Here is a 144,179-nt window from a genome sequence, read left to right on the forward strand (position 1 = left end):
ATTGAGCAAAGCCAGCACCGCCTGGAGTTGTGAGCGAAGGATCACAAAGTCGGCTGCACCTGAACACAGCAGTCACAGTTCCTCTTCATATTAAAGATGGCGAAACTATACACTCCAGTTACTGAGATGCATGACTGTGCCTAGTAATCAGGCAAACACAGAAGGAATTTGTAAATTAAACCACTAAAGAAAAAAGTAAGTCAAAATAAATCACTTCTCTTTGAAGCTCATAAAGTCATTCACAAACACTGTTCCGTACTTCCCTGTGGTTCCACTGGAATAAGAGCTGCCGGCTTACTGCATATTGGCAACTCATTATCATTGCCAACTTCAGATGTTTTTGGTTCTGCTCGCAAAGATGTCATCTGTGGATTATTGACGAATTAGGGTGCTGACAGAGTAAAGAAGTAAAAACTTTCATGTATGGGGCAAATCTTTACTGTAACAGTTTTAATTTTTTAGTCATTGTGTATTGTTGAGAGTCTCAGCAGTTATTGCAGTGTCTTTTAGACAAGACAACGTTTGTTAATATATACAGGCGCAACATGATCGCAGATGGGGTAGGCATCTGAGATTACTGGTTTTATTATCGACTAATGGTTCCTAGCCACCTGCTGCTGTGGCTAAGTCTCGTTCATTGGAAAAAAAGAAAAGGGAAGTCAGATGTTTCTAATATGCATGGAAATTGGATATATTCCAGCTATATCTATCCATCATCTCTTCCTCCATCTCCTGTCCATCCCCTCATCTCTCTCTCTGTCCACCTTCCTCCCTTTCTCTCCATCCCCTCCTGTCCCCTCTCTCTGTCCATCTCCTTCCTTCCACTGTCTGTCATTTCCTGTTCTCCCTATCATGCTGATCTTTAGCCTTGTTTATTGTTATTGTAAATTCAGATACCATAGTAGTATTCTAAGTCTTTATATATATATATATATATATATATATATATATATATATATATATATATATATATTAAAACATATAATGTAGATGTGTCCATGTTTATTACAGTAATATGTAAAAATATGAGGTAAATCGATTGAGCACTTTTTTAGATTTTTGTTAATAATTTGTTTCCCTTTATATATTACTTATACATTTATATACATTAGATATATTAAAGCTTTGTAGCCTATGTCTGTCCGAATGTTCATTACAGTATTGTGTGAAAATTTGAAGTAAATCGGTCAAGAACATTTCGAGATTTTTGGTAATAATTTTTAACCTATACAGATTACATATTTGTTCATATATTACATGTATTTGGAAACATATTTATATAAAAACACATGCGTTTTCGAATGTAAAGTTGCGTAAATATTTTAAAACAATTGGTGAAGAACTTTTGGAGACATACGATTTTAAACAAACGAATATTTAAATTTTTATTTGTATAGATTCGTAAAGGAAAAAACTACTTTTCCTATTGAAAGATAACTTTCTTTTATTAAGGAATTTAAACCAGGTACCAGTCTGTTCGTTTTTTTTTTCTTTTTATTCGCTAGAAAAGCCAAGAGGGAACAATAAGAGTGGGAGACCAAACACGAAGTGCTCGGATTAAGAAGCAGGGATGTAGTCTTTCGCTTCTTTTGTTCAATCTATGCATTGAAGAAGGAATGATGGAAATAAATGAAAAGGTTTAAGAGTGCAATTGAAATTCAAAGAGGGTATCAATGATAAGATTCGCCGATGACTTGCTGTCTTCAATAAAAGTGAAGAATTACAGGATCTGCTGGATTGAATGAACAGTGTAGTTAGTACAGGATATGGACTGAGAGTATGTTGAAGAAAGAAAAACCTAATGAGAAGTAACAGAAATGAGAACAGCGAGTAACTTAACATCAGGAGTGGCGATCACGAAGCAGACAAAGTTTAAGAATTCTGCAAACTTAAGCAGCAAAATAACCAATGATGGACGGAACAAGGAGGATATAAAAAGCAGACTAGCACTGGAAAAAAGGGCATTCCAGGCCAAGAAAAGTCTACTGGTATCAAACATAGGCCTTAGTTTGAGGAAGAAATTTTTGAGAATGTGCGTTTGGAACGAAACATTGTATGGAAGCGAAACATGGACTGTGGGAAAACTGGAACAGAAGAGAATAGAAGCGTTTAAGATGTGGCTCTACAGAAGAATATTGAATATTAGATGCACAGATAAAGTAAGGAATGAGGTGGATCTCTAGAGAATCGGCGAGGAAAGGAATATATGGAAAATATTGACAAGAAGAATGGATAGGATTTTAGAACATCTGTTAGGACATCACAGAATAACTTCCATGATACTAGAAGGAGCCGTAGAGGTTAAAAACTGTATAAGAAGAGAGAGATTATAGGGTGATCAAAAAGTCAGTATAAATTTGAAAACTTAATAAACCACGGAATAATGTAGATAGAGAGGTAAAAACTGACACACATGCTTGGAATGACATGGGGTTTTATTAGAACAAAAAAAAAAAACGAAGTTCACAAAATGTCCGACAGATGACGCTGGACAGCAGAACTGCTACCTTGACGGGTGAGAGGTACGCCGATATGTTACAGAATCGCATCATCCCCAGCCTGGCTGATAAACACCTGCTGGAACGTAAGATGTTTATGCAGGATGGCGCTCCACCCCATATTGCTAGATGCGTGAAAGATCTCTTGCGCGCGTCATTTGGTGATGATCGTGTGCTCAGCCAGCACTTTCGTCATGCTTGGCCTCCCAGTTCCCCAGACCACAGTCCGTGCGATTATTGGCTTTGGGGTTACCTGAAGTCGCAAGTGTATCGTGATCGACCGACATCTCTAGGGACGCTGAAAGACAACATCCGACGCCAATGCCTCACCATAACTCCGGACATGCTTTACAGTGCTGTTAACAACATTATTCCTCGACTACAGCTATTGTTGAGGAATGATGGTGGACATATTGAGCATTTCCTGTAAAGAACATCATCTTTGCTTTGTCTTACTTTGTTATGCTACTTATTGCTATTCTGGTCAGATGAAGCGCCATCTGTCAGACATTTTTGAACGTTTGTGTTTTTTTTGGTTGTAATAAAACCCCATGTCATTCCAAGCATGTGTGTCAATTTGTACCTCTCTATCTACATTATTCCGTGATTTATTCAGTTTTCAAATTTATACTGACTTTTTGGTCACCCGGTACATCCAGCAAATGATTGAGCATGTAAGCTGCAAATGCTTTTCTGAGATGAAGAGGTTGGCACAGGAGGAGAATGCGTGGCAAGTGAACTCCAAGATATTTTGTGGATTGAGTCTGTGGACTGTTTTCGTTGACTAACAATAGAGTTTGAACTGCTCTCAATTCTACAGCAGTGAGTTACAGACATCGGTGGAAACGGTTCGAAACCCGCGCCTCCGGAAAAACCACACCCTGCGCGGCGCTGAGTTTCTTCCGGTAGTCAGACTGGCAGGCAGGACGAAAATAGTGCTCGAGCAAGTGGTGCAGCAGCGCCGTGGGGCCGGACGGAGAGGATAATTACTGCGCGAGTGTGGAGCCGCGCCTGGGACGCGGGCTAGACTCGCGGCTCGCCGCGGCTCAAAGAGTTTAAGCGGGGACTCCCCGCAGCCGCAGCGGCATGCATATTCATTCACCAGCAGCGGCCGACGTCATTATTCGGCGCCGAGCAGCCTGAATGCGGCGGCCTTTGTGACGCGCCGGCTAATGCCATTAAAACAAGGCCCGGAGCCGCAGTGAAAGAGTTCCTGCGGTTGTTTGCGTTAGTGCTAGAGCGAAAATATGCAACTGCTGGCGCTCTGTTTGTTCAGTGTGTATGGCGTCTGTTAAAAGGCGATATCTCTATCGATGGTTAGCATCTGACTGCACCCGAGCACGGTTCGACAGGCGGCAATACATGTATTGCGCAACGGTACAATCGGTCAGTGTTTTAGAGATGTTCTGGTATGGTTCGATGAATAAACAAACTCTATAGGTTGATAACAGCCAGTTCCTATTCTTACATTTCAGAATACAAAATTATATCACACATACAATTTAGCTTCCGCTCACCGCCACCGCCTACCATAATGATCTGAAGTGGTCACATTCTCACCGAAGCCGCCAACCATTGTAAATAAGTATTTTAGCTTACTGGTTTGCTGCCGGGTGACGTCGTCGAACACCGCCGATATTTCGACAGGAGCACACCCTGCCATTCTCAAGGCACAAATGCAAGAAAGAAGAATTCTGCAAGGAAATTTAATACCGCGGTTCACAGAGAAGAAACAAGGAAGACACCACACACAGAACAAGTGTCAACACAAACAAAGATAACCAACATCAGAAATATCGGTAGTTACTATTAATCAACAGGTGAGGTAGCACTAATTCTGTACCTCTGTTTTTTGATGAGAGACAGAGCCGGATTCCAAGCAGCATTTAAACAAAATCCACCATCTCTGTTGATAAGGTTGCTTGATAGTTTGATTTCAACAGCTTCCTTAATAACACTACCCCAATAGCTGGACGTGCAAGTCAGTATCTCCGTGTTGTTGTATTCCATAGGATGAACGGTGTCAAAGCAATGTTCTGCAATAGCGGATTTGCTCGGCTGTTGTAAGCGTGTGTGACGCTTATGTTCAATACACCGGTCTTCCACAGTCCTCATTGCCTGAGCAACATGTGACATGCCACAACTGCAAGGAATACGATAGACCCCAGCCTTACGCAAACCAAGATCATCCTTTAACGGACGCCAACAGGGCCTTAATCTTAGAAGGTGGACGAAAAACACATTTCACATCATATTTCCTCAAAATACGGCCAATCATGTTGGAAATGCTTGCTGCGTAAAAACAATACAACAACACGGAGATGCTCGCTTGCACGTCCAGCTATTGGGATAGCCGGCCGTGGTGGCCGAGCGGTTATAGGCGCTTCAGCCCGGAACCGCGCTGCTGCTACGGTCGCAGGTTCGAATCCTGCCTCGGGCATGGATGTGTGTGATGTCCTTAGGTTAGTTAGGTTTAAGTAGTTCTAAGTTCTAGGGGACTGATGACCTAAGATGTTAAGTCCCATAGTGCTCAGAGCCATTTGAACCATTTGAAGCTATTGGGATAGTGTTATTAAGGAAGCTGTTGAAATCAAACTATCAAGCAACCTTATCAACAGAGATGGTGGATTTTGTTTAAATGCTGCTTGGAATCCGGCACTGTCCCTCATCAAAAAACAGAGGGACAGAATTAGTGCTACCTCACCTGTTGATTAATAGTGACTATCGATATTTCTGATGTTGGTTATCTTTGTTTGTGTTGACACTTGTTCTGTGTGTGGTGTCTTCCTTGTTTCTCCTCTGTGAACCGAGGTATTAAATTTCCTTGCACAATTCTTCTTCCTTGCATTTGTGCCTTGAGAATGGCAGAGTGTACTCCTGTCGAAATATCGGCGGTGTTCGACGCCACCTGGCAGCAAACCCGTAAGTTATTTGAACATTCAATTCGCCGGGAAAAGTTAAGGTCTCACAAGTATTTTATCGCAGTCAAATCTGTTTTTAATCCATTGTTAAATTACTCATACATTGACTGGCAACGCCGTACCACCTGAAAAGAATAAGAAATTAGCAGGCGCACCTTCGACGTTCGTCAGCGTGAGTTCCTTACTTTTTTCACACTGACACTAACATACGACTGTGACTCCCCACAGACATTCTACTGAGGCAGCAAAAGTTATTAATCCACACTAATATTTATTATAAAATACACTACCGGAAAAATAGTACCCCCTTTTAGAGGTGTCCAATTGGCTTAAGATTTATTGTTGCAACAGTGCATATGGAGTAGATGAAAGCGTTACACTTTCAGATCATCAGCACAAGCGGTTCTGAGGTATTAGGTATCGACCTATACTGAAAGACCCATATTAGTACGTGGTGTGCCGCGCGGGATTAGCCGAGCGGTCAGGGGCGCTGCAGTCATGAACTGTGCGGCTGGTCCCGGCGGAGGTTCGAGTCCTCCATCGGGCATGGGTGTGTGTGTTTGTCCTTAGGATAATTTAGCTTAAGTAGTGTGTACGCTTAGGGACTGATGACCTTAGCAGTTAAGTCCCATAAGATTTCACACACATTTGAACAGTACGTGGTGTAGCCTTCACGGACGGCAATGCTGGCGCTGACTCTGTCATTCAGTCGATCATACACATGGCGAAAACTGTTCTCGAATACGATACGCGACACCTGCTCGACCTGTTCACGTAGTTCACGATTCAAGTTGACCATTCACCGGTTCACACAAATCGAATCATTCAGCAATTGTTTTGGCGAGAGACTGATGGACTCTGGTAGCTATACCACTCCGCTATCTGTTGGCGGACGACTATGAAACCATTATTAGTACATCTACTATCCCCCAGTGGGAATATGCCATCATGGGATCAAAATTGGCGTTCTTTTTAAGGTGTACTAATTTTGTTCTCGCAGAGTGTTTGTTGATTATCACTGTAGAGAAATCGTGAGCTGGGAGCACTAATCTGACCAAGATAAAGAAACTGGAAAATCCAAATAAACTTCTGGTTTAGTAAAATAATTACAACCATTTTCTTGTTAAAGCATTGTGATTACAGTAAAGGGACACGAGCTCATTGCACTGTGTTCCGTTATGAGCTGGAAATGTGTGCACTCAATAGTTTAGACTCGGTCTTACTAACACTTTGTACAGCATTTGATGTTCAGTTATTAAACTTTGTCTGTAAGTTACTAGTTGAGACATTCATTGTAAGTGAGTGCTACCGTGTCCGTCGCTTTTTTATTGTCGACTTCAGTGCGTTACATAATTGATTAATGGATCCAGAGATTTTTTTATTAAAGGCATAGTGTTGTGAGGGTACTGGTCGCCAAATGTAAGCTCCCGCCCCCTTGGAGATTTATGGGTTAATTAATGATTATTATGTTACAATCCTCTTGTTGTAGTTGACCGTGTATATCGAGACTTCGCTCATTGTTAAATGCAATGGTGTGGTACTAACTGATGCAGGCGCATTAAGAACTGGTAAAATTTAATTTATTTTCTTTATCACACTGCACAAACATAAACACACTATTATTCAAACTGTGTGCCACTACTATTAAACATAGAGATAAATCCTTCGCTACGCAACCGCCTTTGGCTCACTCAGCCCACACCTTCCACAGCCTTTCAACAACTGCCTCTGCTTGCGACTCTCTACGCCACTGGGCATTGTCACCCTCCAAAGAACAACCACTTACAGATACTACACACCAGTACCCTCACAGTGTCACTAAAGATGCTAATGACTATGATATTCCGGTTTCTAGAACAGTACACCAATGGTAACTTAAAATCCGGGCACCGTGACTGTCACCCTACCAGACTTGTCTCAGAAAGCGGTGTACACAGCACGTCTTCAGCTAACAACAGCAGATAAACGGTCTGCTGGCAGCGTGCTCTGAGTCAAGAAGGGCCAAACAGTACGAGAACCCCATGGTCGCTAACTAGCTTCTATGGGTCCATAAAGTGACCATTATTTGTCATGCTGTTTATTTACCTCTCCGTTCACACAGAAATTAATTTGACCCGTAAATAATACAGGAAACGACCGTTTTCGTCCAGCTAGTATGTGATACAGGAAACGACCGTGTTCGTGCAGCTAGTATGTCCCCCATTCTGGAAACTGAACCCGAAGATCCGCGTCGTGACCGGTAACGTGCTATAACATTTGCTTTTTGTAAGGGTGCCGTTTACGTGTGGCAAAAACCCTCTCTATTGATGTACGGCTGATCCCAGTAGCGTGAGAGACGTGGCGAATCCTGCGTTCCAGACTCCTACTGAATTATGCCAGAACAACTGTTGATGTTGCTTCATAAATACCTTTTCGATAGTCCAGCCTTCAGTTTGCTTGTGACAGAGCCAGTTTCACGGAATTTCGCAAGACGTTTCACCAACTCACCGTGGGTGGCGTTGGTTGAAATCCATTGGGGTACCATAGTTTCTCCTCTCCTCATATCAGAATGATAACGAGTTCGTCTTAATATTTTATATCATGTTGTAAGAGGAAAAAAACACCAGTTATAAAGAGGATGGATAAAGCTAATGTTCCAATACAAGACAAATTTTTTCTTGTGTCACTCTCTGTTTTCTATATCACATGGCCCATTTCTCATTTGAAAATTACAATTTGCACACAAAATGACGGCTTCCAAAATGGCCGCCATTTTGTTAACGTATCCTTAAAACTTTCCACACCTTCCATTTCATACCACTTGACTTCATGTACCTGTATAACCACCTGTTATTTTGTTTTAGAAGACTGTCTTAACACATGTCCTATCATTCTGCCCTTCCCTTCGTCAGTGTTTTCCGTATTCTTTTGTTAGTTCTGCTGAGGAGCCCCCTCCCTCCCAAATTCCATTTCTTATCCGTCGATCTAATTTTCAACATTCTTCACTCATGTATAGCAGCACATCTTAAACACTTCGATTCTCTTCTGTTCTCGTTTTCCTGCAGACCATGTTTCACCACCATACAAAGCTGTGCTCCAAACGAAAATTCGCAGAAATTTCTTCGTCAAATTAAGAGCTATGTTTGATACCAACAGATTTCTCTTGGCCAGGAATGCCCTTTTTGCCTTTGTTAGTATGCTTTTTATGTCCTCTTTGCTTTGTCTATAACGGGTTATTTTGCTGCCCGGGTAGCAGAATTCCTTGACTTCGTCTAATTCGTGATCACAAATTTTTATGTTAGGCTATTCTCTGCTGATCGTCGTTACTTTCATCTTTCTTCGATTTAATTGCAATCCATATTCTATACTCATTACACTGTTCATTCTGTTGAACAGGTCCTGTAATTCTTCTTCACTTTCACTGGGGATAGCAATGTCATTGGCGAATCTTCTCTTTCATAATCTTTCACACTGGAATTTTGATTCCCCTGTTTAAGCTTTATTTTTCGCAGTTGCTTATTCTGTGTATAGATTGAACAATAGCGTCGAAAAATTACACCCCAGTATTAAACATTTTTATCTGAGAACTTCGATCGTGGTTTTCCAGTTTTATTGTTCGCTCTTGGTTCCTGTACGTATTGTATATTGTCAGTCTGTCTCTAATGCTTACTCCTGTAGAGCTGTAGAGAGATACCGAGTACTATAAGGAGCTACAAATGGATGTTACTCAAATTAGCAGATCAAGTGACAATGTCATTCGGCTGTTTTCTGCCGTATGAAATTGGTTCTTTACATTTTACTCCATGCCCCCGTAAATATGTTACCGAAGTTGTGTACACATTGTATTGTTTGTTTACTTTGATTTCTTACTGTTTACGTTTCCTTCGGGGAATTTTTAAGGTTCTTTGTATTGTGTTCAGTAAAGCCTCTACATGAACTCCAATTTTTTATGATTTTCGGCTCGTTTGCCAATATCGCTCCGTATGTCAGTTTTGTTTCAAATGTTTAGAAAGCTACTTTTGTCTTTCGTTTCATAACGTTTCTGTTGTCTTCAGTAAACGTAGCCTTTTTTCGCTGCGTTTTTAAAACTCACTTTTATGTCCTAGCCTCCCTTTTTCCAAAAGCGGAAAGTGCAGTAGCATTGTTTGTCGGCAATGAATGGCTAGCCTCTCTCCAACAGGTCGCTTATTGAAATTTCACCTGTTGCGCTGGTTTTCTGCCGGTGACAGGAATTGCGAACTGTGAGCTTTCAATTGTCGTCCACTCGGAAACGGCGGTATCTGATGGCCGGCGAACTAATCGTTAGTTCAAATGGTTCAAATGGCTCTGAGCACTATGGGACTCAACTGCTGTGGTCATCAGTCCCCTAGAACTTAGAACTACTTAAACCTAACTAACCTAAGGACAACACACACATCCATGCCCGAGGCAGGATTCGAACCTGCGACCGTAGCGGTCGCGCGGCTCCAGACTGTAGCGCCTAGGACCGCTCGGCCACTCCGGCCGGCTAATCGTTAGTAAACTGTGTTGTCGTCACATGAAGGATCATACATCAGCGGACGTTTCAGTTATTGTGATGCTGCGTTCTCACATGACATCCCACTGGACAAGAAAAACCACAGCATCACCCGTACAGGACACAGCAACGCTGCAATCGTTGTGTTAGATATAAAAAAGAGACACAGCAGCATTACGATACCTCGTATGAAAACTATTTCTTATTTTTTTTTTTTTTATTTTTGCAGCAACTTCAAGTGAAGAAAATAGATTAATAATCTGTTGGCTGCTCTTGTAACTTCTTTTCCTACGTACACATTTGACATTAAATACCTCAAACCGTGAAATTTACACCACTGGCCATTAAAATTGCTACACCAATAAGAAATGCAGATGATAAACGGGTATTCATTGGACAAATATATTATACTAGAAGTGACATATGATTACATTTTCACGCAAGTTGGGTGCATAGATCCTGAGAAATCAGTACCTAGAACAACCACCTCTGGCCGTAATAACGGCCTTGATACGCCCGGGCATTGAGTCAAACAGAGCTTGGATGGCGTGTACAGGTACAGCTGCCCATGCAGCTTTAACACGATACCACAGTTCATCAAGAGTAGTGACTGGCGTATTGTAACGAGCCAGTGGCTCGGCCACCATTGGTGAGAGATCTGGAGAATGTGCTGGCCAAGGCAGCAGTCGAACATTTTCTGTATCCAGAAAGGCCCTTACACGACCTGCAACATGCGGACGTGCATTATCCTGCTGAAATGTAGGGTTTCGCAGGGATCGAATGAAGGGAAGAGCCACGGGTCGTAACACATCTGAAATGTAACGTTCACTGTTCAAAGTGCCGACAATGCGAGCAAGAGGTGACCGAGACGTGTAATCAATGGCACCCCATACCTTTACGCCGGGTCATACGCCAGTATGGCGATGACGAATACACGCTTCCAATGTGCGTTCATCGCGATGTCGCCAAACATGGATGCGACCAACATGATGCTGTAAACAGAACCTGGATTCGTCCGAAAAAATGACGTGTTGCCATTCGTGCACCCAGGTTCGTCGTTGAGTACACCGTCGCAGGCACTCCTGACTGCAATGCAGCGTCAAGGGTAACCGCAGCCACAGTCTCGTCTTGCAAACGACCCCATGTGTTGACTCAGAGAGCGAGATGTGGCTGCACTATCCGTTACAGCCATGCGGATAAGATGCCTGTCATGTCGACTGCTAGTGATACCAGGCCGTTGGGATCCAACACGGCGTTCCGTATTACCCTCCTGAACCCACCGATTCCATATTCTGCTAACAATCATTCGATCTCGACCAACGCGAGCAGCAGTGTCGCGATACGATAAACCGCAATCGCGATAGGCTACAATCCGACCGTCCGCAGCTCGTGGTCGTGCGGTAGCGTTCTCGCTTCCCACGCACGGGTTCCCGGGTTCGATTCCCGGCGGTGTCAGGGATTTTCTCTGCCTCGTGATGACTGGGTGTTGTGTGCTGGCCTTAGGTTAGTTATGTTTAAGTAGTTCTAAGTTCTAGGGGACTGATGACCTTAGATGTTAAGTCCCATAGTGCTCAGAGCCATTTGAACCATTTACAATCCGACCTTTATCAAAGTCGGAAAAGTGATGGTACGCATTTCTCCTCCTTACACGAGGCATCACAACAACGTTTCACCAGGCAACGCCGGTCAACTGCTGTTTGTGTATGAGAAATCGGTTGGAAACGTTCCTCATGTCAGCACGTTGTAGGTGTCGCCACTGGCGCCAACCTTGTGTGAATGCTCTGAAAAACTAATCATTTGCATATCACAACATCTTCTTCCTGTCGGTTAAATTTCGCGTCTGTAGCACGTCATCTTCGTGGTGCAGCAATTTTAATGGCCAGTAGTGTAAATTGTTTATTATTCAAATGGTTCAAATGGCTCTGAGCACTATGGGACTCAACTGCTGAGGTCATTAGTCCCCTAGAACTTAGAACTAGTTAAACCTAACTAACCTAAGGACATCACAAACATCCATGCCCGAGGCAGGATTCGAACCTGCGACCGTAGCGGTCTTCCGGTTCCAGACTGCAGCGCCTTTAACCGCACGGCCACTTCGGCCGGCTGTTTATTATTAAATCGGGCAATAAATTCTGTATCACGTATGTAAACATTTTGTCAAACATGCTGATTTAAATCGAGTGGTCAGGTTGAAGATACGCGTTTGATAAAAACACCGTGCCCTGCTGCGTGGAGATGTACGTAACCTGTTGCACATCCTCGTCCGACAGGAATCGTTGACATTGCGGGGCCTACTTTAAGGGACCGAAGACGTGATAACCGCGTGGGGAGAGATCAGAACTACAGGGCTGGTGCTCGAGGGTTTCCCACTTGAGTTGACGTTAACTTCTGCGTTGCGACATTTGTGATATGGGGACGTTCGTTATTGTGAAGCACCAGCACCCCTTGTCGCACACCATTCCAAATGATGGTTTTCTGCAATCAAGCTGACGCAAACGTATTCTTTATTCTCCGATGGATTACTACCGGTGTTTATCCTTCAGCAGCTGAGGAAAGAATAACAGCACTGTGGTACTGTTTCGACACATTTGGCTACACCGTGGCAATAGTGCGCGTTTCTGCCTTTACCACACAAACGTCGGGGAGATACTAATGCGGCACGTATCCCTTGCGTTCTTATCTGTGCTATCTATCGGAGTCGCGCTATGTTGCATATAAAAGTAAGCTACCATAACACCCTCAAACGGAAACTTCTTGATCGCCCCTTATATCAAAGTAAAGCAGCGCTATTGTCTACCAACTTAAGGAATTGATATGATTTCAAATTGCTGATTTTTGTTTTATTTGCATCAGGCCGTCGACCAAAGCAGAACTATTTGCCTAAAAAGCTTCGTCTTCCAATGCTGGAGACATCATCAGAGGCTTGAACATCTCAGAAAGCAGTTACAGTTGCAAACAAACTCAGTAAGCCGAAATGCATATACATCCACGGAACGTTCCGTTCGTGTCGTCATCAGACCCCTGCCTTAACAGCGGATTTGCGCCGAAGTATGTAAGGCAGCTTATAGAAGGAAAGAGTTGACGCTGTTTGTTTTACTTAGCTCGCAACTTGTATAATTTCAACCCTTCCTCTTTTCTGTTTAAGTAGTTCTTGTGCTTTCGAATTTCTAGGGCCTCTCTGTACATACCAGCGCAGTAAACCATGTGTGTGAAAAACAAATTCGGTGATTCCCTGGCCCCAAAGCATGATCTTCTACTGCCGATTTCCTCGTTTTGCCCAGGCGACAATTGCTCGAGTGTTCCTGAAGGCTCAAAATGGTTCAAATGGCTCTGAGCACTATGGGACTCAACTGCTGTGGTCATAAGTCCCCTAGAACTTAGAACTACTTAAACCTAACTAACCTAAGGACAGCACACAACACCCAGCCATCACGAGGCAGAGAAAATCCCTGACCCCGCCGGGAATCGAACCCGGGAACCCGGGCGTGGGAAGCGAGAACGCTACCGCACGACCACGAGATGCGGGCTTTTCTGAAGGCGGGTGTTAATGCTTCTTTTTGTAATTCCTATAATAATTTGTATACCTCTCCTGTGGAAACGGCAGGAGTGGGTCTTTTGCAGTATTCAAATGTTCGCACACCAAATTTTGTGGCCAAACGGATGGCGTGGTTACAAGGAACCCACTCAGCGCAATTTTAGCTAATTTTTTTACGGAAAAATTTGGAGAGGGATACCCTCGTGTTGGTTTCGGTACGTATCGTAATATGATCTCATGGGGAAAAAACATTATACCTCACCTGTACGTATGAGGCTCGTCTTGTCCGTTTCTAATACCCTGTTATTCATAGATGAGCCGTAACATTGTGACCGCCTACCTCACAACCGGTATGTCCACATTTGGCACGATTACAACGGCATGGGAGCAATGAAGTCTTGGTGGCACCACATCTGCACTCAAAAGTATTGTAATTCCCGTAAATTCCGGGAAGGGGAGCTCTGGCGACATGGAGGCCAGCACATCAACTGGAACTCTCCACTGTGTTCCTCGAACTACTCCATCACAGTCCCCGGGACCGAGCGAGGTGGGCCAGAGGTTACCACACTGGACTCGCATTAGGGAGGGCGACGGTTCAAACCCGCGTCCGGCCGTCCTGATTTAGGTTTTCCGTGATTTCCGTAAATGGCTACAGGCAAATGCCGGGATGGTTCCTTTGACAGGGCACGGCAGACTCCCTTCCACATCCTTCCCTAATCCGATGGGACCGATGACCTCTCTGTTTGGTCCCCCCCCCCCCCCCCTCCATTCAATGAACCACACTCCACGGGTTGTGACAGGGTGCATTATCTTGTTGAAAACTGCCACTGCTGTCGGGAAACATGATCGTCATGAAGGTGTGAATGTGGTCTGTAACCAGTGTACGATACATGGTGCCTGGCACGAGCTCCACTTGAAACATGGATGCCCACTTGTATGTCTCTCTCTCTCTCTCTCTCTCTCTCTCTCTCTCTCTCTCTCTCTCTCTATTCGTTTAGTCGGTTCCGACTCTTCGTGACCCCATGAACCAAATCACGCCACTTTTTCCTGTCTTGCACTTTCTCCCGTAGACCTTCCAGGTTGGAACACATTGCTTCTGTGATGCCATCGATCCATCTCATCCTCTGACGTCCTCTTCTTCTAGTTCCTTCAATCTTCCCCAGCATTAATGTTTTTTCCAGCGAGGCATGCCTTCGCATTGTGTGTCCAAAGTAGGTCAGCTTTTGTTTTAAGATTAGACCTTCCAGGGAGAAATCTGGTTTAATTTGCTCCAATATTGATCTGTTGGTTCTCTTTGCAGTCCATGGAACTCTAAGAAGTTTCCTCCAACACCACAATTCGAAGGAGTCAATTCTTCGCCGTTCAGCCTTTCTAATGGTCCAGGTCTCACATCCATACAACTGGAAAGACCATAGCCCTCACAATACCGATCTTTGTTGCTAGTTTTATATCTCTGGACCTTATAACCTTGTCAAGGTTTGACATCGCCTGTCTACCGAGCAACAGGCGTCTCCGGATTTCATGGCTGCAGTCACCGTCAGCAGAGATCTGGGAACCGAGATAACTGAATGTGGTCACTACCTCCATGGTTTCTCCTGCTATATCCCACGAATTGTTAGGTGTAGTTGCCATAATTTTCGTTTTCTTCACATTCAGCATAAGACCAGCCTTTTCACTTTCGTCTTTCACCTTCAGTAAGAGTGTTCTCAATTCTTCTTCACTTTCTGCCAACAGGATCGTATCATCCGCGTACCTGAGGTTGTCCCACGCCCGGGTTCCCGGGTTCGATTCCCGGCGGGGTCAGGGATTTTCTCTGCCTCGTGATGGCTGGGTGTTGTGTGCTGTCCTTAGGTTAGTTAGGTTTAAGTAGTTCTAAGTTCTAGGGGACTTATGACCACAGCAGTTGAGTCCCATAGTGCTCAGAGCCATTTGAACCATTTGAACCTGAGGTTGTTTACATTTATTCCAGCTATTTTAATTCCTGTTTCTCCTTCATCTAGCCTCGCATTCCTCATGACATGTTCTGCATACAGGTTGAATAAGTACGGTGACAGTATGCAGCCTTGCCGGACCCCTTTCTGAATCTTTATCCATTTCGTTGTTCCATACGTAGTTCTCACCGTGGCTTCTTGGTCAAGGTATAAACTCCGTATCAGATGAATGAGGTGATCTGGTACACCCATGTTTTTCAGTACGTTCCATAATTTGTTGTGATCGACGCAGTCAAAGGCTTTGGCGTAGTCAATAAAGCAGAGGTACACATCTTTCTGGAATTCTCTCGCTTGTATGTACCCCAGAGCATAATGAACATGCCGCCAGCTTGTCTCCGTCCCGCGGTACAGGTGTTACGAAGACGTTTTCCTGGAACATGACGGGTACCAATCGACTTGATGAAGAAGGTATTCACCAGGCCAAGCAACGATCTGCCATTGCGCCAACGTCCAACGCCGATCGTCACGTGCCCATTTCAGTCGTAGTTGCCGATGTCGCGGTGTTAACATTGGTACATGCATGGGTCGTCGGGTGCTGAGACCCAGCTTTAGGAGTGTTCGGTGCACCGCGTGTTCAGACACACTTGCACCCTGCCCAGCAGTAAAGTCTGATGTCAGTTCCGACACAGTTCGCCGCCTGTCCTGTTTTACCAGACTGCCCAGACTACGGCGTCCGCCCGAACGCACGACGTGTGGACTTGGTTTCACCACTTGTTGAAGACACTCACCACAGCTCTTCTTGAACGCCCGACAAGCCGTGTAGTTCCCGAAATGGTTTTTCCGAACCTGTGGGCCATCAAAATCTGCGCCCGGTCAGTCTCAGATAGATCGCGTGCCTTCCCCATTGTACACACGTGCACCGTGCTAGCGTCCGACTAGCAGTCTTTCCTGGCAAGCTGACGCTGTTATCGCCGGCCGCGGTGGCCGTGCGGTTTTAACGCGCTGCAGTCCGGAACCGCGGGACTGCTACGGTCGCAGATTCGAGTCCTGCCTCGGGCATGGATGTGTGTGATGTCCTTAGGTTAGTTTGGTTTAAGTAGTTCTAAGTTCTAGGGGACTGATGACCTAGGATGTTAAGTCCCACAGTGCTCACAGCCATTTGAACCATTTGACGCTGTTATCCTCTGGATCGGTTTATACCGATAGTAGATCGATGGACATAATATTCTGGTTGATCAATGTATTACCTTCAGCTTGAGCTTGATTGACGTATTTTTCTCAATGAATGCGTCAATAGCTCCATTCCTACGGTTACATTTCCGTAATATGTAAGGCGCATTTCCTCGAATTTCCTAAGCACTACAATTGAGCCGAGGCGACTGGCGGTAGGGTGTTCTATTTGCACCGCTGATATAGATATCCGGCTGTCCTGCTAACTTTGACTGCTGCCCCCGGCGGGTTTTCCGGGTGAACGTGTGACGAGGGAGTTTCCGGTCGCCGCCCTTGTCTTTTGTCGCGTCGTATGTACGGTGCCGATCATTGGGCGCCTTGACGTGCAAAATTGTGGTGGGTTCGTCGTCTCACGCTGAGCAGCTTCCCAGCACGTAATTTGCAAGCTCCAAATTAGGTTGACTTTTATTCCGTGTTTAACTAAGAAGATTGTTGAAACTTATTGTGGCATGGGTAGCTTTCGGAGATGGTTCTGAACTTGGTTCCACAGTGGCTATTTTAAGGAGGCTGATGTTCCTCATATCGTTTTTCATCATCTGTGGAGTGTGTGTTTTAAGTGGTTTTCATGCAAACTTTAACTTGTTTTAGGGCATATTGACCGCTTCGGGCTTGCTTGCGGTTGTGTATGCGCCCAGCAGCCATAGAGTTAGTGGTTTAATCATTTGTCACGGCAGGATTTGGTATGTTTATTTAATGTTGAAAATGCCTTAAAGCAAGTTTCCTGCTAATTTTCGGTGAGACGGGTAATGTTATAGCTCCATAACAATTGGGGGGCATGCTTATTATACACTCCTGGAAATGGAAAAAAAAAAACACATTGACACCGGTGTGTCAGACCCACCATACTTGCTCCGGACACTGCGAGAGGGCTGTACAAGCAATGATCACACGCACGGCACAGCGGACACACCAGGAACCGCGGTGTTGGCCGTCGAATGGCGCTAGCTGCGCAGCATTTGTGCACCGCCGCCGTCAGTGTCAGCCAGTTTGCCGTGGCATACGGAGCTCCATCGCAGTCTTTAACACTGGTAGCATGCCGCGATAGCGTGGACGTGAACCGTATGTGCAGTTGACGGACTTTGAGCGAGGGCGTATAGTGGGCATGCGGGAGGCCGGGTGGACGTACCGCCGAATTGCTCAACACGTGGGGCGTCAGGTCTCCACAGTACATCGATGTTGTCGCCAGTGGTCGGCGGAAGGTGCACGTGCCCGTCGACCTGGGACCGGACCGCAGCGACGCACGGATGCACGCCAAGACCGTAGGATCCTACGCAGTGCCGTAGGGGACCGCACCGCCACTTCCCAGCAAATTAGGGACACTGTTGCTCCTCGGGTATCGGCGAGGACCATTCGCAACCGTCTCCATGAAGCTGGGCTACGGTCCCGCACACCGTTAGGCCGTCTTCCGCTCACGCCCCAACATCGTGCAGCCCGCCTCCAGTGGTGTCGCGACAGGCGTGAATGGAGGGACGAATGGAGACTTGTCGTCTTCAGCGATGAGAGTGGCTTCTGCCTTGGTGCCAATGATGGTCGTATGCGTGTTTGGCGCCGTGCAGGTGAGCGCCACAATCAGGACTGCATACGACCGAGGCACACAGGGCCAACACCCGGCATCATGGTGTGGGGAGCGATCTCCTACACTGGCCGTACACCACTGGTGATCGTCGAGGGGACACTGAATAGTGCACGGTACATCCAAACCGTCATCGAACCCATCGTTCTACCATTCCTAGACCGGCAAGGGAACTTGCTGTTCCAACAGGACAATGCACATCCGCATGTATCCCGTGCCACCCAACGTGCTCTAGAAGGTGTAAGTCAACTACCCTGGCCAGCAAGATCTCCGGATCTGTCCCCCATTGAGCATGTTTGGGACTGGATGAAGCGTCGTCTCACGCGGTCTGCACGTCCAGCACGAACGCTGGTCCAACTGAGGCGCCAGGTGGAAATGGCATGGCAAGCCGTTCCACAGGACTACATCCAGCATCTCTACGATCGTCTCCATGGGAGAATAGCAGCCTGCATTGCTGCGAAAGGTGGATATACACTGTATTAGTGCCGACATTGTGCATGCTCTGTTGCCTGTGTCTATGTGCCTGTGGTTCTGTCAGTGTGATCATGTGATGTATCTGACCCCAGGAATGTGTCAATAAAGTTTCCCCTTCCTGGGACAATGAATTCACGGTGTTCTTATTTCAATTTCCAGGAGTGTATATTCCAGTGTAGCCCGCAGCTCGTGGTCGTGCGGTAGCGTTCTCGCTTCCCACGCCCGGGTTCCCGGGTTCGATTCCCGGCGGGGTCAGGGATTTTCTCTGCCTCGTGATGGCTGGGTGTTGTGTGATGTCCTTAGGTTAGTTAGGTTTAAGTAGTTCTAAGTTCTAGGGGACTGATGACCATAGATGTTAAGTCCCATAGTGCTCAGAGCCATTTGAACCATTTATTCCAGTGTGGCTGTGATTTGACCTTGTTGTCATTGCTATCTATTTGTGCTGCAGGCCAATTGTTAAGTCTGCTCGTTTCCTGGCGTCGGTGCGGTTATGGATTCTTGTCAGGACCGCGCATTGTGGGGCCGCTCGGACTATATATTGAAAGGGTACAGTAACGCCCGACATTGAAAATAGGTACAACATACTTCATTACTTTTGTCAGAACAACACATTTTTTTTGTAAAATAACTCAATTTCAATTAATACAGCGAAGCCAGATACCAGTGTGGGGAAGAATGACAATTTATTTATTTAATTGATCACATGTGCACTCCCACAAAGTAAATCCCTACATCCAGTTTGGTGAGATCTGTGAAATGAATGAATGTATGGTTGTCTGCTAACCGCAGATAGTGAATGTGAATATATTATCATCTTTGAGACGATCCTTTGGCCACCTTTGGTGGGACCAAAGAGATGAAATTTACTTGAGCTTTGAGCGCCTGAAATGTGGCTGACCAATACGGTAGCAAGGTGCTCCCCCACTTCAGCAGAGGTGCGAGAGGACCTGAAGAACGGCCATGTTTCGGCACTCTGCCGCTGGATCTTGTGTTGTTAAGACCTGTCTTAGGTGTGCTCCGTAAAGACAAAAGAGTGGAGACATGGTATGCATGTGGAATATTTAAGAGTAGTTTGAAATAATAATTTCTCTATTTCAGGAACTTTTGTGGGGAGAATTCAATGTCAGGCAGGTAATATTAATGGGATTGCAGTAATCTTCGGAAGTGACCAACGGTCACAATGAAACCACGTGTAGCAATAAGTTGAAATACTTCCGTGTGCTTAAGTTAAGCTGAATTACTAGCGTGTGTACAATAAGTTGAAATATTTAAGAAATAGCGTGTGTACCATAAGTTGAAGTATTTAAGAAGTGGCTGTGCAGGACTTGAAATTAGAGACTAGTACTTCCATGTGGTGAGTACTGTGTGAGTCTCAATCTGTGTATGAGACAAAGGATAAAGAGAAGTACTCGTCCATGGTATCAGTGAGGACTCACGTGTGTGATGAATATGTTCTTAATATTACTTTGCGTGATATGATTCCGTGTTACGCTAGATTCAAACTCTGAGAGAGAAGCAAGGTGAGTCGGCCGTCTATCCAGCAACGCCACTTGGCTTGCATTGCACAGGAAGACGTGCATATATCTCTAGAGGTCATAGTAGGAAAGTAGAATTACAAAGTGGGGCAGTGTCGTGTGAAACTGGGATAAATACTAATTGAAGTGGGAGAGCTGAAAGTGATAGTGTTGTGACTATTTATTGTATTGTATTCCATGTTGTAGTGTGGTGTATGTCATGTAATTTGGGTATGTGTGGTTTGCATGGGAGAGTAGCAAGGTAGTTTCAAAAGATTAGTGGGTTATGCGTGTTCCTTTTGTACTGCTCGGTCTGGAGGAAAGTTTCGTGATGATGATTGTGAGAGTCGAAGTGTGAGAAATAATAAAAGATCCACCATCCTATCCAGAAAGTGCACTGTAGCGTTAAATAATTACGAGACCATAAGATAGAGATTCAACAATGTAAAGCCATGCCCACTGGGCGGAATTTCTCATGTGTTATTGTTGTAGGTTATAGAATTTGTGTGTTTAGGTTATAGAATTTATCGGAATAAATAAGATAGTGAAAAGAAAAAGATTGGTGGCCTTTTCCTTCGAATTGTATGTTGTCATGATATCCAGAATTTATAATGTGTGCGCCACTCATATTCAGTGCGATGGCCACGTGTTGTCAAAAGCCGTTAAATAAAAGACAAAAAGAAAATGTGGTATTGCCAGTGCGTAGTGAACAGTCAGAGTTCTGTAAATTACTGATAGTCAGATGCGTGTTTCCGTTGCGTATTAATCATACACGAGGATAATTTGTAACTTAATTGTGAGTACTAGAGTTCATGTTACTCGATAAATAAGAATGAATCCACTCGCTTGGCAGACCACTCATCTTGCAGGCCTGACTGCTTGATGCCACAGTATGAGCAAGGCATGTGGGTGTCTCTCAATATAAATACACTCCTGGAAATGGAAAAAAGAACACATTGACACCGGTGTGTCAGACCCACCATACTTGCTCCGGACACTGCGAGAGGGCTGTACAAGCAATGATCACACGCACGGCACAGCGGACACACCAGGAACCGTGGTGTTGGCCGTCGAATGGCGCTAGCTGCGGAGCATTTGTGCACCGCCGCCGTCAGTGTCAGCCAGTTTGCCGTGGCATACGGAGCTCCATCGCAGTCTTTAACACTGGTAGCATGCCGCGACAGCGTGGACGTGAACCGTATGTGCAGTTGACGGACTTTGAGCGAGGGCGTATAGTGGGCATGCGGGAGGCCGGGTGGACGTACCGCCGAATTGCTCAACACGTGGGGCGTGAGGTTTCCACAGTACATCGATGTTGTCGCCAGTGGTCGGCGGAAGGTGCACGTGCCCGTCGACCTGGGACCGGACCGCAGCGACGCACGGATGCACGCCAAGACCGTAGGATCCTACGCAGTGCCGTAGGGGACCGCACCGCCACTTCCCAGCAAATTAGGGACACTGTTGCTCCTGGGGTATCGGCGAGGACCATTCGCAACCGTCTCCATGAAGCTGGGCTACGGTCCCGCACACCGTTAGGCCGTCTTCCGCTCACGCCCCAACATCGTGCAGCCCGCCTCCAGTGGTGTCGCGACAGGCGTGAATGGAGGGACGAATGGAGACTTGTCGTCTTCAGCGATGAGAGTGGCTTCTGCCTTGGTGCCAATGATGGTCGTATGCGTGTTTGGCGCCGTGCAGGTGAGCGCCACAATCAGGACTGCATACGACCGAGGCACACAGGGCCAACACCCGGCATCATGGTGTGGGGAGCGATCTCCTACACTGGCCGTACACCACTGGTGATCGTCGAGGGGACACTGAATAGTGCACGGTACATCCAAACCGTCATCGAACCCATCGTTCTACCATTCCTAGACCGGCAAGGGAACTTGCTGTTCCAACAGGACAATGCACATCCGCATGTATCCCGTGCCACCCAACGTGCTCTAGAAGGTGTAAGTCAACTACCCTGGCCAGCAAGATCTCCGGATCTGTCCCCCATTGAGCATGTTTGGGACTGGATGAAGCGTCGTCTCACGCGGTCTGCACGTCCAGCACGAACGCTGGTCCAACTGAGGCGCCAGGTGGAAATGGCATGGCAAGCCGTTCCACAGGACTACATCCAGCATCTCTACGATCGTCTCCATGGGAGAATAGCAGCCTGCATTGCTGCGAAAGGTGGATATACACTGTATTAGTGCCGACATTGTGCATGCTCTGTTGCCTGTGTCTATGTGCCTGTGGTTCTGTCAGTGTGATCATGTGATGTATCTGACCCCAGGAATGTGTCAATAAAGTTTCCCCTTCCTGGGACAATGAATTCACGGTGTTCTTATTTCAATTTCCAGGAGTGTATATTCCAGTGTAGCCCGCAGCTCGTGGTCGTGCGGTAGCGTTCTCGCTTCCCACGCCCGGGTTCCCGGGTTCGATTCCCGGCGGGGTCAGGGATTTTCTCTGCCTCGTGATGGCTGGGTGTTGTGTGATGTCCTTAGGTTAGTTAGGTTTAAGTAGTTCTAAGTTCTAGGGGACTGATGACCATAGATGTTAAGTCCCATAGTGCTCAGAGCCATTTGAACCATTTATTCCAGTGTGGCTGTGATTTGACCTTGTTGTCATTGCTATCTATTTGTGCTGCAGGCCAATTGTTAAGTCTGCTCGTTTCCTGGCGTCGGTGCGGTTATGGATTCTTGTCAGGACCGCGCATTGTGGGGCCGCTCGGACTATATATTGAAAGGGTACAGTAACGCCCGACATTGAAAATAGGTACAACATACTTCATTACTTTTGTCAGAACAACACATTTTTTTTGTAAAATAACTCAATTTCAATTAATACAGCGAAGCCAGATACCAGTGTGGGGAAGAATGACAATTTATTTATTTAATTGATCACATGTGCACTCCCACAAAGTAAATCCCTACATCCAGTTTGGTGAGATCTGTGAAATGAATGAATGTATGGTTGTCTGCTAACCGCAGATAGTGAATGTGAATATATTATCATCTTTGAGACGATCCTTTGGCCACCTTTGGTGGGACCAAAGAGATGAAATTTACTTGAGCTTTGAGCGCCTGAAATGTGGCTGACCAATACGGTAGCAAGGTGCTCCCCCACTTCAGCAGAGGTGCGAGAGGACCTGAAGAACGGCCATGTTTCGGCACTCTGCCGCTGGATCTTGTGTTGTTAAGACCTGTCTTAGGTGTGCTCCGTAAAGACAAAAGAGTGGAGACATGGTATGCATGTGGAATATTTAAGAGTAGTTTGAAATAATAATTTCTCTATTTCAGGAACTTTTGTGGGGAGAATTCAATGTCAGGCAGGTAATATTAATGGGATTGCAGTAATCTTCGGAAGTGACCAACGGTCACAATGAAACCACGTGTAGCAATAAGTTGAAATACTTCCGTGTGCTTAAGTTAAGCTGAATTACTAGCGTGTGTACAATAAGTTGAAATATTTAAGAAATAGCGTGTGTACCATAAGTTGAAGTATTTAAGAAGTGGCTGTGCAGGACTTGAAATTAGAGACTAGTACTTCCATGTGGTGAGTACTGTGTGAGTCTCAATCTGTGTATGAGACAAAGGATAAAGAGAAGTACTCGTCCATGGTATCAGTGAGGACTCACGTGTGTGATGAATATGTTCTTAATATTACTTTGCGTGATATGATTCCGTGTTACGCTAGATTCAAACTCTGAGAGAGAAGCAAGGTGAGTCGGCCGTCTATCCAGCAACGCCACTTGGCTTGCATTGCACAGGAAGACGTGCATATATCTCTAGAGGTCATAGTAGGAAAGTAGAATTACAAAGTGGGGCAGTGTCGTGTGAAACTGGGATAAATACTAATTGAAGTGGGAGAGCTGAAAGTGATAGTGTTGTGACTATTTATTGTATTGTATTCCATGTTGTAGTGTGGTGTATGTCATGTAATTTGGGTATGTGTGGTTTGCATGGGAGAGTAGCAAGGTAGTTTCAAAAGATTAGTGGGTTATGCGTGTTCCTTTTGTACTGCTCGGTCTGGAGGAAAGTTTCGTGATGATGATTGTGAGAGTCGAAGTGTGAGAAATAATAAAAGATCCACCATCCTATCCAGAAAGTGCACTGTAGCGTTAAATAATTACGAGACCATAAGATAGAGATTCAACAATGTAAAGCCATGCCCACTGGGCGGAATTTCTCATGTGTTATTGTTGTAGGTTATAGAATTTGTGTGTTTAGGTTATAGAATTTATCGGAATAAATAAGATAGTGAAAAGAAAAAGATTGGTGGCCTTTTCCTTCGAATTGTATGTTGTCATGATATCCAGAATTTATAATGTGTGCGCCACTCATATTCAGTGCGATGGCCACGTGTTGTCAAAAGCCGTTAAATAAAAGACAAAAAGAAAATGTGGTATTGCCAGTGCGTAGTGAACAGTCAGAGTTCTGTAAATTACTGATAGTCAGATGCGTGTTTCCGTTGCGTATTAATCATACACGAGGATAATTTGTAACTTAATTGTGAGTACTAGAGTTCATGTTACTCGATAAATAAGAATGAATCCACTCGCTTGGCAGACCACTCATCTTGCAGGCCTGACTGCTTGATGCCACAGTATGAGCAAGGCATGTGGGTGTCTCTCAATATAAATACACTCCTGGAAATGGAAAAAAGAACACATTGACACCGGTGTGTCAGACCCACCATACTTGCTCCGGACACTGCGAGAGGGCTGTACAAGCAATGATCACACGCACGGCACAGCGGACACACCAGGAACCGTGGTGTTGGCCGTCGAATGGCGCTAGCTGCGGAGCATTTGTGCACCGCCGCCGTCAGTGTCAGCCAGTTTGCCGTGGCATACGGAGCTCCATCGCAGTCTTTAACACTGGTAGCATGCCGCGACAGCGTGGACGTGAACCGTATGTGCAGTTGACGGACTTTGAGCGAGGGCGTATAGTGGGCATGCGGGAGGCCGGGTGGACGTACCGCCGAATTGCTCAACACGTGGGGCGTGAGGTTTCCACAGTACATCGATGTTGTCGCCAGTGGTCGGCGGAAGGTGCACGTGCCCGTCGACCTGGGACCGGACCGCAGCGACGCACGGATGCACGCCAAGACCGTAGGATCCTACGCAGTGCCGTAGGGGACCGCACCGCCACTTCCCAGCAAATTAGGGACACTGTTGCTCCTGGGGTATCGGCGAGGACCATTCGCAACCGTCTCCATGAAGCTGGGCTACGGTCCCGCACACCGTTAGGCCGTCTTCCGCTCACGCCCCAACATCGTGCAGCCCGCCTCCAGTGGTGTCGCGACAGGCGTGAATGGAGGGACGAATGGAGACGTGTCGTCTTCAGCGATGAGAGTCGCTTCTGCCTTGGTGCCAATGATGGTCGTATGCGTGTTTGGCGCCGTGCAGGTGAGCGCCACAATCAGGACTGCATACGACCGAGGCACACAGGGCCAACACCCGGCATCATGGTGTGGGGAGCGATCTCCTACACTGGCCGTACACCACTGGTGATCGTCGAGGGGACACTGAATAGTGCACGGTACATCCAAACCGTCATCGAACCCATCGTTCTACCATTCCTAGACCGGCAAGGGAACTTGCTGTTCCAACAGGACAATGCACGTCCGCATGTATCCCGTGCCACCCAACGTGCTCTAGAAGGTGTAAGTCAACTACCCTGGCCAGCAAGATCTCCGGATCTGTCCCCCATTGAGCATGTTTGGGACTGGATGAAGCGTCGTCTCACGCGGTCTGCACGTCCAGCACGAACGCTGGTCCAACTGGGGCGCCAGGTGGAAATGGCATGGCAAGCCGTTCCACAGGACTACATCCAGCATCTCTACGATCGTCTCCATGGGAGAATAGCAGCCTGCATTGCTGCGAAAGGTGGATATACACTGTACTAGTGCCGACATTGTGCATGCTCTGTTGCCTGTGTCTATGTGCCTGTGGTTCTGTCAGTGTGATCATGTGATGTATCTGACCCCAGGAATGTGTCAATAAAGTTTCCCCTTCCTGGGACAATGAATTCACGGTGTTCTTATTTCAATTTCCAGGAGCGTATATACAAGCCATGGGGAGTGAACGCTCGTATTGCCTGCCGGTCGTAGCGTTATTGCTTCCAAATACTACTGTGGGCCTTAACGCTGTTCTCTAAAGTTAAATGCAATCTGGGAATGATTCTGAGTCATCATGTCCGTTAGTTAAGTGAGGTCACTTTGCTAATATTACCGTTTCTGTAACTCAGTTTACTGGTTGATTTACTACTAGTCATTCTTATTTAACACTTATGTTAATCACTTGTGTATCTTTAATGAATGTGCAACTTGTTATTTTTCCTGTGTGCCAGTTTTGCGACCTTTGTTGGCCCACTTTGCATTTTCAGTATAAGCATGTTTCACTGTGGACCTTTATGTGAGCAGTTCAGTTTTATTAAGCTTTAACATCTTTATTTTTTAATGAAGTTCTGGTATTATGTGGCTGTGTAACTTTGGGTTGGAAGTTTATAGTGTTACTAGTCTTTTGAGATATGGTTAAACAAGAACGATTGTTTATGATTGATTATTTCACCGTGCCTACTATCTATGATTTTCGTTGCGGACTCAAAATATGATTCTTATTCGTGTTTATGTAATTCAATTAATGTGAAGATTTTTATATTGCATCAGTAAGAGGGCAAATATCCGAATTGAAGTTTATTATAAATTGTTTTGAGTCAAATTAAAATTGTAAGACAATCGCAAGCTTGTCCATCACTAGTGATCCCGGGCTTCCTATTTGCTTTAAATAACTGTGGTGAGATTGTAATTTTTATTTTCTAAAGAACTGAATACTACCACGGTTCAACAAGCGTTTGTCCTTGTCGTTTACGTTTCATTTTTATGATTGCAATGATATTTGTGGCTGATCTTACAGTTACGACCAAACAGGTACAAGACGATGGTTTATAACTGAAACCGATAGTACAATAAAAGAAGCCAATAAACCATGTGTTATGAATTTTGTGAAACATAATTGCGTTGTTGACAACTCAAAATTTCTGAATTTTCTGAATAATATTAATTCTAATGTAAAGTTCACTCTGAAAAACAGCAAAAAGTTCAAATTTCCATTTTTGACGTCCAGGAATATAGAAAGCGTGGCGGAAAATCAGCAGTAGCATATCATGCACTGAGATCAGCGAAGCACCAAATTCGTTTCTCTAACACTATTGTTTTAGCAAGACGTAATCATTACTTTGCTAGGATATTCAGAGAGGCCGCAGAAATTCCAAAGGACAAAAAAAATTTTTTGTAGAAAAGAAGAAGGATTGCAGCTAAACAATTTGTGGACAAGTTGTGGACGTTAGCGCTAAACAAACCAACAACACCAAGTCTTCCCCACTACAAGCTCCTAGCGTACGTCGGCGCCACTCCGACATCTTACAAGAAAATGGCCCAGTCTGACTGGTCGAAACCCACCCTAAAATTTTGTATGCAGGAACAATACAACGAATAAATGTACTGTCAAAATTTTAGCTGGTAAGCCGCACTACAAGTATTTTTTTAATTGTTGAAGTTCCTCGTTTCGACGGCACGAAGGACCGCTTATGACAGCGGCTTCTACAACCCTTCATGTCTAGCGCGCGGTCGGCCGTGACAAGAGAGGGTAGCACTGCACGGTGCTAATACCGGAGTGACACAATCGATTTTGAAATACCTAATATGTCACATACCGTCGATGTTTTCAGTAAGAGGCATTTCATAGCAAGAGCTAAACTGTTGCACGTGTAATTCTTACAAAAGGCGACTAGACACAAGAAAATAAATCAAGGCAGTTTTTAATGTTTGATTGCAGATGGGTTCCACCAGTTGTGATTTTAATGTATTGAAATTAAATATTTCTTGCACACGCATTATTTTATAACAATTTATGCAGTGTAGTTCTCAAGATAATTTCTATAAAATGTATATTTTAATAATAATGACAGTTCCTTGTTTATTACCTGCAGACGTGACAGGAAAGCTAAGTTCGTACGGATGAGGAAAACAAACGCCTTACCTACAGCAGACACACCTGACAAAAAAAAAAAAATAATGCTTTCGGGCACATCACAGTAACTAATACTTTTATTTAGACAGAATCAAAGGCTGTTGCTCTGCTTATTGTGTTGCATATCGAGCGTACTTAAAGCACTTCGTAAAATGTGGCGATGCAAACTGATAACGCATAAGTGCCTGAATTTTAAGAGTACTGTTCTCATGATATACCTCAAATGAAATGGTGCTCTCAGAAATTATATTATCACACAGTTTTCCTAAAAACATTTTCCACAGTCGAAGAAATCCTTCATAGAGTCATGTTGGTTGTTCTAGATGGAATCTGAATTATATCAACAGTCTTTCAGTCGTCTTCCTGAAAGACAGAAGTATCGTTATGTGGAAGCCAAGAGTCCAAAAAAAGCGATAATTAGTTTGTCATTGGCTAGAAATCATTTCGAATGAAATGTTCAAAATTATTCTTTCCTATTTTTCCAGGTTTTGATAGGCTGATTATAAGATTTTGGGCCCTAAACAGACCCTTTTTTATTTTTGCTCCTAATGTTCCTTGAGGTCCATGAAGACAGATGTAAAGCTGCGGAGACAGTAACGTTCAAATGTGTGTGAGATCTTATGGTACTTAACTGCTAAGGTCATGAGTCCCTAAGCTTACACACTTCTTAACCTAAATTATCCTAAGGACAAACACACACACACCCATGCCCGAGAGAAGACTCGAACCTCCGCCGGGACCAGCCGCACAGTCTATGACTGCAGCGTCCATAGACCGCTCGGATAATCCCGCGCGGCGGAGACAGTAATCCACTCATACTCATCACTGGCACAGTTGTACATTGGAGAGCCAAAGAAACTGGAACACCTGCCTAATATGATGTAGGGCACCAGCGAGCATGCAGAAGTACCTAATGTCTGAAGTAGTGCTGGAGGCAACTGACACCAAGAATCTTGCAGGGATTTCCATAAATCCGTAAGAGTACGAGGGGGTGGAGATCTCTTCTAAACAGCACGTTGCAAGGCATCCCATATATGCTCAATAATGTTTATCTCTGGGGAGTGTGGTGTCCAGCGGAAGTGTTTAAATTCAGAACAATGTTCCTGGAGCCACTCTGTAGCAATTATGGACGTGCGGGGTGTCGCATTATCCTGCTGGAATTGTCCAAGTCCGTCGGAATATACAATGGACATGAATGGATGCAGATGATCAGACAGGATGCTTATGTACGTGTCACGTGTCAGAGTCGTCTTTAGAATTATCAGGGGTCCCATATCACTCCAACAGCACACGCCCCAAAAAACTTTAACAATCCCCTGCTGGCATGCAGGGTCCATCGATTCATGAGGTTGTCTCCATTCCCTTTGAAACGAGATCCGTCCTACCAGGCAACATGTTTCCAGTCATCAACAGTACACTGTCGGTTCAAAAATGGCTCTGAGCACTATGGGACTCAACTGCTGAGGTCATTAGTCCCCTAGAACTTAGAACTAGTTAAACCTAACTAACCTAAGGACATCACACACATCCATGCCCGAGGCAGGATTCGAACCTGCGACCGTAGCGGTCTCGCGGTTCCAGACTGCAGCGCCAGAACCGCGCGGCCACTTCGGCCGGCCACACTGTCGGTGTTGACCGGCCTAGGCGAGGCGTAAAGCCTCGTGTCGTGCACTCATAAAGCACATATCGATGACGTTTCATGGAATGGTTCGCATGCTGACACTTGTTGATGGCCCAGCAATGAAATCTGCAGCAGTTTGCGGAAGGGTTGCACTTCTGCTACGCTGAACGATTCTCTTGTGGCGTCGTCTGTCCCGTTCTTGCAGGATCTTTTTCCGACCGCAGCGGTTTCGGAGATTTGATGTTTCGCCGGATTCCTGATATTCACGGTACACTCGTGAAATGGTCGTACGAGAAAATCCCCACTTCATTGCTACCTCGGAGATGCTGTGTCCGATCGCTCGTGCGCTCGCTATACCACCACGTTCAAACTCACTTAAATCTTGATAGCCTGCCATTGTAGCAGCAGTAACCGATCTAACAACTGCGCCAGACACTTGTTGCCTTATATAAGTGTTGCCGACCGCAGCGCCGTATTCTGCCTGTTTACATATCTCTTTATTTGAATACGCATGCGTATACTAGTTTCTTTGACGCTTTGACGCTTCATTGTTATACGAATGTGCCACAGCATTAATGACTGCCCAAGAGAATGTCTTTTTTGCTGAAAATGTGCGGTTTGCTCGCAATTCTTTCACGAAATCAGAATCTCCTTAACCAGAAAGAAAAAATGAGAAACGTTCATCTCAATTGCGATTTGGCTGGCCCAGTCTCGTAGATCTCGATCGGTAACGGTGCACTGCCTCTCACAAGTAGCTCTGTATGTTTCATATCTCAAGAAAACTCCTCTAAAGAGCTTTTTTTCATGTTATGTATAAAATTTTAGGTGTGTATTTTGGTTGTTAATGTACGGTTACTGAACGTTGTGTCCACCCTGCACAGTAAATCTTTTGGATAGCTTCTCTTTGACAATTTTGCGAGTTTAATTTTGGCGCACATTTCATACTTCGTGTAAGTTTTTCTTCCATTTGTACAGTGCACAGTTAGACATTATGAATCAAAACTGGGTTTGCACCCTTCTCAACGTTCAGTGCTGAATGCAATGAATATTCAGTTTTATCTACATTGTTAACACTTATGCTACCACAAAATGAACTGGTAATTGTTATGGATATTCAATGATACGCAGATTTGAGTAAAGCAGCTGCAGACGAGTTTCAGAGAAATTATCAATGAAAACTGAAATTCGCTTTACAAATTACGATCGCACCAAGTTGTGTTATCTGTTTACACATGTACCATCAACTAAGGGTATGCGCCTGCCATGTTGTGCATGTGCAGTCAGCTACAGGTCCGGTAGAGGTGTACATTTTCCAGCCGCCTGCCGAGCTACGAATTTGACAATTTTCACCATTTTTTAAAAGTACTTGCAGTGCGTCCTAGCAGCTAAAATTTTTACAGAGTCTTTATTTTGGTGTTTTCTTCCTGTATAAAAAATCTTAGAGTATGTTTCGACAGGTCAGACTGGACGATTCGCTTGTTAGGCAGCAGTCTGCTGACGTCACGAACCGGCCGTTGTGTGGATGTAAAAATCGTCGTATGAGAGTCAGAGGAACGTATTTCCAAAAAATGCGATTTGCGGTTTTTTTAACGTATGTCCCCACGGTAATCAGGTCCTTGTCGTTTCAAAACGGCGTATCTCTAACTCTTCTCGTTGCGAGAATAAGCTGCTGCGTATCTCCAAGTTGTGAGCTTAATTTAGAGACAGATAAACGTATTGGCTCTTACGTTCTTCTGTCTCGAGTCAGTGCATCTCTATTTTCGGATCAGCAAAACGTATGGGCCCTTACGTTCTTCTGACTGCTTACTTCATGAAGTAAATTTGGAAATACGTTTTTATTCAGCAGTTACCATTATCTGCTTGTTTTGTATAATACAATTTTGCTACATTTGTGCACTATTTTCCTGTGTGCTGAAAGAGTATTATATGTTGATTAGCAGATAATAACGAAGCTTGCGACGCCAAGTAGAAACTTCGCATCACGCCTCCCTGCTGAATCATTCGTCTGTTCATCAGTTCTTCAAACACTTTACACACGAGGTTTCAAGCCGTTGTATTTCCCTTGCGGAGAAACGCTAAACAATGCATTGTCAACGCAGTCACGTTGCTGTCATTGTCACGTCAATGTTTCGTGTGGTATTCACTGTGAAGAGGTTGTTGTTAGCGTGCGCTCTCTGTTAAGATAAAAAATGACTTCACGAGGAAGGAGAATGGTTGAGGTAATGATGCAAAACTACCGCAGTGAAAGTAATTCTACATCCGACGAAGGTAAGATGAATTACTATTAATTTTATCTATGAGATAATCATCCACGGAGACACAGATCGTTAGTTTGATTGACTTGATTCCCATTCATTGTTTGTATACCGTATTGCAGAAATTACAGAAGCAGAAGAAAAAAATGGTGAAATCTCGTCTGCAATACAAAACTGTTCCGAAGTGAAACGACTGCAAGAGTTAACTGAAGAAGATTGCAATGATTTCAAAGTGCTTAGTTCGGGTTCATCCGATGGTTACATACCCGAAAACAGCATGGATTCATCATCATCATCATCACCATCACCATCACCGAGGCCAAAGAAAAGGAGAGCTGCAGTTCAACAGAAACTGCAACTATATTTAGAAAACCTCGGTAAGCAAACTGATAATCCGTGGGTCTTGTTTAACATTTCAAATACTAATTTCTTAGTCACAAATTATTTGACAAACAAAATACATATACTGGGACTATTGTTTGAATACGGTTGTGTGTACGCATTTTCTTAGTGGTCCTTAATTACATTCTGATTTATTTCTACTTCTAACTGCGATGTTACTAAAATAATAACACATGTGCATTTCAATAGAGCTAGGGCCACATTTATTGTCTTTGGATGAAGTGGTACATTTTGTCGTAATTATCGCACGTTATAATTTTTAAAATACAATGGGACTGTAAGATTCATAGTTGATTAATGTGGTATATTGTGCTAGATAAGACACTGACGTCAGTAATATAATTTTCTCCTTTCTAGGCAATGTCGCAAAGGAGATACAATACGGAAATCCAGGTTCACGGACGAATCAGCTATTCAGTCCTGATTCTTCAATTTGTGTGGGCAAAGGTTTTGTGATGTTAATGAACATTCAACAGGAAGAAGTTAATCCAGGACCGTTGAGTCTAATGACCAAGAACATGGGCAATCTGACAGAGGAAATGAAGTTGGTAAGGAAAATAAAACGAGGAAAAGAAGTAAGAACACTGACAAGGGAAAAAGAACATAAGAAAAATGAATAGGCAGTCAGGAAAGGCGTACAAATCAACTGCTAATAAAGAAGTACCAGCCAGAACATTTAAGTACAAGGATTGTTCCAAATGCCCGAGAAAGTGTAGCGAGAACATCAGCGAGACTGAAGGGAGGCAGATGTTCCAAGGATTCTGGATGATGAACGATTTAGAAAAGCAGCGACAGTATTTAGCTCCACTTATTAAGATGGTACCTAAAGCAAGGTCACGTTCTGCAGGTGCGCAGTTTCGAAGAAATGTCACAAAGAAGTACGTTCTCCTGAAAAATGGTAGTGAAGTTCAAGTGTGTCTAAGATTTTTTCTTAGCATTTTTAATATACCAGAAACATTTGTGCGATATATACAGAAGAAAAGGGACAGCAGCAACATAAGTCTGTCTGTTGACAAGAGGGGTCATCATCGTCCAGGTATAAGGAGATCCGACGAGGCAAGGGAGAGAATAAGGAATCATATAAAATCATTTCCTACCATTCCATCGCATTATTGCCGACAGAGCACTGTGCGACAGTTCTTACCAGGACATTTGAATATACAAATAATGCACGAACTATATAAGAAACGTTGCGAAAAGGAACAGGTTACTGCTGAAAAATATTGGCTTTACACAGAAATATTCAATAAAAAGTTTAACTTAGGCTTTCATGTACCAAGAAAAGATGTATGTGACCACTGCTATCGCTTTCAAAATCTCTCTGAAGAAAATCAAGAGGCACAGAAAGACCAGCACTCAGAACACGTAAAGAGAAAGGAGGCTGCTAGGATACTAAAATTGAAGGAGCGGGCCAAAGCAGGAGAATGACATTTGCTGGAGTTTCACCTAGAAGCTGTGAGATATTGTCCACACATAGCACTAAAGCCATTTTTTACAAAAGAAGACTGGCGGTATACAACCTCACAGTATACAATACTGTTACCAGGAAAGCTAGAAATTACATGTGGCATGAAGGTGTGGCTAAATGCGGCTTAATTGAAGTAGCATCATGTGTATTTCAAGAACTCCAGAAGATTGCAGATGGCTGTCCAGTTGTTTTATTCTCCGACACTTGTGGTGGACAGAACCGAAATGTCAACATGAGTACCATGTTCCTTCATGCAAACATTGAACATCCCGGTGATACAGCAGTGCTTCTTTGAGCCTGGCCACTCTTTAATGGAGTGTGATTCAGTCATTGCCCGTATAGAGAGCGCTGCAAAAAATGTTAACACACTCCTGGAAATGGAAAAAAGAACACATTGACACCGGTGTGTCAGACCCACCATACTTGCTCCGGACACTGCGAGAGGGCTGTACAAGCAATGATCACACGCACGGCACAGCGGACACACCAGGAACCGCGGTGTTGGCCGTCGAATGGCGCTAGCTGCGCAGCATTTGTGCACCGCCGCCGTCAGTGTCAGCCAGTTTGCCGTGGCATACGGAGCCCCATCGCAGTCTTTAACACTGGTAGCATGCCGCGACAGCGTGGACGTGAACCGTATGTGCAGTTGACGGACTTTGAGCGAGGGCGTATAGTGGGCATGCGGGAGGCCGGGTGGACGTACCGCCGAATTGCTCAACACGTGGGGCGTGAGGTCTCCACAGTACATCGATGTTGTCGCCAGTGGTCGGCGGAAGGTGCACGTGCCCGTCGACCTGGGACCGGACCGCAGCGACGCACGGATGCACGCCAAGACCGTAGGATCCTACGCAGTGCCGTAGGGGACCGCACCGCCACTTCCCAGCAAATTAGGGACACTGTTGCTCCTGGGGTATCGGCGACGACCATTCGCAACCGTCTCCATGAAGCTGGGCTACGGTCCCGCACACCGTTAGGCCGTCTTCCGCTCACGCCCCAACATCGTGCAGCCCGCCTCCAGTGGTGTCGCGACAGGCGTGAATGGAGGGACGAATGGAGACGTGTCGTCTTCAGCGATGAGATTCGCTTCTGCTTTGGTGCCAATGATGGTCGTATGCGTGTTTGGCGCCGTGCAGGTGAGCGCCACAATCAGAACTGCATACGACCGAGGCACACAGGGCCAACACCCGGCATCATGGTGTGGGGAGCGATCTCCTGCACTGGCCGTACACCACTGGTGATCGTCGAGGGGACACTGAATAGTGCACGTTACATCCAAACCGTCATCGAACCCATCGTTCTACCATTCCTAGACCGGCAAGGGAACTTGCTGTTCCAACAGGACAATGCACGTCCGCATGTATCCCGTGCCACCCAATGTGCTCTAGAAGGTGTAAGTCAACTACCCTGGCCAGCAAGATCTCCGGATCAGTCCCCCATTGAGCATGTTTGGGACTGGATGAAGCGTCGTCTCACGCGGTCTGCACGTCCAGCACGAACGCTGGTCCAACTGAGGCGCCAGGTGGAAATGGCATGGCAAGCCGTTCCACAGGACTACATCCAGCATCTCTACGATCGTCTCCATGGGAGAATAGCAGCCTGCATTGCTGCGAAAGGTGGATATACACTGTACTAGTGCCGACATTGTGAATGCTCTGTTGCCTGTGTCTATGTGCCTGTGGTTCTGTCAGTGTGATCATGTGATGTATCTGACCCCAGGAATGTGTCAATAAAGTTTCCCCTTCCTGGGACAATGAATTCACGGTGTTCTTATTTCAATTTCCAGGAGTGTATTTATAACCCTTCCGGGTGGTATACTGTTGTTCAAACTGCTACAAAACAAAGACTGTATGAAGTCATTGCAATGGACCAGAAGGACTTTTTGGATTTTGGTGCTATGCAGAAGGAAAAGTTTAAGAATACTAAAATTGACAGTGAAGGAAATCAAATACAATGGCTTAAAGTGACGCAACTTCAATATCGCAAAATTAATGTTAATCATATCTTTTTCAAGCATTTCCATAATCAACAATTCAGAAGTTTGCCAGTTTCCAGAAAATCCCGAAATTCCGATACAATCTTCCAGTTGGAACCGAAATACCATGGAGCACTGAAACTTCAGGAAGAGAAGGTAAAATACCTCCTGGATCTACGCCGCAGTGGAATTATCAGGGAACAGTACCACGCATTTTACAAGAGTCTTCAAGAAGAAATAGCTGGAGATTCATACTGTGGTGGCAACTGTTGTGATGAAGTTAGTTAGAAAGTGAACATTCATTGGTGATGTAGGTACAAATTCCGCTCATATGTTTTTACTTTTACTGTACCCTATCTGTCTTAATGAGTAAATTACATTTGTGAGTTATATTTTGGCAAACCAAATGCGTATCTCCAAAGTGTAAAATCTCTATATTAAAAATTAATAGCGGTAGTCCAGTAAGAACCATTTCTATAAATATATTATCATCTGACAGATTTTTGAATGTATTTATGTGTAGTGTGGAAATTTTTCAATAAAGTTTGTATTAGTCATTGAAAAACGAAATGTACTTCTTAAAATATCGTTTTTTTAACCTCCTGTAAAGTAGCTAAAATGGAGTTACGTTCCTCTGATCCTCACACGACGAAATAGTTTGGCTTACTATGCTGTTACTGTAGTGGCATGGGCTCAAGTTGGGGTCTCGTGTGGAAATCCAGACGCTTGCCAGTATCCGCCAGGTCAGCATGTACAGCACGTCATTTACTCTGAAGTACGACCCAGGCGACGAGGCAATTCGAGACGCCTCGGCGGCCCTTGGCTGGCCGTGCACATGACCTCAGCCATTTGTCTTGTCGTGTGAATGAGGTGGATGTGGCGTCACCGAAACACCAAATTCAGTGATTGTTTTTGAGTATTGATGGCGCTATGAGCCAATGCATTATTCTGACGAAGGCTTCATCACCTTTTTGTTGGAATTATCCTCATTAATGGCCCCTTCAATTTTTCACAATAGTAATTCGCAGTAACAGTACGTTGCTCATCCACCACGTGTTCGTACACAGTGTATTGCTTGTCAAAGAAGACAAGATGCATGACTTCTCCTCCACTTGGTTGAACTTTGGCCATTTTGGGTCTTGGATTTGAAGGATCTTTGTGTTAGGCACTTCCCTACTTTGTCTCTGGGTCATAATGATGAAACCAGGATTCATCGCAAGGCAGGACCTTGTCCAACAAATCTGGTTCTCGCTGAAGCCTTTCCTTCCACTGCTCACACGTCACCATACGGTGAGCCATGTGTTCGTCACAGATCACACGAGATATCCACCTTGCTGCAACTTTTCTACACCCTCGAACATTTCGTAAAATGTCTTTAGCTAATCTGTAGGATATATTTTTAATCTCTGCAATCTTTGTTAACAACAAACGACGTCTTCCCTCAACATGACACCATTTGTATTGACATTGGTCTCGGTCATAGAAATTGAGGACCTTCCGGGGCGCGGAGCATCCGCAAGGTCATTCTCACCCTCCCGCAATCGTTTATGCCACTCAAAAACTTTGTTTTCCTCACGATTAGCTCTTTGTAAGCTTGCTGCAACATTTCTGATGTTCGTGATGGAGATTTGTCGAGAAGAACGCAAAATTTAATTGACGCGCGCTGCTGCAACTAGAGATCCATGTTGGGTACAGTGAACACGCTCGTACAGTTTCCCTGCGTACCGCCAGGCGACTGACGCGCATGATATTACGTCACTCAACATGAGACCTTTCCGGTACTGCCAACACCAGTCTCAAGCGCGGGCACATTAAAATGCAAAAAATAATAATTCCGGCAATTTTTTTTTTTTTTTTTTTTTTACACACACTCTCGTAGTACTGTATATATGCCACGAAATGAGAAAATCCGCGGTGGCTTCAACCGGAACCCCACCGACTGAGAGGGATAAAAGGTGGTCGGTGAACACAGGCCGGTTCGCGCTGGCGATGTTGCGTCGGTATCAACGTTTTCCTCAGTACGGCTCGGCACACCGTTCTACCTCGGTTCTGCGTCAAGAGGACGCCGCCTCTGCACGGATAGCTGGTGGTGGTGGGTTGCTGGCGCCAACGATCCCCAGTGGCGCGGAGCTTGGAGAACGTTAACTTGACCAGCAGCTCATACAACATGCGGCTGGACACCCGTTTGCTGCAGCCAACACACAGTGGACGCCGATTCAAAGCCCAGCTGTCGCAACTTTGTTACACAGACGTCTGGCTGAAGTGGAGAAGGAGACGCAAAAAGATTTAGTGTTATGCAAAGATGTTGATCTGATATGATCTGATACGATGTTACGCACATATACATTAGAGCGATTATTGATGCCATGGGTGAAAAACTGATTTCAGTCTAACTTCTCTGAAAAGCACAAAGCGCCCCATTTATAAGCTAATTTACAATGGAACACCCGTGCCGTAAAAGGCTCATCAGATTTTATGGCAGGTGTTAAACCTTGTGAGTTAGCTTCGACATGAACGCTTCGACCTACTATTCATATATACACCTGAAGATGGAGCTGGGTCCCGGAAACGTGGTAGCGTAATGACTTCAGTCATAAATAGCTGGACAAGTGTAGCGGATGTTTTAATCACGAACATCACATATGACAGTTGTGGATTTCTCACCAGCAAAAATTTTGTACTAAAATACTGTATGCAGTCTCACTCTGTCGAAGAGTCTGTACGACGTGAGAAATATTTCTGATGGAAGTAATGACCGTGCTGAAGGCACAAGAGTACAGTTATTTTTAAGACACGACGTATACATGCACGTCGCCGTGGCTCTTCAAAGAGAAACTTTATACTTCGGCCGTTCAAAAAGTAATGCAACTTCTTTTTGTCGACCAGTTTCGGTTGACAAATGCGGAATTTGTTGTGGGACGTCGTGGAATATTCCCACTTCAGCCCCTATAGTTTCATGAAGTTCCGACAGGTGGCGGCGCTATACGTTACCTTCAAAATGGCGTCTGAACGGAGTTGTGTTCGAAGCAGGAAGCTGAATGTTTTTGGCGGAAAACCAGAACATCGCAGATATTCAGTGGCGCTTGCAGAATGTCTACAAAGACCTGGCAGTGAACGAAAGCACGGTAAGTCGTTGGGCGAGGCGTCTGTCATCATCGCAGCAAGATGGTGCAAACCTGTCCGATCTCCCGCGTGCCGGTCGGCCATACACAGCGGCGACGCTGGGACGTGCGGACACTCTCATTCGGGATGACCGATGGATCACAGTCACACACCTCGATGCACAGCTGGACAACTCTGTTGGTAGTGCTGACATAGTCGTCCACCAGTTGAGATACTCAAATGTGGGTTCCTCGCCGCCTGACAGAAGACCATAAAGAGCAACGAACGACCATCTGTACAGAGTTGCTTGCGTGTTACGGGGCTGATGTGACAATTTTCTGTCGACCATCGTCACAGGTGATGAAACATGGTTCCATCACTTCAAACGGGAAACAGAACGGCAATCCAGTGAGCGTCGCCAAATCACGTCTCCGCCGAAGAAAAAGTTCAAAGACGCATCCTCAGCCGGCAGCATCATGGTGACGGTCTTCTGGGACTCCGAAAGGGTTATTCTCTTTCATGTCCTCTCTCGTGGTGCAATGATCAAGTCTGACATGTATTGTGGTACCATCAGAAAACTGAACAACCGACTTCAGCGCGTTTGTTGTTACAAATAACACAAATCGACTTCTCCCTCTCCATCACAACGCAAGGACTCATACAAGTCCGAGAGGAGTTCACAAAACTTTAATGCCGGCCGCAGGCGCTACAGCCTGGAACCGCGCGACCGTTACGGTCGCAGGTTCGAATCCTGCCTCGGGCATGGATGTGTGTGATGTCCTTAGGTTAGTTAGGTTTAAGTAGTTCCAAGTTCTAGGGGACTGATGACCTCTGAAATTAAGTCCCATAGTGCTCAGAGCCATTTTTTTAAGAGTAATGAAAACAACAGAAGAAAACAGAATGTCGTGAATACACAACAGAGATCACCTTGGATTTACAAAGTACTCTTAGCCTTTTCTTAAATGTACTGAATTCTTACGCATGTAATCCTTAACAGGTTTCGAATGTACAGACTATCGGTCAAATTTTCAAATTATTGCCGGCCGAAGTGGCCGTGCGGTTAAAGGCGCTGCAGTCTGGAACCGCAAGACCGCTACGGTCGCAGGTTCGAATCCTGCCTCGGGCATGGATGTTTGTGGTGTCCTTAGGTTAGTTAGGTTTAACTAGTTCTAAGTTCTAGGGGACTAATGACCTCAGCAGTTGAGTCCCATAGTGCTCAGAGCCATTTCAAATTATTGAAAAAAGGGGATTTATATTTATAGTCATGCGACGACTGGGCGCTTAAGAGCGAACACAAACAATTGAGCAGTAGATGAAAACAAAGGAACTCAAAGAAAAATTTGGAGTAGGAATTAAATTTTAGGGAGAAGAAATAAATGGTTCAAATGGCTCTGAGCACTATGGGACTCAACATCTTAGGTCATAAGTCCCCTAGAACTTAGAACTACTTAAACCTAACTAACCTAAGGACATCACACACGCCCATGCCCGAGGCAGGATTCGAACCTGCGACCGTAGCAGTCCCGCGGTTCCGGACTGCAGCGCCAGAACCGCTAGACCACCGCGGCCGGCTGAAGAAATAAAAACCTTGAGGTTTGGTTATGGCATTGTAATTCCGTCAGAGACGGCAAATCACGTGGAAGACTAGCTGATCGGAATGGCCATCATCTTGAAAGGAGGATACAAGGTGAACATCAACAAAAGACAAGGATAATGAAATCTACTCAAATTAAACCAGCTAAGGGAATTAGATTAGGAAACGAGATACTAAAATTGGTAGTGGAGTTTTGCTGGTTGGGTAGTAAAATAACTGATTATGGTCTTAGTAAGGAAGGTATAAAATATAGACTGGCTATGGCCAAAAAGCTTTCCCGAAAAAGGGAAATTTTCTAGCATCGAATATAGATTTAGGTATTAGGAAGGTTTCTCTAAAGGTATTTGAAGTGTTGCCATGTATGGAAGTGAAATATGGACGATAAACAGTCTAGACAAGAAGAGAATAGACGCTTTTGAAACGAGGTGCTACAGGAGACTGCTGAGGAGAGGCACTGAGTAGAATTGGGGAGACAAGAAACTTGTGACGCAACTCCTGTAAAAGAAGGGATCGGTTGATACAACACACTCTAAGACATCAAGGTATCACCAATTTAGCATTGGAGAAAAGCACGGAGGGTAAAAACCGTGATGGACATCAAGAGATCAATACAGAAAGCAGATTTAGAAAGACGTAGGTTGCAGAAGTTATTTGGAGATGAAAAGGCTTGTACAGGATACGATAGCACAGAGAGCTGGATAAACGAGTCTTCGGACAATTATATGAAAACAAGTCGGTCATATCTAATTCAACAGAACCGTCCCAGCTTTCATGATTTAGAGACATTACGGAAAACTTAAATCAGAGCGGACGGATGGAGATCTAAATCTCATTCCTCCAGATTACGCATCAAATCTCTCAATCCCTGCGGCTCCTCACAGACTGCACAATGTAATCTTGAGAATCATTACTGAAAATGGCAATAGAAATATTTGAAACGTGACATTTAAAATTGCATTTTCTGCGTATATCCACCAATCCTTGCTTTCTAAGTAAATATTGAATAATAATTGAAAACAGCGATTTATATTAAAGAATTAACTTACCCAGTAAACTGGTGAGGAATGCCAAATAAATATCTCAAACAGATTTGTTAAAAGAATCCTTCAAATGTGCAACTCAAATAAAAATTTTTTGTACGCTACATGTCCGTTTGGAGAATACGGAGTACAAGATGATAAAAGAAACTGTACGTAAAAGCGCTGTGGTGATTCGTTTCGTACGATCCTTTTTTTCTACTTCTTGTTATATAAATATCTGCACCTCCTGTGCCGCGTGGAGGTCAACGGAAGCCAACGCCATCTCATACGAATTATTTGAGTGAACATATAAAATAGTCTTTTAATCTTTTCATTGAACATTATCTGCAAGTTGTAAAAAAGATGCAACTAGACGATGTTTCCATGTTTTATATCATTACAACATGTTCTCATTTGTTGATAATATTCTCGTCCTTAAACAAGTCGTATTTCTCGGTGCTATTCTGCTTCATCTTTCCTTACTGATTCGTCATTCCACGGTTTCTCTCGAGATCGTATAAAAACGCTCCTTTACGTGTAGGCTTGAATTACTCAAGTACTAAACATCACGTTTACCACTTTCCTGAAATTCTCAACTAAGTATTCAATTTGAATTTTTTCTTATTACTGATGTAATTCAGCCGAAACTCGCAGCATATACTCTCTGAAACTGAAACTTCTGTCTTGAATATTTCCAATTCCAGAACATTAGTGTTCATTCTAGAACACTGAGTTCATTCTAAAATATCAAATTTCTGATTTCAGAACAAACGAGAATACTGCAAAAATTTCGAGAACATTCGAGAATATCTGAAAACATATCTAAAATTACTGGAAGAAGATAGTTCCGAATCTGCGAAACATAAGAGAACATGCTTCAAAGCATATAATATTCACGTAAATCAGCAGATCGTTTCAGTTTTATACGCGTGAAAACTACGTTACCACCGTTGAATTCTTGACGCAGTGTAAGGCATATATACTAGAAGTTAAATTTAGTAACTTCCACAACATCCGTTTTAATCCCAACTACAACTGACGTACATACGGACACGCCCACTCTCTCTCTCTCTCTATCTCTCTCTCACACACACACAGACGCACACATATATGTGCGTGATAGTATAGACTGCTGCAGAGGGCATGGGTTTACTTTTACTGTATACATCTTAATTTCGGACAACTGTGTTGGATAATATTAAACTTTTTCATTGTGCTGATCTTAACATATTCATGATGTACTGCAGGTGGTAACTCCGGCATCAAAATATATGAATTTGTGTTAAACTTTTTGTGGTGAAGTGATGCGAACAACCCACATGTAGAGCTCCTAGATATTCGCTCATGAATGAAGTTAATTTCCCAGCTATGCTAAATAGTTCATACCGAGTGCTTGGCAAGATGAGAGTGACTAAATTATTCGTTACATTCATTAGCTTTCCTCATTTTTCACGTGGTTCCCCTACGCTAGCCTCTTCAGAGGGAAATTTAATTAGATCCTCCAGAGCAATTTTTCTCGTATCTCATCTCTGCTTCGGATTTTACAGTAAAACGTACTACTGAAATTGAATAATCCACACAATAGACTTAAATACCATGGTTAAGAGTACAAAAGACCAAAGGCTATTTAATGGAACAGTAATCTGGACCACACTAGTCTATGCGATGTTCCGTGACAGGAATTTAGATTTAGGGCATTTGTTCTCGAAAAGTGTGAGCTTGACTGGGTGCAGGGTACTGTGTTGGAAAGCGCGCCATTAATGATTGTTTTATTCAAAGCCAACATCTTCTCAACATGTACGTCTGTTGGGTCCGTAATTAATATAGTCTATTAAAATCCTGACCGTAGACGCAGTACGAGATGTCTTGCTCGGACTGTTTCGTCATTATTATACTTCTTCCTACTAGTACAGCGCAGTTTCAAAAAATTTCATCCACTTCTCTCTCAGTCGATCTGTTGTGGCGTATCTCATAATTAAATGGTAACTACCTATAAATAAGATTCCTAAATAATCTTCTTGCGTTTTTCTTTGTTCGTCAAGTTGAAAGGATCTTCGAAGTCAATACTTCGTTTGCATTTCAGTAGATTAGATTAATTATTCATTCCATAGACCCACGAAAGAGGGGTCCTCCTGGGTGTGGAACATGTTATTTGAACTCCACTATAGAACAATATACAACAGACGACGTACCTGATATAGCTATACTGATAGAAAAACCTATTTTGTGGGATTCTGAATGAGATATAGTGCATTAAGTTTAGGATTATATCATCAGTAATCCATTTGAGGTACTGAGAAACATTAAGCAACTCACTGTTGATTGTGAGACTGCAGCATTTATTCATGCTTCTGATGTCTGTTGATTTCATGGTGGATTAGGTTTATCTGTGCTGTGTGCCTACAATGTATATATGAACATTCATGACAAGCTGTCCCACTGGTTTCTCTGACATTGACTTAAATGTGGGATCAACGACAGTTTGCTTTTGGCCCTTACGAATCTCAGCGCCTCATTTGTATTCCAATTAAGTGGCCATGTTAGCAGACAGTACAATTTGAATTTAATCATTTCCACAAACGGTAGTTTCTGTTTGGTTTTGGTTGTTTATTGAGCAGGAATCAGCTTCCGCGTGCAGTGTCAACATGAACTCTGTCGAATCTCTCTTAAGCATTAACAGGAAAGAAAATTACCAAGAAAAGTTAGCCGCAAAGGCCAGACCCATTGACTGAGAAAGTGATGAAATCAAATGAGTGTGACTACAAGCGAACATTTGACAAAGAAGTGTGTAATAAGCGTAAGTTATTTGGTTGCTATGTAAGAACGTCTGATTTTCAGCCTGGAAGTTAATTCGTTGACTAATACATATACATGTGTTAGGGATTTGATATGTTTTTCGGAAAAAACAAAAAACGCGAGAACTCCCATTTACACAAAAATGCGAAACGGAGAGTAGCGAAACCTTAAACATTATTTAGTTCTTGCTTAAACTCTACTTAATTGTGTACAAAACAACAGAATTAAAAAAAAATTTTCAGGCAAGCTACACATATTATTATTGTTATTATTATTATTGTTACTATTATTATTGCTGTTGTTGTTGGCTGTGGCTGTAGTTGTATAAATACTTTGATAAGCGTAACTGTTATACAGCAAATGCTGTTACTTTCACACTCTCATATTTATCTGAATCTAAAAATTGGTGAACATCCAGAATGTACACTCACGAGCCGCCACTGGTTCCACACAATCCCTTGCAAACAGTAGTATCAGCTTGACAGCGAGTAATGCGTGTCCCACGGAAACTCGTCACCAGTACGAGTAAGTCGCAAAATGCACGCCGCGTCTTGCAGGCAGATTTGTGAACTTGACGGCCATTAATGTGTCTCCCACGGACAGTCACCACCAGACATGTACGACTGCAGCGTGTGCGGATTGCAAGACACATGTGCAGAGTTGAACGCCTAATCTAGGAGGCATGACTGTCTGCTTCATAGGAAGTAACGTGTTTCCCACAGACACTTAAAACTACACATTTAGTGTGATCACAGTGTCGCTGAATTTTTTAGTGTTTACAAATCTTTGAAGAATTTTTAATTCTGCAGTCTTTGTCAGCTTTTGCCTAAAATCAAATGTCTGTTAGGAGAATTTACAATCCATCAGTGCATCTCCTAGAAAATTCGTTTTTATATACCATACATGTTTCGTTTTATTGTTACAAAACGTCGTCGGCTTTATGGAATGAAACATATTTACAATTTTTTACCCAAAACAGGTCATTGTAAAAAATTTTGAGGTGCAGTTTTTAATTACGACATTTTCTATCCGAGTTCCACTTGCATCAGGAAATATGCATATTTTTGAGACATTTCATCGTTTGATACGTTATTTGAATAATTTCTCATTGGTTTGCAGCACAGCTTGCAAAATACTGCACATTATAGCACCACTAGTACTTATTGGGATACTCCTTGTTTTAAGTATCTTTGCGTGCTATTTGTGTGTTTAGTGTTGCCTACATAGCCGCTAGTTTTGCTTTTCACCTGATCTAAAATGGTTATCTAGAACTGTGCTTGTCACATGTGTCGTTTTAATTATGTTAATATGCATTTATTTAATATGAATGTGAAGTGAAGTAACAGTGTGGGAGTTGAAGATCTAAATGGAGAGTAAGTAAGGGGAGGCTAACAAAGACGAGTAAAGGTAGAGAACAGTGAATGAAAAGTAGGGGAAGGGGTAATGAGCCCCCTCTCATATTTCTGTCTTACTCTGAGTAATTCGATTTTCCTCTCTAATTGCATGCGGTGAAAAGTCGCTATTCCTTCACACGCGAACTTCCCACGCAGCGTCTCTCGTCACCCGGGTGGTCTGGTGACACGCGGGTTCTGCTGATCTTGAAAGGGTTAAGCCGACGGGTGTGAGGGAGTCGAGTGGATGCTTTCCAGACGCCGACATTGTCATAAGAGCGGGGGCAACACGCCCAGAGGGGCCTGACGGAGCGGCTGGGCTAGAGATTCCGTTACTTCACAGAAACTTAGTGAAAACACTTTCTGGCGGGCTACCAACGAGGCGTGGGAATGACTTGTGTTCCCAGGCAGTCTTGGCGGGCAAATTCCAGCGTTTTCTGCAAAATCATAACTGTGATTGGCTTGCCCAGGGAATAGCTCCGTGACGTAGCAAAATCGGCGCAAAAATTGGCGCCAAGTATCTCCATTGGTGGAATAGTACTGCGTCGGCAATAGAGGGGAATTTCCCGCCGGTTTTCGAGTTGCTGATTGGAACTTTTATCCACAACCACTGTCTTGGGGGCGGAAATGTTCTGTGTTCGGCTTGTACTGGTGCTCTTGAGAGATTCGGGTCTCGCCTGTTGGAGTAGGTTACAAGACTGAGCTCTCGCTGCTCTGGACAACCTGCCTTCCGTTGGCTGTCTAATATAAATTCATTTAATTGTAACTGTTTGACGAAGTTGCTGAAGTTTCGACTTCAACGTAACTTTCCAAGTACAGTTGGCAATTGAGCGCACTGCGTACAAGCGGCCTATGTTGTCCGTCTTGAGCAGTTTTGGCTAAAGTTGACTGTATCAGAGTTACTGTGTGACTTCGCTTGTTAAAATCACTCACTGTATCGTCAGTGATTGTGTAGCGAGCCTTCTTCATCTCCCTCAGAGGCGTATTTGTGTTGCTAGAAGTCTTTAGCCTGGAACAACCAGACCAGGATAATTTGTTTCGGGCTATACTCGCGACATTATCATCACCACGACTGGACGTCAAAGCAACCAGCCATCGCCTCCGGTATACCAGATCGTGTTCTTGCAGTTGAGAGGACAGCTTGGTAATGTATGTCCGCAGCACCGGCAAATTAAGGAATTTTTGCTATGTCGCAATCAGAGCTCAGCAGAGCGCGCCTGTTCCCGTCTTTTCTAACGTGGTTCTGTCTTGGGTGTTCATTGTCTGAGTTCTCAATACTGCAGCAGCAATTAATGTTGGGTTGCCTGGGTGTTTCTCTTAAGATTTGAGTTGCAAGGAATTGGCTCCACATATCACTCGGTCATAAATGTCACAATCTAGTTTATGGACAACTTCACCTTCACAGCATTAGAGTATCCAATTTGACGTATTGTAAATGTTTCATGAGTTTTGTTTATTATTTTGAGTTTTGTCATAGTAAATCAAATCGTTCTTTTGGACAGAACTTTAATTCTGTGGATCGGTAAACCAACCCTTTCATTTCTCACTACATTAATGAAACTTTCCTGTATCACAATTGATTTTTATCAAATTAAATTATAGCAGGTGCCACACTCTTTTCTACTCCACTTGCAGGGTCGATTACAGTCAGTTCACATTTCTTCTTAATCCATGTGCAACAGCATAAGTCGGAGTTAGAAAAGTGGGGGCTTAGAGCATCATTTCCATATGAAGATTCTAGAAGAATTTAGTGTTAAATACACTGCTAGCCCCAGCACCTCGCAGAGTGAGAATTTTTATGGTGCTGATAACTTTTTCCACTGTGTTTGGCCTATGATATTCCTATTTAAGAAGGCTGGAATGTTGACTAGTTTGTACATGTAAGCAAAAATCGCAAATGAGATGTTGTAAGTAAAGCCACACCTAAAAATACTGTATTTGTACCGAAATGTTTTTAGACGTAGAAAGCCAATGAAAATTGTTAAAATGCTTCATTCTAGACCACTGAAAACGTTTTTTATCAAGAAAACGAAACGTGTGCAGTAATATAAACACTTATTTTGTAGTATTGCATAGATGAACTGAAGGACTTTCAATAATTGGAAAGGAACTATGGACGCCATCACTATGAAGAATCTAATAGCTGTACTCGAGCACCTGATTCTAAAGTGAAGCGCGTTGTCACAATCTGCCACAGTAGACCTCAGTCGGCTCGCAAATATTGACACGTCTCATAAAATAACAGACACGTTATTATTTCAGTGTCTGTATTTTACAATGTCTGTGTAGTTCGACGTAAATGTCCTTCAGAAAGGCGTACGTCTCCTAAAGAACGATCACTTTCGACGATGTAAAAGCATATTAAACACATGAAATGTATTCGCAAATTGGAAATACTGTTATACATAAGTTGTAACATTTATTAGAAACAAAAAAAATTCGTGTCGTACAGGGACTCGAAACTGGATTTCCCGCTTATCGCAAGCAGTCGTCTTCACCACTTCGGCCATCTGACATTGCATAGAACTACACATACATCGTAAAATACAAACGCTACAATAACGCAAACAAAGGCAAATTGACGAGCAAAACAATCTCTTCCTGTGTGTGGATCACATAACGTGCGAGCTGTATGGGACGAGACACTAGGGCATGTGGAAGTTTGTATTGGTTCTGAGACCGTTCTTGGATAGCCGAAGTTGTAAAGGTGATTGCTAGCGATGAATGGGAAATCAGGTTTCGAGTTCCGGTCTGGCACAAATTTTCATCTGCGTCTAATAACTGGTCCAACGAACTTATAATCCTACTCACAATTTGCGAATACATTTCTTGCATACAGTTGTAATAAATGAAGAAGATAACTCTTAAGTTATCACATTTGCCTCCCTCAACAGCAGGTCCTTGCCAGAAACAGAAAAATCATGAGAGATTGAATATAATTTGAGAACTATTACACACACACACACACACACACAAAATGCAGATGGTAACAGTAGTCAGAATGAATATTTCGGGCGTTACAAGGTCTTAAAAGAGCACTGCGTATGAGGCAAGTGTTTGTAACCAGATCTTGTTACGTAGTAAAGACTTTCCTGCCGCATCAACGTTAGTGGCACTACTTCGAAAAACAGTACACAATCATCTGTGATATGTCTGCAGGTGGAGATAACTACTGTCTACAGTTCGTGACTGGTTGCCGAAGGAGGGGCATTACTCACTACAGCAATTTGCCGTCTCACATGTAAAATAAGCGCCGTGTAAAAAATATGTACTCCATGACTAAACACAAAAATGTATACTGGTCGCTTTGGAGCATTGTTGCTGGTCTTGAAATGGAACCAGACGATGATGTGACCCTCAAACGCCGACGTAACTCATAGTAGGGAAATGGCGGGTGTGTGTCAGTCCATTGTATGGAATCAGAGCCGTAAGGGCGGTCGACGTGGAGGCATGGCAGTGTGTCAGCAAGCAACTATCGTGGTTAGAGGGTGCTTCAAATGCCGGTTCTCTAAATATTATCAATAGTTTTTCTCGAAAAGAACGTCGCCTTGCCTCCAGGGATTCCCATTTGAGTTCCTGAAGCATCTCCGTAACACTTGTGTGTTGTTCGAACGTTGTTGTTGTTGTTGTGGTCTTCAGTCCTGAGACTGGTTTGATGCAGCTCTCCATGCTACTCTATCCTGTGCAAGCTTCTTCATCTCCCAGTACCTACTGCAACCTACATCCTTCTGAATCTGCTTAGTGTATTCATCTCTTGGTCTTCCTCTACGATTTTTACCCTCCACGCTGCCCTCCAATGCTAAATTTGTGATCCCTTGATGCCTCAAAACATGTCCTACCAACCGATCCCTTCTTCTAGTCAAGTTGTGCCACAAACTTCTCTTCTCCCCAATCCTATTCAATACCTCCTCATTAGTTACGTGATCTACCCACCTTATCTTCAGCATTCTTCTGTAGCACCACATTTCGAAAGCTTCTATTCTCTTCTTGTCCAAACTGGTTATCGTCCATGTTTCACTTCCATACATGGCTACACTCCATACAAATACTTTCAGAAACGACTTCCTGACACTTAAATCTATACTCGATGTTAACAAATTTCTCTTCTTCAGAAACGATTTCCTTGCCATTGCCAGTCTACATTTTACATCCTCTCTACTTCGACCATCATCAGTTATTTTACTCCCTAAATAGCAAAACTCCTTTACTACTTTAAGTGTCTCATTTCCTAATCTAATCCCCTCAGCATCACCCGATTTAATTTGACTACATTCCATTATCCTCGTTTCGCTTTTGTTGATGTTCATCTTATATCCTCCTTTCAAGACACTGTCCATTCCGTTCAACTGCTCTTCCAAGTCCTTTGCTGTCTCTGACAGAATTACAGTGTCATCGGCGAACCTCAAAGTTTTTACTTCTTCTCCATGAATTTTAATACCTACTCCGAATTTTTCTTTTGTTTCCTTTACTGCTTGCTCAATATACAGATTGAATAACATCGGGGAGAGGCTACAACCCTGTCTCACTCCCTTCCCAACCACTGCTTCCCTTTCATGCCCCTCGACTCGTATAACTCCCATCTGGTTTCTGTACAAATTGTAAATAGCCTTTCGCTCCCTGTATTTTACCCCTGCCACCTTCAGAATTTGAAAGAGAGTATTCCAGTTAACGTTGTCAAAAGCCTTCTCTAAGTCTACAAATGCCAGAAACGTAGGTTTGCTTTTTCTTAATCTTTCTTCTAAGATAAGTCGTAAGGTTAGTATTGCCTCACGTGTTCCAACATTTCTACGGAATCCAAACTGATCTTCCCCGAGGTCCGCTTCTACCAGGTTTTCCATTCGTCTGTAAAGAATTCGCGTTAGTATTTTGCAGCTGTGGCTTATTAAACTGATAGTTCGGTAATTTTCGCATCTGTCAACACCTGCTTTCTTTGGTATTGGAATTATTATATTCTTCTTGAAGTCTGTGGGTATTTCGCCTGTCTCATACATCTTGCTCACCAGATGGTAGAGTTTTGTCATGACTGGCTCTCCCAAGGCCATCAGTAGTTCTAATGGAATGTTGTCTACTCCCGGGGCCTTGTTTCGACTAAGGTCTTTCAGTGCTCTGTCAAACTCTTCACGCAGTATCTTATCTCCCATTTCATATTCATTTACATCCTCTTCCATTTCCATAATATTGTCCTCAAGTACATCGCCCTTGTATAAACCCCTTATATACTCCTTCCACCTTTCTGCCTTCCCTTCTTTGCTTAGAACTGGGTTGCCATCTGAGCTCTTGATATTCATACAAGTGGTTCTCTTCTCTCCAAAGGTCTCTTTAATTTTCCTGTATCTATCTTACCCCTAGTGAGACAAGCCTCTACATCCTTACATTTGTCCTCCAGCCATCCCTGCTTAGCCATTTTGCACTTTCTGTCGATCTCATTTTTGAGACGTTTGTATTCCCTTTTGCCTGCTTCATTTAATGCATTTTTATATTTTCTCCTTTCATCAATTAAATTCAATATTTCTTCTGTTACCCAAGGATTTCTATTAGCCCTCGTCTTTTTACCTACTTGATCCTCTGCTGCCTTCACTACTTCATCCCTCAGAGCTACCCATTCTTCTTCTACTGTATTTCTTTCCCCCATTCCTGTCAGTTGTTCCCTTATGCTCTCCCTGAAACTCTCTACAACCTCTGGTTCCAAATGTAGCATCCCGCCTCTGAATTGCTTCTATGTCTTCCTTCATTCCGCCCTGGTATTGATCCCAAACACTCGAGCAGAACGTCGCTCTAGCGCCCTATATGCCGTCTCCTTCACAAAAACCGCACTAAATTCTCCCAATAAACCGAAGTTGACCATTCACCTTCCGTATCACAATCCTCACATGCTCGTTCCATTCAATATCGCTTTGCGACGTTTCGCCCAGATATTTAAAGAACATGACTGTGTCAAGCAGGATACTACTAATGCTGTATCCGAACATTAGGGGTTAGTTTTTCTTACTCGTCCGCATTAATTTACATTTATCTACATTTAGAGCCAGCTGCCATACATCGGACCAACTATAAATTTTGTCTAAGTCATCTTGTATGGTCCTAAAGCCACTCAACTTCGATATCACCCCGTACACCACAGCATCATCAGCAAACAACATCAGATTGCTGCCCACCCAGTCCAATGGATCATTTTTGTTTATAGAATATAATAGGCCATATATTGAGCAAGCAGTAAAGGAAACAAAAGAAAAATTCGGAGCAGGTATTAAAATTCATGGAGAAGAAGTAAAAACTTTGAGGTTCGCCGATGACATTGTAATTCTGTCAGAGACAGCAAAGGACTTGGAAGAGCAGTTGAACGGAATGGACAGTGTCTTGAAAGGAGGATATAAGATGAACATCAACAAAAGCAAAACGAGGATAATGGAATGTAGTCAAATTAAATCGGGTGATGCTGAGGGGCTTAGATTAGGAAATGAGACACTTAAAGTAGTAAAGGAGTTTTGCTATTTAGGGAGCAAAATAACTGATGATGGTCGAAGTAGAGAGGATATAAAATGTAGACTGGCAATGGCAAGGAAATCGTTTCTGAAGAAGAGAAATTTGTTAACATCGAGTATAGATTTAAATGTCAGGAAGTCGTTTCTGAAAGTATTTGTATGGAGTGTAGCCATGTATGGGAGTGAAACATGGACGATAACCAGTTTGGACAAGAAGAGAATAGAAGCTTTCGAAATGTGGTGCTACAGAAGAATGCTGAAGATAGGGTGGGTAGATCACGTAACTAATGAGGAGGTATTGAATAGGATTGGGGAGAAGAGAAGTTTGTGGCAAAACTTGACTAGAAGAAGGGATCGGTTGGTAGGACATGTTTTAAGGCATCAAGGGATCACAAATTTAGCATTGGAGGGCAGCGTGGAGGGTAAAAATCGTAGAGGGAGACCAAGAGATGAATACACTAAGCAGATTCAGAAGGATGTAGGTTGCAGTAGGTACTGGGAGATGAAGAAGCTTGCAGAGGATAGAGTAGCATGGAGAGCTGCATCAAACCAGTCTCAGAACTGAAGACCACAACAACAACAACAATAGGCCATTATCACACCATTGCTAAAATTTCCTGTATTCATTATTTGGATTTGCAGCTCCTTGTGTTTACCGTGTTTGCAACTAAATTTGTAGGATGTGAGGTCCATCAGTTATGCAAAACACCGCTGCAGTCATGGACTGTGCGGCTCGTCCCGACGGAGGTTCAAGTCCTCCCTCGGGCATGGGTGTGTGCGTTTGTCCTTAGAACAATTTAGGTTAAGTAGTTTGTAAGCTTAGGAACTGATGACCTTAGCAGTTAAGTCCCATAAGATTTCACACACATTTGAACATATGCAAAACACCGTTTTCCCAAATTGCCAAACATGTTTCAGCATCACTGTGCCATCAACAACTTACACCCAAAAACTAACTTCACATTAGAAACAGAAACTAACAACACACTACATTTTCTAGATCTCACCATACATAAAACAAATAACACACACAACTTCACAATATTAAGGAAACAGACAACCACAAGCACCACCATTCACAACCTGTCGAACCTCCCATCGACTCATAAGCAAGAAAACTTCAGATTCATCCTCCATAGTTTAAACATAACACCCATGAACAAATAGAACTACACACAAGAACTAAACACATTAAAACAAATAGCTGTAGGAAATGGTTATGATACCCGTATGGTAGACAAGTTAAATAAAAAATATGTAAACAGTACAAAAAATTAACATACCACACACACACACACACACACACACACACACAATCCTCACCCAACATAGAATAACACAAGACACAAACAATGACAACACACAAGACAGAACAAAGCAACAGCACACACACAAAACGAAATGGCACATACTCACGTACAGTAAGAAGATTGTTCACAGTATAGGCAACATATTAAAGAAAAAGGGACTCCAAACGGGATAGAGGACAGAGAACCCAACACAGGAAAAGATCAGAACACAAGAAACATCCATGGATAAATTTAACAGATAAGGTATGTATGAACTTAAATGCAACACTTGCCAGTCAGTGCACATAGGACAAACATGCAGAAACTTCAAAACCAGATATTCAGAACACCTCGGAGCTTTAAAAAGCAACAGATCCCATTGCACATTTGCTGACCACCTAATAGCCCACAATTACCACGCAACTACAATAGAAACGGACTTAAGAATACTAAAACCCAGCCACAGCCTATAGAGCAAACTGACCATTGAGGAAAACTTCCACATGCAGAAGGCAATAGCGGAAGGAAAACATGTCATAAATGAAAACACTATGTCTCCAAGGACACACTATTTAACACATTAAAGGAACTTTACAAAAAAGACAACTCAAACAGATAAAGTCTACCCACACACAGCCACAGACAAACACACACACGCACACACACACACACACACACACACACACACACACACACAGAAGGATAAAATGTAAACAAAATTCAAATTTGGCGCCGAACTCACTGTTGAACAAATGAACACTGACTGGGCTGGGATAAAAACTAACCACTATTGCACTAGGTTTTGGTGAAGCGCAAAGTGTTTTTATGACCTTATTTCTGAAGATACGCGTTATATTTACGTGTGCTTCAGAACACCTCACCATGATGCTGAGAATAAAAGGGCTTGCCACATAAAAACATAAGTAAAAAGGAATATAGGCGTGAAATTTCGCGACAAACTAAATTACGTTTAGATGATAGGTTAACTCCCTACAAAATTTCTCATAAACATCCTTTGGTTGCAGATGACAGGCTACCTGTCATAAATAATACACAAGTGGTCCTGAAAAATCATGCACACCAAGTGTAAAGGTATTAACAAAAAGAAACGAATTATTGTTTGAACTAAATATTCACATAATTTTGTAATCATTTAGTAAAAATATTCACGTTACAGATTAAATAAAACGGAAACCCACTGATGATGGCACAGTGGTGCTGAAACGTGTTTCGGAACTTAGAAAAACCGTTGTTTTGCGTAACTGGCGGACCTCAGATCTACAAATTAAAATTCTCCAATTTGTTCATGTATTAGTGTTGTAGACTGCCCGACATACAGACATAAGTTATTGATGTACAATGAAAGAAAAAATGGTTCAAATGGCTCTGAGCACTATGGGACTCAACTACTGTGGTTATCAGTCCCCTAGAACTTAGAACTAATTAAACCTAACTACCCTAAGGACATCACACACATCCATGCCCGAGGCAGGATTCGAACCTGCGACCGTAGCAGTCGCACGGTTCCGGACTGCGCGCCTAGATACAATGAAAGACGAAAACCTTACAGCCAGCAGCAGGCACAACAGTGCCTAGTTAACACAATGAATATAAGTAGATCCTAACCTTCAGGGACCAGAGTTGACTGTCACCCGTCGTCAATGGCAGTCGGTTAAAAACCAGACAGAAATTGCTGCTGTCAGTGAATGTAGGTCCATCTCAACCAGTTTGTGAGCAACTATCGTGAAGGGAAATACATACAATTACGATCTGAAATCGGGATGCCACGCGAAAAATTTCTCGAAGCGTAACACAAACGTGCACGCCATCATTGGGCCAAACAACACAGAAACTGGACAGCAGCTGGCTGGAGGCATGTAATGTGGGCTCCTCGAGTCGTGACCTGGTCTCTTTTCGATGATGACGTCGAGTGCTCAACAGCCGACTGAGGAGTTTAGGCTGTAGTCTGTGGAGGGTGCAATACGGCCTGGAGATCGTTCTGTGGTGTTTCGGAGATGTCACTAACTTGTGATCACTCATTCAGGTCACCTTAAACATGAACTACTGTATTTATTCAAATGTCTACACGTCAATAATGAGTCCGCTGAGGACATTCTAGTCTTTCAAGATGCCAACAGCAGTGTTGACAGAACTGTACACTAATGTTCCTCTACATTTACATCTACGTCCATACGTATGGCGGAGACCACTTCTGGTACCAACAATTGATTCCCCCTTGTTTGTTTCATTCGCGTGGGCAGAATGATTGTCGGTAAACCTCTGTATTAGCTCGAATTTGCCCCGCGGGGTAGCCGCGCGGTCTCAGGCGCATTGCCACGGTTCGCGCGGCTCCCTCCGTCGGAGGTTCGAATCCTCCCTCAGGCATGGGTGTGTGTGTGTTGTCCGTAGCGTAAATTAGTTTGATTAAATAGTGTGTAAGCCTAGGGACCGATGAACTCGGCAGTTTGGTCCCCTAGGAACTTATCACAAATTTCCAAAATAGCTCGAATTTATCGAATTTCCTCATTGTGGTCATTTCGGGAGATTTATCTGGGAGGATGTAATATGTTTTGCAGCTCTTCCCGGCAATTTCAGTAGCAAACCTCCCTGCGATGCACGACGATCTTCTTTTAGCGTATGACACCGCAGTTTGTTGACCACCTGTGTAAGTCTGTAATGTTATTTGAGCCTCACTGTCCCTTTTTTTAAACTAATTTGTGTCTGGTTTTATTCTGAGAAGCTCAGTAATGTATGTAATTACTGCAAATGTAAATTTGATTCAAAAAGTACTTTAAGTGAAGTGAAGCGCAGCTGGACAGCAAGAAACTCTTTAGCGCGGAATCCCCGCAACGATAGTAGTTGTGAATCTTTGAGTATGGACTTTTAAAAAAAGACAATTGGTTTATTAAAAAAAAAGAGAACTATTAATTTGTATCTTATGTAAAGAGGACGTGTTGCTAGGCCGTCTCTCAGAACGTATTGTTACATTTAATGACAATTGATATTTTAGTGATAAAACCGAGTAAAGTATGTGTAAGAATTGCCAAACATTTATGTATACAAATTTTCTGGAAGTGAAGAATAGAAATATCTTATTTTTGGAAAAGGACGTGAACTTCATTGTCGTCGCCGTCTATCAATCGACAGAATTGTAGTGTACAAAGCTCACTAAAATACAGGAAAAGAAATGCATTCTCTATAGTTTTCATTCAATAAGTAACAACCTATCATAATTTCTTAATTACAGTAAATGGATTATGTTGTTGTACAATAGTATGGTGCTGAACTCCACTGACCAATTTTATGTAGCAGGAAGTGTAGTTTTAAGGAAGTTTGTGTGCTAAGCAATCTCCTTTTCTCACGAAAAGCAGATTGCTGTTTGATCTTATTTACTTCAAAATGGTTCAAATGGCTCTGAGCACTATGCGACTCAACTTCTGAGGTCATCAGTCGCCTAGAACTTAGAACTAATTAAACCTAACTAACCTAAGGACATCACACACATCCATGCCCGAGGCAGGATTCGAACCTGCGACCGTAGCGGTCACGCGGTTCCAGACTGAAGCGCCTTTAACCGCACGGCCACACCGGCCGGCCTTATTTACTTACAACAGTGGTCCCTTAGGTATGAAAAGCTACGAAAAAATGGGCTCAAAGTATCCGCAATACGGCCAAATAACTAATAGAGTCGTATTTTAAACCTTAAAGAACAGTAACTTCCTCCAAATTGTAATACGTCACCAACTGGCGCAGAAGCTGATAATTCTCAAGGAGGCAGCAACCAAAATTCAGGTACCAGTTACGACTTAAAGTAAATATCTCAATCAAAAATCAGTTTCTCTCTCTCCCAACACAAATATTCATATTATTAAAAAAAAAGTCATTTTATTAGACTCGCGCCGACTGAACGATCCGGAAACGAAACAGGCCCTGTTCTTTGGATCTTCTCTACCTCTTCAGTCAGAGCTACCTGGTAAGGGTCCGAGGCTGATGAGTAATGTTCAAGAATCTGTCAAACAAGCGCCTTGTAAGCCACTTCTTTCGTGGATGAGTTGCATTTCCTTAAAATTATTCCTATGAACCAGTCTGGTATCGGATATTTTTGTGCCGTCATTAGCTCTGGATCGTTGCTTCTAGATATTTTACGGTAAACATTGTTTGCAGAAAACTGCCATCCATAGTATGACTGAATAACAGTGTATTTCTTCTCCTGTTTACGCATAACATGTTACATTTATCCATCCACTGTAGGTCAATCCGAAAATCAGTACTGTCTTCTGGCGTTCCTACTTCCTTCCAGACAACCACATCATCTGCGAACAGTCTTAAAGAGTTTTCAACGCTTTCTAGTATATCATTTAGACATGGTGAATCACCAAAATTTGCATCGCAAATACGGTGGAAATGGAAAGTGCTATTGACGTGAGGTTTTCCTTAAGCTACTTAAAAAGGTTGTTGAGAAAAGACAAAGATCTTGGTTAGAAAACCAGTCTGAAGAGGAACCACATGGATTCGGAAGCAACAGAGGAACAACAGACCTCATATTTTCATTAAGACGGTTCATGGAAAAGTACTGGAAATAGGATAAGATCTCATAAAGCTGGATTTGGAAAAAAGCATGTGGCTATGTGCTAAGTTTTAAGATCTGGGAGTGTTTAGAAAAATTAAAGATTCCAAATTCCCTAATAAGGAAGATGCAAATGTTACATGAATGCTGCAAAAATTGTGTATTTTTTATTGCACTTATGGATGTGATTATAAAGGAAATCAGTTAGATAGGAAATGACGACCTTGTGATTTAGTCTTAGCTATGACATAGCTATATGGGGAGAAACAGAACTACAGCTACAGGGAGAATTAGATGAACAGAACTGCAAGCTCACATAGTACCAGCTGACAGTAAGGAAGACAAAAACTGTAGAATGATTATGAGCAGGACATCTGACAAGGACAGTCTGATTCTTGATGGAGAGAAAATTGAATGCGTAGAAGCTGTCAATTACTTGAGAAGTACAATATCAAGGAACATACCTGCCGACCTAGAAGTATTAAACAAAGTAAGCAAAGGATCTATTTTTTTCACGAAATGCGGAACCGTGTGTGGGAAAAACAGAGTTCCCATGAGAACCAAACACACCATGTTTAAAGCGTATCTCCTGCCGATTATGGTACACAGCTTGGAGTGATGTGCAATTAACAAAGCAGACTTCAACAAGCGAAAAGCATGCAAAATGAAGTTTCTGGGATCACATTTGTGGAAGACTAGAAGAGATAAAGTTATGAATGAAGACATCGGATGAGAGATGCTAGTGGATCTGTCAGTGGCTGAGAAACGAGTAATGCACAACACAAGTGGTCTAGACGCATGAAGAGAATGAAGGGTAAACTCCTGCCAAAATAATACTTGGATGGAAATGTGTAGAGGAAAATTACTGTAGATCAACCCAGAATAGATGGCTGAATCAGATTAAGGAAGATTTGAAAGCTTGAGCAGAAAACTGGGACACACTGTCAAGACAAGATGTTTATCAAGATAGAGCAAAACGGAGGTAAATTGTTCATGAGAAAATTTGGAATACATTTCACATAAATTTTCTCAGCATGTTATAGTCTTAGGTGGAGATTTCAATTTACCAGATATAGACTGGGACACTCAGATGTTTAGGACGGGTGGTAGGGACAGAGCATCGAGTGACATTATACTGAGTGCACTATCCGAAAATTACCTCGAGCAATTAAACAGAGAACCGACTCGTGGAGATAACATCTTGGACCTACTGAATATGGAAGTTAATAGGAATATAAAAAAAGGGAGGAAGGTTTATCTGTTTAGCAAGAGTAATAGAAGGCAGATTTCAGACTACCTAACAGATCAAAACGAAAATTTCTGTTCCGACACTGATAATGTTGAGTGTTTATGGAAAAAGTTCAAGGCAATCGTAAAATGCGTTTTAGACAGGTACATGCCGAGTAAAACTGTGAGGGACGGGAAAAACCCACCGTGTTACAACAACAGACAAACAGAAGCTAAACGATGTCAAAGTTAACGTAAGGAGGGCTATGCGTGAAGCGTTCAGTGAATTCGAAAGTAAAATTCTATGTACCGACTTGACAGAAAATCCTAGGAAGTTCTGGTCTTACGTTAAATCAGTAAGTGGCTCGAAACAGCATATCCAGACACTCCGGGATGATGATGGCATTGAAACTGAGGATGACACGCATAAAGATGAACACCTTTTTCCAAAGCTGTTTCACAGAGGAAGATCGCACTGCAGTTCCTTCTCTAAATCCTCGCACAAACGAAAAAATTGCTGACATCGAAATAAGTGTCCAAGGAATAGAAAAGCAACTTGAATCACTCAACAGACGAAAGTCCACTGGACCTGACGGGATACCAATTCGATTCTACACAGAGTACGTGAAAGAACTTGCCCCCTTCTAACAGCCGTGTACCGCAAGTCTCTAGAGGAACGGAGGGTTCCAAATGATTGGAAAAGAGCACAGGTAGTCCCAGTCTTCAAGAAGGGTCGTCAAGCAGATGCGCAAAAGTATAGACCTATATCTCTGACGGCGATCTGTTGTAGAATTTTAGAACATGTTTTTTGCTCGAGTATCATGTCGTTTTTGGAAACCCAGAATCTACTATGTAGGAATCAACATGGATTCCGGAAACAGCGATCGTGTGAGACCCAACTCGCTTTATTTGCTCATGAGACCCAGAAAATATTAGATACAGGCTCCCAGGTAGATGCTATTTTTCCTGACTTCCGGAAGGCGTTCGATACAGCTCCGCACTGTCGCCTGATAAACCAAGTAAGTGCCTACGGAATATCAGACCAGCTGTGTGGCTGGATTGAAGAGTTTTTAGCAAACAGAACACAGCATGTTGTTATCAATGGAGAGACGTCTACAGACGTTAAAATAACCTCTGGCGTGCCACAGGGGAGTGTTATGGGACCATTGCTTTTCACAATATATATAAATGACCTAGTAGATAGTGTCGGAAGTTCCATGCGGCTTTTCGCGGATGATGCTGTAGTATACAGAGAAGTTGCAGCATTAGAAAATTGTAGCGAAATGCAGGAAGATCTGCAGCGGATAGGCACTTGGTGCAGGGAGTGGCAACTGTCCCTTAACATAGACAAATGTAATGTATTGCGAATACATAGAAAGAAGGATCCTTTATTGTATGATTATATGATAGCGGAACAAACACTGGTAGCAGTTACTTCTGTAAAATATCTGGGAGTACCAGGTTGAGATTCATTGGGATAGTGCTTAGAAAATGTAGTCCATCAACAAAGGAGGTGGCTTACAAAACACTCGTTCGACCCGTACTTGAGTATTGCTCATCAGTGCGGGATCCGTACCAGATCGGGTTGACGGAGGAGATAGAGAAGATCCAAAGAAGAGCGGCGCGTTTCGTCACAGGGTTATTTGGTAACCGTGATAGCGTTACGGAGATGTTTAGCAAACTCAAGTGGCAGACTCTGCAAGAGAGGCGCTCTGCATCGCGGTGTAGCTTGCTCGCCAGGTTTCGAGAGGGTGCGTTTCTGGATGAGGTATCGAATATATTGCTTCCCCCTACTTATACCTCCCGAGGAGATCACGAATGTAAAATTAGAGAGATTAGAGCGCGCGCGGAGGCTTTCAGACAGTCGTTCTTCCCGCGAACCATACGCGACTGGAACAGGAAAGGGAGGTAATGACAGTGGCACGTAAAGTGCTCTCCGCCACACACCGTTGGGTGGCTTGCGGAGTATAAATGTAGATGTAGATGTAGATGTAACATTAAATAAAACAAAAGGCAAAATAAATCAGTAGAGCATTAGAGCTATGGTGTTACAGACAGATCTGGTGATCGAGTAGGCCAAGGCAACATGTAGACCCACTGAAGAGCATGTTGGTTCACAACATCGGTATGTGGGCAAGCGTTATTCTGTTGGAAACCGACCCCATGGAATGGTGCTCATGACTAGCAGCACAACAGGTCGAATCACCAGGGTGCGTGGGTTAACCACTAGGGTGCTCCTGCTGCCATACAAATCGCACCCCAAACCATAGCTCCAGGTGTAGATCCAGTCCGTCTAGCACGCAGACAGGTTGGTTGCAGGCCCTCACCTGGCCTCCTTCTAACCAACACACGGCCGTCAATGGCACCGAGGCTGAACCAGCTATCATCAGAAAAACCAACAGACCTCCACCTTGCCCTCCAATGAGGTCTCGCTTGACACGACTGAAGATGCAAATGGCTGGCGGTGGTTTAGTGTCTGTGGAATGCACGCTACAAGGCGTCTGGCTCGGAGGTTTTCTTGAAGTAACCAATTTGTAACACCTGTGTCACTGTTTGGCAATAGCTGATCAAATTGCTGGAGCAGATGCAGTACGATGCGTCAGAGCCATGTGATGAACGCAATGGTCTTCCCTCTCGGTAGTGCCACGAGGGGTCAGAAACCCGGAGTTCTTGCGACTGTACATTGTCGTGACTACCGGTGCAACAACATCTACAATGGCTACATTTCTGCCAGGTCTTTCTGCAATATGGTAGAAAGGACATCCAGTTCGTCGTAGCTCTATTACACGAACTCGTTGAAACTAAGTGAGGTGCTGATAATAGAATCTTTGTCGCCTTAAAGGCATTCTTGTCTAACATCAATTCACCACCTCCAATCTCAGAGGAAACAAACGCTCACAACTATTGTAGTGTGTATTTAAAGCAAACCTGGTTTACATCCTTACGGTGATATTACTAGTGCCACTCTTATGCGACTCGAGCAAAATTTGAATAGACATCATCTTTCAGATATAGAAACACGCCCACCAACTTTCGTTTATGTCGTACAACTCCTTCTTAGTGTTGAGATTTTTTTTTTTCGTCAGTGTAAATTGTTAGTCTGAAAATGGCACATACTTACAAAGTTGAAAACATCTTGGAGTAACAACGATAAAGAAAAAGATATGTATAAAGCTGTCATCAATCAGAAGGTTTGTTTGAACGCAAGAGTACTTTACTTGGCACAGTCCTACTGTAGGAAATATGCGACCTAGAACTGACGTATCCAGCCAGTTATAAGAAGGCCTGCAGTTTAGCGTTGACTCCTAACTACAGTGCAACTTAGCATTTTTCAAAAATGTTGCTATATTTTTAGTTTTGGTTCAGATTGTAGCACCCAAGTTCATTCACTTTTGTTTTTGTTATCGTTTTCTATTTAAAAACATAATTAGTTTGCAGTGATTAACCACCCTTTGATTTTATCCATACTAGATGAGAGGTCGTGGTTGTGAATGTCAATGTTAAAAAATATATCGGCTCAACCACTTGTTTATAGTGTAAAACACAAGTGGTTGAGCCGATATTTTTAACATTGATTAACCAACCATCTTAAATGGCTGTAACATGCTTGAATACAACGTAAGTCGAGCGGTTACCTGCTTGACAAAATTTCAATTTTTAAAAGAACAACAGTAATTAAAGCCAAAAGTGAATGGACCTCTTTATTGTAATAACACTTAAAGAAATATTTTAGCAACGTGATGGTTGTTTCATCGAGGAAACTGCTTATAATTCATAAACAGGCAGCATTTATAAAAAAAAAAAATTCGTGTTGTTTCAACCCCTCCGCCTTCTGCTCCTCTCCGTCTCCACTCTCACTCTTGTACCGAAATTATGGACAGAATTCGCGAAACAAAATTTCATTTCTTAATATTTCCAACATTTGGTATCCATCTATTGGTGTAAGTAGAACACCTTAGTCAGTTTAACAAATGAGGCCTATCTTAATACAACGGACTAATCAGTCTCAGAATATGTACGCGCGTACTTCAGTACATTGTGTTTCTACACTGTCCAGTCATATTGATGTGAGCACCAATCAAAAACCTGAATAACCACTTTCTGCAGGGCGAACCGCTTTGAGACGTGCGGGAATAGAGTCAGTGAGGTTCTGGAAGCTACCGACAGGGATGTAGATCCATGCCGACTCCAGTGCATCGGTCAGCTGCGGTAGGTTTCTCGCTTGAGCATCCGTGGCGCGAACAGCCTGACCAGGGTGGTCCCACAGAGTATCGATTGGGTTTTAATCCGTGAGGTTTGGTGACCTGGGGAGTACGGTAAATTCATCCTGGTGCTCTTTGAACTACGCACACATACTGCGAACTGTGTGACACGTTACGTTGTCTTGCTGGTAGATGCTAGTTAGTTACATACTCTATAGATTTTACGAAGGGATCTTTTATTGAAATGATGAGGAACGCGTATGAAGACAACACTTTCCTTCTGGGTGATGAGTTTCCCCATAAAATAATTTCGTGCGACATTACCGAATGGAAATATGCAAAATATGTCATGAGATTGACAGTTTGATTCCAAGATTATTACCGATTATATGAAGAGCAAAAGTAGCTGAACTTAATTGTCTCAGAAACTCAGTAATATACTTCTCCCAGTTCAAGTTTTCATCGTTATGTACACCAAAAAATTTGGAGCACTCGACCCTACTTACTGACTCCTGCTCATGTGCTACATCAATTGTTGGTATGACTCTATATGTCGTACAGAACTGAATATAGTGTGTTTCTTCAAAATTTAGGGAGACTGCTTTCTGAGACCACTTAATAATTCTTTGGCAAATATCATTTATTTACTGTAGCTTTGTCTCTAATAGGATTTATTGTAACACTATTATCTTCTGCAAAAAATAGTTGATTGTTAAGTGGGAGTTCACTCACATATAGAAGGAATAGAAATGGACCCAAAATTGAACCCTATGGGACTCCATTTGTGATTTTTACCCTAGTCATTAAATTTTTCTTCGTTTCCGACATTGTCTGAATTATTCAGCGCAACTATTTGCATTCTTTTGTCAAGTGTGATACAAACCAGCTGGTTGTAAAGTCATTAATTCCATAAAATTTCAGTTTTTTAAAGAAAGTATCGCAATCTACACAATCGAAGGCCTTGGAGGGATCACAAAACATACCAGCAGGCGATATATTATTATTTAAGGCTTGTACTGCTTGATGAGCGAATGTATAAATAGCATTCTTAGTTGATCAACCTTTCTGGAATTCAATCTCTGATATGCTAAGTAAATTGTTTCCACTTAAGAGTGTGATTAGTATTGAGTACATTACTTCTTCGAATATTTTTAAAAAAATGTTAGTAAGGAAACTGGACAATAACTGTTTAAGTCTGTCTATTCACCTTTCGTGTGAAGTGCTTCAATAACTGCATCTTCTAACCTGTCTGGAAAAATCCACTGAGCCAGTGATGCATTACATATATCGCTAAGGACATTACTTATTAAGTTGGAACAACTTTTCAGAATTCTGTTTGAAATACCACAATCACACTGCACAAGAGCTTCTGTTGTTTGGAATTTTTATAGTTGTATTAATTTCAGTGAAGTATGTTTAGTGCTACTTCTCGTTGCCTAAAGTTTTATGGAATGGTATTTTTAATATGTTCACTTGCTTATTCAGCTGAATCATTTAATCCTATAATGGGTGTTACGTTTGGAAAGGCACTGCTAAAAATACTTGCAGCTTATGAATATTCACTCACGACATCCTCATTTAGTTTAATTGTTATGGAGTCATGTACACTGACTGACTGTCCTGTCTTCGGTTCGATAATGTCTCATATAATTATAATCCTATTATTTGCATTATTTATTTGTGTCAAGACTTGCATGCTTCGGCACATTTTAATAACTTTCCTTAAAATACTACATTATTTTTTTATAGTTTGCAAGATAATGTAGGATCTTGACTTAATCTGGTCTCTACTTAAATTTCTCTCTTCCTCTACAGGAGATTTTAATTCCCTTAGTTATCCATGACTTACTAGTTTTTTAATGGGTCTTTTGGATAATTGTTTAGGAACGCAAGTTTTAAATATTGACACAGATTTACTATGGAATAAATTTAATTTTACATTAGCATCTCTTTGTACGTATACTTCAACCCATACCAGCCCCTTTAGCTTACTCTTAAAACGTATCATCCTGTGATGAGGAGAAACAAACTGCATGTAGGAATGTACAGTCGTGGACAAAACGAGCGAGACCCCTGCCCTTTTCGTTATGCTGATCTGCACAGCTTTAAAGTCTGCTACACAGCATACCAGGCAAGGCGACGAAGTGCTACCAACATACTATGCAAGTTCGCTCAGCTGATGTGCTAGATAGCTACTAGCACTGGAGAAACTCGCGCTTCGAAGACGCCACAGCATCGTCTGCCACCACTTCGTGAAAAACGAAATACCTCAAGTATAAGCCTATGTGTCGTATTCGCATATCTGTGACTATGACTTGGATCTAAAGTGTGGTTATGGATGGTACGTATGCTCAGATTGCGAATCTAACATCATGAATAAAGACAAGGGGGAATGAATTAGGCGCCCTTCCTCTTACGTAACATCAAATATATTTTAGTTATTCTTTCTTAAATGAACTGGGCAGAAAATCATTCACCAGAAGTGAATAACTTTTTAGCAACACCAGATGATATTAACAGCTTGCCGGCGGGGAGCTCAGCGGTGTCACATCGCGGACCGCGCGGCTCCTTGCACCGTCAGTTCGAATCCTTCCCCGGGCATGAATGTGTGTTAGGTTCGGTAGGTTGAAATAGTTCTAGGTCTAGGGGACTGATGACCTAAGCAGTTTGATGGCATAGTTCTTAGAGTCATTTTATGACGTTTCGCGTAAATTTTCTTTACATAAACAGCCGTATCTTCAGATTGTGTTCACATAGCTCACTTTTTTACACCACCAAAGGACCGTATACAGCAGGAAGTGCGATACATTTCCGCTTGTTACGAGGTGTGGCTAGAAAAAAACCGGACTAGTACTGGTGAAACAATAAAACGAATGCAATAAGGCTGAAAGTCGCGTGGCCTGTCACGTGACTCTCGCTCCGCCTACTGCTCGAGTTTCATCTGCCTCCTGCACTCAGTCTGCCCGTGGCGTCTGTTTTAAGTAGTTGACGTTTTGTCTGTGCGTCGGAAAATGTTGAGAGTACAGAAAGAACAGCGTGTTAACATCAAATTTTGTTTCAAACTTGGAAAATCTGCAAGTAAAACGTTTGTAATGTTACAACAAGTGTACGGCGATGATTGTTTATCGCGAACACAAGTGTTTGAGTGGTTTAAACGATTTAAAGATGGCCGCGAAGACACCAGTGATGACACTCGCACTGGCAGACCGTTGTCAGCAAAAACTGATGCAAACATTGAAAAAATCGGTAAACTTGTTCGACAAGATCGCCGTTTAACAATCAGAGCAGTGTCAGAGTTAACAGGAGTTGACAAGGAAAGTGTTAGGCAGATTCTTCATGAAAGTTTCAACATGAACAAAGTGTGTTCAAAATTGGTTCCAAAGTGTCTCACAATTGAACAGAAGGAACGCCGAAGAATGATTTGTCCTGACATCCTGGAAAACATTGAAAGTGATCCCACCTTCTTACAAAATGTTATTACCTGCGATGAATCGTGGTTTTTTATTTACGATCCCGAAACTAAACGCCAATCGATGCGTTGGAAAACTCCTGGTTCTCCACGACAAAAAAAAGCACGAATGTCAAAATCGAAATTCAAGGCAATGATGATTGTTTTTTTTTGACATCAAAGGGATTGTGCACATTGATTGGGTACCAGAGGGACAAACAGTGAATCAGCATTACTACATTAGCGTCCTGGCTACCCTACGTGAGCGAGTACGGATAAAACGGAACGATTTGTGGAGAAAAAAGTCATGGATCCTTCACCAAGACAATGCCCCAGCTCACAGTGCGTTGTCAGTGAAGACGTTTTTGGCAAAACACAACATTCCCATCTTAGATCATCCACCCTACTCACCTGATTTGGCCCCCTGTGACTTTTTTCTTTTCCCTAAAGTCAAGTCAGCTTTGAAAGGAACTAGATTTGAGACTGTTGAAGCAGTAAAAAAAAAAGCGACGGAAGTAATGTATGGACTTACCGAAAATGATCTGCAGCATTGCTATGAACAGTGGAAAATTCGTATGGAGCGGTGTAGAGACCGAGGAGGAGAGTACATTGAAGGAGATAACATGAAATTGTAAATAATTGTAAATAAATGTTTTTTTCCAGCATCAGTCCGGTTTTTTTCTAGCCGCACCTCGTATGTCCACCAGTACTCGAGGTAAACGTGTTTTATGGGTTGGGTAGACAGATAGACGGTCAAGAAAGTGAGACTAGTAGGGTTCCATTTTTACCGATTTACGTGACGAAATCCTAACAACGAAAATAGCTACCACAGTTACTGAAGATGAGGGCCGCATAATAATTTCCCCAACTCTTTTTTCGAAATGTTCCAGCTGCAGTCGATACGTTGGTTGGTTGGTTGTTTTGGGGGAAGAGACCAAACAGCGAGGTCATCGGTCTCATCGGGTTAGGGAAGGACGGAGAAGGAAGTCGGCCGTGCCCTTTCAAACCATCCCGGCATTTGCCTGGAGAGATTTAGGGAAATCACGGAAAACCTAAATCAGGATGGCCGGACGCGGGATTGAACCGTCGTCCTCCCGAATGCGAGTCCAGTGTGCTAGCCACTGCGCCACCTCGCTCGGTTGCAGTCGATACATCAGCATATTAATCGTAGCTACGCTTTCGATCTAATGCCACCGCGTTTTAGATGTGCGAACATTCCCATTACTAGCTACCTTAAGGAACACTTCGGCTAATGAACGTTTTCTGGCTGTGGCACGTGTAATGGAGAATTCGAAACATTGTAGAATACGTTTGGCAGCTACGTCGTCATTTATTTCCTGGGGTGGTGCAGAATTATCCTACTAAATTTACTCGCTAATAACAGTTTTTTGTTATTTCGATAAACATCCCGAATGATTGTAACATAAGCAGTGACATAAAGGTAGACAATTCATGTTTTTGAGTCCAGAAAGCTCTGTGCAACAGAAACTAGAGATAATTTTGCCATTTTTCATTGCGAAATTGCCGGTTTACTCATGTCTGGGGTAATAATAGAGGGCTGTTTGCCTGGGTTGTCTGCTAGCGTAGTGAAAGGTGTTTGCTACTGCAAGGGAGGTCTGGTTTGTTTTCGGTTCTAATCTCGATGGACGCAGATAGACTATCGGTAAAGGAATTTTAAGAAATTCTCGAGCCCCCATTACGTTTTATGGCTACCTTTATTCTGTACCGGCGCCCCGTGGATGTCGATATGAAACTCTTGTAGAATTTCATACTTGTTACTGCCTACTTTTCCCGCTTCTGTCAATAATTGAATTGACTTAATTGTGGCAGTGAATGATTTTTAACTGAATTTCGTTATGATTCTTCACGCATTGCTAAATTGGCACACTTTCATGGTAGGTCAGCAACGGTAATCCAGTATGACTGCTCTGAATGTTGACACAGACCATTTCGTGGCCGAATGCGCATAATATTTTGCTAATTCGTAACGATCTGGGATACTTTGTCTTACTAAAACAGTTATGTTATCTCGATAAGCTGAAATTCATTTTTATTAGTACAGTTCATACTAATTAGAGTTTCTTCTTTCATTTATATCTTATATTTATGTGTTCTGGTTAAGACACTAATCACCATTGATATAGTCTTACACATGATTGAAAGCAGTCTGACAAATTTAGGATAGTTTTTCAATTTCACGCCTGTGCATAGTATGTTGGTAGCACTTCGTCGCCTTGCCTGTTATGCTGCATAGCAGACTTAAAAGCTGTGCAGATCAGCATAACGAAAAGGCGAGGGGTCTCGCTCGTTTTGTCCACGACTGTACATAGTTTTCAAGGATAAATACATTCTTGTGTTGCTTCATGCCTCGAAAACATTCCCCAGATCGTGGCCGTTGCAGGGTGTTTGCTTTGAGACGTTTCTCGCTGTACACCCCTCTGGGCGTATGTCCGATGGTGCGCAAAACGTGATTCATATGAAAAGACCACCCTGCCCTTTCAGTGGACGTCCCGTTGCGGTGCTGGCGTGCAAGTTCCAGCCTATGTCACCGATGAACAGCTGTCAACATGGGTGCGTCAACCAGGTGCCTGCTGTGGAGGCCCATACGTAGTTGAAAGGTCGTTGAGGACACACTATTGGAAGCCCCTTGGTTCATTTGGGTTGTCAGTTGCTTAATTGCCACACGTTTGTTCGCCCATACACATTTCCTGTCATCTATGGCCCGCGGTGCATCACAGTTACCTCGGCGCCAGTTTTTGATAATGCCATCTCGCCATGCACGGTATTGTTTAACCATGGCAGTACGCACACAGTTTACAAACTTAGCCCTTTCCCAAATGCTTCCACACTTGACGCAAAAGCAGATGATCGTGCTGTTTTGGACGTCAATTCCGTATTACGACAATGACTGCACTGTTCTCCACGTACCTCCAACACATGTTATATGCCCTCTACTGCCAGTATGCCACTTCCCATCTGTTATTGGCTTTTGCACATAGACATCGAAAATGTGACTGAACTGTGTAACTGTGTCATAAGACCACCGATGTCATTTTTTTTTAATATAAGGAGGCTGTTTGTGGATGATAACTACACGATGTATTTGTCAGGATTCGTAAGCAGTCGGTCCCTGAGGTACAGAATACGCGAAAACCGAGAAACAAGTTTAAACAGTTTATTAACAAAAGACTGATTATAAAACACGCACGCTGTGTGCACCCATCATCACTGTGTCTGACATCCTAACACCGGCTAATTAAGGTCGTATAGAAAGGCTTCATAGTGCGCTAAGAAAAGAGACATATTCAGCCCGAGGCCGCGCTAGTTATACGGCGCGCTGCTGACGGCGGTCAGTGGCTTACTCCCCTGTGTCGCACTGCAGCCGGACACACTTCTGCTGACCGAGCAAATTGTCAGCATTCCAAGATAGGTCAGCTGGAGAGCGCGTGTTACATACTGTACTGCTACGTGCAAACCCGTAGAACCTTACAAAAATTTTATTGGCATTAACATACCATTGGTCAGGGTTTTAAAACAAGTAGGGGGTACATGGCATGCTATTCTTGGGGTATACAACTTGCTTGTACTGTAAGTTATAGCCCACCGTGGATCAGAGACAATGAGTGGGAACTGTAGTTTTCTGCTGATATTGCAGTGTGAAAGTAAGAAGGAGGCTGCCAGATGTGTTACATGCAGAGAGATGTAGAGAGTACTTTTCCGGGTCAGTAATGTGATCTCCATTTCACTCTGCACGTTCCAGCCTTTTCCTACCGTGGTAACTGGCAACGCAGCGTTAAGCGCCACATCGGGCCACCGTTTCTGCTTCTGATTCTCCCTGTATTACCGTATATGCTCGGGACACTACCTCTGTCGCATTTTAGTGTACTGTAATTCTTGGCGTGTTTGCTTTATGCCGCTCACAGTGAACACTTGAGTGGCTAAATACCCTCGACATACTTGACCTAACACGAAAATCAGCGTTACGTGTATAACACTGCAACAGCATTTACGTAGCTTGTATTATGAAATACCAAATTTGGTTTATTGCGTACTATGCCCCAACAGAACAAATAGTCTTGTCACGTAAAAGCCACGTATAACACTCCTGTCTGCTACTGCTGTACCATAACCTTAAAGCTGGAAACCGGTTTTGAAATAAAATTATTTTGTTAAAGCAATTATGGTATAAAGCAACAGAGCAGTGTTACCCTCTGAGAGGAATTTTGTTATGTTGACTGTGTTGTACCTAACGGAGGTGGCTTATCGGAAATGAAAGTCAGAATTACGTAAATATTTGAACAGTAACAAACGAAATTTTGCCTATCTGCACTGTTTAATGGATAAAGAAAACGGTCGCCAGCCTAACTAGGCAAGAGAATGATTAACATTCTCGTTCAAGAAAATAGTTATTAGTAATTTTAATGGATAAACACAACCTATACTTTGACACACGCGAGTGCAATGAACTCTGACACATACAAATGTTTACGTTAAGATTGAAGCTAGCAGCTAGAGCAGCACAAACTATTTGCAAAATTATAACAGATACCGAAACACACTATTACTTTCAGGGCTTACACAAACTGAATGGTCTTTATAACGTTATTATTACTATTCACTGCAGAATCATTAATTGGATATAGGTTAAGTCTCTCTCAGTTAAATACTTTACTATTTAAAATAAAAGTTAATTGGAATCCACTGAAAGGTTGCTTCTCACTATCATTTGAAGAAAGAAATTATGATTTTCATAATTAATGGTCTTTCCGTTACTTGTTACCGAGCATTAACACAATACACAAACTGTGGATACAGTTATACTATCCATATGCACTTCCAATACACAAGAGGGACAAACACTTAGCAAACATGAGTATATAACTTTTCGCAACTGCAGTTTTCCACTTTTACTACATTGAGAGACAAGATTAACATATGTAAGATACTGACTCACCTTCTGCGATTTACAACAGGCAGTAATGTGATCATTTACTAAGCAAAACTTTATAAGCCTCAGTCTTAAGAACCTTTAATTTGAAGTTGGCAACAACACATTAATAAGCAGTTTTACTAGGAAAATTATTTTCATCAAGCATCATTAACTTTAACTCACTCTCTTGCCACATTAACTTTAACTTTCTTTTTACTATGTTCAAGAGCCATTAATTAGCAAAACACACTGGTTTTTAATGTTATTTCAGTAGGGACACTCGGTAATCACTTTAGTTCAAACGGAGAGGAACCTGAGAGGTGTTATGATGAGGAGAAAAATCAGGGTAGGTACATAAATTCAGATACAAATTACCTTATATTTGAGCACACTAACACCTCCATTAAGCTGATCCTTCACTGTACATCACTGTAGCATTCCGATGCAATGAATTGCGCAATGTGGTGGCAACTGCATGTTGGTAGGTGGAATTGCAGGTAGAATTGCTGGACTCTGTCAGTTCTTGGTGGCAATGATAGATACAAATTCCAAAATAGTTCCAGCTATTTATCCATCCATCCGAGGCATTGGAAAGTAGCAGAAAAAGCCTCTCTTTGAACCAGCACAATATGCATCTTTTACATGGCAGTGCACAGTTTGGTAGCTCGTCCCCGACTCGTAGCTCGTCCCCGACTGACTCTTGTTCCACCTTTTCTACTTAGGCCAACCACAATTTGCGCGCGCTACACAGTTCCGTTCCCAAGGGGAACCACAACAACTTTTACATACTGACTAACTAAGAACCCTAAGTGAGGATCAGCAGTTTACATAACAGAGAACAAACATTTTAAATAAAACAGAACATTTGCACATATTGACATTTCTACAAAAAATTATTCACACATAAATTACAATTGTTCCCTCCAAATAGGCGACAAAGAATTTAAATGACAGATATACTACATTGCATGGAATCAAACCACGACATCAAAGTTTTAAACAAAGAAAGGAGTATACAATTTTGTGTTATCTATTCAATCAAATACATTTACAGAAGCTTAACGATGTAATATTAAATGAAACAAAAGCAAAATAAATCAGTAGAGCATTAGAGCTATGGTGTTACACGTGCCCCACACACACACCCCAAAGTGCACGCTACAGACGGACGCTGCTGCATGGGACACCACTGGCCAATGCGTCAAACGCTACATTGGCCCCTGCTAGCACGCAACCCTCCAACACCCGCCTTCTGACGTGCACACCACTGTAGTCACAGAAATGCTATCTCACTTACTTCAGCATGTGCTGTATGTTTAGTTGGAGGCAGTAGAGTTGCTGCGCAGCTATTACACTCGGGGCGTTCTGTGAACCAGGAGGTTGATAGCCTGTATCTGTCCTCTCTGTTGATGTTGTTAGGCTGCTTCAAGATTTTTTGACACCTCTCTCATCCTCAGCTGTCTCTTCTCGAGCTTCCTAAAATTCTATGTGCTGCCCACAACTACGCTGGTATTGATCTGTTGTGCTGCCCCAAACGAACATAGCACTCGTGGCCTGGTATGCAGGTGTTAACAGGTCTTGCGGAGTCCCCCAGTGAAGGTGAACTGCACTCACAACATACGAAAGCCTTATTTCAGTTGTGGTACATCTCCAATTTTGTTCATTTCGAGATACTGAGGCTTAAACGTTAATGAGTGCTAACAGTTCTCTGACGGATGTACCTGAAATATTGCAGTTCATCGCTTGCTGCAAGGGATTACTATTTCGACTGTCATCACTCAACTATGTTCAAGCCTCAGTATCTCGAAAAGAAAAAAAAACTGGAGGTGTACCACTACTCAAATAAGGCCTTCATATCTCGTGAACACCTACAATGTTGAGGACTTTTACGACATCCTTTGTAGACCTTAATGGGTTCCGTATCCTGCAATCACTCTCCACTATTTGTGTGATCCTCTGAAGCAATGAACCAACTACTTGACATTGCAGAAACAGACAGGTCTTTTAGAACCCACTCAGCAGAACACGAAAACTAAGTTCGTGTGGGGCAGTACGACAGACCTGCACTTGTGGAGCACCATTGCTACTGTCAGTATCCTATAAAGTTCTTTTAGCCATAGTACTTGCGAGACAGTCGTGGATGCTAGACGCAAAATGAGGCAACTGAAATCTTAAAGCAGCCTCACAACGTAAATAAGGGATGACTACAGACTCCCGACATCCTGGATGCCAGTGATGCCCATAAAACGGGCCGAGTCTAATCTGTACTATTACATTTTGTCTACCAGAATTTGCATGTATGAACTGTTCATACAAGAATTATGTAAAAGATGAACCTGTGCATTTACTCTGAATTTACTCAATAATTTCTCTGTATCGATCGTCAAAACCACATGTGTACAATATAAATGTAAAAACTGGACTAATTTCACTCATCCGCTGTTCTTGTTCTTCTGGTGTTTCTAGTAGTCTTGTTAGAGTTCTCTTTCGTTTTTTATCTTGGGGAGATACTGTAGCAATCCTAGGAAGTTCTGGTCTTACGTTAAATCAGTAAGTGGCTCGAAACAGCATATCCAGACACTCCGGGATGATGATGGCATTGAAACAGAGGATGACACGCGTAAAGCTGAAATACTAAACACCTTTTTCCAAAGCTGTTTCACAGAGGAAGACCGCACTGCAGTTCCTTCTCTAAATCCTCGCACAAACGAAAAAATGGCTGACATCGAAATAAGTGTCCAAGGAATAGAAAAGCAACTGGAATCACTCAACAGACGAAAGTCCACTGGACCTGACGGGATACCAATTCGATTCTACACAGAGTACGCGAAAGAACTTGCCCCCCTTCTAACAGCCGTGTACCGCAAGTCTCTAGAGGAACGGAGGATTCCAAATGATTGGAAAAGAGCACAGGTAGTCCCAGTCTTCAAGAAGGGTCGTCGAGCAGATGCGCAAAACTATAGACCTATATCTCTGACGTCGATCTGTTGTAGAATTTTCAAACATGTTTTTTGCTCGAGTATCATGTCGTTTTTGGAAACCCAGAATCTACTATGTAGGAATCAACATGGATTCCGGAAACAGCGATCGTGTGAGACCCAACTCGCTTTATTTGTTCGTGAGACCCAGAAAATATTAGATACAGGCTCCCAAGTAGATGCTATTTTTCTTGACTTCCGGAAGGCGTTCGATACAGTTCCGCACTGTCGCCTGATAAACCACGTAAGAGCCTACGGAATATCAGACCACCTGTGTGGCTGGATTGAAGAGTTTTTAGCAAACAGAACACAGCATGTTGTTATCAATGGAGAGACGTCTACAGACGTTAAACTAACCTCTGGCGTGCCACAGGGGAGTGTTATGGGACCATTGCTTTCCACAATATATAAAAATGACCTAGTAGATAGTGTCGGAAGTTCCATGTGGCTTTTCGCGGATGATGCTGTAGTATACAGAGAAGTTGCAGCATTAGAAAATTGTAGCGAAATGCAGGAAGATCTGCAGCGGATAGGCACTTGGTGCAGGGAGTGGCAACTGTCCCTTAACATAGACAAATGTAATGTATTGCGAATACATAGAAAGAAGGATCCTTTATTGTATGATTATATGATAGCGGAACAAACACTGGTAGCAGTTACTTCTGTAAAATATCTGGGAGTATGCGTGCGGAACGATTTGAAGTGGAATGATCGTATAAAATTAATTGTTGGTAAGGCGGGTACCAGGTTGAGATTCATTGGGAGAGTGCTTAGAAAATGTAGTCCATCAACAAAGGAGGTGGCTTACAAAACACTCGTTCGACCTGTGCTTGAATATTGCTCATCAGTGTGGGATCCGTACCAGATCGGGTTGACGGAGGAGATAGAGAAGATCCAAAGAAGAGTGGCGCGTTTCGTCACAGGGTTATTTGGTAACCGTGATAGCGTTACGGAGATGTTTAATAAACTCAAGTGGCAGACTCTGCAAGAGAGGCGCTCTGCATCGCGGTGTAGCTTGCTCGCCAGGTTTTGAGAGGGTGCGTTTCTGGATGAGGTATCGAATATATTGCTTCTCCCTACTTATACCTCCCGAGGAGATCACGAATGTAAAATTAGAGAGATTAGAGCGCGCACGGAGGCTTTCAGACAGTCGTTCTTCCCGCGAACCATACGCGACTGGAACAGGAAAGGGAGGTAATGACAGTGGCACGTAAGGTGCCCTCCGCCACACACCGTTGGGTGGCTTGCGGAGTATAAATGTAGATGTAGATGTGTTCTTATAAAGTTTCCAATGAAACTCTTATACGAGTTTTCTTAACATAGTACAATGTTAAAATTGGTCTGCCGTTCAATTATATTTTAAACCTCTTCATTCCTCTATGTTTCATAATTCATATAATACGCAGTACGTCCCTGAGATGTCTGTACCCGTCACTTCTTGTACCTTGTGGAATTTTTCTTGCAAGCCATACACTGGGTGATTCGGTCATTCGTCCTCTAACACTGATGTTACGGTACTACCTACACCAGTCGGACATAGGTCCCGCTCCTCGCTGAAGTCGACACCAAGCGTTTACATTTTTTTGCGCTGAGTCGTATGTATTACGGAAGACGATACGCGTGCATCCAACATCTGATGATGCCCACCTCGATTAAAAATTATTTTCCAATTTGTATCAAATTTCAGAAATTTCAGAAAATGTCCGTAAACACGACATACCCTTGTGTGTAGCAGCAGCACTGCACTCCGCCCCCCGCCCTGCCTCATCATGGTTCCCCATCCCAGCCAAATCATTCACCGCTTCGAGGAAGGACGCTGCAGCTTGGCCATATACGCGGTTACTTTGGTATTATAGTATTTTGTAAGTATTTTACAACACGATAAGACACTATGTCCAGCAGGATTTTAATGTGAAAGTCAGTTTCTGCGTGTGCCAATCTATTGCCTGCTGCTTGCTCATAAGATTCCCCACAAAACTGTCTACCTTTTAAGTTTCCTTGGTGGGTAAAATGGATAAAGTAAATAAAGTCATACGAAGTGTCGGCTGGGAAACCTTGTGGGCAGTGGCAGCTGGTACTCATTTTCAATGGTGTGGCCCAGATAAAAAATCAAAAGATTGGAATAGTACCAAATTGTTTGTTTATAACTTTTATTTACGTCATACTTCTTAAAATGATTAGAAAACTAGCACCTATGATAACTGTGCAGTTCTAAATATAGGCCTAATCTACGAAATATTGTAGCTGATTATAAAATATATACAGAAATGAAGAACTTTTTTTTTCTTGTGTTGTTTGTGTAATAGCGAAGCTGGTTGATGTGCACGTAACTGCTCGATTTCTAGCTTCTCTTCCATATTTAATAAATGAAAGGGATTTTTTTAGGTTCAAAAATGGATCTAAACACTATGGGACTTAACATCTGATGTCATCAGTCTCCTGGACGTAGAACTACTTAAACCTAACTAACCTAAGAACATCACACACATCTATGCCCGAGGCAGGATTCGAACCTGCGACTGTAGCGGTCACGCGGTTCCGGACTGAAACTCCTAGAACCGCTCGGCCACAGCGGCCGGCTGGATTTTTTTTTAAGGAAACAAAAAGAAAAACTTCATTTTTAAAATCACTAAGAATACACGAGTTTCAAGTACACAGTTCCAGAATATGGAACATTACTGAGAGATGGGCCTTTTACTGATTGCAGCATTTACCATTGACAAATGTCAGCGGCGGATGGGGAGGGGGAGATGGAAGTAATGTAGGTAAGGTACGTAGCAGCAACTACAGGTAGTTGTGTAAAGTAATGCGAATAAAAATTTGAGTTATGGCCTAGGGGCTCCAGCCAACTGGTCCCCGACACTATCTAGACGAGTGAACTAGTGAACAAGGAGGGGAGAGAGACAGCAGGGTTTGCCGGGGTGCACGGAAAGATGATGTATGTGTGAGCTGGTCCATCCAGTGGGCCGGCCCTAAAGGCCCTTGTACACATACCGACCAATTGACCAAACCCCCTAGCGAGTGTTTCTGCCATAACCCATTGACCCTTGTGTGGGTGACTTTACAGCGGTTGGGTCCATGGTCCAGGTGTGTTGGTTTGCTGGTGGACCTCTGCCTGCTAACCCCAACTACTACCTGCTATCTCACTCTCTATCACTGTAAATAGGTAGTGCCCACCACACAGTCACAGTGTCCTCAGATGCCGATGAGTTGGCGAGCCACTCATCAGGAGTGTGGGGTTCAGCCGACCAGTCAGACTGTGAATGGGCAGCTTAAACTATGCTTAAGGCCTCCATACACAGGCCGAACAGTCAGCTGATTCCCCCCCACCTGCGGGGGGTCTCCGCGACCTGTTTGTCTCTTTTTAGGCGATTTTATAGCAGTCCATGTTATGCCACACTCCACCAGTGCAAGCAGGTAGGGTCTATCACACCATAGCAGTGTATTCACCCACAGTCGAATTTGTCAGCGACCTGCTCAGCAGGGGGGGGGGGGGGGGGGGGCGGCGAGGGTTTGCCCACCAGTTAGTCTGTGTGTATGGACAGCTTACAGTGAAAGGCAAGATGGAGGAAAGGAAAGAGCTTGGTGACATCTGAATGAGAGCAGTTTTCAGATCCAGGGGTGTGGAGGGAGTAGGGGCCATGCAACGCTGGCCCCTGATATTAGGTACTGGGTGGAGACAGGGAAACAGGTTCATTACTGTGGAAGGATACACTGAGGGGAAGGGTAAAAGACAGGTAGTGGTAAGGCCTGGCACAGCTAATGTCAGCTAAGAGTATCGTGTGTCTGCAACGGAGCAGTGGAAACTAGGCCTGATTACCCCTGCTCTCTGTCACTGCTACACTAACATCACGTCATACTCAAACTGTCTGATATAATATTGAGAAAACAAACAAAATAGAACTGAGCTACATCGCAAAATTTCTAGTGAGGCCAGGCCCATCTAGCCCTGAAAAGCGAGCCGCCCCTGTTTGATGCATAGGTTCAGCCACTTAACTGGAAACTCTTTTCTTTCTTTGCACACATCGGTATCTTTCCTATCCGGAGAGAGTCATGTGTTATACAGGGTGTTACCAAAAGGTACGGACAGACTTTCAGGAAACATTCCTGACACACAAATAAAGAAAAGATGTCATGTGGACAAGTGTCCGGAAACGCTTAATTTCTATGTTAGAGCTCATTTTAGTTTTGTCAGTATGTACTGTACTTCCTCGATTCACGGCCAGTTGGCTCAGTTGAAGGAAGGTAATGTTGACTTCGGTGCTTGTGTTGACATGCGACTCATTGCTCTACAGTACTAGCATCAAGCACATCATTACGTAGCATCAACAGGTTAGTGTTCATCACAAACGTGGTTTTGCAGTCAGTGCAATGTTTACAAATGCGGAGTTGGCAGATGCCCATTTGATGTATGGAGTAGAACGGGGCAATAGCCGTGGCGCGGTACATTTGTATCGAGACAGATTTCCAGAAGGAAGGTGTCCCGACAGGAAGACGTTCGAAGCAATTGACTGGCGTCTTAGGGAGCACGGAACATTTCAGCCTATGACTCGCGACTGGGGAAGACCTAGAACGACGAGGACACTTGCAATGGACGAGGCAATTCTTCGTGCAGTTGACGATAACCCTAATGTCAGCGTCAGAGAAGTTGCTGCTGTACAAGGTAACGTTGACCACGTCACTGTATGGAGAGTGCTACGGGAGAACCAGTTGTTTCCGTACCATGTACAGCGTGTGCAGGCACTATCAGCTGACTGGCCTCCGCGGGTACACTTCTGCGAATGGTTCACCCAACAATGTGTCAATCCTCATTTCAGTGCAAATGTTATCTTTACGCATGAGGTTTCATTCCAACGTGATCAAATTGTAAATTTTCACAATCAACATGTGTGGGCTGACGAGAATCCTCACGCAATTGTGCAATCACGTCATCAACACAGATTTTCTGTGAACGTTTGGGCAGGCATTGTTGGTGATGTCTTGATTGGGCCCCATGTTCTTCCACCTACGCTCAATGGAGCACGTTATCATGATTTCATACGGGATACTCTACCTGTGCTGCTAGAAGATGTGCCTTTACAAGTACGACACAACATGTGGTTCATGCACGATGGAGCTCCTGCACATTTCAGTCGAAGTGTTCGTATGCATCTCAACAACAGATTCGGTGAGCGATGTATGGTAGAGGCGGACCAATTCCATGGCCTCCACGCTCTCCTGACCTCAACCCTCTTGACTTTCATTTATGGGGGCATTTGAAAGCTCTTGTCTACGCAACCCCGGTACCAAATGTAGAGACTCTTCGTGCTCGTATTGTGAACGGCTGTGATACAATACGCCATTCTCCAGGGCTGCATCAGCGCATCAGGGATTCCATGCGACGGAGGGTGGATGCATGTATCCTCGCTAACGTAGGACATTTTGAACATTTCCTGTAACAAAGTGTCTGAAGTCACGCTGGTACGTTCTGTTGCTGTGTGTTTCCATTCTATGATTAATGTGATTTGAAGAGAATTAATAAAATGAGCTCTAACATGGAAAGTAAGCGTTTCCGGACACATGTCCACATAACATACTTTCTTTCTTTGTGTGTGAGGAATGTTTCCTGAAAGTTGGCAGTACCTTTTTGTAACACCCTGTATGTATCTGTTAAGTGTTGGTGACAGTAATGGGTCTGTCTGTATAGTGCGATGTCATGTTTGTATTATATGATGATGGGAGAAAAAGGGTGAAAATGATCTCTACGGTTTCTAGGAGAGAGTGATTAATAGTGTGGTTCCCATTGTTACGCATAGTTATTGTTTCCATTTTACTCACAATATTTCGATCATCTTCTTGAGGTACTGCGAGTTTTGCTGTTATGTGTGCTGACTACATGGACTCTAACCATACTGTGAACTACTTTTGCTCTTACCCTGCTGAGATCAAGTACCGACGGCTATTACACCATTTCATGCTCTTTTGTTTTACAGATATTCCACGGACGCCCATTTTCTCAGTAGCTCCCAGCTCTTTTGGGTGTGATGATCGTCGAGATCTACATAAATTGAGTGCTGGACCTCAAGAATCGTTTAAATTGAAAACTCCGTCCTTCTTTACTATATTTTCCGACATTTTTATTTCAACAGCCTTCTTAATTACGATGTTCCAGGATATCGGCGTCTGCACTGCGGTATTAGTCTCACGATATTTCATTTCATGAATATACTCGAGGCAGGGCTCGGTGACAGCTGATGTTCCTTGCACCTGCCCTCGAATGTTCTAAAGACCTCCCCTCCCCCCCTAGATGATCAAACAACTTGTCAAACTTCATGTGTTCGTTATTTGGCTGTGTGTTGCTTTGGTTGGCACTTTTGTCAAACACAGGCCATGTTTGACGTCAATGAAAAAAATTTGATTGACGGCCAATCTGACAAGAAAGTCTGACCATTTTCACATGATTTGTCATACAGTAGCAGTATACTTACCGGACGAAGATGTAGGAGGTTGTTGCTGCCAGAGATGGCAGCCTTGAGTCTGCAAGCTGCATACCCCACACCGCATTTAAAGTTATTCACATATTCTTCCTACTATGCCAGGGCCGGCGACGGAATGCCATATCACCCCGGGCCAGATGCGCAGGGCGCGTGCTGGCCACGGCTCGGCCTGTCTTCGCTATGCTCGTTCCCTTCCGAAGATCTTGTTACAGCGTGACATTTCATTCAGTATCGTGAAGTAGCATTTTTTGTCGGAACAATTCTCTTCAATTTGGCAGAACCGTGGTGCAAGCGCTGTTTACCCTTCGTATTTCTTCAGTATACGGACGTTCAGTTCAAAATGGTTCAAATGGCTCTGAGCACTATGGGACTCAACTGCTGAGGTCATTAGTCCCCTAGAACTTAGAACTAGTTAAACCTAACTAACCTAAGGACATCACAAACATCCATACCCGAGGCAGGATTCGAACCTGCGACCGTAGCGGTCTTGCGGTTCCAGACTGCAGCGCCTTTAACCGCACGGCCACTTCGGCCGGCGGACGTTCAGTGATCCAGTGGCTGTTTACGCGAAAAGAGGCAGTATAGCGACGTGACAAGCCTTTAAAAATAAATGGGAATGACAAAAGAGAGCGGTATTATACAGTTGTATAAGCGACGGGTACCGCAAATTTGCTATGAAATAATATGCAGAAAAAATTTAAAGTTCAGTTTAGATTCCGTAGAAATGTTGGAACACGTTAGGCAATACTGACCCTACGACTTATCTTAGAAAATAGATTAAGGAAAGGCAAACCTACGTTCCTAGCATTTGTAGATTTAGAGAAAGCTTTTGATAATGTTGACTGGAATGCTCTCTTTCAAATTGTGAAGGTGGCAGGGGTAAAATATAGGGAGCGAAAGGCTATTTACAATTTATACAGAAACCAGATGGCAGTTATAAGAGTCAAGGGGCATGGAAGGGAAGCAGTGGTTGGGAAGGGAGTGAGACAGTGTTGTAGCTTTTCCCCGATGTTATTCAGTCTGTATATTGAACAAGCATTAAAGGAAACAAAAGAAAAATTAGAAGTAGGTATTAAAATCCATGGGGAAGAAATAAAAACTTTGAGGTTCGCTGATGACATCGCAATTCTGTTAGAGACAGCAAAGGACTTGGACGAGCAGTTGAACGGAGTGGACAGTGTCTTGGAAGGAGGATATAAGATAAATATCAACAAAAGCAAAACGAGGATAATGGAATGTAGTCGAATTAAGTAGGGTGATGCTGAGGGAATTGGATTAGGAAATGAGACACTTAATGTAGTAAATGAGGTTCGCTATTTGGGGAGCAAAATAACGGATGATAGTCGAAGGAGAGAGGATACAAAATGTAGACTGGCAATAGCAAGGAAAGAGTTTCTGAAGAAGAGAAGTTTGTTAACGTCGGGTATAGATTTCAGTATCAGGAAGTCGTTTCTGAAAGTATTTGTATGGAGTGTAGCCATGTATGAAAGTGAAACATGGACGATAAATAGTTTGGACAAGAAGACAATAGAGGCTTTCGAGGTGTAGTGCTACAGAAGAATGCTGAAGATTAGATGGGTAGATCTCATAACTAATGAGGAGGTATTGAACAGAATTGGGGAGAAGAGGAGTTTGTGACACCACTTGACTAGAAGGAGGGATCGGTTGGTAGGACATGTTCTGAGGCATCAAGTGATAACCAATTTAGTACTGGAGGGCAGTGTGGAGGGTAAAAATCAGAGGGAGACCAAGAAATGAATACACTAAGCAGATTCAGAAGGATGTAGGTTGCAGTAGGTACTGGGAGATGAAGAAGCTTGCACAGGATAGAGTAGCATGGAGAGCTGCAGCAATCCAGTCTCAGGACTGAAGACCACAACAGCAACAACAGTTGACAATGAAAGAGCAAAAAATTCTAACGATCGATAGACGGGATTATTGTTCTGTACATCAAGAAGCACTTTGTGCTAACTTATCAGGCATGCAACACGTGAAGAAATTTATGGTATGAATAATAAACTTTCTGAAGTCACACATATTATTCTAGTATCATTTTCCACAATTTTGATGGAACCGAGCGATGAGTATGGACATTTTACATATTACTGCACAGTACGTTGCTTAAGTCAATAGGCAAGCCTGGAAAGAGTTTTCGGCTTAATACTCGCTATTTTTGAATTTACGATGGAAAAAGGAATGCATGAACGAAATTAGAACATCGGAAATACCAGTAGATTGCAGATCTTGCATTTTAAGTGAACTTGAGTGTACAGTCTCCACAGTAAGGCAGTGCTAGGTGAGAAACAACTCCTTTCTGATTTGATGGGGAAACAGTGAAAAGGAAAATAACGTTGTAGAAGGGGTAGAAGGGACACATCCTGACAGACACCGTCCAGTCCCCTTAGCTCCCTGCCGTTAAAGAAAACGCGAGGCTGAAAAATTCATCGTGAGCTTGAAATAATTACAAGGATAGTTTCCTAAACCTTTTGAGGACACTGCCAAACCCACATCTGTTTTCGAGACCGTGTGCCGTTTCAGTTGAACCATGTGTAAGTGCAGATGTAACTGATTGACATGCAAGGTAGTTCCCGTTTTAATGAAAAAATCTTTTACCACTACGTTTCTTTATTTACGTAGAATTTTTACGTCTCTATAATGAGGCTGCAAAAATGCTTCAATATTTCGACCGACTTGTTTGTGTGAAAGACCTTCCTTCGATTATGAAACTAAAGAAGTCACAATTAAGTGGCAACCTGAGTGCGAAGATCTCTGAAATTATCTTCGCCCATCTGTATGCCGACAATTTATGTCAGATAAAATTATATTATGCCCTCACTGCGCCAAAAATAATTAAATAATAGTGAGACTTTATTTTGTTGGTGATCTATTAGAGTTATGCCATAAGTTCGTAGTGTTTTTGTCTGTGTTATTCCGATTGCCATGGCTTTATTTATCGATTGTCATTTTCTTTTGTAGTTCACTGTCGCTGTTTCAGTTTATACATTCTCATTTTGTCGAGTGGAGACTGTCAGTAGAGCTGTGGACGCTAGAAAATGGAGTGCCAAGTGGAGAAATCGGAACATTTCCGACATGCTATTCTGCTTGAGTTCAGTAGAGGCGTGACACTAGCGGAGGCAGCCACAAACATTTTTGCAGTAACTGTGGATAATGCCATTGGACAGAACACGGCAAGAAAATTATTGTCTCGTTTTAAGGATAATCGTTTCGACAATTGTGACTCTCCCCGTTCAGGAAGACCTTAGGGATTTGATAAAGACCGTTTAAACGTATTATTCCTCAATGATTCATGTCAGACTATTAGAGAACTGGCAAATGTGATGAACTATGATCATTCCACCCTCATATGACAATTACGTGCAATGGGGGAGGTTCAAAACTCGGGTCTACCACATACTATAGGCCAAAATCACAAAAATCACTGGGTGTCCATACACCGTGTCACCAAAAGTATCCGGACACCTGGCTGAAAACGACTTACAAGTTCGTGGCGCCCTCCATCGGTAAGGCTGGAATTCATTACGTAATTGGTCCACCCTTAGCCTTTATGGCAGCTTCCACTCTCGCAGGCATACGTGGAAGGTTTCTTGAGGAATGGCAGCCCATCTTCACGGAGTGCTGCACTGAGGAGAGGTATCGATGTAGGTCGGTGAGGCCTGGCACGAAGTCGGCGTTCCAAAACATCGCAAATGTGTTTTATAGGATTCGGGTCAGGACTCTGTGCAGGCCAGTCCATTACAGGGATGTTATTGTCGTGTAACCACTCCGCCACAGGCCGTGTATTATGAACAGGTGTTCGCTCGTATTGAAAGATGCAAACGCAATCCCCGAATTGCTCTTCAACAGTGGGAAGCAAGAAGGTGCTTAAAACATCAATCTAGGCCTGTGCTATGATTCTGCCACGCAAAACAACAAGGGGTGCGAGCCCCCTCCATGAAAAAAACGACCACACCATAATACCACCGGCCCCGACTTTTACTGTTGGCACTACGAACGCTGGCAGATGACGTTCACCGGGCATTCGTCATACCCACACCCTGCCATCGGATCGCCACATTGTGTACCGTGATTCGTCACTCCACACAACGTTTTTCCACTGTTGAGTCATCGACTGTTTACGCTCCTTAAACTAAGCGAGGCGTCGTTTGGCATTTACCGGCGTGGTGTGTGGCTTACTAGCAGCCGCTCGACCATGAAATCCAAGTTTTCTCACCTCCGACCTAACTGTCAGAATACTTTCAGTGGATCCTCAGTGGAATTCCTGTGTCATGGTTTGGATAGGTGTCTGCCTATTACACGTTACGACCCTCTTCAACTGTCGGCCGTCTCTGTTAGTCATCGGACGAGTTCGGCCTGTACACATTTGTGCTGTATGTATCACTTCAAGCTTCCACTTCACCACATCAGAAACAGTGGACTTAGGGATGTTTAGGAGTGTGGAAATGTCGAGGACAGATGTAGGATATAAGTGACACCCAATCACCTGACCACGTTCGAAGACCGTGAGTTCCGCGGAGCACCCCATTGTGCTCTCTCATGATGTGAAATGACTACTGAGGTCGCTGATACGGAGTACCTGGCAGTAGGTGGCAGCACAATGCACCTAATATGAAAAACGTATGTTTTTGGGGGTGTCCGGATACTTTTGATCACATAGTTAGTGTATGTGCATCTCTGCTTGCTCTTCACCAATTGGCTCTTATCCTGACCTGTATCACTACTGGTGACGAAAAATGATATCTTTATGCTAACATAAGGAAAAGAAAGGAATGGTTGAGCCCAAACAAAGCAGCAACTCGTCGTACAAAGACCTGCGGTCATCCACAAAATATTATGTTACGCTTCTGGTTGAACAGCGGCGGTGTGAGCCGGCCGGTGTGGCCGAGCGGTTCTAGGCGCTTCAGTCTGGAACCGTGCGACCGCTCAGTCGCAAGTTTCAGTCCTGCCTCGGGCGTGGATATGTGTGATGTCAAATGTTGAAATGTGTGTAAAATCTTATGGGACTTAACTGTTAGGTTCATCAGTCCTTAAGCTTACATACTAATTAACCTAAATTATCCCAAGGACAAACACACCCCCATGCCCGAGGGAGTACTCGAACCTCCGCCGGGACCAGCCGCAAGTGTGATGTCCTTAGGTTAGTTAGGTTTAAGTAGTTTTAAGTTCTAGGGTTCAAATGACTCTGAGAACTATGGGACTTAACATCTATGGTCATCAGTCCCCTAGAACTTAGAACTACTTAAACCTAACTAACCTAAGGACATCACACAACACCCAGTCATCACGAGGCAGAGAAAATCCCTGACCCCGCCGGGAATCGAACCCGGGAACCCCGGCGCGGGAAGCGAGAACGCTACCGCACGACCACGAGCTGCGGACTGAGTTCTAGGGGACTGATGACCTCAGATGTTAAGTCCCATAGTGCTCAGAGCCATTTGAACCATTATTTGAGCGACGGCGTGGTGCACTTCCCCGAGGTGTAACCCACGCTGTTGACATTCACTGTCAACAACTGAGAGGTCTTCCAGACGCAACCCAAGAACGACAAACAGGACAGATGTGTGAAGTGAAGCTGCTGCAGGATAACGACCGTCCGCAAGCTGCTACACTAATAAAAAACACTATAGAACAATTAGGTTGGGAGGTCATTCTGCACTCACCTTATTCACCTGATCTTGCAGCCTCTGATTTTCACCTTTCCCGTTCTGTATCGAACCGCGTCGAAGGAACTTAATTTCTGGATGAAAATGCGCTCCGCATGTGGCTCGATGAGCTCTTAGCCTCAAAACCACGTGATTCTGCCGTCGACGACTCAAAAAGTTACCTCAGCAGTGGCAGACTATTGTAAATAGTGAAAGAGAATATGTTGTCGATTACTTAAGTCTCTATTACGTGTACGTGTTGTGCTTATAAAACGCTACCAACTTAAGCACCAAACCAATACACTGTTGCGAAATGTGAAGTACGAAACCAAGTCGTGTGCATCACGGCTGTATTGCGATTCAAATGCGGAGTATTCGCAATTCCCCCTCCTCATGCTATGGTAGTCGGGGAATTATGCAGCGAAGCTGAGCGCTATGGCACTTGTGCCACGGCATGCCCGGCCATGTACGCACAGTATGTAAAATTTCGTTATTAGCTATCGTTACTGGTGTTGCAATTTTAATGGCGAGCAATGAACACTGTTAAAGTCTGGTCATTCTTTTTGTAACATGACCGGAGTGCCTGGTGGACAGCATCGATTAAAGAAGTAGGTTAGTAGTGCGAGCAATTGCCCAGCTTCCGGACAACGGCCGGCATTGTGTTATAAATTGCCCTTGCCGTGCGGAAGCGTACGGACTCCTGAAACCAGGATACTGTGCCGAGACTCTGCTGGATCAGGCAGTTTTTCCGACGAATCCGCCGAGTGTAGCGACGTATGGGAAAAGTGTATGACGGCAGCTGCGCGACCGTGGGGTGGGCAGCGGCGTTGCAAGAATTTAATTAGAGCACCGGTGTGACCGGCCAGATACAGTGCTAGAGGAGCCCCCACCCCCCCCCCCCCGCCCCACTGCTGGCGCGCAGTATTTGCATGCAAATTGCGACGGCGGGGTGGTGGGGACAGTGTGATGGGGGTGGGAGAGGGGGGGGGGTAGTAGAGGCGAACACAGCGCTGGGTTTAGCAAGTGACGGCAGCCCGCGTTTCCAGAGGCTGTTCCGCCGCGCTGCGAATATTTCAGCCAACTGTCCGCGGGCGCTACCAGTCAGCAGCAGTGGCTACGCTATGATATCGCCCCCCCCCCACTCATCCCCCCCCCCACTCTCTGCCACGGCAGCGTTCTCATATTGCCTGTTACACCGCATCCTCAGTAGGGAACGGCTGCGTCCGTGTACACCACAGCGGTGATGGATATTTGCACATTACAGTTTCATAAACCTTTCTACGTCTACCATGGAACATGGTACCGTTGTCAAATTACCTCAGCTGTTCCCTACTTCTCACAGCCCGTGCTGGCACAAAACACACACACACACACACACACACACGCACGCACGCACTAACGCACACGAGCAGTCATGCAAAAACTACCACAGCATTGATCTATCATGACTAGGGATGGAGAAAACCGACCGGTTAAAGCCGATACCGGTATTTTAGTTCTGAATAACCGGTACTTTTCGGTATTTGGTCTCAGTTACAACAAGCGTTCTATTTTTTAATAATAACCGGGTAAAATTTTTCGTTTGCAAATAAAACTTTTTTAAAAGAATGAGTAATTTTTACTTGCAATATTCGTATTCCTTTGAAAAATTGTGTTAGTGTAGAAAATGGGAAAAGCGATCAGTGCTATTTTAATAACAGTGCCGAGAGAAACGAGCAACGCACAGATCACATAGGAATTGATATAGCGCCGGGCGGGGTGGCCGAGCGGTTCTAGGCGCCATAGTCTGGAACCGCGGGACCGCTACGGTCGCAGGTTCGAATCCTGCCTCGGGCATGGATGTGTGTGATGTTCTTAGGTTAGTTAGGTTTAAGTAGTTCTAAGTTCTAGGGGACTGATGTTAAGTCACATAGTGCTTAGAGCTTTTTGAACCATTTTTTGAATTGATATAGCACTGGTGAGAGAATAATGTGCCTATTACCACGCGGCATTGCCTATTAGATAACATTCGTGTAAATGCAGTGTTCAAGACTTGCCCCATCTAGTCTGTATGGTTTCCCATTGCTATATTACAGAATGGCACCATCCCTAGTCTGGAAGTAATGTGCGAAGTGCGGTTTCGATGAAGTCCAATGATCCATTTGCTTTAAAAGATAAAAAACGGGACAGGCCACAAGAAACTTTGTGACATAATGAAAGGAGAAAACCTGAAACTTACCGGTTCATGCATAGTTCACAACAAAAATACTAAGCAGCTGACCTGCTGCTTCTGCCTACGTAACATGCTTTATCTGCTTGTAGCTCTCGGAAACGGACAAATTAAAGTTCTTCTACAGCAGTTTTCACTCTTTAGCACTGACTATTCATAATTTCCAAATATACACTCCTGGAAATGGAAAAAAGAACACATTGACACCGGTGTGTCAGACCCACCATACTTGCTCCGGACACTGCGAGAGGGCTGTACAAGCAATGATCACACGCACGGCACAGCGGACACACCAGGAACCGCGGTGTTGGCCGTCGAATGGCGCTAGCTGCGCAGCATTTGTGCACCGCCGCCGTCAGTGTCAGCCAGTTTGCCGTGGCATACGGAGCTCCATCGCAGTCTTTAACACTGGTAGCATGCCGCGACAGTGTGGACGTGAACCGTATGTGCAGTTGACGGACTTTGAGCGAGGGCGTATAGTGGGCATGCGGGAGGCCGGGTGGACGTACCGCCGAATTGCTCAACACGTGGGGCGTGAGGTCTCCACAGTACATCGATGTTGTCGCCAGTGGTCGGCGGAAGGTGCACGTGCCCGTCGACCTGCGACCGGACCGCAGCGACGCACGGATGCACGCCAAGACCGTAGGATCCTACGCAGTGCCGTAGGGGACCGCACCGCCACTTCCCAGCAAATTAGGGACACTGTTGCTCCTGGGGTATCGGCGAGGACCATTCGCAACCGTCTCCATGAAGCTGGGCTACGGTCCCGCACACCGTTAGGCCGTCTTCCGCTCACGCCCCAACATCGTGCAGCCCGCCTCCAGTGGTGTCGCGACAGGCGTGAATGGAGGGACGAATGGAGACGTGTCGTCTTCAGCGATGAGAGTCGCTTCTGCCTTGGTGCCAATGATGGTCGTATGCGTGTTTGGCGCCGTGCATGTGAGCGCCACAATCAGGACTGCATACGACCGAGGCACACAGGGCCAACACCCGGCACCATGGTGTGGGGAGCGATCTCCCACACTGGCCGTACACCACTGGTGATCGTCGAGGGGACACTGAATAGTGCACGGTACATCCAAACCGTCATCGAACCCATCGTTCTACCATTCCTAGACCGGCAAGGGAACTTGCTGTTCCAACAGCACAATGCACGTCCGCATGTATCCCGTGCCACCCAACGTGCTCTAGAAGATGTAAGTCAACTACCCTGGCCAGCAAGATCTCCGGATCTGTCCCCCATTGAGCATGTTTGGGACTGGATGAAGCGTCGTCTCACGCGGTCTGCACGTCCAGCACGAACGCTGGTCCAACTGAGGCGCCAGGTGGAAATGGCATGCCAAGCCGTTCCACAGGACTACATCCAGCATCTCTACGATCGTCTCCATTGGAGAATAGCAGCCTGCATTGCTGCGAAAGGTGGATATACACTGTACTAGTGCCGACATTGTGCATGCTCTGTTGCCTGTGTCTATGTGCCTGTGGTTCTGTCAGTGTGATCATGTGATGTATCTGACCCCAGGAATGTGTCAATAAAGTTTCCCCTTCCTGGGACAATGAATTCACGGTGTTCTTATTTCAATTTCCAGAAGTGTAGATATGATCTCCGATTACAACAAGACTTTTGAGCAGTGTTTCAAACAATTAGGATCAGTAGAAGAATACTGGTGATTTTTTGTTGCACTCCAGCAGCGAACAGTGGACTGAATGAGTTTTCTTTCATTTGTCTATTTAATTTAATATTTTGATGTTATGTACTTTAAAACTCACATAGTCAAAAGTTTTCAATCTTTGTTCGATTTCTATATGTATTACAGGAAATAACAGCAATAAAAAACCTAAAATCATTTATTTCAGAAGCAGGTTATTTTGTGCGTTTTTAACTGTCCGGTTGAAAAAACAACCGACATACCAGAAAACCGACTGGTTCAGCGTAAACTGCTATCTCTACCCACGACCCCGTCCCGTAGCAGAGGTCTGTAAAATACGTCTGTGCTGCAGCGCTCGACTTTCTGTGGTGGCCACGATTCCTGATCGCCAGACTTCGCGCCGATATCCGGATTAAATTCCATGCAAATGTGGCACGTCCTATGTGAGACAGACTACTAAGGCCCCCGTAAATGATCAAACTTGTACATAAATTTACCGTTTGCTATCACGAGACTGGTCAAACAAGGGCGAAGTACCAGCCAAGTTTGTCGAGCTTAACCTCCTTCTTCAAGCAACTGTCAAGCTGTGCATATTGTGCAGCGAAGTATTTTGACACCAGTGGGAGAGTCTAACAATGCAAGCACAGTATTTTTTACATTGACATGAAGACTATGTATATACAAGAGAAAGAAAAACAAGACCATGGCCTACGGAATGGTTGAAATTGAGAGATGTACTTTCAGAACCTATTGATCACGCCAATTTTCCTCAAATGAAGATTCAAACTTTTAATAAATTCGTAGAATAACTTCGTCCTCACATTGAAAAACAACACAGACTCATGCGAAGATCTATCCCAGTTTCTCAACGAATTCCTAAAACTTTTCAGATATCTGTCAACTGGCGAATATTTAAAATTTGTATCCTGTATTGCACCTCGTAACTGAGTAACATTATTATGAGTACGAGTGAAGCAATAAATGAAGTATTAAAAGAAAGTGTTACCTCATTGCACTTCTGCTTGCACGTCGTCCGTAGAAAACTGATTTTTTCATTGTGTCTTCCCCTGCACTATTTGGATCAGGAAGACGCTACTCTTCTAACTAAACTGCGTCCAAGCAGACCTCAGAAAGCCAAACGGTGTCGCCACGCGGGGTAGCCGTGCGGTCTGGGGCACCTTGCCACGGTTCCCGCAGCTCCCCCCCGTCGGAGGTTCTAGTCCTCCCTGGGGCATGGGTGTGTGTATTGTCCTTAGCGTAGGTTAGTTTAAGTCAGATTAAGTAGTGTGTAAGCCGAAGTACTTACCACAAATTTCTAATTTCTTTCCAAACGGTATCAACCGACCATCGCATCATCCTCCGCGGATAGACGTCGCTTTTTGATGGAGGGCCATGCGGTCAGCACACCACTCTCCCGGCCGTTGTCATTTCTCGAGACCGGAGCCGCTACTTCTCAGTCTAAGTAGCTCCTCAATTGGCCTTACTAGTGCACTCCACTTACCAACAGCGCTCGACAGGTCCGAACGGTCACCCATCCCAGTGATAAGCTAAGCCCGACAGCGCTTAACGTCGGTGATATAGCGGGAACCGGTCTTACCACTCCGGCAAGGCCGTTTGCGTACCATTTTGGTAACTGCCAGTAATCTTTTCTTTTTATCTGTGTACCCTTCTCATCTTACGTTATGAAACTGCAGAAACTCATGATACAAAGACATAAATTGCAATAAAAAGTCTTTCTTGCTAAAAATACGTGGCTAAGCATCAATAGTCACAGGACCTATACTTGAGTATTGCTCATCAGTGTGGGATTCGTACCAGGTCGGTTTGACGGAGGAGACAGAGAAGATCCAAAGAAGAGCAGCGCGTTTCGTCACAGGGATATTTGGTAAGCGTGATAGCGTTACGGAGATGTTTAGCAAACTCAAGTGGCAGACTCTGCAAGAGAGGCGCTCTGCATCGCGGTGTAGCTTGCTGTCCAGGTTTCGAGAGGGTGCGTTTCGGGATGAGGTATCAAATATATTGCTTCCCCCTACTTATACCTCCCGAGGAGATCACGAATGTAAAATTGGACAGATTCGAGCACGCACGGAGGCTTTCCGGCAGTCGTTCTTCCCGCGGACCATACGCGACTGGAACAGGAAAGGGAGGTAATGACAGTGGCAGCCGCGCGGGATTAGCCGAGCGGTCTTAGGCGCTGCAGTCATGGACGGTGCGGCTGGTCTCGACGGAGGTTCGAATCCTCCCTCGGGCATGGGTGTGTGTGTTTGTCCTTAGGATAATTTAGGTTAAGTAGTCTGTAAGCTTAGGGACTGATGGCTTTAGCAGTTAAGTCCCATAAGATTTCACACACATTTGAACATTTTTTTGACAGTGGCACGTAAAGTGCCTTCCGCCACACACCGTTGGGTGGCTTGCGGAGTATAAATGTAGATGTAGATGTAGATGTAGACTTCCACCGATTGAGCGACAGTGGGTGCTATCAGACTGTGTCTCCAACAGATAGGTAGCTTGTAGCTACATGTAGTGGGGAGTACTAAAGTGCCGTGGCACTTCTGGTCAGGTGAGTACGGAGCTATAAAAACTAAATCGTATAGGGGTAATGTGGGAGTATGTCTAATAATAACTAAAAAAATAGATATGTGGGTAAGTTTCTATGAACAGTATAGTGAAAGAATTATCGTAACCAAAATAGAATTGACGCCAATATCCAACACAGCAGTAAATGTTTATGTTCCTACTAGTTCTATAGATGATGAAGAGGTTGAGAGAATTTATGGTGAAATAAAAGAAATTATTCAGATGGTTATGGGAGAGGAAAATTTGTGATGGTGGACTAGAAAATGACTAAAAAAGGAAATAGGGCCAAAAGTACTAGGACAACTTGTACTGGGGGAAAGGAATGGAAGAAGAAGCTGCTTGGTAGAATTTTGTATAGGGCATAATTTAATAGACGCTAATTGTATTGTATTGTATGTTAACCGGGGGCCTAGAAACCCCGCCGCAGCCGCAGTGGTCCACAACCCCACGACGAATACCGCAGTCCACTTCCCCCTTCCGCCGCCCCACACCGAACCCAGGGTTATTGTGCGGTTTTCTTTCTTTGGTCATCAGTCTTGTGACTGGTTTCATGCGGCCACGAATTCCTCTCCCGTCCTTACCTCTTCATCTGAGAGTAACCTTGCAACCTACGTCAATTATTTGCTGGATGTATTCCAATCTCTGTCTTCCTCTACAGTTTTTGCCCTCTACAGCTCCCTCTAGTACCATGGAAGTCATTCCTTCATGTCTTAACAGATGTCCTATCATCGTGTTTCTTCTCTTTGTCAGTGTTTTCCATATAGCCCTTTCCTCTCCGATTCTGCGCAGAAACTCCTCATTCCTTACCTTATCAGTCCACCTGATTTTCAACATTCTTCTGTAGCACCACATATCAAATGCTTCGATTCTCTTCTTTTCCGGTTTTCCCACAGTCCAGACCCCCCCCCCCTCCCCCCCAAAAAAAGGAAGTGACCAATAGTAGTACAAGGGTCCCTCCGCCACGACAATACGCTGGCTTGACAGGTATATACCTAGATGTAGATGAATATTGAATGAAGCAATATAGAAAGAGAGAAGTTTGGAGAGGGCGTTCATGTTCAGGGAAAGGAATTGAAATCTCTTATATTTGCTGATGATACCGAAATTCTTTAAGACACAGCAAAGGACTTGAACAGCTATTGAATGGAACATGTAATCTCTTGAAAATAGATCAACAAAAGTAAAACGAGGTTAATGCATTGTAGTCGTGATAATGACGGAACCAGATTAGGAAGAGACGCTAAAAGTGGTAGATCATTTTTGCTATTTGGGGAGCAAGATAACTGGCAATGAAGTTATATCCGTCACCAGTTGCGGCACAATAATAGCAGAGCCCTGATAATCAATGTAGAACAGATTTATAAGAAAGTATATTAACTAATGCTCCTTGTTGGAGGGAGTTAGTTTAAAGAACTGCTTGCGGTTCGTAGCAAACATTGAATTTACACAAGTTCGTTAATGGGCAGACGGTCTCAGTGACTGACGAAGTCGGAAGTTTTAGTCAGATTCACCTTGAAAGTAGAACAGTATGCCGAAAGTCAATTTCATACTCCAGTGCAGTCTCAGGCGCGGTGGCCACGTACCAGCGGTGCCGGAGATGGCCATTGCTAGTAGCTTCTACTGTCGTCGTTCACTAGCGAACAGCACGGCATCGAAAGTTTCGAAGGTTTCTTGTGAGAGTTCTGAATGACGGACTGAGGGTGTAGTTGGCGCCTGGCGTTCACGGAAAAGTCTGCATGGAGCGTCTCTGCGCTGGCCTAAACACCTGGCGGCCCCAGGATATTGCAGGAACTTTTTGTGGCCGCGTGACCAATGGAAGCAAGCAGCTCTGCAGGGCCAGTGCCCTCTGGTGGGGCTCGCACTGGTGCCTGTCAGTTTTTTGAGCGTTCGCGATTGTTGACTTGTGTTCTGTTGATGGGGCCCCTTCTGGGTTAGGCTACTCATATACCACAGGTTTGAAGGAGATTGCTGGTTAATGAGGTGAACGCCCTGTACACAGCACCCCCTCCATCCCCATCTTTTAAGAGACAAGAGAGCATGGCCTGGCTTGAAGTGCCAAAAGGCGCTAGTTTTCCTGTTAGGGCCTCGTGGAACCAGTGGATCAGGAGGGGTGGGATCGATGTCCAGAGGTGAGGGTGCCTGGTCTGGGGAATAGTTGATTACATACAAGCTGGCGGCCACTACAGCTGTTACGGTGGTGGCTGGTCAGTGGTGCTCACAGTCCTGGGGCGGTGGTAGTCTGGTTCTGGAACAAAAGACTGTGGAAGTTCACTGGAAGGAGGCGTTGCCTTTTTCCGAGAATACCCCTGAAGCCTCCTTGAAGTTGCACTTCCTTCATGGCCTGACCCAGCGGACGTTGGACCGCTGCTGATGCCTAGTATCGGAGGTATATCGAGAAAACCGTGTCAAAACCTCATCTCTGACTGAGTAACCTGTGGCGGCACGACTACCTCGGCTGGTGAGCCGATCTGATCAGATGAAAGATGAAGAATTACGAACGGTGTGGTCAAAAGGCCAGAATCAGGGTGTCATGGTCATCAATTCGCTTAAGTTGAACCTGGTGAAACTAATGTGGGACGCTATCAGACGCCTGCTTCAGAAACTGGACATAATAGAAAATTGTTATGAAGTCCTACAAAACCTTGTTCTTTTAAGATTTTTGGAGTCTCTAATAAGAGCGCGATTTCAGTATTATAGTGTTCAAACTGGCATATTCAATTTGGTGGATCAAAATTACGAGTATAAATTTAACGGATTCGAGTAAAACTACGGGCATAAAGTATTTTAAGGTCGTTGACTGCGAATTGCAAGTTGAAACAGCCAAATAGAAGTGTTTGATACGCCCAGTTAAATCTACAGGACACAACAGGTAGTTGGAAATGTGGAAAGGGACGAAAAATGAGCGGCTGTCAGCTACACTCGATCACATATAACTTTATTTAGTTGCCCGAACATTACAGCGCAAATTTCCGAGCTTAATTATCGACTGAATATGTCACACAATCTTATGGCTTAAGGGCACAACCTCTTTAATTTTTAAAACGGTTGAAGGCCCATGATTAAAAACACGACTACAATAAATTTTCAAACGGCAGAAAGCGCAAGGTTTTATCCTTAAATAATATTTCAAATAAGGCTGAATGCCCAAACAATCAAGACTTGACAAGTAAGGAACTTTCAATTTTAAAACGGCTGAAGGTCCATTATTTAAAACCCAACTAAAAGCATTCAAATTCAAACCATCGGCTATGAGCCATTAAAATACACAATCAAACATCAATAAGAAAAGGCAGTACAGCCAGCGGCGCTCAGAAGTTTCCGGGGGTCGGTCTGCACTTGAAATATTACCGTTCGCTTAGGGGAGACAGGTAGTCGGCCCAACTACACTCCTGGAAATGGAAAAAAGAACACATTGACACCGGTGTGTCAGACCCACCATACTTGCTCCGGACACTGCGAGAGGGCTGTACAAGCAATGATCACACGCACGGCACAGCGGACACACCACGAACCGCGGTGTTGGCCGTCGAATGGCGCTAGCTGCGCAGCATTTGTGCACCGCCGCCGTCAGTGTCAGCCAGTTTGCCGTGGCATACGGAGCTCCATCGCAGTCTTTAACACTGGTAGCATGCCGCGACAGCGTGGACGTGAACCGTATGTGCAGTTGACGGACTTTGAGCGAGGGCGTATAGTGGGCATGCGGGAGGCCGGGTGGACGTACCGCCGAATTGCTCAACACGTGGGGCGTGAGGTCTCCACAGTACATCGATGTTGTCGCCAGTGGTCGGCGGAAGGTGCACGTGCCCGTCGACCTGGGACCGGACCGCAGCGACGCACGGATGCACGCCAAGACCGTAGGATCCTACGCAGTGCCGTAGGGGAACGCACCGCCACTTCCCAGCAAATTAGGGACACTGTTGCTCCTGGGGTATCGGCGAGGACCATTCGCAACCGTCTCCATGAAGCTGGGCTACGGTCCCGCACACCGTTAGGCCGTCTTCCGCTCACGCCCCAACATCGTGCAGCCCGCCTCCAGTGGTGTCGCGACAGGCGTGAATGGAGGGACGAATGGAGACGTGTCGTCTTCAGCGATGAGAGTCGCTTCTGCCTTGGTGCCAATGATGGTCGTATGCGTGTTTGGCGCCGTGCAGGTGAGCGCCACAATCAGGACTGCATACGACCGAGGCACACAGGGCCAACACCCGGCATCATGGTGTGGGGAGCGATCTCCTACACTGGCCGTACACCACTGGTGATCGTCGAGGGGACACTGAATAGTGCACGGTACATCCAAACCGTCATCGAACCCATCGTTCTACCATTCCTAGACCGGCAAGGGAACTTGCTGTTCCAACAGGACAATGCACGTCCGCATGTATCCCGTGCCACCCAACGTGCTCTAGAAGGTGTAAGTCAACTACCCTGGCCAGCAAGATCTCCGGATCTGTCCCCCATTGAGCATGTTTGGGACTGGATGAAGCGTCGTCTCACGCGGTCTGCACGTCCAGCACGAACTCTGGTCCAACTGAGGCGCCAGGTGGAAATGGCATGGCAAGCCGTTCCACAGGACTACATCCAGCATCTCTACGATCGTCTCCATGGGAGAATAGCAGCCTGCATTGCTGCGAAAGGTGGATATACACTGTACTAGTGCCGACATTGTGCATGCTCTGTTGCCTGTGTCTTTGTGCCTGTGGTTCTGTCAGTGTGATCATGTGATGTATCTGACCCCAGGAATGTGTCAATAAAGTTTCCCCTTCCTGGGACAATGAATTCACGGTGTTCTTATTTCAATTTACAGGAGTGTATATCCGATCCGCCGGCAACCCAACCAACAGACAGTCAACGGACCCACCGACAAAGCGACTTGCTTTCCACCCGAGCAGTACACAAGGAACTCCAAAGCCAAAACGTAAAAGGTGTAGCCGCCCACAACCAAGTATGCATAAGCTGTCAAAACTACACACACGTGTTGGACAGTGACAACACGGTGAGGAAAGGACATTGCCTGAATTTTACACCAGCGGCCAGGGCAGATAACCGAAACGCTAATGGCCACAAGGCAGAAAATTCCGCTGGTGCACTTGGACTTCAAATAACCAAAGTACAATTAAATTCCACCGGATGGTGGCCAAACTTTCGCCAACTCGAACACTCGCTGTTGCTCACGGGAATACCCCCAACAGCCAACCATGAAAACCAACGGCATAATGTGAACAGACTGGCATCGGTAATTAAATCACCGCGCAACTTTGATGTCCTGGACCGGTGAGCCACGAACCTCGTAGCAAACGGAACAGCTCCCACACACTCCGACACTGCGTAGAGACCGCCAGCGGGCCCGGCAACCGACGGGCGAGCCATGGCTGTCCGGACCTCACTGCAGCCGTGACCCGACTGAACTTCTGCTGCGTCCTAAGTCAAGCACTTCCAGGTCTGAACTGAATTCCTAGCGCCTCCCAACTCACTGGCAGATCCGAACCCACTCCGAACACACGACAACCGGGAAGTAATAGCAATCAGCAAAGATAATACGTCAGGGCTTATATCGATAAGCGCCACTGCTGCCGTTCACGGGCAGGCAAGGCGGCAACTCAGTGACACCAGTAATTGAAATTAACATAACGAGGTGGTAGTACAGTAAAAACAGTATGTTAAGTGAGATATGGCACGAACACGAGCCACGCAATGCTCAGTGTTATATTCCATATTTTAAATTTTCAACCGAAATCGTAGTAACATTCTTCACTTGCTTCATTATCGCTGTTAGAAGGATCGCTGTCGGATTGTTCTGTGGGAGATGGTTCGAAAAGCAAAACTTTTATCTCAGGTGGCTTCTGTTTATCTTCTTAAAACGTCAATTTCTGCAATCTCGAGATGAGTAGATACGAAGATGCCAAAAACCGATGAAATACGTCATTGATCCTTTTCTCACAGAAACTTTTGCTCATTAAATTTCGGTGAAGCCGGATATCCTCTTTCCGAGCTTCCCCCGCATATTCAGGTAGCCAACCAATCGGCAACTGAGCAGCTTCGATTATGGCATAGCCGTGCCTCGAAATCGTGTTGAGTGAAGTCGGTATCAGCCATTATTACAGAATGTCTACTGTATAACACTGCCACACGGCAGAAAAATGACTACCCACTACAAACGCGCAAATATGCTCACGTAGATACATTTGAAGTCTTTAACTATACTATTAAGGCAGTAGGAAAGGCATTTAAAAACGTGGAGCGACGATTAGGAGTTTTTTAGCCAACGATTACTGGTAATATCGGTCGTAGTTTAGCTTGAAGTCGAGATACGTGAGTAAGTAGGATAAAAATTCCATAAAAGTGCCTTCCAGAGCGTTGCCAATCCTTGTTTTCTCCTGTCAACTTTCAGGGTCGCTGTTATATAGGATGAGTCACTAACTATTGCCACCAAGAATAACCCTGAAAGTATGATAAGAGCTGAAGACTTTGTGGGACAAAAGTTGCTTGGGACAACTGGGGCTATAATACGACGTTGGTTTTTTGTTGCTAGGTGTGGTCGCTTCAGAGATATGAAGGTAAACTTTTTTTTAAATGGAATAGTATAGTTTGGTACTTATTTTCTGATAGCGGCTATCGAGAGGAATCAAATGGCTCTGAGCACTATGGGACTTAACATCGTACGTCATCAGTCCTCTATAACTTAGAACTACTTAAACCTAACTAACCAAAGGACATGACACACATCCATGCCCGAAGCAGGATTCGAACCTGCGACCGTAGCGGTCGCGCGGTTCCAGACTGAAGCGCCTAGAACCGCTGAGCCACTCCAGCCGGCTGTCGAGACGAATCCAATTATGTGTAGCAGTAAGGTCCTTGAAGATCAACGAAGGTGGGATGAACGTCCATTTACAGAAAGTGTTCGAAGTGATGACCATTGGTATCAATGCAGTGCTGCAATCTTCTTATCATGGATTGAATGGTATTCCGTATAACATCGGCGCTTATCGAAACATATGCTCTGAAAATTCACTCTCACATATCTTCAGGTGTAGTTGGAACGCCTTTATAAACAATATCTTTTATGAATCCGCCACAAGAAAAAATCCAGAGGCGTCAAGTCTGGCGAACGAGCCGGCCACTAACATCCCATCCGCGTCCAATCCAACGATTTGGGAATTGTCTTTCCAACTCATTTCTAGCTATCAGCCGGACACCCACCGTGTTGATATCACATTCTGTTCCTTGTTCTTAAAGGTATTTCTTCCAATAACAGACCTAATGTTTCTTGCAGGAATCTGGTGTACTTTCTACCATCAAGATTTCCTTCGATGAAATAGGGGCCTGTAATTCTGTCCTCCAGAATCCCACACCATACATTCACCGACCACGGTTTTTGGTGAGCAACTTGGCACAGCCAACATGGTTTTTCAGTTGCTCAATAACGCATGTCATCCAAATTAACATTTCCATGGTTCGTGAATGTCGCCTCGTCAGTAAATAAAATCAAATTAATAACTGTGTCATCCCTCTGAATCTGAAGTTGAGTCCATCCGCAGAATTCAGTGAGACGCATACAATTCGTACCAGTTAAATCTTGGTGGAGACTCATGTGGTAAGGATGATATTTGTGGCGATGCAAAACACGAACAACCCTACTCTGGCTCAAGCCAGATTATCTTGCTATTTGACGCAAACTAACACAAGGATCTCAAACCACTGTGGCAAGAGTACCAGTTTCCGTCTCCCTGTTAGTAACTTTCCTTTGCCGGATATGTTTCCGATGCGTTAAAGTCCAGTTGTTCTCAATTTATCATACACACATTTAAATGTACGACGTGTAGGGTGAGTACGTTGAGAATATCTTTCACCGTATGTCTCTAGCACTCACTGAATTTCGTTGGTATTCTCCGTAAATGAGAATCATATCGACATGTTGTTCGAAGGAATGCATCATTCACATTCTCTTGATTCGACGATACTAGTATTATAGTTCCTATTAGTGTTGTATTGCGAAACTGTCTAATGGTGTTTACATGTCAATGGCACGTTAGATGGATTTACTATTTGCACGATATACGAGAGAGAATTGTCATAGCATATTTTTCCATAAATGCCGAACTGATAAGGAATACCATTCAATCCATGATAAGAAGATTGCAGCCCTGCATTGATATCAGTGGTCATGACTTCGAACACCTTCTGTAAATGGACGTTCATGCCACCTTTTTGACCTTCGTTGACCTTCAAAGACCTTACTGTTACACATCATTCGATTCGTCTCGGTAGCCGCTATCAGGAAATAAGTACCAAACTACTGCAGGCCATTTAAAAAAAAAAGTTGATCTTCATATCTCTGACTCGACCCCATCTAGCAACAAAAAACCAACGTCATATTATGGCCCCCGTTGTCCGATGCAACTTTTGTCCCGCGAACTTTTCAGGTCCTATCACACTTTCAGCGTTATTCTAGGTGGCAATAATTAGTGACTCACCCTGTATATTAAACAAGGCACACAAATAACATCTGAAAAATGTGTTGTTTGTCCGATTCACTGTTTGTCGGCAAATGTCACGGCACTTATCATGTGGACTTGTAACTGGAATGCCGCCGCAGTATTGGGTTAGTACGTATCAGCTCAATCTACATAAGATTTCGAGGGACTAAAGACGGAACGCTCACCTTTCTCTATTTCTGTTCTGCCCAGGTTTTGAAGCGAGCTGACCCACTGTGCGGCGTGGAGATTGCGCCTGCTGTGCTCCGACACTTCGTGCCGCATTCCTCCCGAAACCTACCAAGGCCTTGCCGAATCCATGTCATGCAGAACGACTTTTGTACAGTGTTCCAAGTGTGGAGCAACACGATATTAAGTTAGGTGGTCATCGCGTTTTGGTTCACCAGTGTACCTAGAGAATGCTAAATACACTACTGGCCATTAAAATTCCTACACCACGAAGATGACGTGCTACAGACGCGAAATTTAAGCGACAGGAAGGAGATGCTGTGATATGCAAATGATTAGCTTTTCAGAGTATTCACACAAGGTTGGCGCCGGTGGCGACACCTACAACGTGCTGACATGGGGAACGTTTCCAACCGATTTCTCATACACAAACAGCAGTTGACCGTTGCCTGGTGAAACGTTGTTGTGATGCCTCGTGTAAGGAGGAGAAATGCGTACCATCACGTTTCCGACTTTGATAAAGATCGGGTTGTAGCCTATCGCGATTGCGGTTTGTCGTATCGCGACAATGCTGCTCGCGTTGCTCGAGATCCAATGACTGTTAGCAGAATATGGAATGGTTGGGTTCAGGAGGGTTATACGGAACGCCGTGCTGGATCCCAACGGCCTCGTATCAGTAGCAGTCGAGATGACAGACATCTTATCCGGATGTCTGTAACGGATCGTGCAGCCACGTCTCGATCCCTGAGTCAACAGATGGGGACGTTTGCACGACAACAGCCACCTGCACCAACAGTTCGACGACATTTGCACCAACATGGACTATCAGCTCAGAGACCATGGCTGCGGCTACACTTGACGCTGCATCACAGACAGGAGATCCTGCGATGGTGTATTCAACGACGAACCTGGGTGCACGAATGGCAAAACGTCATTTTTTCGGATGTTCTGTTTACAGCATCATGATGGTCGCATCCGTGTTTGGCGACATCGCGGTGAACGCACATTGGAAGCATGTATTCGCCATCCCAATACTGGGGTATTACCCGGCGTGATGGTATGGGTGCCATTGGTTACACGTCTCGATCACCTCTTGTTCGCATTGACGGCACTTTGAACAGTGTACGTTACATTTCAGATGTGTTACGACCCGTGGCTCTACCCTTCATTCAATCCCTGCGAAACACTACATTTCAGCAGGGTAATGCACGACCGGATGTTGCAGGTCCTGTACGGGCCTTTCTGGATCTTCGACTGCTGACCTAGCCAGCACATTCTCCAGATCTCTCGCTAACTGAAAACGTCTGGTCAATGGTGGTCAAGCAACTGGCTCGTCACAATACGCCAGTCACTACTCTTGATGAGCTGTGTTGTGTTGAAGCTGCATGGGCAGCTGTACCTGTACACGCCATCCAAGCTCTGTTTGACTCAATGTCCAGGCGTATCAAGGCCGTTGTTACGGCCAGATGTACTGGGTACTGATTTCTCAGGATCTGTGTACCCAAATTGCATGAAAATGTAATCACATGTCAGTTCTAGTATAATATATTTGTCCAATGAATACCCGTTTATCATCTGCATTTCTTCTTGGTGTAGCAATTTTAATGTCCAGTAGTGTAGATAGGAGTGTCATTTGCTCAGCTGGGTAAAAGCTCTTACTGACATTGAAACATCACCCACTTGACCTTATATTTTAAGGAGAAAAAAGCACGAAGTTATGACCTTTTGAAAGTACGAGTTTTAAACTTTTGCTCACACAGGTTGTTTTGTCACCCGCTGCACGCCTCTGCAGCCACACAATGGCCGACCGCTAGGTACTGTGTAGCGAAGCGACAAACCACAGCCCTTCGCGAAAGGTCGAAAGTGTTGGAGTTGGGGGAGGGGTCGCGTCTGCTAAACGTCGTTTGAAATCTTGTTCGAGAATTCTTTCTTCTACGTTACAGTTAGTAAGTAATATCAGTGCACAATATGGTAACCTTACGCTCACGTGGGTTCGATATTATTTTAACAATATTCTTGTGTTGATATTCTGTAGCTATATATAGCCTCAACCCCACCACGAACCATGGACCTTGCCGTTGGTGGGGAGGCTTGCGTGCCTCAGCGATGCAGATGGCCGTACAGTAGGTGCAACCACAACGGAGGGGTATCTGTTGAGAGGCCAGACAAACATGTGGTTCCTGAAGAGGGGCAGCAGCCTTTTCAGTAGTTGCAGGGGCAACAGTCTGGATGATTGACTGATCTGGCCTTGTAACATTAACCAAAACGGCCTTGCTGTGCTGGTACTGCGAACGGCTGAAAGCAAGGGGAAACTACAGCCGTAATTTTTCCCGAGGACATGCAGCTCTACTGTATGATTAAATGATGATGGCGTCCTCTTGGGTAAAATATTCCGGAGGTAAAATAGTCCCCCATTCGGACCTCCGGGCGGGGACTACTCAAGAGGACGTCGTTATCAGGAGAAAGAAAACTGGCGTTCTGCGGATCGGAGCGTGGAATGTCAGATCACTTAATCGGGCAGGTAGGTTAGAAAATTTGAAAAGGGAAATGGATAGGTTAAAGTTAGATATAGTGGGAATTAGTGAAGTTCGGTGGCAGGAGGAGCAAGACTTTTGGTCAGGTGATTACAGGGTTATAAATACAAAATCAAATAGGGGTAATGCAGGAGTAGGTTTAATAATGAATAAAAAAATAGGAGTGCGGGTTAGCTACTACAAACAGCATAGTGAACGCATTATTGTGGCCAAGATAGACACAAAGCCCATGCCTACTACAGTAGTACAAGTTTATATGCCAACTAGCTCTGCAGATGATGAAGAAATAGATGAAATGTATGACGAGATAAAAGAAATTATTCAGGTAGTGAAGGGAAACGAAAATTTAATAGTCATGGGTGACTGGAATTCATCAGTAGGAAAAGGGAGAGAAGGAAACATAGTAGGTGAATATGGATTGGGGGGAAGGAATGAAAGAGGAAGCCGCCTTGTAGAATTTTGCACAGAGCATAGCTTAATCATAGCTAACACTTGGTTCAAGAATCATGAAAGGAGGCTGTATACATGGAAGAAGCCTGGAGATACTGACAGGTTTCAGATAGATTATATAATGGTAAGACAGAGATTTAGGAACCAGGTTTTAAATTGTAAGACATTTCCAGGGGCAGATGTGGATTCTGACCACAATCTATTGGTTATGAACTGCAGATTGAAACTGAAGAAACTGCAAAAAGGTGGGAATTTAAGGAGATGGGACCTGGATAAACTGAAAGAACCAGAGGTTGTAGAGAGTTTCAGGGAGAGCATAAGGGAACAATTGACAGGAATGGGGGAAAGAAATAAAGTAGAAGAAGAATGGGTAGCTCTGAGGGATGAAGTAGTGAAGGCAGCAGAGGATCAAGTAGGTAAAAAGACGAGGGCTAATAGAAATCCTTGGTTAACAGAAGAAATATTGAATTTAATTGATGAAAGGAGAAAATATAAAAATGCAGTTAATGAAGCAGGCAAAAAGGAATACAAACGTCTCAAAAATGAAATCGACAGGAAGTGCAAAATGGCTAAGCAGGGATGGCTAGAGGACAAATGTAAGGATGTAGAGGCTTGTCTCACTAGGGGTAAGATAGATACTGCCTACAGGAAAATTAAAGAGACATTTGGAGAGAAGAGAACCACTTGTATCAATATCAAGAGCTCAGATGGCAACCCAGTTCTAAGCAAAGAAGGGAAGGCAGAAAGGTGGAAGGAGTATATAGAGGGTTTATACAAGGGCGATGTACTTGAGGACAATATTATGGAAATGGAAGAGGATGTAGATGAAGACGAAATGGGAGATAAGATACTGCGTGAAGAGTTTGACAGAGCACTGAAAGACCTGAGTCGAAACAAGGCCCCGGGAGTAGACAACATTCCATTAGAACTACTGATAGCCTCGGGAGAGCCAGTCATGACAAAACTCTAACATCTGGTGAGCACGATGTATGAGACAGGCGAAATACCCTCAGACTTCAAGAAGAATATAATAATTCCAATCCCAAAGAAAGCAGGTGTTGACAGATGTGAAAATTACCGAACTATCAGTTTAATAAGTCACAGCTGCAAAATACTAACGCGGATTCTTTACAGACGAATGGAAAAACTGGTAGAAGCCGACCTCGGGGAAGATCAGTTTGGATTCCGTAGAAATGTTGTAACACGTGAGGCAATACTGACCTTACGACTTATCTTGGAAGAAAGATTAAGAAAAGGCAAACCTACGTTTCTAGCATTTGTAGACTTAGAGAAAGCTTTTGACAATGTCGACTGGAATACTCTCTTTCAAATTCTGAAGGTGGCAGGGGTAAAATACAGGGAGCGAAAGGCTATTTACAATTTGTACAGAAACCAGATGGCAGTTATAAGAGTCGAGGGGCATGAAAGGGAAGCAGTGGTTGGGAAAGGAGTGAGACAGGGTTGTAGCCTCTCCCCGATGTTATTCAATCTGTATATTGAGCAAGCAGTAAAGGAAACAAAAGAAAAATTCGGAGTAGGTATTAAAATTCATGGAGAAGAAGTAAAAACTTTGAGGTTCGCCGATGACATTGTAATTCTGTCAGAGACAGCAAAGGACTTGGAAGAGCAGTTGAACGGAATGGACAGTGTCTTGAAAGGAGGATATAAGATGAACATCAACAAAAGCAAAACAAGGATAATGGAATGTGGTCGAATTAAGTCGGGTGATGATGAGGGAATTAGATTAGGAAATGAGACACTTAAAGTAGTAAAGGAGTTTTGCTATTTAGGGAGTAAAATAACCGATGATGGTCGAAGTAGAGAGGATATAAAATGTAGACTGGCAATGGCAAGGAAAGCGTTTCTGAAGAAGAGAAATTTGTTAACATCGAGTATAGATTTAGGTGTCAGGAAGTCGTTTCTGAAAGTATTTGTATGGAGTGTAGCCATGTATGGAAGTGAGACATGGACGATAACCAGTTTGGACAAGAAGAGAATAGAAGCTTTCAAAATGTGGTGCTACAGAAGAATGCTGAAGATTAGATGGGTAGATCACACAACTAATGAGGAGGTACTGAATCGGATTGGGGAGAAGAGAAGTTTGTGGCACAACTTGACTAGAAGAAGGGATCGGTTGGTAGGACATGTTTTGAGGCATCAAGGCATCACAAATTTAGCATTGGAGGGCAGCGTGGAGGGTAAAAATCGTAGAGGGAGACCAAGAGATGAATACACTAAGCAGATTCAGAAGGATGTAGGTTGCAGTAGGTACTGGGTGATGAAGAAGCTTGCACAGGATAGAGTAGCATGGAGAGCTGCATCAAACCAGTCTCAGGACTGAAGACCACAACAACAACATATAGCCTCAAATGAGCAACTGAAGAACTATTACGAAATCAAGTTAATGGTTTTCGATTTACAACTTAATCATTCCAGTCATATTAAAGAATAGCGTATCTCTTCCCTTTAGCATTGCTATTATTAATGAAAAATTAGACAACAATTCTAGACAGCTTAGCGAGCAAATTACAGCCGTTGCCGCGCAGTGTCATGACACTAAGGAACAGTTACGCGAAGAAATTGAGGCTTGTTCAAAGAAAAGTAGCGAAGAAATTAGATCTGTTGCTCAGGGATTAAGGGAAACGCAAACAGCTACAACAGAAACACTTAGAGACGAAATTAGCGCAGTCGGTAAACAATGCTCTGAAAAAGCTACACAATTACGCGACGAATTTAATTTAATGACAGCAGAACTTTCGTGCACAATGGACGCAAAAATAGACGCGAAATTCGAACAACAGAACACTCAAATTGACGAGCGCTTTAATCACCACATACAAAACAGTGATACGCGTTTCCGCAAATTTATTCAGGATCAAAATAAAGTAAAACGTCAAGTCATGGAAACAATCACTGTTCAGAGACAAGAAGACAAACGTAAAATGTTTGCGAAGGCAAAAACATATGTAGACAACAATATTGCTACAGTATCGGACAAAATTAATACCAACGAACAGTTGAACGCGGAATTACGTGATGAGATTTCTGACCTTAAATCAAAAACAGATACACACTCAGTAGATTTTCAAACAGTGACCGACAGACTCGAACAATTAGAACTAACACAGGATTCCGATGTCGTCAAAGCTGACGTTAAAAAATTGAACGAAACCACACGTAAATTACAAAAACAGATTAATGCCTCTGACACTAAAAACGATGATCGGGTAAAAATACTGACTGAAAAATGTGATGAATTGGCCAGTCGTATTGATGTTATCGAAAGTACTAATGACAATAAATCAGACGCTACTGCACCGATTTTATTTAATAAAACACCTGAATTTCAAAATCTACAACAGGCAATCAATGAGATCGATTCATCTAATAACACATTACGCAGAAAATTGTCAAGTTTACAGCAAGAGGTAACAGAAATAAAAAATGTTTCAGCGTTTAACACATCGCCGCAGACGCCACTTTATGAACATTTGTCAGACTCACGCAGCGCGTATAATTTGGGTAATCTACAGAGAGTACGGGACGTAGATTCCGAACAGACACAGGCAAATAGATTCTCTTACAATACTGAACCTGTTCCATCATACAGAGACGATAATTTTGATTACAAACATTTTCTGTCAGTGAGAAAATTTAAAGTGTTTTAAAAAGACAGAACACAGATTCATCCGTTAGATTGGATACAACAGTTTAGCTTTGCTTTTCCACTGACTTGGCCCGTAACACACAAACTTGAATTTATTTGCACTTTTTTGGAAGGCGAACCGGCAATTCGTATGAGACCGATCGCGAGGCAATGCTATTCGGTAGAAGAGTTTCAGAATGCTTTTCTATCAGCGTATTGGTCGAAGACGACACAGCGCGGAATTAAAGATCAGTTAATTAGTTTACCGAATTATGAGAACTCAAATTTTCCCAGTGTGACGCAATTTTTTGAGCACATGGTGCAACAAAACCAGTACTTAAGTGAACCGTACAGTGAATCTGCACTCATTCAGTTATGTATCTCTAAATTACCACGATCATTAAGAGTGTCACTCCTAACGGGTCAGCAAAAAGAAAACATTTCGGCATTCAGAGATCTGTTACAGCTTTTGGAAGTACAGCAATCTGATTATTACTTTGTAAACAAAAATTTTTCACATAATAACCAAGGCCAACAAACCTACAGTAATTATGATCAGTCCCGTAATTTCAATAGTAAAAGTAACAGACGCTTTAGGAATGACAACCACCAAAACTTTAATAACAGACAAAATTCCAATTATCAATATCGTCAAAATTTTCAGCAACAGGAACCACATTTTAGTAACAATAGACGTTTTCCACCACAACAGCATGAAGGTCAGCCGGTTAACATACCTAACCAACAATGGAATGCACAAGGTCAACCAAGCCTTAATGTTTCGCCGTGTGCACGTATAGTCCCAGGTACAACAAATAGTAACGCACGGCAGCAAAGGAACAACTACGTACAGAAAACACAGTTTTTCAATTCCTATCGCAATGCATCGTATAGGAATGGCTATTACGACAGACGTAAAAATGATGAGGACAATTTTCAGCGTACATCTAACAACAGTCGGTCATACCAACAGCAAAATTATCCACAACAACCTATTCTAGTGAATGAACCAGATAGTAGGTATCATCCAGAGCGTAACACGTCTGGAAGAAGTAATAGAACAGTTCAAATAGTAGAAATGCCACAGAATCCTCCTGATAATAATAACACGTCAGATAGAATCTGACTAGACACTGTACAGGTCGCATCTTCCAGTAACACAAGCACTACCTTTGACACACAGAATATTGTTCACGAAAATGTAATTACTTTTGACGATATCAGAGACACTTTTTTGCAGGAAAGACCAGTTGTTCAGAAAACCATTTCACATCCTGTCATCGAAATTAAAATTGGTTCATAGAAATTTTCAGCAGTAATCGATTCTGGATCACCTATGTCAGTTATAAATGAAGAAACTTTCAACGAGTGTAACAAAGAGAATACCTATCCTACATTACCATTAGGCAAAACGAAAGTGAAAGGAGCAGTATCGAGTAAAGGAGTAGATGTTAAATTACAGACACATTTATCATTTTGTATTGCAGGTCATACTTTTCACTCAAATTTTTGGATTGTTCCTTTATTGACAACAGAGTTATTTTAGGTAATAATTTTCTGGTACAACATGACGCAGTTATTGATTTTCAAAATTCTTATTTAATGTTGAAGGACGAAAATGTGCAATTGGCTTTAGAATTTCAGCACTCATTATCTGCGGAAGAACAAACAATTAATCGTACAGAGGTCATTTCCGCAACACGTAACATAGACTGTAATTCCACATTGTTCACTGATACGTACGTACATAACTATAATACTCCAGACGAAGCTGACTACAACGCAATGCAGATGATTTCTGATAGAGTTAAACAAAGCAGTGCAAATACAGACGACGAACGCACGCAACTACGCAAAATTCTTTTACAACAAGCTCCAGTTTTTGACAACGTTCCTGGTACTATGTCCGGTTTTATGTATGAATTTCAAGTCAAACAGCACGACACATTTAAAGCTAAACATTATCCCATTCCATATATCCATAGAGAACACGTTAAGAAAGAATTGCAGGATATGCTTGACCAAGGAATTATTGAACCAGCAGTTAGTCCGTACATAAACCCGCTACATATTGTTAAGAAAAAAGATGGCTCACTTCGCCTCGTACTTGATTCACGTCACATCAATGACATAATTATTAATGAAACAGATCGACCACAGACATTAGAGGAACTGCTACAGAAATTTCACGGTACTGCTATTTATTCTACATTAGATTTGAAATCGGGATTTTGGCAAATTCAACTTCATCCGAATTGCAGAAAGTACACAGCATTTCTCTGTTTTGGTGACTGTTATCAATTTTACAAATTACCATTCGGCTTAACTATTTCTTCTGCAGCTTTTATTCGCGGTTTGAACACAATACTTCCGACAGAACTTAAGGACAGAATTACGACGTAAGTAGACGACATCCTTACTGCAGAAGCTAACTGGACTGAACACAATCTGATTCTAGAACAACTGTTGCAAACTTTTCATGCACAAGGACTTACAGTTAATCTTAGTAAATCGCACTTTGGCAAAACTTCTATAAAATTTCTTGGACACGTAATTTCAGCAGAAGGCATTGCGCCTGATGCGGAAAAACTTCAAGCTCTACGTGACATTACTGTTCCTACAACGAAGAAGCAATTACGCAGCTTTTTGGGCTTAATTAACTTTTTTCGTAAATTTATTCATCACTCCGCTTTAGACACACCTAGATTATGCCAATTAACAGGTAAAAACACTATTTGGTCCTGGGATAAGCAAGCACATTCTGAATTTGTGAACCTGAAAGAAGCCTTGTTGAATGCTCCACTTTTATCGCACCCAGATCTTAGCAGAAATTTTTCCATTGCCACCGACAGTTCTAACACCGCTTTAGGAGTACATATTTTTCAGTAAATTGAAGAAGATGGCTTTACAGTAATTAAAAACATCGCATTTGCAAGTCGCATTCTGTCACCTGCTGAACGAAATTATTCCGTTACAGAATTGGAAACATTATGTGTTGTTTGGGCTTTCACGAGATTTCGGCACTTTCTTTATGGCAGACATACCACCGTTCACACAGATCACAGAGCGATACAATTTTTACTTTCAGCTAAATTTACTCACGACAGATTAAGCAGATGGAAGCTGTATTTACAGGAATTTAATTTTACAATAGTTCACATTCCCGGCACACAAAATGTTGTAGCAGACGCACTATCCCGTTCTCTCAGCAACAATCAGCAAGACATCGCAACCAACTTCTGCAAAGCAAATTTCAGCGTCATGTACATTCAGCAAGTTGCATTTGAAAATTTTATTTCATCGTCATTACAGGACATAGCAAAAGAGCAGAAGAAAGACAATGTGTGGAAAGAAATTAGACACCTTTGGCAAGATAAGAATAATGTTACGATTAGAAACCACTACACTGTACGCAGTGACATTCTGTTTCGCCGCTCTCATCCTGACAGCAATAATTGGTTATTATGCATTCCTGACGAACTGGTTAACAAATTAATCTGGTATACTCATTTAAGTTACGCACATTACGGAGCCAGAAAATGTTTTCTTATACTGAGACAGAATTGTTATTTTGCCAACATGGAGAAACGTATACGACGAGTTTTAGCGTCAGACACAACTTCACATATTCCTCCATTATATCCAATTGTACCTGTTAAATTAAGACATATGGCCGCAGTAGACATTTTTGGTCCAATTCCGAGAACTAACAGAGGTTTTTGCTACATCTTTGTCGCTGTTGAACTCACTTCAAAATTTGTTACCTTCACTCCGTTACGCAAAGCTACTGCTAAAACTGTTTCGAAAGCATTTGTAAAACATTTTCTATTTCATGAAGGGCATGTGATGAAAGTAATTTCTGACACTGGATCACAATTTCGTTCCCCTCCATGAACCATGGACCTTGCCGTTGGTGGGGAGGCTTGCGTGCCTCAGCGATACAGATAGCCGTACCGTAGGTACAACCACAACGGAGGGGTATCTGTTGAGAGGCCAGACAAACGTGTGGTTCCTGAAGAGGGGCAGCAGCCTTTTCAGTAGTTGCAAGGGCAACAGTCTGGATGATTGACTGATCTGGCCTTGTAACAATAACCAAAACGGCCTTGCTGTGCTGGTACTGCGAACGGCTGAAAGCAAGGGGAAACTACGGCCGTAATTTTTCCCGAGGGCATGCAGCTTTACTGTATGATTAAATGATGATGGCGTCCTCTTGGGTAAAATATTCCGGAGGTAAAATAGTCCCCCATTCGGATCTCCGGGCGGGGACTACTCAAGAGGATGTCGTTATCAGGAGAAAGAAAACTGGCGTTCTACGGATCGGAGCGTGGAATGTCAGGTCCCTTAATCGGGCAGGTAGGCTAGAAAATTTGAAAAGGGAAATGGATAGGTTAAAGTTAGATATAGTGGGAATTAGTGAAGTTCGGTGGCGGGAGGAACAAGACTTCTGGTCAGGTGACTACAGGGTTATAAACACAAAGTCAAATAGGGGTAATGCAGGAGTAGGTTTAATAATGAATAGGAAAATAGCAACGCGGGTAAGCTACTACAAACAGCTTAGTGAACGCATTATTGTGGCCAAGATAGATACGAAGCCCACACCTACTACAGTAGTACAAGTTTATATGCCAACTAGCTCTGCAGATGACGAAGAAATTGAAGAAATGTATGATGAAATAAAAGAAATTATTCAGATAGTGAAGGGAGACGAAAATTTAATAGTCATGGGTGACTGGAATTCGAGTGTAGGAAAAGGGAGAGAAGGAAACGTAGTAGGTGAATATGGATTGGGGCTAAGAAATGAAAGAGGAAGCCGCCTGGTAGAATTTTGCACAGAGCACAACTTAATCATAGGTAACACTTGGTTTAAGAATCATGATAGAAGGTTGTATACATGGAAGAACCCTGGAGATACTAAAAGGTATCAGATAGATTATATAATGGTAAGACAGAGATTTAGGAACCAGGTTTTAAATTGTAAGACATTTCCAGGGGCAGATGTGGACTCTGACCACAATCTATTGGTTATGACCTGTAGATTAAAACTGAAGAAACTGCAAAAAGGTGGGAATTTAAGGAGATGGGACCTGGATAAACTGAAAGAACCAGAGGTTGTAGAGAGTTTCAGGGAGAGCATAAGGGAACAATTGACAGGAATGGGGGAAAGAAATACAGTAGAAGAAGAATGGGTAGCTTTGAGGGATGAAGTAGTGAAGGCAGCAGAGGATAAAGTAGGTAAAAAGACGAGGGCTAGTAGAAATCCTTGGGTAACAGAAGAAATATTGAGTTTAATTGATGAAGGGAGAAAATATAAAAATGCAGTAAATGAAGCAGGCAAAAAGGAATACAAACGTCTCAAAAATGAGATTGACAGGAAGTGCAAAATGGCTAAGCAGGGATGGCTAGAGGACAAATGTAGGGATGTAGAGGCTTATCTCACTAGGGGTAAGATAGATACTGCCTACAGGAAAATTAAAGAGACCTTTGGAGATAAGAGAACCACTTCTATGAACATCAAGAGCTCAGATGGAAACCCAGTTCTAAGCAAAGAAGGGAAAGCAGAAAGGTGGAAGGAGTATATAGAGGGTCTATACAAGGGCGATGTACTTGTGGACAATATTATGGAAATGGAAGAGGATGTAGACGAAGATCAAATGGGAGATACTATACTGCGTGAAGAGTTTGACAGAGCACTGAAAGACCTGAGTCGAAACAAGGCCCCCGGAGTAGACAACATTCCATTGGAACTACTGACGGCCTTGGGAGAGCCAGTCCTGACAAAACTCTACCATCTGGTGAGCAAGATGTATGAAACAGGCGAAATACCCTCAGACTTCAAGAAGAATATAATAATTCCAATCCCAAAGAAAGCAGGTGTTGACAGATGTGAGAATTACCGAACAATCAGTTTAATAAGCCACAGCTGCAAAATACTAACACGAATTCTTTACAGACGAATGGAAAAACTGGTAGAAGCCGACCTCGGGGAAGATCAGTTTGGATTCCGTAGAAATACTGGAACACGTGAGGCAATACTGACCTTACGACTTATCTTAGAAGAAAGATTAAGGAAAGGCAAACCTACGTTTCTAGCATTTGTAGACTTAGAGAAAGCTTTTGACAATGTTGACTGGAATACTCTCTTTCAAATTCTAAAGGTGGCAGGGGTAAAATACAGGGAGCGAAAGGCTATTTACAATTTGTACAGAAACCAGATGGCAGTTATAAGAGTCGAGGGACACGAAAGGGAAGCAGTGGTTGGGAAGGGAGTAAGACAGGGTTGTAGCCTCTCCCCGATGTTATTCAATCTGTATATTGAGCAAGCAGTGAAGGAAACAAAAGAAAAGTTCGGAGTAGGTATTAAAATCCATGGAGAAGAAATAAAAACTTTGAGGTTCGCCGATGACATTGTAATTCTGTCAGAGACAGCAAAGGACTTGGAAGAGCAGTTGAACGGAATGGATGGTGTCTTGAAGGGAGGATATAAGATGAACATCAACAAAAGCAAAACGAGGATAATGGAATGTAGTCGAAGTAAGTCGGGTGATGTTGAGGGTATTAGATTAGGAAATGAGACACTTAAAGTAGTAAAGGAGTTTTGCTATTTGGGGAGCAAAATAACCGATGATGGTCGAAGTAGAGAGGATATAAAATGTAGACTGGCAATGGCAAGGAAAGCGTTTCTGAAGAAGAGAAATTTGTTAACATCGAGTATAGATTTAAGTGTCAGGAAGTCTTTTCTGAAAGTATTTGTATGGAGTGTAGCCATGTATGGAAGTGAAACATGGACGATAAATAGTTTGGACAAGAAGAGAATAGAAGCTTTCGAAATGTGGTGCTACAGAAGAATGCTGAAGATTAGATGGGTAGATCACACAACTAATGAGGAGGTACTGAATCGGATTGGGGAGAAGAGGAGTTTGTGGCACAACTTGACCAGAAGAAGGGATCGGTTGGTAGGACATGTTCTGAGGCATCAAGGGATCACCAATTTAGTATTGGAGGGCAGCGTGGAGGGTAAAAATCGTAGGGGGAGACCAAGAGATGCATACACTAAGCAGATTCAGAAGGATGTAGGTTGCAGTAGGTACTGGGAGATGAAGAAGCTTGCACAGGATAGAGTAGCATGGAGAGCTGCATCAAACCAGTCTCAGGACTGAAGACCACAACAACAACATGCTTCTTCGAACCCTTGTGAAAGATTAATGAAAGAAATTGGTAAACTGTGTAGAATATACTGCCACAAAAGACATATTGATTGGGACACACACATATTCTCATTCCAAGATGTAATTAATTCCATTCCAAATGAATCCACTATGCTATCTCCGTCTGTTTTAGTGAAAAACATTGAACCACCAAACAAAATTAAAGAATTAGTAATATTTCCTGCATCTCGTCGGCTACGACATCGTGAAATAATTGACATTGCGCTGAACAACATCAAACGTGCCGCAGAGCGCCGGAGAAGACAGCAAAAACAGGTTTGTACACGCCGAGATTTTCACGTGGGACAGAAGATATTAGTACGTACACACTATTTATCCAGCAGAATAAAAGGTAAGTGCAGTAAATTTGAACTTCTATACGCAGGTCCATATCGGATTCGCAGCATTCCTCACCCCAATGTTGTACACGTCGAAACTTTGAGAACCAGAAAAAGTAAAGGCAATCACCATGTCTCCAACATTAAACCCTTTATTGAATGAAGACACTTTATGATTTAACATGCTATGATGCCATTTACACATTTTATGACTATTTCTGCAATTATATTCACATGACTACCTATTAATGATTATCGTATTTTTTCTTGGCAAGTGCCCGACAAGGTAAGGTTAGCAGGTCGCTCTTCTTGTCGTTACACATGAGACCGTGCATATTTTTCCAGATGAAGTTAAACATTTTATGACCACTTATGCAATTATATTTATGTGACTACTTATTGAGGATTATCGCATTTTTGCTTGGCAAGTGCCCGACAAGGTAAGGTTAGCAGGTCGCTCTTCTTGTCGTTACACATCAGACCGTGCACATTTTCCATTTTTTTTGTATGTACGATTGTTTTCATGTTTTGTTTGTATGCACTGTGAAATAGTTAAGATATAACACACACCAGTTGACTTTGACATTTTCTTTTGCCCTATGACATCTCAAGATCGTGACTGTTTTACATTTTTTGCTGCTGCATTGTGATATTCTGTGCATCTGAACACTGTCAATGTCTTTGACATATTACGTTTTCTGTATATTATGCTGTATGCTTAATTATGTTACCATAAACCAGTCATTATTTAGTGAGTATATGATGTAAATGCACGACATTAATCTTTGTTCATCATTTTCAGAAAGAAATAACGTGTAAAGGAAATAAATTAAACAGAAATGGAAATTTCACATACGGAATAAACGAAAGAAGATGCAAAAACCCTATGAGGAAGAGTAAATGGATCAGAATTAACAAGCATTAACAAGAATATACTATACACATCGTAGAATAGCAGTCTTAACTAATTTTTTCTTTCAGAATACAAGGCGATTGATGCAGGCTGTCAGACAGAACCACACATCTTAGTTTTAGTGATGAAATATGCTAGAGATAAGGAATAGTTGTGTAATGAGTAATGAAGTGATTTTTTTTGCAGATGATAATGAATGCTGATGAATAATGATGAAGAATATGCTACTATGGATAATGAAGTTTTTCTTTACAGGTGATGATAATAATGGAGTTATGATAATATAAGTAATGAAGTGATGGATAATGAAGTTTTTTCTTTACAGATGAGGATATTGTTGAAGTTATGCATTTATGCTATATAGTTATTTAAGTATTTGTTGCAGTTTGCTTTGACAGCACGTGTTATATTGCATAGTATAATGACGGAAGGTTTTGGAAAGGACAGCTATGGAACACATTTTTATACACATTTCACTACCTGTTAATTCGAAGTTCACTACTTTTCAGCATATAATGCACTTCTTCTTTCAGCTTAATAATCCATTTTTTATATATATTTTCGCAGGAGAAATTATTTATGAAATTAATGTGCTATAAGCAGTTGTTCATTAAATCTATGTCATCTATGAATGTGATTACATATACTCTACTTGTTTCATAATCTTGCCACAGCTGACTTATGACGAATGACGTTACACATTTTTATTTACACCAACAACCCGAAGCAAATTTTTCTCTCTTGCTTTCCTCTATAATTACCCAACGCAATGCATTGCTAACAAAAAAAAATGTATTACCAGTCCCAAATAATGATACCAGTTTAAGAGAGTTCTGAGTAATGCTGATCAGCTATGAAATGTCACCTGAAAAATGAATAGTACTAATTACTATATAGAGATAACCAATGCTTTGTAACTAAAAAGAATGCTACTAATTATACTTTGTAACTAGAAAATGAATGCTATTCATTATGCTTTGTAACTTGGAAAAGAATGCGATTATTTAATAATGCTTTGTAAATAGGAAAATAATGCTACTAATTATACTTTGTAACTAGAAAATGAATGCTATTCATAATGCTTTGTAGCTATGAAAAGAAGGCTACTGATTATACTACTAATTACTGTATAGAGATAACCAATGCTTTGTAACTAGGAAAAGAAGACTACTGATTATTACTATATTGAAATAACAAATGATTAATTAATAATGTTTTGTAACTGGAAAATGAGTGCTACTAATTATTAATGCTTTGTAACTAGAAAATGAAGGCTATTCATTATGCTTTGTAACTGCGAAAAGAATGCGATTATTTAATAATGTTTTGTAATTAGGAAAAGAAGGCTACTGATTATTACTATATTGAAATGACAAATGATTAATTAATGAATGCTAGCTTTGTAACTAGAAAATAAATGCTGTTCATTATGCTTTGTAACTGGGAAAAGAATGCGATTATTTAATAATGCTTTGTAATTAGGAAAAGAGGGCTATGATGATTAATTAATAATGCTTTGTAACTGGGAAAAGAATGCGATTATTTAATAATGCTTTGTAATTAGGAAAAGAAGGCTACTGATTATTACTATATTGAAATGACAAATGATTAATTAATAATGTTTTGTAACTGGAAAATGAGTGCTACTAATTAATAATGCTTTGTAAATAGGAAACGAATGCTACTAATTATGCTTTGTAACTAGAAAATGAATGCTATTCATTATGCTTTGTAACTTGGAAAAGAATGCGATTATTTAATAATGCTTTGTAAATAGGAAAAGAATGCTACTAGTTATGCTTTGCTATTCATAATGCTTTGTAACTAGGAAAAGAATGCTACTAATTATGCTCTGTAACTAGAAAAGAATGCTATTCATTATGCTTTGTAACTGGGAAAAGAATGCGATTATTTAATAATGCTTTGTAATTAGGAAAAGAGGGCTATGATGATTAATTAATAATGCTTTGTAACGGAAAAGAATGCGATTATTTAATAATGCTTTGTAATTAGGAAAAGAAGGCTACTGATTATTACTATATTGAAATGACAAATGATTAATTAATAATGTTTTGTAACTGGAAAATGAATGCTACTAATTAATAATGCTTTGTAACTGAGAAATGATGACTGTATTGGGATGACCAGAGATAGAGTATCAACATTATTATTGACTACCTCCTGTTTTAAGTAATGACTTCTGATGATTTGTAATTAGAGAATGGGTGCAAATATTCTATGTAAAACAATTAATGAACATTTTTCTGTAATACTACATACATGGTACAGAAATGTTCAATAACTGGGCTATGAATGCCGCAAACTACTAATGTAATTCGTAATGAAGACTAATATGTGACTTAATGTCCTTCACCTTCTAACCTCACTACCCTGAATTACTGCAATATCCATTTGTCCTGTATATCCTCTTGATCATGGAGCACCATATTTGGTTTTTGCACTAATTCTACGTTGGTGTGCCTTGTAAGAGCGTGGTGTTGACACGACATGCTGTCCACCACCGTGAGCGATGGAGACGTTATTATGGTCCCACTGTTTGGTGTACCTGATGTACTGCCAAAATGATAACATGGAATATTACTACGACATTTCAGTGTCTTGGGTACGCTGATAAATACTTTTGGGAAAAGAACTTCAGATTGTCCCACTTGGTGTTGTACTTCTGTGGAAAGATATGGACTTTCAGTGCAGCTGTATGCAACCTAAAGTGCTACAACCATGATGCAATCCTTCCCTTTCCTATCCTAATTCTTGTAACATAGTGAAAATCATTTTTTGCTAATATCATTTATATTCATGGCCTATACATTTTTTCGATTTGCTGAACTGTAGTACATGTGCACTTATGTCACTTATCAACATGATTTTTTTGCCATTATGTTTATTTGTGTGAAAATGCTAAAGAGTTGTTCAGTGCGTGTGCACTTATGTCATTTGTTTCGTACTCACATTTTGTCATTGCCTAATATGTTTTGTACTGGATGCATGTGCACCATATTTCCTTCATGTTCTATATCTGTATATATGCTGTAATTGCAAAGTTAATTAGTTACAAAAAAAATTTGTTCCTCATGGCAAGTCCAAATGACTCACCATCGCTGCCAAATTTTTGCCCCCCCCCCCCCCCCAGTGGAGGGTTATGAAACGCGTATGTATTCGGTAGCAGCGATGGCGAGGCATGACAGAATCTCTGACCAGAGAGTTATTTATCGTTGCTAGTCTGCGCTTGACCGCGCGAGAGTTTAGGGCAGTTGCGAGGAAGTTGTTGTACGTAGCGAGTCGCGAGAGCATGTAGTTCGTTCGTGCCACTAGCGCGCGAGACACAGTCGGAGTTGTGTGTGAGGAGTCGTCGGGCGTCGACATGGGTCTCTGGTCAAGATTCGGGACAAGGTATATTTTTAAATAAGGTAATGAAGCAGCATTGCGTACATGTGATAATGTAATGTATATTAACTGTAATAAATTTGTTCAAGAATTGCCCCAATAATAATTTTGTTCTGAAAGCAATGTTTTAAGAAAATAATCATTACAATTGAAACTATATTTCCTTTGCTTTTCCTCCCAGAATCAATTTGTCAGGTTGATTTTAACGTTAATTTTGTGGGGACTTAACATTTTTTCACATTTTTGTTATCATTGAGTTTTATTACTGTTGGAAGCTAACATTTGGCACTGTTTGCAATTCTTATTCAATTCTTTTCATTTTCATATTTTTGTGGGAAGGTTACACTTGGCTCTATTCCCATTAACATTTAAATATTGTCTTTCAAAATTCTCCGGGGAGGTTACAGCTTTTAATTATTGTCACTGTTACTTGACTATAGGAGAACTTAAAATACTGGCCTCCTTTATGTGCAAAGGTTTAAATATTGTTATTAAATTTTGGATTTTAATTAAGTTCTTATCGGTTATAGAACTTGTTTGTCATACCGGTCGAATTTTGTTAAAAAATCCCATTACCAAGGGATTCTAAGAAACTTCAAAACTTAAAGTAATCAGCTGTATTTTTGAAATCAAGACCTTTGTGGAGTGATTTAATTTGATATTTTCTTAATCCGTCCACTTGAACATAAAACTGAGAAGACTGTACTTAACCATGATGGTTGACGATTTAATAGCTTGTGATTAAATTGTGAATGTTGCATGGGGGCTTAATTAAATGAAATGAAAATAATTTTAAATTTTTGCTTTAGTAGCTGTCTGTCCGTTTACGAAGTCTCGTAAACGGTTGGCCCTGACTGTTATTATTACGCAATCTGACTGTTTAGAACAACAACAAGGAATGAAATGGAAATTTTCATTAACACAATTAATTAATTAAGTCCCCAGCAACTATAAAACCTACGAAACCAAAGCACAAGTGTAACTGTTCTGTGTGTGGGAGTATGACTCAACGTACGCATCTGGCACGGTTCTTCTTCAACAACACAAGAAATTTTAGATATCATTTATACTGAATTAATTAAAGAAAATAGAAATACCATAATTACTCAAGAAAACCAGAATTACACTCTAATACAAGAACACAAGCCAGATGCTTTGTTGACTGAACCTGTAATGACGCATTATTTAAAACATGGAAATAATGAAAAATAAATCAAGTTTCGTTACCTTCATATATTGACCAAAATCACTCTATACAGTATATCTCCACACCGACTCGCTATTACCACATCTCAACAAGAACTTTTCAGTACCACATCTCAGCAAGCACTCCCTACTAGCACATCTGAACACGAACTGACTACTACGAGCTCTCCCCAAGCACTGACTACTACGACATCTCAATAATCACTCTGCCAGTGGAGGCGGGCGAACAATGCTCTCTAGCGATCTCTGGCGCTGTGGCTCAGTGTAGCCACCTTTCATATGCCCTTCCTCCACGGCTAGAATTTGATGGTATTTTTGCCAGCATTGGTGGTGAAAATACCACCAAATTCGTCAAAAAAATACAGACAAAAATAAAAGATAATATTAATACGTAAATACCATATAACTAGATAAAATTTTGGCTTTGCACTGACCTTTCAATAACCTATTATATAGAATACAGTAAGCAATACAAATTCTTTCATGCATGTGACTTTACATAATAGTTTACACAAGTATTATGTGGTTAAACAGTTCAATCAATAGCGTCAGCAATGACGAATATGTGCAGGTAAGAGTCTCATAACTTTCCACAAACAGTAATACACAAAAAATCAGTTTATACAAATATTCACATAAACGCTTTCCATAGCCCATGAATAAGCAGTTGACAGTTCCAGCAATAGCACCCAGCAATGGTCAACAGGTGCAAAAACCAATAAGTAACATTTTTTCAATAGAAGTAGTCCATCAGTGGCACCCACAATGTTGATCAGGTGCACACAGCAACAGGTGACTTCATTTCAGTAGAAGCAATCCATCAGCGGCACCCAGCAATGTTGAGTAGGTGCAGACACCAACAAGTAACACCATTTCAGTAGAAGCAGTCCATTAGTGGCACCAGCAATGTTGATCAGGTGCACACAGCAACAGGTGACTTCATTTCAGTAGAAGCAATCCATCAGTGGCACCCAGCAATGTTGAGCAGGTGCAGACATCAACAGGTGACATCTTTTCGGTAGAAGCAGTCCATCAGTGGTACCAGCAATGTTGAGCAGATGCACACAGCACGGGTGACATCTTTTCAGTAGAAGCAGTCCATTAGTAGCACCAGCAATGTTGATCAGGTGCACACAGCAACAGGTGACTTCATTTCAGTAGAAGCAATCCATCAGTGGCACCCAGCAATGTTGAGCAGGTGCAGACACCAACAAGTAACACCATTTCAGTAGAAGCAGTCCATCAGTGGTACCCAGCAATGTTGAGCAGGTACACACAGCAACAAGTCACATTTCTCAGCAGAAGCAGTTCCATAAAATACACTGTCACTGATCACACTGTTCATCAGAGTTTATAAGCAGAAATTAAACATGTCCTAGTGGCACCAATATTGTAGAAAAGGTACAAGTAACAGTCCATAATTTTTTTTACAATCACTGATCACACAGTTCATCAGCAGAAATTAAACATATCCTTGTAGCACCAATCATGTAGAAAAGGTGCAAGTAACAGTCCATACTATTCACCATAACTACTGAGACAGTTCAGTCATGAACAATAGTTTGAATGCACATACAATTTCTTTAACAAAATATAATCAATGCTCTTACACTAAACATACAAATCATAATAAACACACAAATGATATCAGTTAATTGTCACATTAACTATTACAGTACACAATAACAGTTAACCTATAATATTTATGGGTGTCAGTGCAAGCCACTACCAACAAATAAAATAATATTTAGGAGATAGGTGGGTAGGCTTAGGAAAGGAAAACACACAAAACACATCCACTCATCTTTCATCCTCATTAAGTGCTACTGTGTAATTGAATAGTGTTAACTGTGTAAATGTAACTCTGTCCAAGATTTGATGTTCATCATGTGTACCAAGTAGTAGTGGCAGCAATGTATAACAGTCAATAATAGTTAGTCAACGTCATAGTCATCATGTCAAGACCAATGTTTGCCAAGCCAGATCAAATTGTACTGTTGCTGAACAACTGTCAGTGAGCCAAGATATGCAAATACTTCCTCTCTTCAAAAAAAATGTATATACTGCTTAGTGATTTAACAAAGTGTGTGTGTAGACCATCTTACTGCTACTTTAGTGTTCTAGTCTGCCATCTTTATCCTCCTTGTTCCATATAGACCAACGAAAAAAAAAAAAAAATATGCTCCTCACTTACTTCACCTCTTATCCACCAAAACTCCAATAATCATCACTAATCTCAATACTTCACTAATACCTCATTTACCTTACCTCTTGTCCACGAAACTCCAATAATCATCAACTTCACATAATCTCAATACCTCAATAATACGTCGATACATATAAACCTCAGCACCAATATCATTTCACTTCCATAACAACTCTTTCCTCTAGTCAGTCTCCTCGAACAAGTACAGATAAAATCCTAGTGCAAACTTCAGTTCATCATCCCATACAATCCGAAGACACAGTGTCCACACACAACCTCTGTATAATCCATCTGACCCAAATCTTCTACTCATTATAAATTATAAGATACATTTTGGTTCCTTGTCCATCATTAAATAAAAGAAATGCATACATGACCTCTAACAGACTTAGTTCGAATAACTCTCAGTAATTAAGTACGATTACGGAGTGTGAATGATCATAATATTTCACAGTGTGTACACCACTTCAAGAATCATAGCAGAAGCAAACATGTGGAGTATTTTTTTTGTGTCAAGTGTCACTTCCTATTTCAATTGCTCACGAAAAATGCAGTGTAATAACTGTCAATGGTCTAACCTAGTGTTGGTATGTCATGTCGTCAGCTTCCTTCCTATTAGCATAAATTTATACAGCTTCCATAAAACCTCAGCTCATGTGACTTCTATGACTTTCTTGCACCAATGTCGTTCGTAGAATTACTGCAGTTCATTTTCTTATCTTAAAATATAAGGCACTAAGCGTAAGCAAAACATGCAATAGCGAGTACATATACCAGTAGAGAACAGAATGTCAACAAGTGGATGCAGCACAATTCCTACAACGAGGCTCTGCCAAGCGAACAATCTATAATTAATACCACAGTGTAACCTAAACTCTATGTTCGTACACTGTACATCAGCATTGCTATATTCTAAATTGAAGAGTAGTTATGACAACAAAACAGAAATGTGTAAATATGCAATCCATACAAAAAGCAGCAAACATATATCTTACGTGATAAACAAGTCATTAGCATCATATCAGCATAAGCAAATAAATGTTTATATGTAATCTTAATAAGTAAACATGAAGGCGCAAGCAGATAAATCACAAAGTGTAACCTACATACATAACAGCACAACTAATCAGGTGGCAATTATAATTTAAATAAATAAGCACAGCAGGCACATAATAAAAAAGCAGTGCAGCCAAGCGATGCATAATATACATAAGTAATAACACTGTTCATTAATCAATAATTGTCAAAATCAGCAAATGTACACAAGCACGTCGCTTCACAAGTAAATTCATAGAACATGAAATTAGCACAAAGTATGAATCACGTAATCGCGAGCAGCAAATTACATCTAAAATACGTACCTAAGTGGAATTATGTTACCTGAAAAATAAACTCAATTAATAGTTACCCTTTTTTAGTTTATTACTTTTTTTTTTTTCAAAATTACATTCTTGCTGAAATTTTCTCCATAGTAAGTCGTCTTAACGTCGGACATGCACAGAATTTACCTGAAGGTCTTAAATATTTTACACAACCGTATCCTGAAAAATACTGAACGTTAATAACATAATTTACCAAATCACTATAGTTTTATACTGAATTTAATCCGAGAAATTAGACTGTGTATTTGTTTACGGCTGTCAGTGCATTCACACTGGGCGCTCGATCAGCTGTAGGCGCGTGACGTAAGAAGTGATTGTTTGCGGTCAACGATTGCCTTGTGCGGCGCGCCGACTTGACTGTTGCTTTGAGTACGCGCCGCCGCCAAAACACAGCGCGGTATCCTTGTACTCTCCGCATGTTTACATGTAGCTGTTAGTTTCTCTAAAGTATGTCATTCCACAAAAATGTTTCAAAATTATACCATTCCACAAAAATTTTAACGTTCGATATATGATGTATTCCTTTAGAGCGTCGAGATTTAAGAGTTTCTACTTCAACAGTGTTATCATGAATAATTTTGCGAACTCTATATGGACCGTTATAAAGCAGAAAAAATTTGCGACACAAGCCTTTTCCTTTGTGAGATAAACGATGGGACTTAATTAATACCTTTTGACCAACTGACAAAGTTTTTAAACGACCAGGACGCTTAGCTGATTTCTCTCTTCTAGCAGCTGCAGATGCAATATTTTGCAGAGCCAGGTTCACAACTTCAGAATGCCGCAGTTTTCGTGAAGGCGGAAAAGGAACGATTTCAGAAATGCGATTTGACGGTGCTTTGTTTTTTTAATATCAATAGAGGCGGTAAAGAAGTTGAGTCATTAGGAAGTTCATTCATAATGTTTTGAAAAATATGAAGATACTGATCCCAAGTTCTGTGATTCTGATGACAATAAAGACGGCACAATTTATTGATTTCCTTCATCCATCTCTCTGAAGCATTAGATTGAGGGTGAAAAAGTGAAATAAAAATTGGTTTAATCTTACGACGCCGTAGAGTACGAAGCCAAATTTTAGAGCGAAACTGTGATCCATTATCTGATATGACCTTATCAACATGACCAACTTCTTTAAGAAAATGTTTGATGAAAGCATTAGATACTGAACGAGCTGTTGCTTTGCGTAAAGGTGTAAAACACACATATTTTGATGTCAATTCCACTGCTACGAAAATGTACGCAAAACCATTAGTAGAACGAACCACTGGACCGAACAAATCGACTGCAGCCATGTCCTTTAATTTCGCTGGAGTGATAGGAAACAACGGTGCTCTGTGAGAAACAGTTGGCGGCTTAGCCTGTTGACATAATTTGCATTTGGCAAGAACATATCGAATACGTTTTTCCATATTACTGAAGTAGCAATTTTCTCGTAATTTATGAAAGCATTTTCTGGGACCAAAGTGCGCATAACTGAAATGTGTGTACCAAATCAATTTATTGACCAACTCATCAGGAATACAAACTAACCAAACAGAGTTGTCGACCGATTTTCGTTTGAAAAGAATGTCATTGCGAACTAAATAATACTGTCTGATCGCTACGCTTTCCTTTCTCCTCCACTTCTCCTTAATGTCCTTCCAGATTGGATCCTTACTTTGCTCCTTAGCGATGTCCTGGAGCGAAGACGAAATAAAGTTCTCAAACGCAACACCTTGAATGTACATCAAACAATAATGGTTTTCTTTGCAGTCCTCTTCAGCACTTTGTTTCAAACCCATAGGTGCACGTGATAAAGCATCAGCAACAATATTTGAAGATCCCTGTATGTAAACAATACTAAAATCAAATTCCTGTAGGTACAACGCCCATCGTGACAATCTTCCATGAGTTAATTTTGTCGACATAAGAAATTCCAGAGCTCGATGATCAGTGTAAACCTTAGTATGTCTACCAAACAAAAATGTGCGAAATTTTGTGAAAGCCCAAACAACAGCCAAAGCTTCAAGTTCCGTAATCGAATAATTCTTCTCTGATTTAGAGAGAACACGACTTCCAAATGCAATAGTCTTCTGTACTACAACGCCGTCTTCTTCTATCTCTTGAAATAAATGTGCACCTAGGCCTTTGTATGATGAGTCCGTCGCCAAACAAAAATCTTTAGATAGATCCGGATGTGAAAGAAGTGGAGCAGCAACTAAAGCATCACGAAGTTGTTCAAATTCTGATTGAGCTTCCTCATCCCAACACCAATTAGAATTTTTTCCAGATAATTCACATAAACGAGGTGTGGCCAAATTGTCCAATCTAACAAAGCGTCTAAGAAAATTACAGACACCAAGGAAACTACGAACATCACTTTTTGTGGTAGGAACAGCATAATTACGAATAGCATCTAGTTTCTCTGGATCGGGAAGAATACCTTCTGTAGAAATAATGTGACCGAGAAATTTCACCTTAGAACGACCAAATTCAGATTTTTCCAAGTTCACTGACATGCCAACTCGTGCAAAAATACGTAATAATGAATCCAAAATTTTGTTATGCTCACTCCAAGAACGTTTAGCAATAAGAATATCGTCAACATATGAAGTAATATTGTCACGAAGATAAACAGGTAAAATTTCATTTAAACTACGAATGAATGCTGCAGAAGATACAGTAAGTCCAAACGGCAATTTCCGAAACTGGTAACAGTTACCAAAGGCTAAAAAGGCAGTATATTTTCTACAATCAGGGTGGAGTTCTATTTGCCAAAAACTTGCGCGCATATCAATCGTGGATAAAACTTTAATTCCATGGAAATGTTGAAGAAGTTCATCTAAATTTTGTGGACGGTCAGTTTCAGGAATAATAATATTATTTATCTGTCTGGAATCCAGAACCAAACGAATTGACCCATCCTTTTTAAGAACAACGTGTAATGGGCTGGTATAAGGGCTGACTGCTGGCTCAATAATGCCCTGATCTAACATGTATTGAAGTTCATTCTTAACCTTGTCTCTGTAAGCCAAAGGAATAGCGTACGTTTTTCCGCGAAATGGTGTGTGTTCTTTTACTTTAAATAAATATTGTAAGCCTTGTATAGTTCCTGTGTGATGACTAAACACTGTAGCATGTGAAGTCAAAATATGGTGCAGCTCTTCTTTTGCAACGTCATCTGGCACTTCAGCTTTTTTAACCTTTTCATTAATTAATTCTTCGCTACTAATTATATCCTCCATCGCGTCTCTGTATCTATTGTCATTGTCATGAATAAACACACTGTCGTCATAATGCTCAACGAAAACATCAGAAGTAAGAAACCTTAAACATTTTGTATCTGATTCAGATCTTGCTAAACACTCGAAAAATTTCAAACATTTCGGCATTCCGGCAACATTCAAATTCACACTTCCTTCTTTAAAGTTCAAAATTGCCTTATGTGCGTTAAGAAACTCCATACCTAAAATAATCTGTGTACTGAGTAATGGAACAATAATAAAATTAGCAGACAATTCGTATCCTTGACAAATGAAATTTAGGTTGGTCTGTTGTTTAACTTCCACACCTTTTCCAGAAATCGCTCCTCGAATTGTAGTTTTAGAAATAGGTAACACAGGACAGGCAATAGTTCTTTCACATATACGAAAAACTGATTCACTAATGACGTTCAATGGGCTCCCAGAATCTAGAACTGCAGTGAACTTATTCTTACCCACACATACTTCAATAACAGGATGTAAAAATGCATCTACATTATTTTCCTTTTCATCTAGCAAAATGTCTCTCATGTCTTCCAGGCGTACGTAGTGTAAAGTCGTAGTGTCATTACTTTCTGAACCGTCTATATTGCTGCCAGAAGCCGAAGCTGCTAGTCATTGTCGATTGTTTGCGTCACGTCTTTGATTATTCCCGACATTTCGCGGATCAATTTCTACTATTTCCACTTGTCTCTCTGAATTTCTGTCACGCGGAGGATGCCAATTAGGTCCTTCCTGTCTGTTAGATGCAAATTCTTGGTTGTGTCTGTTATTAAAATTTCTGTTTTCCTGTCTGTCTGCATAGCTACTTCTTGTGTAATTTCGACTGTCACTTCTGAAATTATTGTTAGACCTACTACCCTGGTTATTTCTGTAGTAAGAGTTTCTATTATTGTATGAATAATTTCTGTCTTGATGATACCGATTACTGTTTCCGTATGATTGATCATTCCGGTAAGAATTACCGTTATTATAATTGTCTGTGTAATTTCTGTTGGAACGTCTGTTATTGTCATAAGGCTGGTATCTATTGTCCTGTCTGTTACGTCTGTCATTCTCAAAATTACCCATATAACGCCCGTTCCGATCACTATCCCTTTTCTCTGAAAATCTATCGTAATTACTGTTACTGAAAAAGTTACAAGAAGTCCCGTCGTCGTTGTCATACTCAAGTTCTTGTAACAAAGTCTTAAAAGTCTCAATGTCGTCTTTACATCTTCCGGCTAAAGCAATTTGTCTTATGGATTGTGGCAACTTAGTCAAACAAATGCGAATTAATTCAGTCGGGCTATAAGGGTTGGACAGGAACTGATTCTTTCGAATCATGTCTTCAAAGTATTCTGCCGGCGTGCGGAACTCAGACTGTTTAAAATTACGCTGCATAATCAGACTATGTTTGACTCTGTCTTGTGTGTTTTCGGACCAATATGCCGATAGAAATGCATGATAAAAATCATTCAGATTATTACAATCTCTAATGAGTGCGCGCATCCGCGTCGCCGGTTCGTTTTCTAAATATCCACACATAAATTCCAGTTTGTGACTTAGTGGCCAATTTGGTGGGAGTGCGTACATAAATTGATCTAACCATGCACATGGATGTATGTCATTCTTAGAATTGCGAAACATCTTAAATTTCCGAACAGTTAAAAAGTGTTTATAGTCAAAGTTTTCTCCTCGTGGCGACAAAGACCTACCGCGTCTGTCCCAGTTTGAATGTCGCTTATTGTCAAGTTCGCGCGCCTGGCGCTCTCTTGTTGCGTCCCGTAAATGAAACAAATTATCTTCTTCAAAGCCCTCTGCTATCTGTGATTCTAAATTTCTTCTGCTGTCTTTTCCTACGATTTCGCCTTCAATTTGTTTGACTTGCTTTCGTAATGCCTCAACTTCCCTTTTAACGCGTTCATTAAATTTTCCCTGATTTTCAACATGCTTATTTATGTTCTGGTACTCTTCGGTTTCTGCAAATGGTAATGGAGCTGTATCATCTGAATCTCTATCCCCATTTAAACTAAGACTTGTCAATTTATCTGAAATCTCCTCAACTCTTTCCGTTAAGTCACCTATTTTTTCTTTCTGTTTACTTACATCTTCCGTAAGTGTTGCGACTCGGGTTTCAGTGTTGATACATTTGGTAGTTAACTGTTCATATTGTTGTGTTAGATTATTTATTCTGTCATTTGGTACGGATTCCTCGATTCTCTCAAATATCTCTTCCTTATCGTGTGCACACTGTAAATTTAACTCTGAAAATTTCTGTACTATCACGCGATCTCTCTCTTCCTGTTCTCTATCCTGTTCCCTTTGTCTAATCTCTACTGCAATTAATCTATTATTGTGAGCATTCAAAATCGGTTGTACTTCTTCTCTGATTTCTTTCTTTAATTCATCTTTCATATTTTTGAAACATGTTCCTATTCGTGAGTCTAATCGTGTTTCCATTGTTCCTATCTCAGTTTTTAATTCAGATCCTAACTGTGATCCCAGTGAGTCAAACCGTGTTTCCATTGTTTCCATCTCTGTTTTAATTGTTCCTATTTGTGATCCCAACTGTGACCCCAGTGAGTCTAACCGTGTTACCACTGTTTTTAATTCAGATCCCAAATTTAATATTACACCCATCAACTGCTCCGTATTAACTTGTTCGAAATTCCTTTCGCCCCTAACATTTCCCGCAAAACCAGTTTCGTTCGTCATAGCTGTAAAGCTATCTGTGTTCAATACTATTCCCGAATTTTCTATCGTTAATCTCGTATTCTGAGAATTTTCTGATTGAGAAAAATTTTGAAATGGTTCCGGACTATTTTCCCGACTTATTACATTGTTTTCAACTCCATTATTCATCATACTGTTGTCCTGTGTTGGCGAGTTCGCCATGTCAACAATTTCGTCATTCTCACTGTCCATCATTTTTGCCTTTTTCATCGACCGCGTAATCATTTACAAAACATACAAAACTCGTCACTATATGAAATTACACACAATGACACTTTATCTCCAACAATACCATTCACACGAAATGTTTCCCTCAAACACGATTAATCGAACAATTGAAATAATTGCACTAAATTGTCAAACCCATAGACAAGACAACAACAAAAATTTTGAAAAATACCATTAGAAGAATGCCAATTACCAAATCTACACATGCAATATAGACTACAATTACTAAACTACAAATTACTACAACAATACTACTGCCTACTATTTTTACAATCAGAAGAATTCCAAGGGACGATCCGAAGCAGTGGTCGCCACGTGCATGGGGGCTTAATTAAATGAAATGAAAATAATTTTAAATTTTTGCTTTAGTAGCTGTCTGTCCGTTTACGAAGTCTCGTAAACGGTTGGCCCTGACTGTTATTATTACGCAATCTGACTGTTTAGAACAACAACAAGGAATGAAATGGAAATTTTCATTAACACAATTAATTAATTAAGTCCCCAGCAACTATAAAACCTACGAAACCAAAGCACAAGTGTAACTGTTCTGTGTGTGGGAGTATGACTCAACGTACGCATCTGGCACGGTTCTTCTTCAACAACACAAGAAATTTTAGATATCATTTATACTGAATTAATTAAAGAAAATAGAAATACCATAATTACTCAAGAAAACCAGAATTACACTCTAATACAAGAACACAAGCCAGATGCTTTGTTGACTGAACCTGTAATGACGCATTATTTAAAACATGGAAATAATGAAAAATAAATCAAGTTTCGTTACCTTCATATATTGACCAAAATCACTCTATACAGTATATCTCCACACCGACTCGCTATTACCACATCTCAACAAGAACTTTTCAGTACCACATCTCAGCAAGCACTCCCTACTAGCACATCTGAACACGAACTGACTACTACGAGCTCTCCCCAAGCACTGACTACTACGACATCTCAATAATCACTCTGCCAGTGGAGGCGGGCGAACAATGCTCTCTAGCGATCTCTGGCGCTGTGGCTCAGTGTAGCCACCTTTCAATGTTTAATTTTAATAAATATTTGAAAGCGTCAGTTTTCCTTTTAAACATCCAGTTCTAGCTCTGGCTCTCCATTTGGAACAACAGTAAGGAGATCTCTGGCACCATGTATAGATTATAAATCGCCCACTCTGCCACAATGAACAAAGCATGTTAATAACGTGTAAACAGTAGTTCAGAAACCTCTTACTCACTCCGCGTATCGTATTTACGCTCGGGAATTTAGTGACTGCAATGGGGCGGAGTGAACGACGATCATCCGGTGCGCGCTAAACTTCAAAGGCAGTACTTTCAGAAGGTCACAAATACGTGCAATCATAATTATCGCCAAGTTTTCACTCGGGCTCCATTGCTCGAGATAATATCTGGCAAATGCACTTTTTTCTCTTTGAAATATGATGTCAAGTTGGCTATGTTTGCTTGTGAGTTTCTGTGGAGTAACAGTTACGTTCGTGTCATAAACAAAGTAGACATACAATGAAGCAATTGCTTTTGAAACACAGAGATCGTATCTGCTAATGGATTATCGTTGTAATGCTTACTTTGAGACTAGTGGTCATCCTTTCGCACAGCTGTTATGCACGTAAGTTGGTTACATCGATAAAACCCTAAGTATACGTTTCTGGCAATTAGTCAATTAATCACTAAGCAGTTAAGTATCCTTTACCATCTTTTTTTAATTTTAAGTGAAAATGTTTGGGACACTCTGTCTACTTTGGGTACTATTGTTTAAATCTCTATAAATGAAAGGCACTGTTCTGAGTGACTGACTAGCTCACCGTCGTGCCCAAACCGCTAAGGGTAGATACTTGAAATTTGAAGAAGGTATGCATCATATACTTTAGGTGTCGTTTAAGAAGGCATTTTTCGAAATTCCAAGCCTAAGGGGTTGAAATAGGAGATGAGGGTATTTTTTTGAAAAATGGCGCTATTACGGCAATTTTGAAGCAAGACCTACGAAAATTGGTATTTGGTTTCTCGGTCAGAAATAAAGAAATACGTGCTTCAACGTCTTTGGAAATTTAACCCTTTGGAGGTGAAATAGTGGGTGAAACCTTCTTTTGAAACTATACCGTTATTGAGCCGTGGGGGAATCGCTGGCGCCAATGAATTTCTTTCTAGTCAGGGCAGCAATCCAGGTTGTTCAGAAATGCGTGTTTTCTCTTCAGTTTTCCACTTCTGGCCACTATTTCAGGGCGGCGCTTCCAGTGATGTGAGTCTTGGTTTTCCGTTCCGGGCCGCTAGAGGTAGTGCTTGCCCGTGGTATGGGCGTAGGTTGTGTTGTGGAGTCTCGCACTGACCGTTGCCCGGAGCGTTGGTTGCTCGCGGCGCCGTGTTATGGTTTGAGAAGAGTGTCGGCGCCCTACCGGTGGTGATGGCCTCTAATCTACTAGCAAGAGTGTATGTACTACGACTTGATGCTGCATGCCTATGTATACTATGTGGAGTCTCGTCGCTTGCTGCTACTAGCGGTGGCCACCAGCTATTTTCTTTGAAGTGACATTGGTGATCAGTCTGATCCTAATTTGTGTTCACAGCCGGAAACTGTTTGACTCTGATAAATATAATAATGGTGTTCAGAGTATAAAACATTGCCCAGCAACGAGAGTACTAAGTGTGAGTACAATGAAACTTGCGTGAGTCATTCTAGCACAGCGCGCGGCCCATGTTTTGTATGAAGACAGTGGGTTTCTAAAGTACACTACTAGCCATTAAAGTTGCTACAACACGAAGATTACGTGCTGCAGACGCGAAATTTAACCGACAGGAAGAAGATGCTGTAATATGCATATGATTAGCTTTTCAGATCATTCAAACAAGGTTGGCGCCGGAGGCGACACCTACAACGTGCTGACATGAGGAAAGTTTCCAACCGATTTCTCATACACAAACAGCAGTTGACCGGCGTTGCCTGGTGAAACGTTGTTGTGATGCCTCGTCTAAGGAGGAGAAATGAGTACCATCACGTTTCCGACTTTGATATAGGTCGGATTGTAGACTATCGCGATTGCGGTTTATCGTATCGCCACATTGCTGCTCGCGTTGGTCGAGACCCAATGACTGTTAGCAGAATACGGAATCGTTGGGTTCTAGAGGGTAATACGGAACGCCGTGCTGAATCCCAACGGCCTCGTATCACTAGCAGTCGAGATGACAGGCATCTTATCCGCATGGCTGTAACGGATCGTGCAGCCACGTCTCGATTCCTGAGTCAGCAGATGGGGACGTTTGCAAGACAACAACCCTCTGCACGAACAGTTCGACGACGTTTGCAGCACCATGGACTATCAGCTCGGAGACCATGCCTGCGGTTACCCTTGACGCTGCATCACAGACAGGAGCGCCTGCGATGGTGTACTCAACGACGAACCTGGGTGCACGAAAGGCAAAACGTCATTTTTTCGGATGTTCTGTTTACAGCATCATGATGGTCGCATCCGTGTTTGGTGACATCGCGGTGAACGCACATTGGAAGCGTGTATTCGTCATCGCCCATACTGGCGTATCACCCGGCGTGATGGTATGGGGTGCCATTGGATACACGTCTCGGTCACTTCTTGTTCGCATTGACGGCACTTTGAACAGTGGACGTTACATTTCAGATGTGTTACGACCCGTAGCTCTACCCTTCATTCGATCCCTGCGAAACCCTATATTTCAGCAGGATAATGCACTACCGCATGTTGCAGGTCCTGTACGGGCCTTTCTGGATATAGAAAATGTTCGACTGCTGCCCTGGCCAGCACATTCTCCAGATCCCTCACTAATTGAAAACGTCTGGTCAATGGTGGCCGAGCAATTGGCTCGCCTCAATACGCCAGTCACTACTCTTGATAAACTGCGGCATCGTGTTGAAGCTGCATGGGCAGCTGTACCTGTACACTCCATCCAAGCTCTGACACAATGCCCAGGCGTATCAAGGCCGTTATTACGGCCAGAGGTGGTTGTTATGGGTACTGATTTCTGAGGATCTATGCACCCAAATTGCGTGAAAATGTAATCACATGTCAGTTCTAGTATAATATATTTATCCAATTAATAGCCGTTAATCAGCTGCATTTCTTCTTGGTGTAGCAATTTTAATGGCCAGCAGTGTACGTAAGTATCTTGTGATTTATACTGTGGTCTCCGTTTGAATGGCCCGTGACCTTCATGCCTTGTATGCCTTATATTATAGTTTTAATGTTCTTGATTTGGCAGACCGTTAACTTCTCCTGACGTTGTGGTCCTTAATGGGGGGCAGCGCTGCCTGTAAAAATTTTGAATTATGAACTGTAAGAAGTGAATAATTTTCCATTTTATTTATTTGTAGTTTTCTTTCTGTTAAGGGTGTTAAATTTAAAGGGGACATAACCTTGAAATTAGAGCGTTTTGTGATGCCTCTTTTGGTTTAGTTGTCTGCCCTTGTTTTATTTTTAAAATGTTCCAGTGTACTACCAGCGGTGGGAACAACCAGTTGCGGATTGACCGAGACAGAGGGCGGCGCCTTGGGATAAATGTGTTCGGACGCCGTTAGCTCGGCCAGCTACGTTTAGGTGACGCTCCACGGTACTTGGCTGTGTCCTGTAAATGTTGCTGCTCGCCCCAGTAGTTAACAGAAGTTGAGTATTTTTCTCTCGCCATTATTTGGGGATTTCTCTCGTTAGTGTGTTCGAGTTGCGCCAAGGTGCGTCCCCTGTTCCTAGTAATTGGTTTCGCTTGTATTTGTGTGGGTCATTCGTCGGGGTGTACCCGCGGTTCCATGGACTTTAAAGTGACTATTAAAATAACTGTTTTTATCATATTTGCTGTTATACTTTGAAGGAATTCCACTAGTGAGTTCTGTGGAATAGTCATTATATTACTAGTGGCGCTGAAATTGCTCTTTAACAAGTTGTTATTAAATTTTCTATACTGTTGCTTAATCCACCTGTGGGGATTTTGTCCCGGTACATTCCTGTTACCTTTTTAGGGAATCACGATCGTTATTCATATTCATTGGCGTCCGTTTATTTGTTTAATTAAAAGGGAAGGATCTTTATTTAACTTGTTTCATTCTATGTACTCATGTAAAGATTGTATAAGGACTCTGATTATCCTTGTTACTGGTGGTTATTGGAAAGCTCGTTTTGTTAAAGATTTTGTAAAACTGTTTTGTGGTATGTGTAATAAATCTTTGTGAAGTTCAAGCCTGTTAGCGTTTTCTTGTGACTGCTCTTGGTGACTGTTGAAGAATTGTAAATTTCACGTCCCAGTTACTAAAGAATAGCTAAAATATTTTTAAAGTTACATCTATGAACGCTGGTTTTTGACTTCTCGGTTACAAATAAAAAATACGTGTTTCATTGTTTCTGGAAGTTCAATCCGTAAGAGAGTACAATAGTGGATAGAAATTCTTAAGAAAATATTTCGTTACATTAAAACAATTTTAAAGCTTAATTTATGAAAACTGGTATTTCTCTCCTTGTTTGGACAGACAGAAATATTTGTTAAGGGATCAAAGTTGCTTTGGAAATATCTACACAGGAACGAGAAAGGCCTGCTTAACAAAAACTTGGGACTCCAGCAAGCAGAATCGCTTTTTTGTCAGAAGTACATTCGGGAAAGCTCATGCCCTCGTTGCGTTAATTAGCGTGAAAAGCTTAGGGTGTGTTGCAGTTCGTGAACAACATAAAAATCCGATTACATAAAAGAAAAAGGAAAAGAAAACTCTCTCTGCAGGTCATACAGTTTACGCGAGCGAAGCAGCAGATGCTAAACTAGTTAGTGTACTTAATTTTAGCTGTAAATGTTTAGATAACTGTTTTTTAAGTATACGTAATACTTTTTATGGTGGATGTAGACTTTATAGAGTGGCATTGGATTCCATAATAAATATATATAATCGCGAACCTGTCCTTTTACGCGTTCGAATAGCGACACCGCACCTTATGGATAAAATATGCACGTACAGAATATCAGATCAACTTTGTGGTTGAACTGAAAACTTCCTAGCAAATGGAATACATTACGTCATTCTTAACGGAGAGGTATCTTCAGACGTGAAAGTTACTTCAGGTCTACCCCAATGGAGCGCTATCAGACCTTTACAGTTCACAGTGTAGATGGCCCAGTGAAAAGCCAGAAAATTATAGTGAAAAGCAGGAAGACCGGCAAAGGACAAATGTTTGAAGCAGGGATTGGCATTTTCTCCTGAACATAAACAAATGTAATGTATTTCTCGTAAACAGACGGAAAGACTCGTTATCGTTTAATTATACGAAAGCCAAATAATGACTGGAAGCAGCCCAATTTAAATTACGCGATAAGCATGCTCTCACACATTTAATGGTTATTAAATGTGTGAGAGTATGCGTATGGCGCAATTTAAAGTGGAGTGACACTTAAATGTGATAGTAGGAAAAGCAGTTGCTAGACCGAAATTCGTTGGAAGACTCCTCAGGAAGTGTAATCCACCCCATGAATGAGGGAGCTTACAAAACTCTCATGTGATCGATACGTAGGTGCCTATGACCTCCTAGAGGAGTCAGAGAATATCCGAAGAAGAGCAGCGTGTTTCGTCAGAGGTGTGTTTAACAAGCGCAAAAGCATCATGGAGATACTCATCCAGCTCCAGAGGTAGATGCTACGTGAGAGGCCTTATGCAGCCCACTGTGATGTGCTGTTAAAATTCCGATAGAGTATGTTCCTAGAAGGTAAGGTGAAAGGTGAAGACGGACCAGTCGGACTCGACATCCTCGCCATAGATGGGCCAATAGGACACGACCGACCGCCGTGTCATCCTCTGCCAAAGGTGTCTCTAGATGAGGTAGGGGGGGGGGGGGACATGTGGCCTGCACACGGCTCCCCTTGCGTTGACGGGCTTCTTGACGTTGGAACCGCTAAAAATCAGTCAAGTAACTCCTCAGTCGGCCCCATGGGGCAAAGTGCTCCCCCCCCCCCCCCCTACTAGTTCTCTCATCAAGGAAAAACGAATCGAATCCGGGTCCTCTGCGTTGCAGTCAGCCGCTCCGACCGCTCAGCCATGAAGACCGACATGTTTCTAGAAGAGTCAACCAATATATTTCTTCCTCCTACGTATATCTCGTAAGAAGACCATGCAGCCGAAATTAGAGAGGTTCCAGCTCACAATCGTCCTTCCAGGGCACTATTAGCGAAAGTACCCTCCACCAAAAATGGTTCAAATGGCTCTGAGCACTATGGGACTTAACATCTTAGGTCATCAGTCCCCTAGAACTTAGAACTACTTAAACCTAACTAACCTAACGGTTCCGGACTGTAGCGCCTAGAACCGCACGGCCACTGCGGCCGGGCCGGCCGCGGTGGTCTCGCGGTTCTAGGCGCGCAGTCCGGAACCGTGCGACTGCTACGGTCGCAGGTTCGAATCCTGCCTCGGGCATGGATGTGTGTGATGTCCTTAGGTTAGTTAGGTTTAAGTAGCTCTAAGTTCTAGGGGACTGATGACCTAAGATGTTAAGTCCCATAGTGCTCAGAGCCACTGCGGCCGGCACCCTCCACCACATTCAGTAAGGTAGCTGGCGGACCACAAATTTGGATGTTGATGTAAAGCAGTGATTCCCAACCTTTAGGTACCCCTGAGCGGTAAAATGAAATTCTGTCGGGGTAAAAACAAAAGGGTTCGATTATGTTTCGGTAACGAAATGAAACTAATTTTAAAATATCATTATTGCTATCACTCTTTCTTAAGACAGAAAGATTGATTACATAAGTTACAAATAATTACACTTTTTTCAATTACTATCATTAATGTGTGAAACAGTGTGGTGGACTTTAAAGCTTGTGAAACTGATGTATGTACAAGATGTTCCTTACACACATCACCCACTACACAGGTAATTTTTACTCTGTACCATGCATCTATGACAGTAAAATGGAGACATATGTGCTTAAGTATTTCATGAAAATGCGCTCTCCGAGCTGTAGGTATTTCCCACAATAGACCAGAAATCGGCTCATTTTTCACTTCGCAACCGATAAATGGACTAATTAGAGCACAAAACAACAATAGTTAGGTAATGGTTACTACGCTGCTGTGGGGCTTACACAGTATTATTGTTATTATTATTATTAGGGGCGTACAAAAAGTAATGCAACACATTTTTTTTCTGAAAGCAGGTTGCTTTCATTAAGGATTAAAATAAATTTAAAAAAAACTATATTTTTTGTGGTATCGATAGCTACGATACCACGGCGTAAATACAAGTTCTAAAGTTGGCACTACGACAGACACCGACGACAGCGCACTCTAGCCGGAGCGGGAGAGCTCTACGAGCTCCGCTCCAAATTCTGGCCATTTTCATCAAGAGCAGACGGCCTGGAAACATCGCTTCAACCTCAGCTTGCTATTGAGACTATGTACTACTTACGAAGGGTCTAAGGCTTCGCACCTCGTGAAAAGTTATGTATTCAGTTAATATTGTGATATAGTAAAACCATTTCTAAGAGCAGTACCGAGAATCTTACCTCACCTGCTCCTGCTCACTTCCTACCTTCGGCCTACCCATTCAGTTTACAGGAGCAAACCCACGCGCCACCTTCCAGGTGGGATATAAAACTTTCCCCCACTCTTTTACGTACAGAATCCTATTTTTCAACATGATCTCTGGCCAGTGCGACGGCCTTGCACCACCTAATATTTTTTTTTGGAGGGGGGGGGGGGCTGTATGTCCGCATGGTACCCCCCTACTGATCGACGGTCAGAGTCAACGTCTTGCTGCATCAATAACCTCCACAACCCCCACTTACTGATTTCCGCGGAGTGCGTCCTTCATTAGGCCAAACAGATGGAAGCCGAAAGGTGCGGCATCCATGTTATGGGGTGGATGAGGAAGAACAATCGAATGAAGTTTTGTGAGCTGCTTTCGCGTGCGCAAACTTGTGTAAGGCCTTGTGTTGTCGTGGAGAAGGAGAAGATAGTTCGTATTTTTAGATCGGGCAGATTTGCGCGACCTTGTTGCACAGATGACGGATGCCTCGCCCAAACGACTCACAATTCATTTTTTCACCGCCAGGTCTCCGTAGACACTCTGCAGGCGCTTATGAATATCTGCGATGCTCTGACTCCCCACCAAAAGAAACTCAATGACAACTCTCTGCTTGTAAAGCACCTCCGTTAGACACTGTTGAAGCCGACGTATAACGCCGCAACCAACTAAAACTTCAGGAACCTCTAGGGACGGAAGCGTGAGCATTCCACGATGTCTCATAACATACTGTGCGTTGTATTCAGTGGAAACTGGCTGAGAAAAAAAATTGTTGCATTACTTATTCAACGACCCTCGTATTATTATTGGCACAAAGCATTGGCAGCCTAAAGTCTTCCAGTTTCTGCGACTTGATGCGTTTTGTGATGCAAAAACCCATAAATAAAGTGCGAAGGACTATTAATACGACGATAAATGTAAAATACCTGCGCAAGAGATAAATACTCTGTGGAATTTAAGCATCTCTATGCGAACTCGATAACAAAGATATATAGACTGTATTAAGTTACGGCAAAGAGGTAATTATTCCATGTTGCACGTTGGAAGAGAGATGTTATATGTCGAACTGAGAGGAGATTGATGGAAGCCGCCATTAAGGCAGTAATCTATATTTTATGTTATTGAAGAAAATAAATACATATAAAAGCACAAAAGGAGTATCAGTTGTGTAGAGTTCTTAACCCTTAATCATTTCAAAAGAAACATTCAGTGATTATAAAGACGTAAGTCGTTCGGGAGTGTTGTGTGGTTTGATGGTACGAACCGGCAGTTTTACACGGTTTTGGGATTCGTCGAGAATATTTCTCCGATGTCCCAAATAATTTCACGAACTAAAGTTGAACGCCATATTCCATACACGTGACACAGTATAACACTTGCCTGTACTAATCGATTTCCGTAAAGCGATAAATTATCTTTAGCGGTTTCAGGTGGAGAAGTTCCAGCAAGGAGACTCAACGAGATGTGCTGCTGCGAAACGCACATGGTATTACCGTATTATTTAACTTACGGAGAACAGTAGGCAATATAGACTTCATAACCACCGCAAACCTAATTGAAAGGACTCAAATAAAAGGAGCAAACAGTAAAAAGGAATTGCTAAAGCAAACCATAAATAAAAAATCAATTTATAATAATACGCAACCACGTTAACAAAACGCTAATTAAATAATAGAGAGAATAAAAATAAGAACTTTTAAGACTTCACAAGCAATAAGTCCAATATTCAAGTGATTTACGAACGGTAGGCATAATCCTGTTAACCATATTTTAATTCGATTGGTTTTGAATGAGGATGCAGGGTGTAGGTCAAGTAAGGATCTCAAGGGAGAGGAATGCTGGAGAGGAACATGTTTTGTAATAAGTGTGTATCCTCCGAATGAATAGGCAGCTTTCTTTTCTTAGAGAAGGAGCTGCAGGTAACACTTGGAATATACTGAGATTTGCTTCATCATTGTAAGTAAAAAAAAAAGGTTGCCAGAAATAAGCAATTAAAATAGTCCCATTGACTCATTACTTTGTGGTTTAATAAAACTCTACAAGAGTTTAAGTATCATTTATCTTTCCTTATCTTAAAAATAAAAGTGTTCAAAGAAAATTCTTTTTCATTAAAGTTTAGTTATACATTAAAATTGATGGTGGGGGCGAGGGTGGAGAAGGGGGTACTAGCTAATATCTGATTGCACTGAGCGGTAATGCTTCAGAAAGTTTGGGAATCACTGATGTAAAGGAAGTCTGCTTGCCTCGATAGCCTTCTAAGGAGGCGGAATGGCACTCGAATTCTACAAGTCAGGCTTTTCTCGAACGGCCACGGCCGGCCTCCCCCCACGTGTCGGTCCAGCTGGGCTACTGCTCAGATGTGCTGGCAGGACATTAACTCCTAACGCCCTTTCCCCTCCGTCCTTCCTCCCGTCAAATGTCGTCTCCGCGTAGACGACGCGATTTCCCGCGAACGATACGATTTCCGCCATCGAGGTTCCCTGCCAGCAGAACCGCGCGATAACACAGCGCCGTTCGGAAATCTCGCCAGCGCGGCGGAATCAGATCGCTCATTCAGACAGACATTCGTCCTGTCCCTTACCCTCTTCATAAAGGGGAGCCTTCGCGACATGTACCTATCAGGACGCACCTAGTAAGGCGGAAACAAACGAAGGGTGTTTAGCATTTAATATGCAGTCGATGAGAAAGTCGTTAAATACGAGAGAAACTGATAGAAATTTCTTTCATCTATACTACTACTGAAAGCAAAAGACAAAAATCTCGAAAGGTTCTTGTCCGATTTATTTCAGATCATTACACAATACTCTAATAAACGCTCGGATGGAATATTTAAATACACTTACGGGAAAGCATCGTAACAGAAAAAATGAATAAATGCAGAGTAATGAAATTTCGGGAATATATGTGGCTAAGTAAGACATGTAGGTGATTAGCATTGCAAGATCACAGGTTAAGGGGCTCCGGAAAGGCTCAAAATCATGAAAAGATCAATTTTTACTTTTCTGCGTTTTCTGAATCTGCAGACTATTACCTTTTAATAGATACATAATTTATTCAATTCCGAAGACTACAACTATTTTTAAATTTTTTTTGAAATGTGTTCTACATAGACGTGACCCACTGTGGCGCTGTTAAACTGCTGTCAAATGGTGTTATTATTAACGTCCGTGTTCATCAGGTACATTTTAGTGATGTGAGATTAAGTATGTGTTGCGGCTAACTTGTGATGGTTCAATATATATCGCTGGTGTGATTGTCGATTGTTTCATGTTTATTTACTCTGTCGTTATCTCGAAAATATTCGTAATTAATTATGTTTCTTGAGTCTCTGTTTTGTTGAAGTATAATTATGAGTAAAAGTAAAGTTATTAGAAATCCTCTGAAGGCTTTTAAGAAAAGGAGAAATGTTGGAAAGCCAAAGGTATGTGTTATTACTGTAAACAATAAAGACGATGAAAATCCCCAACATAGCTTGTGTCCCAAAGAAGAAGACAGTTGGTGTAAATATAACAAAGGATTGCTAACTGGTGAAGTGTACACTCATAAGCATAGTCTGCCTCATGCAATAATGGAGGTGATAAAACCTATTTTCAGAGACTTAGCAGCACCTGAACTGTTGAAAAAGTGTATTCACGGAAAAACTCAAAACCCCAATGAAAGTGTAAATAGTGTTATATGGTCGAGAATCCCCAAGACTGTATTTGTTGGAATAGAAACACTTCACTTTGGTGTGTATGATGCTGTTGCGACTTTCAATGATGGCAACATTGTAAGGTGCAAGGTATTTAGAAATATGGGAATGAAGGTTCTAACATGGTACGAGCGATGCTTGCTTTAGACAAGGAACGCCTTCGGGCTGCAGACAGGGCTGTAAAGAGTCTAGAAATACAAGCAAGAGTAAACAGGAGGAGGAACAAGAGGAAGCTGGAGGAGGAGTTTGCAGAGGATGAAGATAATCCATCCTATGGACCTGGAATGCACTAAAAAGTTAATCCAATCTTTGTCGCTCGATTCCCAAAT

Source organism: Schistocerca nitens, chromosome 8, assembly GCF_023898315.1.
Source record: "Schistocerca nitens isolate TAMUIC-IGC-003100 chromosome 8, iqSchNite1.1, whole genome shotgun sequence".
NCBI classification, from domain to species: Eukaryota; Metazoa; Arthropoda; class Insecta; order Orthoptera; family Acrididae; genus Schistocerca; species Schistocerca nitens.